The following is a 121,220-nucleotide window of genomic DNA, read 5'->3' as shown; positions in this document are numbered from 1 at the left end:
TGTAAACAGTAACTGATTGAAATTAGTAAAAATTTGATTGTTAACCTCACTATAGACCATATAACACTGGGATTGGTTTATTAACATGTTACTATTATATTTATAGAAAAACATTTGCACAGTGTGACGAATAAGTTTTGAGGTCAGATATTCAAAAAATGAGAGGTTAACCTCATTTTTTAGCCATTTACGGGTACAATCTTCTACTTAAATATGGTCAGTTCGAATCACCTTTGTTATCTGATCATAGTTGGAGGCATTGTGATACCAATAGATACCTAACTGCGATATTGTGGTATATTACAAAAGTAAAAATCGTATGTATATTCTTACGGTACAAAAATGTGATGGTTAACCTCATTTTTTCCACTTTCTTAAGATAAAAGAAAGTCAATTAACACGTCATCTATTTAGAAATGTGTATACCGTAAACTTACGACGAAAATAATAATTCTATCATTTGATCTATTCTTGCTATATCTAAAACAAGAGGTTAACCTCATTTAATCACGTTTGGATATCACTTTTCCTGACAATTATGAACCTAAAATGTACAGTTTACATTTGCTGACCGAAATAACAAAAAATCATGGAGTGCAATAAAATATTAACCTCAATTTTATTAACCTCAATGTTGTATAGTCAATTTTGTGAAAATTGGTTAACCTCAATTATTAAAAAAAGTTAAGCAGCTACAAATACGTGAATAGCAGCAATGTTTTTGTCATCAAAAATTAAATTGATTTAGAAAATAATGTTTTGGTCAATTTTTTTGACCCCTTACCACCCCCCCCCCCCCCCCCCCCCCCCTCTGGCCTTAATGAACTATAATATATAATAAAACCTCATGTGGAATGGTAATAATGACTAATGACTATGGATATATCCGAACTTATTGATTGTTGCAGGTTGCTATGAAATAAGATCTTTGTTTTTTTAATTTAACTTTATTTTATCAATATGTCATAGTGGCTCTTCTAGCTTCAAGGAGACAACTTTCCAGTTTAAGAGCTAAATTGCTTGGTAGTTTATTACATATTTGCACTTATAAACTCCTCATCAAACTTGACACATATGGAATAAGAGGTAATGCAAATAAGCTTATTGAAAGTTACCTATCTAACAGCCGGCAGTACGTTTCAGTTTTAGGTGAGGAATCTGATAAACTACCTGTTCTAGTTGGAGTACCTCAAGGATCTGTGCATGAACCGCTACTGTTTGTACTCATTGCTTGTACTCAACTTCCTTCAGTAACATAGACAAGTAGCTTTCAATAAAACAAATAATCAATAAAACAAATTTAATCAAAGTTTTAGCACATTTCACAGCATAAAATTTAAAAAATGAAAACATATCTATAATGCTCTTGGTGGTAAATGGCCGTTTGTTCTGAGCTGTATGGTTTTTTGACAATCAACTAGCGGGGCAGGGAATGTACTGGCTGGTAGCTTTAGTACACACCAGAACGCTAGTCTGGTTGATTAATGACCAAATTAGAGGCGTTGATAGGAAGGCATTATAATTTGTGGGTGTAAGAGAGAATATTTGGCATGCACTACTCTAGCAGCTATTTTGTAACAAAAGGGTCTTTACAATTATTAAGGACGGTAAGTATTTTGGGTGTTCAATACTTAATCATGGCTAAATGTCTAAGTGAGGGCCGGGGGTTTAAATTTAGGGGAGAAAAAAAATGAATACTGGGTTATAATATTAATCATAGATGTCAACCCTGATATAACTATTGTACTAAAAATTTGATCATAATGCTTAGGGTCTTTAATAGAATTCAAATTGGATACAAAAATAGGATCTCTTTACACTACACTTACTCACTCGCACATCACATTTAACTTGACAGAGGAATACGCTGGCAGAGTAAGCAGTGGCGTAACGTTGCCTGTTGGCGCCCCCCTGCCAAAAAAAGCGCCCCCCTGTTGGCGCCCCCTCCCCTTTTGGTGCCCCTCCCTAAAATTGAACAAATTAGGTGATTTTAAAGAATACGCCGGTAAAATCTCTAAAAAAGTGTGTATCTAGAGCAAAACGCGCAGTTTTGCTAGTACTTTAGTTAAGAGTTTCGAAATTGTCCCACATTCAAACGACGTTTTGGCGCCCCCCTAAGACGGCGCCCCCCTGCACAGCGGGGTCAGCAGGGCCTTTCGTTACGCCACTGAGAGTAAGTCGCTTTGTCTTGGTCGGCCTTGCTGCACTCTATCATGCATAGGTTTCCATAAGACTAAATCACTGACAATTAGTTTCAAACAGTGTAAACGTAATCAAGGATCAAATAAACCAATTCAGTATCAACAAACCACGATAAACTATGTAGAAGATTATAAGGTCATTGTCAATTTTGCTTTGCCCATTTTGCTTACTTTTTGATTTAAATTTTTGAGCAGGTTGATAAAGAGCAATTTAATCCTTTCTGATATCATTTTCATCTGAAGATTCCGAATTTTCTGAATTCTTTGGAATGAAGTTTCTATCTCATGTGGAGCAAAAGTTATGACCTGGTTTTCGATGTGGAGCAAAAAAGTGTGGAGCACCCCAATAAAATCTATGCTTTTTGACTATTTTGATCGCCATTTAACAAATAGATCCTGGACGTTAATTGCAAAATATTTTCACTGCCAAATCATAAAATGGACCTCAGCCAGTGTGGAGCAGTCGAAATATCCTCATATTTTTCGTCTCAACCAGGGGTAAACATTATAGTAGAATCTCCGTCTTTTCACAAAATCTTAGTTTAAAGGAATACGCACCAGATAACGTTATCAATAATGGTACACCTTGCTCAACCGATGCGGAGCACAAAACTATTATACCTTAGTTGGGAATACTGATTGGGAAGAAACTGAGTTTTGAAAGTGAGTGTGATTAAAAACGATAAATACATCTAATCAGGCCATAAAAATATCATTTTTTCTTGTGATTATGTTCAGACCCCCTGACTCTATTCTTTGGAACTGCTGATAAACCTAGTAATGCTCAACCATGTGGAGCAGAGGACTTTTACTGCACAACATAACACCACATCGGCTGATATGACTTGGATGAGAAATTAGAATGAGTATTTTAGCTTTTACAATAAATTAGTAAAACAAAGTATTTTTAGTAAAACAAAGTATTTTATTTATTAGCAGTGCAATCAATTCATATGATATAATTATAAGAATATAATAGTATGTCACACCTATTTAACTGTTACTTTTGAGTAGTCGTGCCTTGGCTAAATCTAACTAGGACCAGTGGTGTCGATTAACATTTAATAGGTGAGTCTAAGTGACACAAATTGAAAATTTTAAGAAAAGACGGATCAAAACACAGATCCAAGGACAAGGAGACCCCACTGCAGGACCATACATGCTATTGGCTTGTGCATGGCCCAAAAAGGTTCCAGTTGTCCAGGAAACTGTACGTAGCTGGTCAACTAGCTTTGAATTCAGACTAGGCTTGATTTGTTCTGGGGTTTCTAGAGGTAAGATTTGATGGTGCCAGGTTTGTTCAGGCGGACATGGAAATTATGCGATGGATATATAGGTATATAAAAATCATATCAATATAAAAATAGATCCAAAAATAGATCCAAAGATTCACACGGCAGTCAGGGAACTTCCAGACAGGATGCTTTTGAAACAGGTATAATTAGCGCTTTTGTAATTAATTGTATGCAAGGGATGGGATGCTGATCAACTAAGCTGGTTCAATGCCCCAGCTATTTAGGGGGAGCCACTCAATTTCACGCCCAGGTGTTGTCAATTGCTGGGTTTCCAGTAACAGCTTTTTGATACGGCTCTTGATAATTGAGATGGGGGAGGAAAGGTCGGAAAATTTACTAGAGCCAGGGACCATGACATTGTTTTCATTAGGAGTGCATTTGTCGAATATTTTATCAATCAAACTGTTCCATATAGTCGTACCTTTGACGACAAAATTGTGTTTAGAAATGTCAAGTTTGTGTCGGGGGACCCGCATAGTTTGGCTACATGTTCTGGAACTTGTTTGGAATAAACTTGTCAGAGAGATGGGTTGATGCAGTTTCAAGATTTTAAACAGTTCAGTGGATATATATGTTGGATGTACAGGTTGTGGATTGACATGATTTTCTCGGTATTGAAAATTGGCTTAGTGTTTTCCAAAGCAAAGCTCCTTTTTGCGATGTGTTCACTGTATGGTCTTGCACGTGCACATGTTTCATAGTACTCTGCCCGGTCAAAGCTTGGTTTGCTTCCAAATAGAAGGCGTACGCATCTTTTTTGGATGGAGAACAGTTTAGATAGTCTATGAGGTGTGACACCACCCCAGCTACTGATACAGTAGCTCATATGAGACTTGAATAAGGAGTCATACAGTTTATGGTACTCTGTTTCTGGAATAAACTTCATAATACGTTTAATTATAGCTATACTTGTAGTTAGTTTACTTTTTATGTTATCTAGTTGGGGTTCCCAGGATAGTTCATGGTCTATGATAACACCAAGGAATCTCACTTTATCTACTCGTATAAGTGTGGTGCCTGATAACGTGAGTGAGTTCTCAGAGCCATATTCGCGAGCACGTGCACAGGACGAGTACCTGCCAGGTCTGAACAACATGTAGACCGATTTGCTTTGGTTAATGTGCAGCAAGTTAGATTCCATATAGTTATTTACAGATTCAAGTACTTTATTAGCATTCAAATAGGCTTCTTTTTCAGTTTTTCCAGCAACAAATATGTTTGTGTCATCTGCAAACAGTATGAAGTGTCCAAGTTGGCTAGAGTTAGTAATGTCATTAATGTAGAGTAAGAAGAGGAGAGGGCCTAGAACTGATCCCTGTGGTACCCCATATTCAATTTTGCAGTGATCAGAGTGTGTATTTTGGAAATCAACATACTGCTGTCGGTTACACAAATAGCTTTCAATTAGGCCAAGACAGGGCCCTCTTATGCCATAGTGTTCAAGTTTGACAAGTAATTTTCTGTGGTCGATTGTGTCAAACGCTTTGCTTAAGTCAATAAATATGCCAATTACATGATTCTTACTTTCTAGGTTTTTAAGAATGTGGTCAATGGAGTAATTGATGGCATGTGCCGTTGAGTGGTTGGATCTGAATCCAAACTGTTTATCGTATATGACCATATGTGAAGTAAAGAAGCTATATAGTCGGCAGTAAATTACTTTTTCAAATATCTTACCAAAGATAGGTAGAATGGATATAGGCCTGTAGTTGTCAAACAGCTGTGGGTCTCCTTTTTTAAATACTGGGGTAACCTTACCTATTTTGAGAATATTTGGAAATAGACCCAGCTTCATGAATGAATTTAGGAAACCAGCTAGGTGCCTAGAGATTGTTGTGCAACATTTCTTAAGAACAGCTATTGATATGTCACTAGCCTTGTCACCCTGGAAGGTTTTAACAATTTTTTCGATTTCCTCAGAATCACAGGGGTTTAAGAACATACTGTTGGTGACTCTTTTGTTAAAATAGTTCTTATAATCAAGGGGTCTCTGGCAAGCTGTGTCACGACCTATTGGTTTGGAGGAGCAGAGTTTCGCATTAAGTTTACCTGCAATGGAAGAGAAGAACATGTTAAAGCCATTCGATATGACACGTTTGTCTTTTACTAAACTACCATCTATTTTGAACGAGGCCTTAATTCCAGTTTTTGTTTTTCCTCTCAGTTCATTGATCAGTGCCCATGTTTGCTTCATATTACCTGAGACTTTTGAGAATTTTCTGCAATAGTACAATTTCTTGGCAGATCTGATAATGTATTTTAACTGTCGACGGAATTTACTATAGGTTAAGTATAGATCAGAGTCTCCAAGAGGGTTGGGTTCCTTAATTGTACTCTTCCACTGCTTGTAAAGATATTCCTTCTTTTTCACTGATGCAATGATCCCTGGTGTGATCCAAGGGTTTGCAATCATATTTCTTTTTGACTTTTTGAACGATTCAGATTCAATTAAAAAGTTTTCTTCGATCAAAAGTTGTATCTTATTTGCAAAAATTTCAAAGTTTTCTACGTTGTAGCACACCTGCCCACAAAAATTTGTTTGAATATCTTCTAAGAACTTGTTCATATTAGATTCACAGTAGTCATATTTTGGTTTACAAGGGTCAAGTTCTGGTTCTTCAGGCATGCTACATTCGAGAATACAGAAAATTGGAGAGTGATGCGAAACCCTGGTATCCAGTAGTCCAGCTGACACAATATTGTCAGTGGAGTTTGTCAGAATATTGTCAATAAGCGATGGGACACAGCCTGGTTTATGGTGCGTTGCCAGTGATATAAGTGGGATGAAGTTATTTCCATATAAAATGTTTTCAAAGCTGGCAGAGCCTTTATTAAATAGATTAAAGTTAAAATCTCCAAGCAGGATAACGTTCCTATCAGGAACCTGATTAAGAAGGCTCTCAAATTCGTGTAGGGCATCTTTGTCAGATCCACCAGGTGGTCTGTATAGGACGCCAACTGTTTGGGGCCTGCCAACATTTGTTATGGAGACAAACACTGATTCAAGGTTAGGGGTACACATACATAGTTTATCAATACGGGTGTAAGTAAGTGACTCATTGATGTAAATTCCCACTCCACTACCTTTAGATTTGTCACGTAATTTATTGGTGTATTCAGAGAGATAACCGGGTATCCTATACAGGTCTTTGAGGTTTGCATCAATATTTGTCTCAGCCAAGCCAATAAACGAGAGTGGATGACTGTACTGTGAGATTTCTGTGACAAATGTATCAAAATTTGCAGCATTTCCATCAATATTGTTAAAAATACCAGTAAGGTTCTGCCCATTTCTATGATACAGCTTTATGAGGTTCTTAAAGCTTTTATGATCATAATTTTTACAGCTTTTATGGATTTCATTGATTTCAGAAACATCTTCAATTTCATCAAGGTGGACTGGGTCATGTTTGTCACGTATAAGTGCAGAAGCAAATGGGCAGTACCGTTGTGGTAAGCTGGCGATGCAGATGTAGCATTGCCAGCTATCATTGGTGTGGCTGTATTGGAAGAGATTTTTGGCACATTTAGAGTGAGTAACTGTTCCACAGGAGCTACAGTTCAAAATTTTGTGGTGTGTTGAGATAAATTTATTGCATCCCTTGCAAACATTCTTAGTAATTTGTGGTTGTTTGATCATCATAATTATGGTGGGCGCCTACCGCTCCGCCGAAGTTCCCCTGACTGGTGTTAAAACGTGCTCTAGACTGGCTACTCCTTCTGCCAGCTACAGATTCCTTAATATTCGCAGCAAATTTACGGATACCACTTTTACCAAGGTGGACAATATCTGAGGTAAGAGGGCCATTTGCAGCAATATCCCATCTGCCATACTCATCAGAGAGCTGGCGACCAAAAATAGAGTTATCAATAATAAAAATGTTTCTTTGCTGATAAGACACATCGAGGATGCCCCGATTAAAGCTTTCAACTTTTCTATTTAGAGAGTTTAGTCTAGTTGGAAGTAACATTGACAAGTGGATTTTGGATTTGGGGTAGGTTTCAGTAATGTCTCTGCACTTGGATTCGAGGACATGGAGGAGGTAGGCTTCTGATCGTGGATGAGACCGGGAGTTAATACTGTTGATTCCAGTATGGATGACAATATTACGGTAAGGGCCAATCTCAATTGCATCAGGGAGAGCCTCCATGTGACCTACCAAAAACAATTACTAGCAGAACAGATTGAAAAATTGTATTTAATAGGCTCAACCAGAGAGGAGCAGAATGGAATGATAGATTGATAACACAACTATTTGTAAGGATCAGTGTTGTTATATTAGGATAAAGGAGGAATGATATCATCAATACTTAAGAAGCTGTTGATGTATGTAGTACTGTGTCCTTTAAAGAGAAATATGCCACCATAGAAAAAGACAATATGCTCAACCGTGAGGAGCAACAGGCTTTTCTACGGTAAAAAGAGTCTCCATGATGGTCGATCTGTAGCCAATTTGTACGTAATGCAATTTAAAGTTTACTGATATACTTTTAGAAAAGTATTTAAAAATACTTTTCTTACCATGATTGATGTTCCAGAACTGTTCAGCCAGAGTGGAGCAGAGCTAGAAATGACATGTCATGTACGGGATTCCTCAACTGCCTAACATTTGATGAAGATCTCTCTTGCATGCAGTTGTAGAATGAAGTAGTGAGCTTCGAAAATATAATACAACAGAAATCATCTCTGCTCCACACAGGTTGAGCACTGAATAGTTCCCGTGAAGTAAGTTTATTGACCACCAATATTATAACATATTTTCTCTAGAATGAATAAAAATAATATCCCATGAAGCACTTAAAAGTTGTCTCGATCGATCAAAAGGAAGACCTCTTTTTGCTCCACATGGTTGAGATAGGCTGTTCTCGACTAAAGAGTCTGCATCAACGGTGAAAATATAGATACAGGAGTCGAGATGTAAATCACAGAAGTCACTTTATCTCAACCCAGAAAGAATTTAAAAGTTGGCAAATTTTTAACCATTTTGGGCTCCACAGGGTTGAGAGAAGTGTACTGAATATAAATATCCGTTTCAGTACTCAAAATAGAGTTAGTAAGAGTTACCAAGCTAAAAAAATCTTACAGATCTAAACAAAAGCATTATGAAAAGCTAATAAATTAAAAATTTACAAATTTCTACATTGCCAAAACCTCGCTCCACGTCGGTTGAGACATGGTGTGTTATCGAAAATAGTCAAAAACTCTTGAGAAGGGTTTCAGCTAATAAGTTCATAGAGTTTCAACCAAAAACTTGACTGTTAAGTGTATGATTTTTGGTTTTGAAAATTGCCTAACTTTCAAGCTACTGCTCCACACAGGCTGAGCATTAAAAGTTGTCTCAACCGGGGCTTTCTGTGTAGATGGGACCTTTTTCTGAGAGTCTCAACCTGTTTTGACTGCCAGATTCAGTTACCAACGAGATTGCAAAAAGTTTTAAAATGTCACTTTGAAGCACTGATATGCTCCACATTGGCTGAGTAACACATATAGATTACATGTTAAAGTGTCCAGTGAACATTTTTTTCCATCTGGGTGAAATATTAACAAAGGGTGAACACCAGGTGGCATGCTAGCTCACTAAATAGCTCAACCGGTCAAATTGTACCAATTTTGGCACTCAAATTTGGGCAAAGCAAACTTTACAATGACCATAAGAAGTATGTCACAAATAGAGCCGACTTTAGAGGATAAAGCATATGATAAAAAGGATATGAAATAGTATGAATGGGTACTCCACATCAATAAGGATACTTAAAAACAGAGTTAGTAATCAAATTACACATCAAAAAGATAACCAAATAGAGTGAAAAGGAGTTTTGAAATGCAACAATAACACTAAGAAACTATTAAGGTAATCTTGTGAAAATATGACAGTATTTGCTTTAGCGCTCGATTTTCAAACTAGAACTACGGTGTAAATTTTCGAAAATATGCGCGGCGCACCTAAAATTTTGGTTCCATTTAAAATGAATTTTTGGCCAGAGTTATATTTAATATATTTAAATTATTTTATATTTTTTTTGGCCCAAAAATTGCGACCGCGATTTTACCCGGGAAACTCAATCTGCAATCAAAACTTCCATAACCACTTTTAATCGATTCTACGATTAAAAATACATTTAAGGTGTATCCGGAGTCTTTTAGTATAGCGTATCGAGCAAAACATTCAATTCATGCCCGTAATAGCCTCTACTACAAATAGTCATAGGCTGTTTGAATTGTGACGTAAAAATAGCCAGAACTTGCAGCCGCAGCCATGCCACAATGCAAAAATCATTAACGGGTGATACTCGTAAAACATATTTGTTCCATATATTTAATATTGACCGTCGACGAGTCCAACTCGGCGCGCGTCCTGGTAGGTTGTAAACCTACAAAAAAATCATAGTGCGTAATCATATTGCATATATGTGGACACTAGTGGCTACGTACTTACGTAGTGAATATAGATTCGAGCAACTATTATAAAGGGAGTCATTAGGCATTAGCTAGAATCAGAGATATATGGTATCTGGCGGGCAGGCGGGGCTAATTGTAGTTGTACATTGTACTCACACTTTACAGTAATACAGCCTGTCAATTTCATTGCGAGCAGAGCAAAACAAGCCACACCAGTACGCACCGAATAAAATGAACTGAGAAATTATAAAACTTTGCCAAATATAAACCACATCCTCACGTGTTCACATTAAACTTTTGCTAAATCTCGTTTTAGTTGCCGATTAAACTTTTATTTAAAATTAGATAACCTCGTTTTATTTATTTGAACTGTTTACGCAAATTTTATCGCAAAAGAAGTTTTAAATTCCAACAGTAGGAGGTGCACCATAAAAATAAACTTGCTCGGATTTTAAAATTTTTTGTACCATTGTTTTCTAGAGACTGTGAGAATTTTCACGATACTAAATTTGTCATACCTTTTTTGGAAAGATCAGTACGTGAGTTTCGCCTAGGTGCCATATTTGATGGTGCGCGGCTTTTGGAGCAAAATTAGCTGTAAAACTCGCGTAATTTGACCAAATTTGACAAAATTCGTTGATTTTTGTCGTATTATTTGGATATATCTTCAGTTCCTTGAATGAGATCATTCTGAAAATTGGCGACGACCTTCCAATAGGGCTTTCACAACTGTCCGAAAAATTTGGTGGATATCGGAGTTGATATAGTGATCAAAATGGAGCAAAATACGCTGCTTTTAGCTGTAACATAATGTCTGATGGTTGGATATGCTTTAAACTTTTCGGACACTTTTCTTGTAAGTCTATGAGTAAGCTTACCAATTTTTGGTGCAATCGGAGGTCGGGAAGGATACTTAATATCTATTTGTTTGAAGAAAATTGTGCTGGCCGAAATTAGCGCTAAAAAACCATCCTACAGTCGGCACGCGCGGCTCACTGTCGATGGCGCACTACCTACCAACAGTCATTAGTCGTCATCTCAAATTATTTAATTAAATAAATTTGTAAATATTATAAATTTTCCCGATCCATGACTCAAGTGCCAAAAGCATGTCATGTATTTTTATTCCACCGCTTCTTGCCACTCTGAAAATTATTAAATCATGAATCAAGTGCCGCGGACCGCCACAGTTTTGTTGCGCAACACTGCTTTGTAACACTAACACTTTCGCAAAAGTTAGATAAGATACTATTACCCTATGTCCTGTTGTGGGAATACTGTTTTTGCAAAACGATATAAGATCAGGCAACACCCCAGGGCCCATGAGTACAGTAAAACCCCAATTTACCGCGGAGTTTGGGAAAAAGGAATGAGGAAACAACCGCGAAATCGGGGTTTGCGGTAAATCGGGGTTTTGTTTGTTCACATTATGCATGTTAGGGTCTGCCCACATCGCCCGATTCACCTAAACACACTGTGCCACTTGGCGTAAGTAGTCACGCCACATGGCCCGATTAACCTAAACAGTAAACACACTGTGCCACTCGGCGTGGATTTAGCAAATCCGCGCCTCTATTCAGAGGCACGGATTTCCTGCCCACACTACGCCATGTTGCGACGGGCCACATGGCGTGGGTCAAAAGGCACAGTGTGTTTCGAGCTCCCGCCACTAGTCACCGGATTCACACAACGAGCTGCGCATTGTGTGTTTAGAGCTCCCGCCAGTTAGCGTGGAAACTCTCGGGGAATAGAGGCACGGATTTTAAAAATCCGTGCCTCTATTCCCCTTGCTAAATCCACGCCAAGTGGCACAGTGTGTTTAGATAGACGGGCCACATGGCAGGAGCTCTAAACACACTGTGCCTTTTGACCCACGCCATGTGGCCTGTCGCCACATGGCGTAGTGTGGGCAGGAAATCCGTGCCTCTGAATAGAGACGCGGATTTGCTAAATCCACGCCAAGTTGCACAGTGTGTTTAGGTTAATCGGGCCATGTGGCCCGTCGCCACATGGCGTAGTGTGGGCAGACTCTTAAGCCCTATTTGAGGGAAGGAAATAGCTGCACTGTAAATCGTGGTTTGCGGTAAATAGGGGGGGGGGGGGGGGGCGGGGGGCGATAAATCGGGGTTTTACTATACCTATTTTTGGAACGCAGGTATAGTAATTATAGCAATAGTATAGTTTCTACTTCTAGTTCGTAAAATAAGTAAATAGTTCGTAAAATAAGTGCAAGTAGAAATAATACTGACAAAACTATACAAAGATATTATTAAAGAATGTGATGTATCAGCTTATTCCACTGCTTCCCGACAAATGTCAAATCAAGTACCACTCGATCCAGTTCCTGTATTTGGAACGCAGCTTTTCTGACATCCATAATCGTGATTCCCACCATAGTTTTTATTCAAAATCAATAATCAATAAAACATTTTTTAGCTTCATACTTCATAAGAATATGTGTCTAGTCAATTGTTTTAATATGAACATTAATGTAAGACTAAGAGTTTGACGGTGACGCTATACATTTTCTTTTATAACCCAAGTGGGAATGTAGACGCCAATATTTGCCGGCACTTGTTGGAGAGCGTAAGATGACACGATCAATTAAAGCTACAAAATAAATGTGGGTAATTCAACAAAAGAATTGTCTAACTGTCATTAGTCGTGAGATGTTTAATGCACATTGAAATATAGTATTGAATATATTTGCACTCTATAACAATGCCTCGTACAGTTTATATCGAAATGAAAACCCCCTATCCTAGCTCGTAACATTAAACAGATTAATCGGATTAAATTATTCAAAAGTCAAATTACAATGGTAATGTGAATGTCTGACCCAATTGCCAATATAAAAAGGAAATTTACCCACTTACTTTTTGACTTTTGGGTAAATTTACTTTTTATATTGGCAATTGGATCAAACACATTGGTGTATATATACAAGAAAATGAGAATAAAATTGAAAACACCATAATAAACAAAAAACAATCCCCACAAATCTTCAGAATGAGATTTATTTTAAAATTAAATGAACTCTTCTTAAAAGTGTTCCGAGTCTTACAATTGGCAATATTGTTATTGTTAGGTGTTAGAAGTTTGTTTATAAGTCAATGCATTATATTTATTAACTTGCCTTCTGATAATAATGATATAAAAGAACTTTCTTAGAATAGAATAATCTTAAGAAGAACAATTTTTCTGTATATTATGTTTTTTATTCTATGTACTTTCCGATGTTTTTAATGTAGAACGTTTGACCCTAACCATATTAATGGACATGTCAATCTTATCTCATTGTACACAATTTTGCCAAGTTGAAGTTCACAAACTTAAAGGACCAGTTAACTGAAAAAAAAGTTATCCTCATATTTTGACAGATTGTGACAAATAGCAAACTAAGCAACGAGTCGAAATTCCTAAATCTCTAACTGCTCTCTAACGCGTGTAAATAGCGTTTGTATTATTTTGACGTCACGAAGTCCCTTGCGCGCGCAGAAGAGCTCGTGAGACTGTATTTTACAGGTAGAAAATGGACATAATACAATGTTTTCCCCGAATAACTCGAAAAGTAAGTAATTTAGGGTACATGTTGCTTCATAAGTTGTATATAAACATGGCTATTCTGCACAATTTGCACACATTCAAAAACCTTTAGGGCCTTCATAGCCCAATTTACCAGATACCCATAGTTTTGCATGATTTCTGGAACCGAAAATCAGTTTTTCGCCAATAACTGAAAAAGTAAGCACTTTAAGGCATATGTTTGTTCGTAAGTCATATATTAATATGCTAATTCCGGTTCTTTTGCACCCTGTCTAAAGACTCTATCACGATCCTATCGAAAATGGGCTCAGCACCACGCCCAAAATGGTTTTTGGCGAATTTCTCGAAAAGTAAGGATTTTAGGCCATGTGTTGCTCAATAACTCCTATATAAACATGCATATGCGGCTTCGTTTAAGCCTATTTTGAAGTCTCTACGACCTTCAGAAACAAGGGGTCGATTACGTTATTGGGTCAATATGGGCGTGGCCCTCCTGGGTTTTCTCCACTGTCAAAAAAATGTCTCCAAACGAAAATCGTTTATTCATACCTTCGGGAAGGTCTGTGCAAAGTTTCGTGAGTATCTGAACATTTGCAGGTTCATTTCCATAAATGTCCATAAATGACTGAACACAACTTTAGACTTAGAGTTAACTTTAGAGAAACTCATAAGTCATTTATCTCAAATTAAGCTGTTAGTGTCCATGATAAACCTGTGGCGACAATGTTTTACGTGAAATGTAAAAATCAGGAGTAATATAAAAAGTGTATTTTTAGATTAAAGTGCTAGCTCATAGTTTTAGAATTGTATAGATTAACGTTGGTCGTTTAACCATCTAACAATCGATCGTGCCGACTGCCGTAATATGTGGCCAAAGAATAATAGGGTCTTGGAAATTCTATAGTTGTTCAGTAGGTCGATTGACTGAACACGTTTGCACTTGGTATTTAAACTTACCAGTAGTTTATTTATGTTATGTACCGATGATAATGCAATTAGGATAACAACTAGGTAAGCCGTAAGTCTAATTCAAAACACATCGCACACCGTACACTCCCATCACTATTACTATTTGGTAGACCGGGTATTTTGGCGGGAATTCTGTTCCCACGGCACTGTTCTGATAGAAGCTACTTCTACTAATGGTCCCAGAGGAACGGCCGTAAAGTAGCCAGACTTCTTGTCTCCTGTACTGGCTGACACATACGATTTAAAGTTAGAAATTTCGCTATGCTATAAATATAATTGCTCTCGGAATTGAATAAACTCCTACTTATCTAGATCCTTTCTAAATTCGTTAGAGTTTCATGGACTGGGGAAAAATAATCGGTACAGTCTCCCTGCTTGTGTAATTAAGCAATGAAAACAATCCAAAATTATCACATATGACATAAGAACTGTAATATCAGAAACTTTCTAACCGTACATTCACCCGCCACTGTTCAAGAACCTATATCACTGTTTAAAATCATGACGTGAGCACTGTACATCTAATCAGCTATTCCTTTAGTTAGGATGATAGCCAAAACTATAAGGATTTTGGAGAACTAGGGTAATAGTCATAATTCTAAAATTTGAGTGAGTTACACGTGTTTTAATGACAACGATAAACATTTGCAACGTATTACGCTATGCCAGCGCGCACTGAGGGACTTCGTGACGTCACGAGGCCACAGCTTATTATTGCAATAACACGCGTTACACGTACGCTAGAGAGTTGGTTCTTTCGGCGATACGATTCTTTACCAGTTTGTCACAGCTGATTTAAATCTTAGCCAAATTGGAGACTACAAATTTTTCAGTTAACTGGTCCTTTAATAGAACAAATAACGGCTGATGATGCAAAAAGTGCAATATTAGAATTATGCAATAGCTTGTAATTTCGCACCCACCACACTTATATCTTTATATGTTGCCAGTGAACCACCGCAAACTGTATCCAAATATGTTTTACAGAACGACACTCAGCCTGTCACTTCGCCATATCTTCGATGTGTTTATGAACACTTAAACCTGGGGTTCGTGAAATATGATGTGTAATTTTACATGTAAAACTGTGGGCTCTGTAGCATGGCTGAGAATAAAAATAGACTTGAAGACGGGTTCTGTGAGGCACCTGTTAGGATAGTTTCTGGACCAACACCTCCATCCTTGCTGTGTGGCTCTGGTGTATCTAGTATCAAACACACTGCTCTACAGCTTCTTGTTCTTAGTGTATATCTTTACTGTTTTAAATGTTTAGTGTGTATAGGTCTGGTTATGGCTGTTAGTGAGCGGGTAGTTTACTTAAATATTTTATAGAAATATAATTCTCTAAGTTTATTAAAAATTCACTTATCTTGTCATTTGGTGCGTCATTTTTCGTTTGCTAATGATCACGACGATTAGATGCTTTAAAAATATGACAATATGACAACCTGATCAACTGTTTTTTGTTTAAATTCAAATGTTTTAAACGTCGATGGTATGTTTTAGGAGGTATAGATAAAGATTGGACCAATTTCCGATTCTGCGACCATCTTTTCCTGGCCGATATTCTAACGTAACCGAAATAATTAGACTTTTGACTTTTGTGCACGCAAGCGACAGTGTGGTAGCATATAAAGGCATCATAAGCCATTTTAAATCTTGACCATATTTTTGTTAAATTGATCCATAGTTTCATGATACGTGATGCTAAGCAAATATCTATTATCTAGCCGAAGGTATGATCACTATGAAGCAGACTTTGACGACACCACCGCACGAGGACGAGATAGCCTCCACGGACATGCTGACCCTCTTTATATTCGGCGTGGGAGTGGCATGCTTAATTTTTTTCTTCCTGATGGAGATCTGCCCGCCTCTCTGCAGACTGGCTACGAGCTACAACCCTCGTAGATACGAGGACAGAGCTCTGAAGTATGGGGACGTGTGAGTGGATCTGTAGAGAGACAGATTATCAAGAGCTTTAGTGATGTAGTGATTATTATGACATCATGACACGGTGCTGTTGCTCTGTAGACAGACCATTACAGAGAGACCAGCTGAGCCATACTCCTCGTGTGGTGCGGTCTTGCAGAGTATAAAGTCAGTAGTACCAGGAATGACTGCGGAGTTATCCTATGTGGTATGCAGTATAAAGTCAGTAATCCCCTGAACGATTCACGCTCTCATCAGAACGAAATATTATTTCAGCAGGTGACTCACTCCCTCACAGTCATTGCAGCGTTATTAAGTTCTGGTGTTATGTTAGTATTACTGTACAGACCTCGGCTCTACCGTTCTCAGGCGTCAATTATCTTAGTTTCTCTTTTCTAAGTGAGCTGTTTTCTTTTGTTGTTCTGCTGATCACGACTATCACCACTGGTAGTACCACTGAGCATGACCAACATCACCCTACCAGTTCACCAGGAACCTGGTGCTGGATCAGGTTCTAACACGGTGGCTCTCATGGTCTTTGTGTTCGGGATAGGGGTTCTCTTTTTCTTTGGCTTGCTGGATGTGTGTTCCCCGCTGTGTCGGCTGATCGGGAGTTATAACCCCCGACGCTACGAGGATAAGTTTCTGGAATACGGGGAGGTAAATGTTGATGAGGTTTGAAGTGGTTTTGTTTGGTTATTAGTGACTGCAATCTCATGATTGGGACTGTGTGGTGGTATTTCTACTGAATATGAAGGAAGAGTTTTTCTGTCGCAGAGTAACCATGGTCTTGTTTGGGACTAGCTGGCTTTTATTTTCTGTATACATTGTTGTCTTGCGATAAAAACTTGAATAAAATGGAATCGCAATGGAGTTGAATGATTGATATTGATTTTAACAGTTTATTTGCTAGATTATTTTACAATAAAAATGTATGATATAAGATACTTTAGATCTTTAGTTAGTGATAATTTTGTGTGCAATCAATTCTAACTTAGCTTCGAAATTTTGTTAAAGAATTAACATTGAATATAATTTTAGTCACAAAGTCTACAGACCGCTCGTTAATTAAGCTACTGAAAAATGTGAACTGAATCAAGTTAATATTATGCTAGGATGCATCAATCTCATACGTATATCTGCAGTTCCCACATTATGAGCTACCCATGTTTAATAATAAGAATCTAAGTCTCTAAGTATTATAGAGTACGCACCCTATTGACTGTCGTAACTTATCATTGCTTGTTTGTAGCAAGCGTTTAACATTACCATTGAGCCGTTGAATTGTTTTTCTGAACTCTCCAAATAAAATTGTCCACCTCCGTCTTCCACTAATAATGTCTGAAAAATCGATTACTGCGTCCTCTGAGCGTCTTACAGAAGAAGTATTTTACTTCGACCACCACATAGAATACGCTATTTGCTTCTCTAATTCTAGTCATCATTTTCTTCTTCTTCTTAATCTATTGTCTTCCTCTTCTTCGAACGGGACGGGAGAAAAAATTCCCGGATTAACGGTTAAAAACTGGAAATATTTATCACCATTATGTGTTTATGTGATAGAACAGGAAATATTATAATATCGTGTTATTAAAAAAAACAAGATTTACTGTGATATTTGCTCGCATGACTCTGAATTGTGATATAGTTAATAGTTATGCAGCAGTAACAGCTATGTTAACACTATACAGCAGTAACAGCACTATATAGTAACACTATGAAGACTGAAACAGTTTAAAGTTTATGGCCAGTTTCCTGACTATATATTTTGCAATGTCCGATCTTCACTTGATGTTAGTAAAGAAAATAAAAACAAAAAATACGAAGCTAATTCCATTCACGGAATAGCCATGGTTACCTGGCAACGCCCGCCCATGATACTTCTCCAAGCTCACACGAGTGTAAGCGATTTGATAGATATTAACATGCATTTCTGCACGAGGAGCCCATCACAGCAGCCATAAATTAATTAGTAGTTTCCAAGGCCTACGCCCTGTACCAATTGCAGCTTGGTGGATAACTAGACCGATCTCGCAGATAGAACTGAGAGATACCATTTGTATAATTTTCGCCACGAGCGGGGTTCGAACCAGGGACCTCTGCCAACGTGGATACCATAACCACTGAGCTACGGCACCGACAATGATGTTAGTAAGGACGTTGATTGTCATGTATTGCATGAGATCCTTCAAACTGTCATTTTCCCAAAACAGTCTATTTACGTAGACTGTAGAGTCTAATAGACTAGACTAGACGAAATAGACATCATCTGCAGACGTGTCTACGACGCAGATTGATATTCTGACCAAGCTTCACATACAGCTTTCAGCTTTGGGATCTGTTATCTCACAACAGCAAGGTCAAAAGGAAATCGCGGCACGTGCGGAATCGCGGTACGTGCGGAATCGCGGCACGTGCGGAATTGCAATTTTTCCCAATCTCCGCGACAAATTTGTTAGTGAAATTTGGAACAATGAGAACACTGATCAATTGTTAAGACAATTAATTTATATCTTATATTATAACTTTATAACATACCTTTGCGAACACAATATGGACAAAAACTCACGAGGGTAAAGGAAATATTTCTACGAACATAGTGATAGTGAAAAACGTATAAGTTTTGTATACAAAGGATACCATAATGCTGGCAACATGCCGCCACCTCTACTTTTTTATAAGTCGTACACACAAACCAACTAGCAAGTCATAACCCTACAAACCAGTTTACCCATAATCCATAATTCTATTCGTGCAAATACATTATCTTTTGCTACGATTTTCGATATTTTCGCCACGATTTTGCCTAGTTTGGCTTGTCGCCGCGATTTTTGACCTAAATAATCGCGATTTTCTTTTGACCTTGCAGTCACAAGCCATAGTCTTCATATTAGATTAGCAATCTATCGCGGGCCACTTGCACGAACACCGATGCAACAATAAGACAACATTAAGATAACAATAAGACAACATTAAGACAACATTAAGACAACAAATTCATTTAAAACAACATTAATTCAACAAACTCGTTTAAGACTACATTAATGCAACAAAATGTTTAGAATATGTAATATACTTTAACCCGTTAATTAAAAGTCGATTTAACTTTTAATCACTTCGGTCGGGATTTCACTGCCGCAGTTAAAAAGGGTAGGATGATTAACCCGCTGAGCCAGTAACACATAATCGCATAATCAGTTTTCATGGATAATTAGGTCATTATTAGGCACCGCATTCCATGATCATAAGGTCCGTACACTCTGTACCACGACTATTATTTTTTCATATAGCCGCTCGGAAATTTCCTACACACACAGATTTATTGAAATTATCATTTAAGATACTTTGGACTGATAGTTAAAAGTCGGAAATCCCGTGTAGCTGATCCCTGTCAAGTACATACTATTATATTTATATGTCAGGATAAGCAAGTAAGCAGGATCTGGCAGAAATTGAGAAATACATGTGTTTCTGGCATGTTTAATTCTGCTATCTGCGTATTTATCAGAGATACCTTATCGGACCTTATTTGGACGGACATTAAATGAACGGACATAATTATGAACGGACATTAATATGAACGCTAGAAGGCATTCAAAGCCATCAAAAATCCGAATTCTTTTTCTTTTTTTTTACGTTTTTTTATTTCAGCAAACGATTTTTAAATCCATTTTTTATACAGTAAGTAAGAAAAGCAGTCGTTCAGCAGTAAACATTTTAAAATATGTGTACATGATCAGTGTCTAATATCACATCATCTTCATCAAATGGGTTTTCGTGCATGAAATACTAAATAGTCCATGCTTAAAGCATCAGTGATTTTTAGCTTTATGGAAACCTTTTTTTATGAAACTACCCCGGTCCTGCATTTCAGTGTTAACTTTTTCAAGCCATTCGGCGTGAAGTGGTTTTATCTTAGACAACTTTAGGTTAACCTTAACATCACGTGGAGCTTTCCTAGCACTGTTTCATTACCTCCCCAGAGTAATATGAACTATAACAACGTCGGACAATGTCCTTGGCACAACGATTTACCGTAATAATAATATCTATAGCCTAGAACAAGTTTGTCATGTTGGCGGGGACTAGCTCATGAACTATGTCATTGACTACCATAATTTCGTTAACTTTTTTCGCCAAGTGACCCTTGAAAACATCATATACCAGTAAAGTTTTCTGTGCCTCCGGCAGACCAAGGAGAACCGTTCCGTTGTTAACTTACGGCATAATAAAGTTCTCATAGTTGTCATATTCTGGACGAAAAGTTAGAATTTTTGAAAAAATTTCAACGGACTTTAACTTATACGGACCTTAAATGAACGGACTTTATTTGAACGGACATTAAGATGAACGTTATATTAGGGCCTCTTGCTCGATCCAGCGTTCAATTAACGTCCGTCCAAATAAGGTCCGATAAGGTAGTTAGCTAGGAGTATTCCTTAAAAGAAAGTTTTAATCACATCAACAAAATATCCATCCCATACAGCCCAATGAAACATAAAATTAAAACTGACTCAGTCTGCATATTTTAGATTTGATGAACAATTCTATAGACAAACGGAAGGACTAGGGATGGGAGTAAAACTAGCCCCACCATTTGCCATCATTTACGTATACTTGACAGTAGAGAAACCATTACTGGAACAAGATTTCACATACAGTGAAGCTGAACCAGGAGATAGACCATCAAATCTCATGCCTGTGTATTGCTGGAACAGGTATGTTGATGACTGTATCACTATAGGGGAAGGAACAGAAAATGACGTCAGTCAACTCTTTAAGTATGTTAACACGCTTAACCCGAAAATTCAGTTCACATATGAAGCTAACCCTAAACAAATAGACTTCTTAGACCTCACTATCCACTTGCAAGAGAACTCAGATAAACCACAATTCGAACTCTTCATAAAACCGACAAGTTTGGGCATATTCCTCAACTACAACTCTGGACATCCGAGAAGTACTATTATGAATAGTGCTAGGAACGAGTTGTTAAGAGCAGTGAGAAACGGGTCTACAGACGAATTCAAACAACGTGGTGTAAATAAAATCAAAGACATGTTACTCTCCAACGATTTTACACCCAGTGTTATAGAGAGGTTGACGAGGGAAATAAACAAAGATAAACCACCTAACCAGACACGACTGAGAATCACACAGTACCTAAGCCTCCCATATGTTAATGAATACCACAAACGGAAAGTATATCAGATTCTACGTCAAAATGATCTATTGGACAAAACCAAAGTATCATTTTATCCGGACAAGAAACTGGGAGAGATACTCACTAGATCAGCACTACACCCTACACCATATAACAAACAGAGTGCTTCAAAGTGCTATGATTGTGATGATCTATGTATGCAGAAGAACATAGCGTACAAACTGACATGTAATATCTGCAATGCAAAGTACTGTGGTGAAACAGGCAGGTTCAAACGCAACAGATGCTGGGAACACCTAAAATCTGTAAGGAATAAAAATAACAAGACGGCCATGGGGAAACATTATCTCATGTCACACCCTGAAATAAAAGAAATTCCTATCGAACCATTTAAATTTGAAGTCCTCAAAGTATGTAAGGATTATGCAGACCGAATGATCTGGCAATCACTGTATATCAAGCAGTTACTTCCTAAAATAAACACTCAGCTCTCACCTGAAGCAGACTCGTGGCAAAAGACCACATGGGCTATCATGTGAATGTCATCAACATTTATGTACGTGGCATCCTTTCAGTTTCCCCGAAAATGTTAGGGAGTAGGAAGCTATTTTTGTTGTTGGTTTGTGTACGTTGGTCTAGCTCTCAAATATTGGACAGTTCTAGATTCTTTGGCCTAACATCTATCTTTTGCTTTGAAAAATTTTCTACCGCTTAGAATCTTCCCATTTTATTTTTAATGTTTCTCAGAGTTTTATGTATTAATTTGGATATTTACCAGGTCACTATGTAACAAAGTTTTTGTTCCGCCTTGAAGAAGCCATGGAGGCGAAACGTCGGCACTAACGTGTGTTATTTGTATTCAATTCATAGGAGATTAGCCAATTTCAATCTAAACTCATAAAATTAAAACACTTTAAACACAACACAATTGCCACAAAACCGATCAAAATGCTCTTCCAGCAACCTTTGCTTATCTTGTCAAATTTTAACTTGTTCTCTTCATTGCCAGAGAATCTGCAACAATTACAAACAAGTACATTATATTTGAGAATAGTTAAGATTCTGTGATTGTTTTTACCAAACCCCAAAATTGGGTAGAGTGGACTGTGGCCACTGTGTCTGTATTTCCTTTTTCGGCCCGCGTTATAGCGAGGGGCGTTTTACTTATAGCGAGGTACTTCTGTAATTACTATGGAGTTATCGTAATGTAACTGATGTAAAACATCTCAGTCTACTATTTCCTAACAGCACTGTGTGTCCCTTTGTCCAGGCGGGTTTAATCGGTTTTCATTACTGCACTCGGCAAATACCAGCCTCTTCCACGAGAAATCGTAATAGTTCGCGGGGTATTCGAGGGAGGCTGACTTAGACTGGAGGATCCCTGGAAGAGGCGATTAAGATTCTTAACAGCTCGGTCCTAATAACATTATGGGCCGAATGTAGTGAATAGAATGACGCGGTTATATAGGAAACGATTAGCCGGGCTGCGAGCTCGAGCTCGACGCCGGTTCTGATCACTGAATGGGTCGAATGTAGTGAATAGAATGACGCGGTTATTTAGGAAACAATTAAAACTCACATAGAATCTCTTGTGCGCTCTTTTACTTGCGCTATTTCCTAACTGCACTGTTTGTTCCTTTGTCCAGTTAACCAGTTAATAAGGTTGTACAGGTTCACAAAATATGGTTTTTTGCGAAGATGATATTGATAAACTCTCGGTAATAAAATTCGGTCCAGTCAGAATTTCAAAATTCACGAGTGGGATCATTATCTTAGTACTAGGTAGTAGGTATGTTGCCTGTTGGGCTGTAACTGTAAGTATTTTGTGAGCATGATATCATTAAATCTTTAAATGATCTTTATCTGCTCCATTCACGATCCCTCACCTTTTTTTATTGAAAAAGATGAGACCTGGTTCTTTCACAAATCATTAGGCTGTCCCAACTCACGAGCTTAATCGTGCATTAGTTACCAGCTTATCTAAGAACCTCGTAAGAGGCATCAGGTCAAAGGCGGTTGCAAGGCGATGGGTACACGTGACACACAAAGATCACCTCGGTCCTTTTCTTGTAGATCAGTACACTATTTAAGGGTTAGGGTCAGGGTTTTCTTTTGCACGCTCTCGTATCTCGTTAGAACACTGAACAGCGTACAAATTATTCGATTGATGCCTGCTGCACATAAACTTAAAGGGTTAACGCTATCCTAGTATCCTGACCAAGTGTATCGCGTCGGGGAGCTTATAAAAGTCTTCTTCTTTACCATTAGTTCTTACCATTATTTTTTTTGTTTAAGGAAAAACTTATGGTGAAAAATAATATTTTTAGAGACAGACTTTAATATTTCACAAATCTGTGCTCAGTAATCGAAATGAGTTTATTGTCTTTTCCATATAGTTTTATCTTATGTATAAGGTGTCCAGTTCCTGAGTTCCAGGGACATCAATGTCCCTAATCAATTCCACGCAGTGATGTCGTAACACTAACAGAATTACAGGGATCATACAGTCGATTAAAAATCTTTTAGATTAGATTCTGTCAAATATTTTTAAGTCTCCCGAAGTCCGCTGATATGAGATTATCAAGTAGTAGTAGTAAATCTTTCAAAGTACGAAATATCTCTTTAAAAGAGCATCCTAGGCACCTTATAGATATCAAAACGCATAAAAAAGAAAACAAAAACATCAACCATCTTCTAACTTCTTCCATTCCTCCCTATCTAAAGCCAAAAAATCTAAGGTCCTCGAAATCAGTCAAATTCTTAAGTCTAATATCAAGATTTCTACTAGTCAAGTCTTTTCTAATAACATCTAATAAGTTTAAACATGGTCTACCCCGTCTCCCTTCCATAAAAATATCAGAATTTATAGCAAATAACATAGAGGTGTATGCTGGTGAGTCTTCCTGTCCTCTTAAGATATGTCCTAACATTCTCCATCGAAACTTAGAGACTCTCACAGACAAGGGAGTGACATAACAACGAGCATAGAGTGCCTCATTAGAAATAACCCCAGTAGGCCATCTGATGTTGAGGATTCTTCGGAGGTGTTTGCGATGAGCAATATCAAGTTCATTCAACGAAGCTAGTGGTGCAGCCCAGGAGTTGCAGTTGTAGAGTAGAATAGAGACTACTTGTGCCTCGTAGATTTTGATCTTCCTTTGGACTGAAATCTTGCTCTTCATCCAAACTTTCTGAAATTTACTAAAGGCAACATTACCAAGGAATATTCGATTCTTGATATCCTTAACAGTGCACATCAACGATCCTAAAGTTTTGTGAGAGCGCCACTCTTCATCACCTCTATACACTTTTCCAACAATCACCTTGCGTTTAACAGTGGGTTTAGGATCTGCTAAATAAAAATGGACAAATTAAGTCTTGGAAGAATTGATATGAAGGTCCCACTGCTGGAATATATCTTTAGCGATAGGAAGCATTTCTTTGAGTGGAGCAAGTTCAGTGTTATTAAAGTCAATATCATCAGAGTATCCTGTTTCGAGTGGCATGAATTCTTCTGAGATAGGAGGATTAGGGATTGGATGATTTACTGGGTAAGGTGTTGATGATACTTGGGAGAGTACAGATCTGAGGTGAACAAGTGCAGCGGCTTCAACAACAGTAAATAGATTACCTGATAGTGCATCTCCTTGAAATGCTCCAGTTGTGCTTTGGAACTCAATTGATACAGTATTATTGACTTTTACTTTCAACACTGTGTTTGATAGTAAAGCCGTACCATCCTAATTTCATCACTAGTACAGCCAGCATCTTCAAGAACATTGAGTACTGTTTCTCTGCTGATGGTGTCAAAGGCACTTGACATGTCTATACTCATTCTGTGGTAGCTCCAATGCTTTCTAAGTACCACTGAGGTTAGCATACGTTGAGACCAAATTATATCGCCACAACTTCTACCTCTCTTGTAAGCACTTTGTGTAGTATTCAGGTGCATTAAGACCAGAGGTACCAGGTGAGATAAAACCTGCCTCTGTGTCTCAGTCTGCGACTGACGTGGCTAAGGTTAGAGCAGATAATGCTATAGACGGGGACCTGAACACCCGGGCACGACCAGGAGGGGATAGTGAGACCTGGTTTAGAGTGTCTCTAGATAAGGTACACTGCATCAAGCAGGTGGTGCATTATTGGGACCCATATAACAAGAACACTTATACCTGCTCTAGAGACTCGTGTACCTGTCAGGGAGAGAGGTGTAATTGGTGGCCCTAGTACACAGTGTACCATGAAAACACGGAACCTGTAGACTATGTCCCCTCCGGGTGTAAACTTGGGGACACTGTAGAACTATATAAGCAGGGAATAATCTACGTGAATGAAATAGTGATCATCGCAAAATTGGGTAGTCTATTGAACTCATTAATTTTAAGTTGCTTTTCCTGACATTATTCAGAAACTATCAAATTATATCATGTCATAGCTTCATGAGTTATACTTAGCTATAATTTTAAACTGATATTAGATTAAGACGATATTTCACGACAGTTTACTGACTTCACTAGTTGCGCGAAAAAACGACATTCTAAAATTATAATATCTACCGAAGGTTGCGAGGAACTGAGCCTAAAAAACGTCGTATCAACGGAGCCCAGGGGTCGACCGAGGGCAGGATTTTCGACCGAGGCCGAGGCCGAGGAAAATACAGTTAGTTAAGACCGAGGCCGAGGACAACCGAGGTTTCTTTTTTTGACCGAGGCCGAGGCCGAGGCCGAGGAGTGCAAATTTTGACCGAGGCCGAGGCCGAGGCCGAGGAATTTTGGCAGAAAAATTGTTGGGAAAAAGGGCATTGTTTATTAGGAAAAGCGCACTGTACCTAATCAGATTGTACTGTGTACTATACTGTGTACACACGTTACAATCATTATGAAGGGGCAAGTTCGCCAAGAGTCAGGAGTGGGCATGCTAATAAGCAGAGCTATCCGAGGTACCGCGACAATTGACCCCCCGACAATTGACCCCCGACAATTGACCCCCCGACAATTGACCCCCCGACAATTGACCCCTATGTAATTACACTGGGGTCAATTGTCGCGAAATCTAGGGTTTAGTACGACAATTGACCCCCCGACAATTGACCCCCATTTAATTACACTGGGGTCAATTGATCGGGTCCTGGGTCAGGGTTAGGGTTAGGGTTAGGGTTAGGGTTAGGGTCCTGGGTCAGGGTTAGGGTTAGGGTTAGGGTTACGGTTAGGGTCCTGGGTCAGGGTCAGGGTTAGGGTCAGGGTCAGGGTCAGGGTCAGGGTCAGGGTCAGGGTCAGGGTCAGGGTCAGGGTCAGGGTCAGGGTCAGGGTCAGGGTCCTGGGTCCTGGGTCTTGGGTCCTGGGTCCTGGGTCAGGGTCAAGGTCAGCCGTGGGTCAATTGTCGGGGGGTAAATTGTCGGGGGTCAATTGTCGGGGGGTCAATTGTCGGGGGGTCAATTGTCGCCAACCCCTATCCGAACCTTGCTGAGCGTTCAAGGAAATATCTATCTGCGCCGGCGAGCTCAGCAGCACCAGAGAGATTGTTTTCTACAGCAGGGCACATCCTGAAGTTAAATCGCCTCAGCCTTAAGCCAACAAACTTTGAGGGGTGCTTGTTTCTCAAAAAGAACATCGGAACATTTGGGGACAACTTCGGCCCCTGTCCAAATGAATTTGAAGCCCCAAATAAAGAGGACTGTCCCCCTTCTTCTGAGCTGTGCACAGAAGATTATTCTGATTCAGAGTGCTCAGATATTGTCATTTCATCAGACGATGAATCTTAGACTATGATATTTTTAGTTTTGTGTCCTGGTCAATTGGTCGTTTTATTTTCAATTTTACAAATTCGTTTACATTAACCTCACAAACCTTACAAAAATCCTCGGTCAAATCCTCGGTAAAATCGTCAAATTTCGCCGAGGCCGAGGAATTTCGAATCTATTTTTGACCGAGGCCGAGGCGAACCGAGGAATTGTCCTCCTGACCGAGGCCGAGGCCGAGGCCGAGGAAAAATCGCCATTCCTCGGTAAAACCGAGGCCGAGGCCGAGGACTCGGTCGACCCTTGACGGAGCCTGGACTTCCTGTAGCACATGGAACACCGATGACGGTACAATGCGAAACAGGCTTCATCAACAAAAGAGGGAAAGCGAAGTGTATGGATGGAGAGATAGTTGGCCTTGTCTATGATGCACCACTTTGTGACATCATAAGTATGTTAACACCTTAAAACCCACTTAATAAGATTATTATTTAAACTCTTAAATCAATATTTATTTCATGCACGAGGAAGAGATACTGCGAATTTCTCGAATATATTAGCGCGAGTTACTTTGGTAACTAAACCGCAGAGCAAAATAGAAATTTTGAGATTGCGATACAGAGGCGCTGCAAACATTCCACACTATAATTCTGTCTGGTCAACAAAACTTTATTAACATAATAATGGCGTGAAATCTGGCAATAACTCAATAATTTTGGAATAGGTTTAGGTTAATACTTTAGCTATTTGAGTATCTTCCTTACCCAAGATATCATACGAACCTACAAATAAAAGTTTGATTATTTAGCAGAGTATGGCGGTGATCAGTGAGTACAATGTTCAAATATAAATGTTGTGTTATTTAAATACAAAAATCTCGACAAGTAAAATATTGATTCAGGAATCATGTTTCTAGATAAATAAACAAATTCGTTGTGAAAATGTACATTGTGCTTAAGCATAAAAAGATAAAAGGGTTGGTAAGGCAGTTATTAAGCTATCTAAAATTTCAGAAAAACAGAAGAGAGAAGAAACTTGAAGGAATCATGACCACGGAAAGAAAGATGTTCAGACGGTAAGCATTAATTGGTTATTCTCAGTATCGATAGGGTAACTTTCATTCAATTACGTGGGCATTAGAAAGTCTCAATAAATAAACTCTCGATAAAGATAAATATGCAATAGTCTCATGAGGTATTATTCTAATTCAGCGATTGTGTGAAACTCAGCTTAATTAAATAACACATTACTTTTATTTTATTTTCGAATAACACATTACTCTCTGCAGGGACAGTTGGTAAACTGCAAACCAGAATGAACGAAGGTGACACGGAGGAAACCACACACTTTGAACTTGAACAGGTACCACTTCAGAAACTAAACAATCAATTGTATTTGTGTTTGCATTTGAGACCCGTTCCCATTCTCAATATGAATTTGATAGAACTCAGTTTTCAGTATAACTACGGTCATTTCCTCAAAGATTATTCATCATAATTATTTATAGTTCTCTAAACGTCTAGTCAGAGTTACACTTATTTGCATCGTTATCGTAATAGTAGTACTTCGTGATATCGATCCAAATTAATTCTAATCAGTTAGATCTTAGCTAAATAGTGCGGACTCAAGTAGGAACCTTTCAGCTCAAACAAATACCACGGTACATGCCTAAATAACAAAAACTATACAGCACCGTTAATAAAGAATAAAGGGGGCGTATCAAAAGTCAATTTTTAATATTAAGTCATAACTTTCTTAAGCTCTTGAAATTAAATAGCGGTTGTTGAGACGTCGCTCTTTTTAAAACTTGTTAAGGGAGTTTTGAAGTAGACTTGTGAAATAAAAATTTCAAATTTAATTGTTTGATTCTATTGATATTTGATTGACTATTAAAATTATCAGCTCCTATTTCAGACAACAGACTAGATGAAAAGTGAAAACTCTCCGCCGAAAGAAGCATCAACTGTCTGGAGACAAATTAAAGGACTGACCTTGCAGCTAAAAAACTTGCATATTATATATTTATATATGCATCACTATCAGAGACAACTTAAAATAAAAATTACCCTTACGGCCCTACTCGCTTTGATATACTTCATTTAGTTTAGTTTAACTTGTTAAGTTATTTTTAACTTATAGTATCATTATGATAATAATAATATGGTTTCAAAACATTTTTAAACATTTTTAAAATCTATTTTCTTGGTTTAAAAATCGATCTTTAATAGGGGTGAATTTTAATCTACTGCGGCGTATGTTCTATTGAAATGTTATTACAAGATTTTAAGACTTTTATTTGCATTTTGCAAGGTGACAATTGATTTTATCATACCTGTTTGTCTTTGTGCCATTGTAAGGTTAGTATTTATTTAACTGGGATTTTAGGCAATTTGAATAATTTTTCGGTTTAAGTAAGTGGTTAGTACATGAACTAAAAAGGTTAGTACATGTACTGTAAATTTTAGAGCACAGTATTAATGGAGTTAACATTTTTTACGGTCCTTACTGGGCCGCGCTCAGCCTGTCATTCCGCCAAATCTTTATTCGTGTTAATGAACATAATAGCCTGGGGTCCTCAGGTAATACGGTCCCGGTTTAATACACTTTGGGTTATAAAGTTAATTGAAACGGAGTATTCTGGATTTGGCGTTTACAGATTTTGTTAATTATAAAATAATAGATGTTCTGATTTGAAAGATGTATTAGGATAAGAAATTAGTTTGGGCTAGGTTTATAATTGTTGGGTTATAAGATGTCACGTGATAATTATACAATTTTTAAAGTAATAGGTAAGATTTGAACATTGGCCCACTTCAGGCTCCTGAATATCGCATTGGTTAATTGTACAAAGCATTAAAATACACTACAATCAAAATTAAATTTAATTCAAATAAAAGTTCAACCAGTTTCACATGAAATTTTTGATTTTTTTAGTTTACTAATGGTCTAATCTATTTACATCAATTTTATCAACTGAATGTGAGATTTAACTGGCTAACAATTGGTTATTAATCAACTATTGACTGGCTATTACCTGGCTATTAACTTATTAACCAGCAATTAAGCAATTATGATGGGTGATGATTTAAGAACTCTAACTGGATTTTAGCCTGCTATTAACCGGTTATTACCAGACCATTAACCGGCTATAAACCGGCTATAAACCTGTTATTAACTGGCTATAAACCAGCTATAAACCTGCTATTAACCAGCTATTAACCGGCTATAAACCAGCTATTAACCGGCTATTAACCGGCTATTAACCGGCTATTAACCGGCTATTAACCGGCTATAAACCAGCTATTAACCAGCTATTAATCGGCTATTAACCGGCTATTAACCGGCTATTAACCAGCTATTAACATGCTATAAACCAGCTATTAACCTCTTGTCATTAAACGGTTTGCCTCCGGTAGTGCCACTACCACTGCCAGAGTTGGCTTTGTTATGCCTTTGTAAGCCTTTTGTAAGCCTGTTAGAAAGCATTAATCCCGCGCGTGTGCAATACTCGCACATTACCTAATGAACAACATTCCTGGTATATAATAAATATTCCTCGTAAATTGTATTGTTCACTCTCTCCCAAACAAGATATCGAAAACATTGTAGCTGTTTCTTTATAGTTTAGAAGTTTGTTCCCGTTTGGAGTGACCTGTTAATCAGAGAAAGTTCTACAAATAGGAACCCCTCCGATGCACAATACCCCTGCATTTCTGCACCTTCTATCGTTCTGATCATGTCGAGTGATGATGTTGCTGATGATGTTGCTGATGATGTTCCTGAGCCAGTGGTCGAGGAAGAGTACAGCAGTCGCAAAGAGAACATGAATATGGAGATCACCCTGTTTGCTTTCCAATTATTTCTCATCGCTTTCTTCTTGCTATTAGCTTTTTGTCCACTGATGAGACACAGGAATATATTTTCAAGGGAAACCGGCTTAAAATCGGACAAACGGCTTAAAACTGGCGAAATTTGTGCCAGTTCAGATCTATAATTGTGTGATTTGTATATACGGACCACGACTGAAGTATTTCAGTAATATTGCTCAAAATTCTTATGATGTTTTTACCGGATAAAGGAATAATAGACTTAATTGCTACATGATTTTCTTTTTTATGCTGTTAGTTGAATTGGTCGGTTTTGACAGATAATTTTGTAAACGAATTTTGCCTAATTTATCCTGTTTAACTAAGTAATCACTTGTTACTTACACTACCCTATTAAATTTGAAATAATGGATTGATGAAACATTAACAAGCTGATATATCATATCTTTTTAATGTCACGGAGTTTTATTCTCACATAAAGCAGTGTAACAGAGTTTATATTTTCTATGTCGTCATGGGGTGGTACTTGGTAGTCCCCATTCAACCCGCTAGTTTCACCTCCCCGGACACCACATACCATGTCCACTATAATATATAACAACATTAGAACGCAGATTCCATTGTCTTGCATAATACCATCCAGTAACAGGTGTGAAGCTTCACATTCAATGTAAAGACTGAGAAGACTGAGCTGAACAACTAGCAAAATAATTTGTTAGAAAATGAGTTTGACTGTTGATAACAAGATAATAAAGATAAAGTTGATAAAAATTTTCATTTTTAGAATGATACCAATATAACACAATTCGACAATTTTTTATTCAAATTCCGCTCACTTCACTCTGATGATGATGAAATGTAGGAACCGATATCTGGCTGAATTCGGTTTTGGCTGGATATCTGTCTAAAATATCTGGTTCCGATTTTAAAGGTGCTTGGCCGGATTCTTTAGAATAGTTTGGATTTCGGGGCCAAATAAAATATTTTGCCTTTGGTATCTGATGTCGGGTAATCAGGCCTTTATTACGTAAGATTGCTTTCAGGAGGGGGTGGTTAGCTGATAAGTAACACAAGCTTGTCTAACCGCGGGAATTTAACACGCTATTCGCACCAAAATACGACCTTTCGCTTCCATCATATTGTATTACATTTACAATATCATTACAATACACACGATAACACTATTAAAACTGTTCCAATCGGGTGGCATGTCACATGACTAATACTATATCATGGTTAAAGTTTTAGCATATGCTTCAATTAACAAGAATTTCGCCGCGGTTAAACCACGCACGATCAATTTTCCCTACCATGTACTTGTACCATTATGGCATTAATTCTTTTGAGTGAAAAGTGTGACTGGATTTACATACTATGTTTTTTATAAATGAGTGGGATTCGTGCATGGTGAAAATTGACGATTTATTTGACCAATGCAGCGCCGCGCATCAACAATAAATGAATCCAAAAAATTGCGGAAAATAACTTTGCGAAGGAGGAATTTCACTGTAATTAATTAACACATGGCCAGCGTCGCGCGCAGCATAACAGACGCTTCCTATACACTTAATTATTGGGGAGTGGTCTATATTGCGAAGGAGCAGACTTTTGTCGTCACCGCAGGTCCATCGGGCCACCTCATATATCTAAACCCGATTACTTATTCCCTACGATCTTTTTGCCTTCGGCAAGAGTAGGGAAAAAAATTATGTTAGGGTTAGGACTGTTGGGGTCAGAGTAAATTATTAAGGCACTCTAGAGAACGTGTTTAAGTAAATGAAGTGAAAGTGTAGAGTGATTAGTCATCATCCTGACTCCTAGTCCTAGTTATGACGTAACCATGGTAACGATGTACGACGTTTCAAATCCATTATATCACAACTGTGTTCATGTAGCAACACAGAGTCACGAAACTAATGATGTTACAATCCCATTATATACTTGCTAATGTACTGATTGTAATGTGTAACAGCATAGAGTTATGGCAAAAAACCTACTCATATTTATTTGGCTATGCCATGTATTTGTTACAAAAAAATCTGTTCAATTGCACAACTTTTATGTGGCGATTTCATCGACTTGAATTGCATAATATAATAATAAATAATAAAAGTTTGCTATTTGTTCAGAGATAATAGCTGATGAACGCTTGATTTTTGTCATAAAGTTGCAACGCATTGATATGTTCGTCACTAGACTGTTATATTTCAGTATTTGTTGTTACCTGATACCTATAAATAGGATTGTGAGTAGAAATGAGCATCTTGTGACTATCATGATTCATAAATCTCAATTTTATTTTAGAACTATTTTCACATTCCCTCTTAACGCTATGCGCTACGGTCAATTTCATGATTGCAATTTTAATTTTTAACTACAAGATACATTTTGGTCAATCTAATTATAAGTAAAATAACAGCTATCTGCACCTAATTTAAGAAATGATACGTGCTGATCGATTTGCATTTTTGGAATGTGAAGTACATATTGATATAGTAGAAATAGCACACCAGTTCTAAAATTTGACAATTCCTCCCAATGCCAACCCTTATCGAAATTTATTCCGGATGATTCTGAAACATAACCACTTAATATAATTAATTTACTTTTCCGTTACCTTTCCTGAAGTCCAGGGTAAAGATGACATTGACCGATATTGCTGTAGAGGATATCACACCTGCACCCGAAGTAAAAGAAGATCTCTCAAAAGAGTTCGAACTCTTTCTTTTTGTTGTAGGAGTTCTTGCTTTTATTTTCTGGATGCTTATGGAGTTTTTTCCTTCCTTCTGCAACCCACACCAAAGGGCGCCCGATGGCCGACATAAGAAATAGCTGTGGATGTGACGGAATTGTGGGGGAAAGCGCTGAATTGATCAATTGAAAGCACTTTCTACAATCTGTAAGGAAATTTTTTTCAAAAATAATTTCTGGAAACAAACTGTTCGTATAAAAATGATGTGGTGTATTATATGTTTGTATTTGTAACGGTTATTTCATTGATGCTAAGGTGATCCCAGATCCTTTGATTGAACTCCGAAGGAAGACACATATTGAATAACAACGATAAAACTTTATAAATGTTTTTGATTATGTTTAAGCAACCTTATGTCAGTTATATCATCTGACCTCGTTTTCTCCTGCTATCAATTTAGCTCTTACAAAATTAAATAACTCGATTCACACATACATCAATTTATTATCTGATATCTCTAACTACGACTATGATGGGTACGAAAATATATTTTTCTTAAAATGATTGAGGGATTACTGTTTGTTTTCGTATATGTTAGGATTAGTAAAGTTTATCTGTAGCTCGTCGTCATCCACACGACTTGCTCTATCTGGTCGAATTGTATGCACCACTCCTGGTATGTTATTATATGCTACATCATCGTACTCAGCTACATCATCTTTATCTTCCTCTTTCTCTTTCTCTTTCAAATTATCTTTCTTTTTCACTTTCTCTTCTATTGTAGGTGTCTCTATAATGTGTTCTGTTCTGAAAGCAGGGTTCAGTACAGGATCATTGTACAGAATGTCCCTCTCCAGTGTGGGTATGGGAGCTGAGGGTAGAGGGGGAGGTAGTTTAGTCCGAGGGGTTGTCTTTACCTCATCTGCTACCATGTAGTACTGATCAGTGTTCTCAGAATACTGGATATCATCTTGATACAGAGGGTCCGAATCCTCTTCCTCTACCATCTTGTTCTGTTTTACAAAATCTGATCCAAACTTGGAGGAGGTCTGATCATTTACAGGCTTCAAGATCTGATCCGGCTGTGTTGTCTGCTGTTGCTTCCTCTTCTTATATTCTCTTAAAACACACACTACAGCTGCTACTGCTATGATTATAACCGGTATCACCACTACCCAAAGCCACCAAGAAGTAGTGATACCAGGACATGAGGCTACACAGAAACCCTGTGTAGTGTCTCCCTCCCAGTAGGGTCTCTCTTCTGGACACCTGCACTGCCCCACACAATCCTGAAATAGGGACAAATAAGTGTAGTAAGAACTTGGACATTATGTGATTACCAACCCCATCCGATGTTTGTGAGCTAATGGAACTTTATAATGTCTAAAAAGATGCAGCATAATATACTGTTCCCAATCAAACTATTAAACAATAGTAAACTCACATTATTGGAGTCAGAGAGACAGGACTTTAGTCTGTTTGATTCTTCACCACAGAAAACAATCCCACAACTTGTTCCACAGCTAATGTATTTCTCTCCTGGTAAACAAGACTGTACTTGTACTTTCTCAACTGAAAAGAGGACTTGAATTACATGTGCTACATTCCTTGACTGGACAATATAGATAAATATTTTAAGATGATTAACTGTAAAGTGTTAACAGTTACCTGAGAAGTGATTGAAAGGGTCTGATTGAGAAAAGCAGATAAAGGAGACATCTCCCGTCTCCTCTGTCTCGTAAACGTGATACAAATATCCGTTGTTGCTTGTCTTCAGTATGGCGTCAATGTTGGGTGGGTTGTACTCGGCTAGTACGAGTGTACTGGTCTTACAGTCGCTCTCACATGTTAGTGTCGTCCTGGATTAGTGTACATTTTATTGGGTTTTTACTTGGTTTCTGTACCTGCACTAAAATCACGATACTTCAGAACCTTTACAGCATGTACATAGAGAAACTCAAGACATGAATATCTAACAACAAGTAATTGTGGTATCATCTAGTCACTAACCTCTGACCAACCCAAGGAAGGGATGTAGTTGCAGATAAAGTGGGTTCAGCACTGCACAGCGGATCAACATTCACCGCCTGCTCTACTGTAGATGTTTCACTGCGCTTATATTTACACTTGTATTTCCCAGAATACTGACTACTGAGTGGTATCTCCTTCTGTACAGTACCACCCCCTGACGCCACCTTGTTGACGCCACTTCCCCAGCCACTAGGACCGGACAACTCCACTTCTCCCTCACAAGACACCTCACATCTCAATATTAGCTTTTCTACTGACATGTCCGTTATCTCACACTCCTTCTTCTGCTCCAACACCATGTCTCTACTGTCTGTCTCCCTGTGGGGTCGCCCCGGACGGGGTCTTATTTTAATTATCTTAATTAGAGATGTGGCAAGGAACAAAATCTCAGGGAAAAGGATATAAACTGTATGTAGTCACAAGTTTCGAAAAAGAAATTGCGTTTCATTCAAGTACATTGACAGTATCATACTCACTTTGAAGTGGTATCAAACACTCGGCAGGTGACTGTATATTTCCCTACGTTATTTAAAGTAACACTCGACGTGATCTCCCTAGCATTGCTAGCACTATTCAGCTTGGTGTTATCTTGATACAACACTAAGTCAGTGTTACAGTGGCTTTCACATCGTATCTCGTAGCTTGAGTCACTTTTCCTTTCATAGCTCAGATCCGTTATATTGCACAAGGCGGCTGGAGGATTATTGTTATTTTTAGTATTTGAAATGACAGAGCGTATCTTACTGTAAGGTTTCTATTTATTTTCAGTATTTTTGGGGACATCCTGGAAAACATTCCAAAAACTCCTTGAGAAGTCACTGGAGTTAATTCACAGGTGATACATGTACAATACTTGTTTGAAATATCAAGAACGTCGATGAGTTGAGAAGCAACTCGGCGCTTTTCTTATATTTGTCTTATATTAGTATGTTATAAAGTATAAACCTACAACTGCTCAGGAGACGAGTTGAATATGAATATGGGTATTCGGTTAGTCAAGTTTTTACTCACGTTTCACATTGAAAGACACAGATTTTTGGTAAAGTTGATTGTTGAAGAGATACTCGCAGACGTAATCCTGCTTACCATCTGAGATTAAAGTGACATCTTTTTCTACCTTGGAACCTGAGATAATACTGTGAGAAACAAGCAGGTTGTTTACTGAAACCAGTACATGACACAGAGATTGTTTCTATGATGTATGAGTTACATTCTGTAGCCTGGTAGTTTGTTCGTCAGTTCGTACCGTATATTTTGGAGGAACTGCTTATGTCCGGTCCAGATATTGACAAAGTTCCTGCACACAATTCCGAAGACGCTGCACATTTCAAAAGTATCGTATCTCCGGTATGCAAAATTTTGCTTGAACTCTTACCAGTTACCTCCCATTCGAAACTGCCTGTGGAAAAAGAAGTTCGGGAGGACGGGATGAGTAGCTATGGTAATTCTAATTAAAGCTATGAAATGTGAAATTTATTGTTATATATAAATATATGCTTTTCCAAACAACATATTTTAATGTGCTTTAACAATTATTTTCGTTTCCGACTTACCTATTTGACAAGCGGATTGACCCACTGCATTTCTAACTAACAACAATAAAAACAACAAAATACTCATTAAGTAAACAAACCGTCTGATTAGTTCAATAGTTAAAAATCTGAAGCAGATCAAAACAACATTAATACAAGTTTAAAAAGATAGAGACAATACTGAATAGCCTGATTTCCAGCTGTACTGCCAAGACACTGGTGCGTGCGTGTAAGTTGTTCTCCGGTTCAGTTAATGATAGTATAGATAAATTAATACTGTTTACACAATGTAGTACTTAATAGGTCACGTGACTCGCATGTTTAAGTATATGAGCTGTAAGTGTAAGCCAATTACTTGGTGTTGGTACTTTATTGCAGTAGATGTGATACAGTTTATGGTAATTGGAATGAACACACTGCAATTACCGATAGAGGATATGGCAGACTGACAGGCTAAAACGCGCCGACCAGTAAGTTTTATGCTGTTCCAATTATCTTGTGGTTTAATAACCTACTAAAACGCACACCGAGTTGGACTCGTCGACGGTCGATCTTGGAGCAAATAATTTACGAGTATCACCCGTTAACCGTTAATGCAAATTTTACTGGGTGCAGTGACGCAGTGTTGTAGGTTTATAACCTACCAGGACGGCAGGACGCACGCCTAGTTACTGTTAGAATCAAATATTTTACGAGTATCACCCGTTAAGCCTAAGGTGCAGTGGCGCTCAGCCTGTCATTCCGGTATAGTTTTAATTGTGTTTATGAACACAAAAGCCTAGCCTGAGGTCCCCCAGGTCATTAAAATTCTACATTCTAAAATCCAGTCATTTGTATTAATATTATCAATTATAGTTATACAATTTACGGACGCTGATCGAGCGTGCTAAATCACTTTACATTCTATCTTGAAACTAACTTGAATCAATGTATTTTCGGACACGACGCTGATTCCGAATCACCCTCATGTCATTGGTCATAGGGTTAAAATACTCCCCTGGCGAGGCATTGGCGAAAAACTGTCTCGATCACGTGATATACCATATAATTATAATAAGGAAGTTGGTATAATTTTTCGTTAGAGTTAGGGTGTTCACCTAACCATGTGCTTTCACACCACTGCGGGCGCGCTTGTTTCACAAGTCAAGAAAAGGTTAAGACACGGTGGTCCTTTTTACCGCCGTAAGGCGGACACGCGCTAATGCAAGCACAAGGGCTCTGGATAAAGCAAGTTAGGGTGTCAGCATATGCTTTTGTTAGAAATTGGGTTAACTCATGGTTAGGGTTGGGATCAAAATAGAATTTAGAGGGCTAGGATAAACATTAAGAATAGCATCGGTATAACGCTAACTTTAACATTTAACAATCCCACAGCTTACTCATAGTCATATAACAAAAACCTTGATACATGTTTCATGTTTCGGCGGCGCGCGCTTCGCACGCGAAAAGTGGCATGCAACGTATGTCAACAAAAACCTTAACAGGTGATACTCGTAAAATATTTGTTCCAATTATTAGGACCGTCGACGAGTACGAGTCCAACTCGGCGCGTGTCCTGGTAGGTTGTAAATCTACAACAAAAACCGTATAATCATGTACACAAAACGGTTAACGGTTACCTGGGGACCTCAGGCTATCATTTTCAATAACATATAGAGAATAGAGATTCGGCGGAATGACAGGCTGAGCGCGGCCCAGTAAGGTTAACGGGTGAAACTCGTAAAATATTTGTTTCAAATATTATTTATGGTGACTATTAGATTTTATTTAGAGGCCGTTCGGTTTGGAGGACTTTACTGGGCCGCGCTCAGCCTGTCATTCCGCTAAATCTTTATTATTTATGTTAATGAACATAATAGCCTGGGGTCCTCAGGTAAGGAGGACTTCGCCGCTTCGACGCGCCGCGCGAACTAGCATTCTTGCTTCGCATTCTCAATTCTTGCCTTGCATCGTAGATCGTTGCTTTGCTTCGCAAAGCAACGATCTCGATGGGTTGACATCGTCAATCAACTGTTCTGTGTACATTTATTAATGCTAATTTTGAATTTTATCGTAAGTATTTAAAGCTAAAGTTAAAGTGCACAAATCTGTATTTAAAACTTTTATACTATCTTCAAAATTACTTTAAAACCAAAACTGACTCGAATCCTAAATGCCAAGAAATGATTTTCATGCTAAGTAATAGGTCTTATTTATGCTTCTCGCTAGATCGGCGAAATGCGCTACTGCGCCTCAACAAGCTGCGATGAATTTGACCATTGTTAAAGATTTGGCCCGGCGCGCGCTACTTCGAAGAAATTTAGACGAGTAACATCCGTTAATGATGAATTGACATCCTCAATTAGGTCTTATTTGAAATCAGCATAAAAAGTACATTAGTATAAATAATAATAGCTTTGAGCTTGTCATACGTTGTATGACCCGCCGCGCACGAGTGCGCGGCTTCCCTGTTGCTCTAACCAGAGCCCTCTCGCTTGCAGTAGTGCGCGACCGCCGTACGCGTAAACACATGGCTATGTGAAGCTTCCCTGTATCGTTTACCTGAGGACCCCAGGCTATTATGTTCATTAACAATAATAACGAATAAAGATTTGGCGGAATGACAGGCTGAGCGCGGCCCAGTAATGTATCGTCAGGACAATAGTGAAACGAACCTGGGGGTCACGACGTAATACAACTTAACTTTGAGCTTACTTCCACAATCCTACAGCTTATATTCATATACCAAAAACGTATAAGCTCTGGTTTGAGCAAGGTATTAACGAGAAATACTCGTAATATATTTGTTCGAAGACCGTCGACGAGTCCAATTTGGCTTGGTTGACATTACCTGGGGACCTCAGGCTATTATGTTCATAAACAATACGAATAGAGATTAGGCGGAATGACAGGCTGAGCGCGGCCCAGTAAGGTTGACAATGTCAACCCATCGAGATCGATGATGCGAAGCAAGAATGCTAGTTTGCACGGCGCGTCGAAGCGGCGAAGTCCTCCAAAATTTGGCGCGCGTCTTGGTTTGATTGACGGTGTCAACCCTTCCAGATCGTTGCTTTGCAAAGCAAAGCAGCGATCTCGTCTTCGATGCGAAGCAAGAATGCTATTTTGCGCGGCGCGTCGAAGCGGCGAAGTCGTCCAACGTCTTGGTAGGTTATAAACATACAAGGAAGGCATTGCGTGGAAGAAAATACAAAATATAAGTTCTTGTGACGCGCGCAGCAATTCAATTACGATTTTTGACAAAAGTGAAAAGTATATATGTGAAACGACCCGGTGAAATGGGCTTGAAGCTAATGAATTTCATGATTTATAATCAAGTCACCTATACATATAAATAAAAGGGGTATGGTGGTTGGGTTTTGATTACTTGCGATCAGAAGGTTGCAGGTTCTTTAATATCGCATGGGTACCTTTCTGCACACATACTACATATTATAATACATTGCATACATTGTATTGAATTTTCAACGACCGTACAATATTACTGTCCTGTACAGAATTGTTATATTTATCGATTTTTTTTTCATTAAAAACCAAACTTGCCTTATAATATAATATGTTCATTATATGCAAGCCTCTTGATTTATAAACACCAAAGCCTTTTAAGTTGCTTGGTTTGATTTTTATCGATTGGATCGTTTTATGATTTTTACTTACCACACCTGGTGAATCATTACTGGCTAATAGCATATCACTCTCGACTATAATTCCTTAAGAGTGATGATCTTTTTTAGACATTTTCATGCACCTTCAGTTTAACTTTCTTTGTGTTCCTATATATACTATATCTTTTGTTGTTGTGGTTCTGCTAACTTTTCTAATCCCTAACGACAATCGACATGCAGTTTTGGGTGGATTAGGGAATTGTTGCAGTAGACAGCTGGATATAATTAACTAATTTAGGAAATAAATGTTGCTATAAATGTACATATTATACTACAGTATAGTATATACATTATACATTACAAGACGTTTGTATACATATATACAAATGTCTTGTAATGTATATACAAGACATTAGTATATAATATACATTTTAAAACATTTTGTCTTGACCAGTATGATTTAATATTAATTAATACAGTACTTGTACAGATTCAATAAGATAACATCATATTCCGGTGGTGCTCAGTAAGGGCTCCCTTTTTTTCTGAAAAAAGTTTAGTATAGCACTGTGGTTTACAGTACACTAAAATGCATGTAGAGGTACCTCCTGATCATTGGGCAGATCATCTCTGGTAGTTGGAGCATTGCGGATCTAGTTGGGGGCAGTTGTGGATTTTTTTCAACATCAGATTCTTTTGCACCATGACACCACCACAGATGACAGTTAAATTTGCTCATGAGATCCTCAATGACAAGCTGAATAATTTTCACAATTGTATGAATGTTGCCTCTGTCTCTCCATCTATTAATCAAACCGATAAATTCAAGTTGCCTTGAAACAGAACAGTATGATAACTTTTCCTGTTAATGATATCAATAAACTAGATGCTGGGGATGGGAGTGAAGATGGTTGCTGAGCATGTGTTAAATAAATATAATTGGTAATGGAATGACAGATATAACATGCAATTTGGCTTACAGAGGTGCAGGTGTTATCTCGCTCAGTGCCACCCAGCTGCAATAGAAGGATTTCCTGAACAGGTAGTCTGATCAATATGACTTAATGCTAATTTATATACTTGGCTTTGTAAATATTACGAAATATTAAAACCAGCAAGTTGGACTTGCTAATTGCATTATTTAACTCATCATATTCAGTAGGGCAGATGGATGAACCAAGCAATCCAGCAAGTTCACCAGGGCGTCGGAGGATAATCGAGTTCTCAAGCTCTCCGCCACGTGACAGATCAGAAGCCAATCGATCTGAGAATTTGCCTGCGTTTGAGGATGAAACAAACATTCTTGGTCGAGATGTGGAGGAAGAGGATGAGGTAAGCTTTGATTCAAGTTGAATGATTTTTAATGTTACAGTTTCACCATGAAGGCCAATTTAATTATGCACCATTAGATGCTTGATGCTCGATATAATTGTCAAGAACAGTAAACAAATTCATTTTACTTTGCTATTAAGAATTAAAACACAGAACTTGTAATTGGTGCAATTTGCTATTTGGAAAACCTAAATGTGACAACAAATTCAAACTATTTAAACCAATAGTAATTTTGCAATCCTAATTTAATCTAAAATGTTAGGCCGAGGTTGTTAAGCAGTTACCGTTTTTATGTACAACAAACCCTGGAAAAAAAATTGTCTACAATTATTAGCATGTTATATCTTGTTGACAAAGGGGAACCATTTTCAATTTTATGTGGTCCCTACTTTTTCACAATAATTGACCAGCTAATACCAGCCACCGTTTTGTGAGATATCTTGATTTGAAATTTTGACTAAGCATTGCATTACATGATGCCAACTACTTTGCAGGGTGAAGGGGAAGATCTGTTCGGGGACAATATGGAGAGGGACTATCAGCCAATCCCTGAACTGGATACTTACGAAGAGGACCTCATAGATAGAGGGGAATATGCCACATTGAGCCCTGGAGCCAGGTACTTAAAACTTAGCTATTTTCTCAGTTCAAAAGTGTTATATGATTAGTTTTAACTTTAAGACGGGAGGGTGTTCGCGGCTAATAGCTAACAGAATTACATGTAATATGCCTACAATTTGATGATTAAGAGTTTGTAAGTGCATTTTTGACGTTTGTTCATGTGTTCCACTGTACTAAATTATTGACATGAGATAATTTGGTTAATTGTCTGACAGTTCTGTTATGACAGATATTGTTGATCATATATATATATATTATATCTTAATTATTTTCAGGGCAGCTGCAGAAAGTGACATGAGAGAAAGAGACCGTGCAATGGCTGACAGGGGAGATGGTCGAATGCGACGGGGGATCTTATTCGATGCAGCTGACGAGGATGCTAGACCAGGGAGAAGAAGACGTATCATTCAACAGGCTGGTGAAGATGAACCTATGGATGACATGCCTGAAGCTATTGAGAATCTTGAAGATCTCAAGGGACATTCTATTTCAGAGTGGGTTTCTATGATTGGACCTAGATTGGAAATAAAGAACAGGTTTAAGCAGTTTCTGCGTACATATGTGGATGAGAAGGGAGCATCAGTTTACCGTGAGAAGATGAGACAAATGTGTGAAGCTAACAAACAAAGTCTGATTGTCAGCTACAATGGTTTAGCTGCTGAACAATCTGTCATTGCTTACTTCCTCCCTGAGGCACCAAAAGAAATGCTGTCCATTTTCGACGAAGCCGCAAAAGAAGTAGTCCTGTCCCTGTTCCCAAATTATGACAGGATTGCCACTCAAATTCATGTGCGAATATCAGAGTTACCCTTACTTGAAGAGATAAGATCTCTCCGGCAGCTGCATCTCAACCAACTGATCAGGACCTCAGGAGTAGTGACAAGTCACACCGGCGTGCTTCCTCAACTAAATCTCGTCAAGTTCGACTGTACCAAGTGTGGTAACATTATCGGCCCTCTAGTCCAGGCTCAAGGAAAAGAGGTCAAACCAACTTCCTGCCCTGAGTGTCAGTCTTATGGACCTTTCGAGGTTAACATGGAGCAAACGGTATACCAGAATTATCAGAGAATCTCCATCCAGGAGAGTCCGGGGAAGATAGCTGCAGGTCGTCTACCTCGTCAGAAAGATGCTATTTTGTTAGGAGATCTAGTGGACATTTGTAAGCCAGGAGATGAGGTAGAGCTCACTGGGATCTACACTAACTCGTTTGATGGGTCACTCAACACCATGAACGGGTTCCCAGTATTCAGCACCGTTATAGAGGCTAACTATGTTGTGGTCAAGGAGGATAAAGAGGCGGTTGATAACTTGAATGACGACGACATTAAGGAGATTCTAGCTCTGAGCAAGGATGAGAGCATTGGTCAGCGAGTATTCAACAGTATAGCTCCTTCCATTTACGGACACGACAACATCAAACGTGCGATTGGATTGTCTCTGTTCAGTGGCGTCCCCAAGAACCCCGGTAAAAAGCACAAAGTCAGAGGAGATATCAATATCCTGCTGTGTGGAGATCCGGGCACAGCTAAATCTCAGTTCCTGAAATACGTAACTAAAGTGGCTCACAGACCTGTGTTTACAACAGGTCAAGGTGCGAGTGCTGTCGGTTTGACTGCCTACGTTCAGAAGCATCCTGTCACCAGGGAGTGGACATTGGAGGCTGGAGCTCTTGTTTTAGCTGATAACGGAGTTTGTTTGATTGATGAGTTTGATAAGATGAACGATTCTGATAGAACTTCCATCCACGAAGCTATGGAACAGCAAACCATTTCCATCTCCAAAGCCGGTATTGTTGCTCAACTACAGGCCCGGTGTGCTATTATAGCAGCTTCAAATCCCATCGGAGGTAGATACGATCCGTCGCTTACCTTCGCAGAAAATGTGGACCTAACTGAGCCTATATTGTCAAGGTTTGATGTGTTATGTGTTGTAAGAGATACAGTTGATCCAGTCATCGACGAGAAGATGGCAAGGTTTGTTACCGGATCCCACGTCAGACATCATCCCGCCAACATGATGAACCCAGACCCCAGTGACACGGAGCCTCAAAATGATGGGGTCAAACAGGGCCTCCTCAAGAAATACATCATGTATGCAAGAACGAAAATAAAGCCGAAGCTGCATTATGTTGACCAGGATAAGATAGCTTCTTTGTACGCTGAGTTGAGAAGAGAGAGTATGGCTACCGGCTCCATTCCCATCACAGTAAGGCACATAGAGAGCATGATACGACTCTCTGAAGCACATGCTAAGGTGCACCTGAGGGAGTATGTTCGAGAGGATGATATTAACATAGCCGTTAGAATCATGTTGGAGAGCTTCATTGACACTCAGAAGTTCTCCGTGATGAAGAACATGAAACACACCTTCTCCAAGTACCTGTCCTACAAGAAAGATAACAACGAGCTGCTGCTATTCATCTTGAAGCAGCTTGCCAAGGATCAGATGGTATATTCTCGTTCCAGACATGGTGGGGACATACAGACTGTGGATATTTCAGCAGAGGAACTGGAGGACAAGGCCAGGCAGATCAACATTCACAACCTTCAGCCATTCTATGAGAGTGATATCTTCTTGGCTAACAGATTCGTGCATGATAAGAAAAACAAAACCATTCTCCTAACCATGTAAAGTACAGATGTACGAGCTTGTTGGTTGATATCAGTTCATTATTTTTGTTTACTCTCCGGTAACAAATTCCATGAGGTCATTATCAGCCAGTAGAATATTTGTAGGTTATTTTTATCCATGACACTTGGTTCATCCATCGATTATGCATACATGACTGAGTTTCATGAAACGTTATTTATTGATACTAACTGTTCAAATACAGTTTTCGGATATTAATTTGTAATACTAGCTGCATCCAGCTTAGCTCATCAGTCCAAATGAGTTTTTAACTCTTGAATTGCTTCATTTTTAAATTATTTATAATTAATTTTACCTTTTTAACATGTTTTTAGCAAATGAAATGTTTAGTACAAGAAGTGTAATTTTTGATAGAACCTGGGAAGTTTTAATGTTGCTTAATACATGCAATTTCTTGGGGATGACTACTTTCTATTTCTCGTGAATAATGACCTTGATTTTCTAATAATAAGTTATTATGTTACATCGCCGGTTTGTCGTCTATAATATGGAGTTTTAATCACATTTTATCAGAATAAGTTTTTCTGAACAAGGGCTTGGAATTTTTAAGACTGAATTTCATGATACTATTTATACATTCATAGTGGATAAAGATACAATGTTTGACAAAACACATTACACGAACTTCAGAATGAAATCTAATATTTAAAGTATATTTATTACTATAATTTAATATGAATTAATATGACAATTCTAATTGAATTTATTTGATGATAATTACTTCGTATTCTTGTATTGTCTTTGGAATAAAATGATGAAATTATGTTCATAGATTATTAGTCATTAGTCATTACAGTATAATTAGGATAGATTAATATGAAGTTTTGCAAAGAGTAACCCATGTTATATAATATCTTATAAAACCTTTTTAACCTACCACAATTTTAGGGAATGGAGTGGGAACAGTGTAAGGAAAATATAAAACCTAAGCGGGAGGGCAGGAACATATCCCACATTAATACAACACCCAAAGGAACGCCCATGTTGGCTCAGATCCAAGAAAAGCAGGGAGCATTTGAGCGTGAGATAAAGGATTACGAGGGAGAAGATGAAATGGAAGTGTGGGTGAAATATGTGAGGTACATGGAGGATGCATTCCCGGAGGGAGACTATCTCAGCAATGTTGGGACCCTCCAATTCAGACTTATCAAGAGGTTTCAGGAGGACGAGAAGTACAAGCAAGATCCGAGGCTGCTTCGCATATTTCTAGACCTAGCCAATCACTCCGTTCATGCTACTGATGTGTACGCTTACTGCTTCTATCACAACCTTGTTACCACGTTCAGCAAGTTTTGGACGAATTGGATAACTTGTTGGATTTACAAACAGCGATACGACAAAGCTTTGAAGATCTGTGAGAAAGCTATTAAAATATTCAAAAACACATCAACATTTCGAGGAATGAAGATACAAATACTTCATGCCATGGACTCTTCTAACACAGAGAACATGATGGAAAACATTGAAGATTTGAGAAAACCTGGCGAGGAAATATTTAAAGACTATTCACAGAACCAACTACCTGGGCCTTCCAGTAGAAGCAGCTCGGCTAAAACTCAGTTTTCTATCTTTACAGACAAAAATTCCCAACCTTCTTCTCTCCCGTCCATGTCTACAAATCCTCTCGAAACAAGGACTAGGTGCAAGGAGAATGCTCAGCCGAAGAAACAGCGCTGGAAAAACGTGATAGCAGAAACTGAAAGTACTGTACCAATTGGAAAACCCTTCTCCATATTCGAGGAGAGCAGCGGATCTAATCAGGACAAGCAAAAGTTTGAGAAGAACTCAACTGCACTGAAGGCCAAGAAAGTAGCGACTTCAGCTGAAACAGCTCCTTCAAGTTCGAAAGTTCCCGTTCTGAAAGGTAGTTCTAATCTTGTGAGCACAGTCGGCTATCACAAGAGCAAAGTTTATCCTCTCAGTGGCCAAGTGTGGTCATTTGAGGAAATAGAAGCACAAAGGAGATTTAATGCTAGGAACAACTCTTTAAACTCTTCAACCAACTCTCCAAAGAGATCATTAGATTCAGATAGTGAATCAAATGACGGCAAAAAATGTAAGCGCTCTGTTTCCGAGTCATTTGAAGACAGTTTTGGTTCGAAACCATTAAAATCGTGCCTTTCCACTTCTAAATTTGGTTCAAATATTACTGAATTCAATATTGAAAATACAATAATGTCGTCTACGAAGAAAAACATTTGCAAAGAACCAGAAAACAAAGACTCAGTCATGGCACCCAACTTTGGTGATGCGCTTCAGCTGAAACAGAGATCCTCATTAAACTTATCTGCCAGAAGTGACTCTTCTCTCTTCACATCAGACTTCAAGAAACCTGTAGAGGACAGTTTGAGGCTAGCCTCAAGGAAATGTGAGTCATCTCTTGATGATCCTGATAACAAAGACGATGCGTCCCAATGTGAGTTAAGAGATGGAGAGTTGTTCGGCAATGATGGTCCTTCTGACTTTACATTTAAAGGTCTCCAAACTAGCATAGGTTTACCTGAAGCTAAGTCCCATTTTGCTATTTACGAAGACACGGTAGTGCGCGAGGGTAGGGTTGATGGGCCTCCTAAGGAGCCTGAAATAATTAAAGGTGCTTTCTCAAAGAAGAAACTCAAGCTGAAAAGTCCTCCTGAACCTAATGATAAACCGTTATTCGAAATTTTCAGTGATAGTGGCAAGGCAACACCTGTTAAAGACCAAGACGATATGTTATTTGGAGACAACTTTGGTCTTGACGATATCAACAACTTCGATGGTAGGCCATCTGATGCTTTTAAAATCTTCAAGAAAACTCCTGAAAAGTCGGTGGAGGAATCGTATTCTCTGAAAAGAGTTCACCTAACTCCGTGCAATAACTCTACCAACAACTCCTATGTTCCATGTACTGTAGAGAAGATGGGAGTCAAACTAAAAAGCACCGATACTCAGCTCATACAAAAACAAGTGATGAACATCCTGAACGACTGCACGACAATTTCTGAGGCTGACGAAAACTCTCCAAGCAGTATAAAGCATTCTGAAGAACGAATCCCAGCTCAAAATAAAGTTTCTTTTGCTCCATTGTCGTCAGACAGTTACACTGTTCCAGAGGAATCACTCAAGGAAACCGAGCTGGAGAATGAGGCGCCACCTAAAGCCCCCTCAACCTTCACCATATTCTCTGATTCAGAACCAGCTCCAGATGTCAGTCTGACTGATAAACAGCCGATGGTGGTTCCCTTCAGTCAGGAGGAGTTCGAAGAGAATAAGATTCATTTAACCCCGATACTGGAGAAGAGTGGAGAGTCCCACTGTACATCCCTGGATTCAAACAAAACGTCTAATGCGTTGTCTACTACCGAAGTAGAGAAAGCAGAGCAGACTGCTAAAAGTGATTGTTATGAAAAGGTTCGCTCTTTTTTACATTTGACCCTCCTTACCATTTTCTTGCAGCTTCGTCTTAAACTGTAACTTAAGTATACAAATAAATTCGATTCAAACATTTGACTTCCTCCCTGGAACCATTTAATAACATTTCAGACCTTATTCATGGATCATAAAAACTTATTGGAGGGAACAAGACGAAGTATTGAAGCTACAGCGACTATTCCTACACAGAGGTCCCCCCTGAGAAAAGAGGAGATTAGTTTCCCTGTCGAGCAGGTATGTGGGAAGATATTAGCAATATGTGTGGTTTTAGTTAGGTATTAGTCATTAGAGCTCACGTCTTCCTGACACATTCATCATGATAACGATTATTAGTTGGTCTCATCAATATTGAATATCCTGAATTTTATAGAATACAATGAATGAACCAGAATGATGATACTCTACAATAAGACAATAGTCCCCTAAAATAACAACAACCCAGATACCAGAAGTAGAGGAAGAGGAGCACTACTTCTTATACCCAGATAAAACTAACAGAGATGTGCCACTAGACTGTACTCTACTAACTAGAGTCCCCCGCACCTCTCTCCTGCCTACTGAGCCTGTTACTGACCCCTATAGTCAGACCATGATAGAACGAATAGTCCAGTCGTTGGATCCCCCGCTCTTCTACAGGCCTAGTTTCAACCAACACGACTTTGATCTAGTGCCCAGGCGGGAGATCACTCTCGGCGCGCTGCGTGTTAAGAACATCACTCTGATTGGCGAGGGAGCGTTTGCGAAGGTCTACTCTGGTGATTGTGTGGACGAGAATACGGGGTGTTCTGAACCGCGAGCATTTAAAATACAGTCACCTCCCTGTCCCTGGGAGTTTTATATCCTGAGTGAGCTACTGGAGCGGATGAAGGAGGATGATACTTCCTACCATGTAAGGGATATGATCCTACCCTCACATGCTGTCCACGTGTTTAACAACTCCTCTGTGCTGATGACGAGTTTGTTTAACGAGGGCTCCTTGCTGGATATGATGAACCACTACACAGCCAATAGGAGGACAGTATCTAACACTGTTATCTGTACTTACACGCTGGACATTCTGAGGTGTGTCAGTGCTATTCATCGTGCTGAAATCATTCATGGGGATATCAAACCGGATAACTTACTCCTTAAGGATGCGGAGAACACCATGCAATCCATGTCCATGAAGATGACGAAAAGTATTGTTTTTGTGGACTTTGGTCGGTCGATTGATATGAGGATATTACCACCAGATTCTAAGTTTAATGTGAGGTCGAGAACAGAGATGTTTGAATGTGTGGAAATGCAGACCAATCGACCTTGGACATACCAGGTAATGACGTGTTTAGAATGTTCTTGATCATCTTAACGTTCTAACTGTTCCAGGTCATATTATTGTTTTAGATGTTCTAGATCATTTAAAATTTATGATATTTGCATTCGTCCGGGGTTGGCTAATGACGCCATGTTTATTGTTTATGATCTGTAAAATAATGCCAAAAGTGGAGTTCTGTTAACAGGCCTCGTAATAAATTAGTCCGGTGTTGGTCGGTTGTTAGAGAATAATAATTTTCTCCTGAACTTAAAGAGTTACGCTGTATTTATATCTTCACAACAAATAAATTGCAGGTTGATTACTACGGTATGTTATCATGCATACACCTCATGATACACAGCGAGTACATGAAAGTCTACTACGACAAGCACTCGGGAATGTGGCTACCCACCAAGAGCCCCCACAGACGTGTTGACCAGGACCTGTTCGGGGAAATGTTTAAAAACCTGCTCAATATCACAGACTGTGACAATATCCCTAGTTTAGATGAGTACATTGTGAGGTTTGAGGAGTGTTTGAAGAGGATTAAGACCCGGGAGAGACACACTGAACTTAAAACTCATTATCAGTTCATGAACCAGCGGTGAGGCGCGAACTGTGTCAGGAGAGAACTGAGCTGTTCTCTCCGGTGATACGTAGCCAGTGTAAATAGATATGGTGTGTTCTCGACTGTATTTAAATTATTTATATCAAACCAAGTCAAGTAAATCAGAGTTTTATGATAATGCCAATTATGAGTTATATGATATTATAATGCCAATGAGTGTTATATGATAATGGAAGTTTAATGAAAAGTTGTCGTCTAAAATGTTCTATGAATGAACAGATCACAAGCCTACACACTGAATGAATTAGTCTAGAAAAATGATAAAATCAGCACTGAGCTAGTCATAAGTCACGTGATAAGATTGAGCCTTCAGATCATTTCTGACAAGTATAATTCATTACATATCAATCTCCAAATCACACATTACATGTTCTATATAGTATATATATATATATAATATATATATATATATTCATAGTGTGTAAGGTCATTAGGACTGGCTGTGTCACAAGAATGTCAGATAGTATGACGTCATGGTTATGAAATGTGCGGTCACTGTGCGTCACTGTGCGACGGGGATCGGAATGAGGCTAGGGGCTGCAACAACTTTAATATTTAAACAGATAGATCAGTTAGTTAGTCATAACAGGTAGATTTGGCTAATCTTATAGAATAGATCAGTGAGCTTGTTGTAGACTTATAGCGTGTGCAAAAAGATTAGCCCCCGGCACTGCAACACCCCCCCCCCCTCCCGATTGTACGATCACGCGGTATCTACACCCTTACGATCATTGTTAATGAGTTTCCTTTCCGTTGTAACGTTCTTCCGGTGGTTGTGACGTCGTACTATTTTAATTAGGAAATTAGCCACTTGATACCAGGCTGGGAGTTTTTAAAGAATAGTTTGAATATTTCGTTTTTAATAACTTGGTTTAAAGCCTTTCAGTTGGGTTGGGTTTCGTTTTCTATGGGAGCTTGTTGTAGTGTTTAATGATATGTTTGATAAGTCACATTGGCAGATACCCTGCCACGTGACAAATACCCTGCCACGTGACCTCATCAGTAATAAGGTCAGCAGATTGCTGGAGGGTTGTAATATTTCTGGTATCCAGTTCCGCGGAACTGACCGAAATGCTGGTACACAAATTCCTCAAATATGTGACAGAAACTCAATACTCCAAACCTCATTACGGATCTTCACACTTACCATAATATACTCATTCTGAACTGCATGTCTCACTTGTTCTGTTGGACTGCTCCCTCCGTGTGTGTGTGTGTGTGTGTGTGTGTGTGTGTGTGTGTCTAAATCAGGTATTTTCCCATTTTTATTGAGTCTGAACACTGCTTATGACTAGATATGAACTTACTACTAGGTGTAAGTTTTATAAAATGCATGGCCCACGCTCATTTTCGGGGTAATTTGTAAAATTCGCCTCAAGTTGACCTGCTTTGTTGGGTTTTATTTTGGTTTTGACTGACATTTTCTGAATTGATTTGATTTCAAAACCAGTACATTATTTGACGTTTAATATATAAATCATAATAATATTTGTATAATTGAATTAAATTGATACAGGGGGTATCATGAGTATTACTTTACGAAATTGCCGTCAATGATGTCAATAATCAATGAATTAAAATTAAAGAATAACTTTAAATTAAATGTAATCGAAATTGCTTCAAAATGTATGTTTGTATCTTTCTTAATTTTATCATTTAATTTTATTTTCACAATTCGAATCATTAAAGTTCGTTCGAACTTTCACTTTCCAATTCAATTTGATAAGGTTTTAGAGGTTTAGTCCATGGATCACTTGACTAGTAAGTTATCTAAATTACTAAATGTTCTGTCTAAACTCCTGTTTTACCAATCGTTTTTATGAAACCAAAGTGATTAATCAGGTCTGACTGTAAAGAGCTCTCATCTGTGGACACACACCAAGTTAAGAATGCAAGCTATGAGCTGTGATATTTCCTTTGCTTAGTATTGGGGGATGGAACAGAGCCAAGATTTAGATCTGTAGCTCTGGAGGTCCTCTTAACAAACTGAACCCTGCTGTAGTTAACTTATAACTAGTTGCACTTGTCAAACTTTTAACTTTGTACCAGCGACATTGTAAATTGTCACCAGCCATACGAGTCATTCCTGTACTAACCTGGTCCAGATATTTGAGTGTAACATAGTGTTAAAACTAGCATTCCAGTACTAACACAACACTAACAGTACAGGTATAATGACGAGTAGAGTACTGATATGTAACACCTCACCATCCCCAACTCTGATATCTCCACCACCCTCTCCGCCGACCCCCACAACTACATCACCTTCAACAACAAGTACTTCACCGTCTCTGTTCAGATATGTTACGCTACCCAGCTGCCTGTAGAGGAGATAACAGATACTGTTGAGGCGTTTGTTTATGTTATAGACGAACCTGTGTTAGATGTGAAATCAGCGTTAAGCAGTGTAGATGTGTTCAGTGACTTTATATCAGAGGTGGATCCAGCCGTGAAGCTGTTACTGATTAACTGTGAGGATTCTCAGTTTGAGTCTGAGTTTTTGGAATGGTGCATGGAGCACGAGTTTGAGTTTATCAAGTACATTGTATCAGATAATTCGGAAAGTGAGGATACACTTATGGGTCAGTGTGAGGGTATGGGACGAGTGAGGGCCGCGTTGGAATGTCACATGTGGCCTTATAGGACCATGAAGAAATCTCCAGCTCCTATAGACGTTAATCATAGTAACGATGGTAATCATAGTAACGGTAGTAACCATAGTAACGGTACTCCAGATGAGTTTGGAGAGTATGTGTCAGGAACCAATACTCTGGCTGATTTTCAGAGTTTGATGGAAGGAGAAGAGCTAGAGGGAGACTTTGAGAATATGTTCTCAAACATGATGAAGATGAAAGAAGTAGCGGGACAGTTACCGGATACGGAGCGGAAGATGTTTGCCGAGCAAGTTGCTATGTCTTTTTGGAGGGCCTTAGGTGGCTCTGATGATGAGTTGTAGACCTTGCTCGTTACAGTAGTGTGTTTTTACAAGTCTTTTCTTTTGTCTGGGGAGTTGGTGGAGTAAGAAATTCTGAGAATTGTGTGCTAGGAGGTAATGTTACAACCCACTTTCCAGCATCATCATCAACAAGATCACCTCCTATATATAATATGTGATCTGTTCTGTGCGTGATGCTGTGGAATGTTGTGAAATGTACCTGAAAGTGAACTAACTGTCAGCTCAGTTCCTTGATCGGGTTAATAGGATGCACATAATAGAGCCTCTCTTTCATTCTGCACGTGACCTGGGCAGTGAGCACGTGACCTGAGTAGTGAGCACGTGACCTGAGCACGTGACCTGTAACACCACGTCACCTCTTTAGCTCATTTCCCATACTCAAAAAATGGATGACATGTCAGGTATGATAATCTCATTCCTGCTTTCTGTTTAAACTTTGTGCTGACTTTACTAGGTCTGGCCCCATGCCAGCTTTACTTCCAAAGTATTCCCGGTATGCTTATTACGTGATCTCCTCACATTTTTCAATGATAAGCTCACAAGGGGGGAGATGATTGTGGTTCCTCTGATCATCCGTGTAACACGAGCCTCTCTCAGTTTTATTAACGGATTTTACTTCAACAAGGATCGTAAAGATTACAAAATTAATTAGTTTTAAATGATAATGTGATAGCCGGAGAGAGCTCGCATTCCTGTTTTACACCGCAGGTAATATTATATTCCACGCCAAACTCTACCTGTTCCCCTTGAATATTATGCTAAAATTATGCATGCTTTCTTTTTCATTAGTGCTGTGAGGGTGATCCTTCTAGAAGGCTGACTGGCGTTCTTAGGGTTCCAGTTTTTGTTATTTTAATTTGATTTATTTTCATTTGTGTACTGGAAGTTTTACAGGCTGGGAGATATTGTTGTTAGTTGCTGCTAGAGCGCACATATTTTAGTAACGCCCCTGGCTCCCGTGCCTTTGTGAATTTGTTTTAAAGAATGTGAACGCTCGCGCTGTGCAGCGTTGATGTTTTGTGTTGGGTTTATTGTTTGAGTTTGAATGTTGAGTTTGTTACTTTGATAATAATGGATTGATTAATACATCATGAGTCATGACGTATGATAATGTAAACTAATATTGTCGTGATTTTGCTTTTTAGTGGCCTTCTGCTTTTGCTTTCCACAAATAGCATTTCTACCCACAACTGTAACTATAAATAGCTCACAGTTATAACTTGTGAGCGAGGGATATAATACAGGAGGTGTTATTTGTACAGCAGGTCCAATATTTGTGATTTGTTCCCACGACTTTGTAAACCATACACTGAACATTGTGTTTGAGTAGCTCACTGCCTCCCCTCTCTCATACACTCTCTCCCTCTCTAGCGTTACCATGGCTCAAGCTGTCAATGTTATGGACATTGTAGACTCACGTAGTCAGGAGATAACTGCTGCAATGGAGGCGCTTACAACCAACATGTCAGTCTCCGTCAAACTATCTATTCCTTTCTACATGCGCCGCAGGGCTGCTAGTCATAACCCTAAACGGCTCCCTGCTAGAGTGAGACCACCTGATGCGGGGAAGAGCAAGGCTAAGTTCAAATGGAAGAAGAGATCCGGGAGGAAGGATGAAGATTGTGTAAAGACTGATGATGACAAGAGTGGAGATAAGAAAGCAAAGAGATTAGAAACACACTTGTGGCACGCTAAAAGATGTCACATGACGGACAGGTGGGGTTACAGAATAGCAGAGTGTAGCACTCAAAAAGGTGCAAGAGCAGCACACCGCGCCACCAACACAGCTACTACAATACAGGACACTAGTTTCCACCAGTGGGTATCCCTCACTGGACAGTCTCTACACAGTTCTCTAACTAACACTCTCGTTCCCAACTACCTTGCTCTAGATAGAGTCACGTGTTCACATGTGTATCACGAGGGAGTGTGTCTGGGACCTGCTAGAGTGTACTGGGTGAGTGAACACACTGTGTTTCTGTGTCTCCACCCCGGTATACCCCACCACACTGACCTTGCCACGGTGTTCACTGGTCTCTCCTACACGCCCCACACTGATACCTTATCTCAGTTCACACTGCAGGGGGTCAGGTCGTTAGAACTCCTCGTTAAATCCCTTGTTTTATCAGATAACACGGACAGTGTTGTGAAGGAGATCTGGGAGGAGTTGTCTGAGAACCCCTTCTGTTATGATGTGATGGGAGGCGCTGCACTGGGCTGTAGAGTTGTCATACGTCCACCTCAACATAGAAACTTTGTGTCTGTATTAGACGCTGAGATAGCACAACCAGCACACAGACTCAGTCCAGACAGTAGTCTGTGTGGAGGGCTCCTCTTCAGATCAGTTCTAGGTGATAAAACAGATAACACTGACAGTCATCAAACAGATAACACTGACAGTTATCAACCTGATAAGACAGAGGAAACACTGCCGTGTTGCATTTACAAAGACCCAGAGACGGGGTCTCTGACAGTTTTGTTACCACGTGGTACTGGTACCCGAGTCTGGATATCTCTAATCTACAACGGGGCCAGGGTTATAGGACTCCGGGACTCACATTCCTTACATTCCGACAGGAGTATTCCCTGTTTCCCAGCTGATTACCCGGACACCCTGGCAGGGAGAATTTACCTGGAGGAGGAGGGGAGGGAGAAGGAGGGGCTGGAGATGAGGAGACCTCCCCAGAAACGAGTCAGATATGAGGAGTTGGGGATATTATCTCCGTTTGTATCAGACTGGGGAGCCGTGTGTGGAGGTGAGGTTATCTATGTAATCAGAAGTCCTGCTCTGTTGAACAAATTGGAGAGTCTACCTTCAGAGATGGGCTCTAACTTTGTTACTGTGTCTGTTACTTGTGTTAAACGTGGGAACATCCGTCCTGGGGCTCAAATCTACTACCTCGACCAAACCACATCACGTGATCAGAATACATCACGTGATCAGACTAAACCACGTGATCAGACCACATCAGGAGATCCTGTGTACAGTTCAGAAGACAAGTACCCGCTAGTAGGTTACGTTACATCAGGTAAATACTGTCTTGCTACTGGTGGAGGAGCTGGCATAGCTCTGATCCTAACTAGTATTTACAAGAAGATAGGAGAAGGAGGAGTATTATTGGTCAGGAATACCACAAGTAAACAGTACCGTCATGTTCGTGTAACTGTGGTGAAATAGCGGTGCTTGTACGTGGTTTTAGAAACTCACGAGTATTTCTGTGTTTGCTGTTAAAGGAAAGTTTTTATTTGTTTTATTTTAAAACTGGGTTTTTAAGTTAAATGAATTTCACCAGTGTTTTAGGGAGGGTAATTTATTAATATTTAAATATGTAATTTGATTAAATTCTATGTTATAGATTTTCGAAGCTTATTATCGTATCGCATTACACATACCTCCACCTTCATACCATATGATGTTGTACTATGTGCGGAATTTAAACCATGTGATGTTGAAATATTTGATACAAATGATACGCTACTCCTGGAATTTGAACTCCACTTCGTTTACAATTACTAATTATCCAGTCACACAACCTCTCATTCAAGTTTCTTTGTGAATGCTTTTGCCGCCTCTGTAGATGTCACTGTTCTCCTTATCGCTCTACCTGTGTATTGATTGTTCTGGCTTGTTCACCACATCATGGAATTGCAGCAGCTCGCTTTTACACGCAATCTTTTCTTTGCCGTAAATTCTTCGGAGTCTAGTTCGCAATGGTGTGCTTTTGGCTTTATGCACTGTCTCTGTTTGTCTACTTGTTCGTCTCTAAGTTTGTCTGTATGCTTGTAGGTTAATAATTGTTCCTAACCAAATCAGCATTGTTGGAATGTGAAAATTCCTTTTATTTAACTTGTCTGCTATCCCATCTGTTCGTTCCTAACCATGTTACCTCTGTAGGAATGTAGAAAATGCCCCGTGTTAACTGAAGAAATGTGCAAATGAACGGACTAGGAGAGAGAAGATTCAGTGTGCAGCCTCCCTACATCGAGCCTCCAAACAGTGCGTCACCCTCTGATGATAACAGCTTCCTTTCTCTTCAACTAGCTTACAATAACCTTACTAACCGTGAGTAAACTAGCCTTATACCTCTTCAACTAGCTTACACTATAAATTACCTTACTAATCGTTAGTAAACTAGAAATTCCAGGAATCTCACCTAGATAAGTGAATCACACTGACTCCTCTCTATAATAGAAGTTTCTAAATCCAGTAATGAGTAATATTATCAGTTTTTAGTTGAGAGAGTAACTTATATAATGCAATATTTAATCTATGACGTGTTTAATCTTACAGAGCCGCTTATTTCCATTATCTCTTATTTTGCTGTCAATTTTTCTTGTCATTAGTCTGAAAGAGAATGCACACAAGAACAACTTCAAGACATGTTTCCATGTGGCCACTTGTTGTGCTATTGTTGAAACGCTAAAATAGGGTCACACTGATGTATCATCAGCATGGAAATGTCTGCTGTAAGATACACACTATTTTAATCACCCTATACCTTACATTATCAGCAAATAGATATTATGGAAGTCTGAATTTCATCGTTCCGAATTATTTAAATTCCGTTTGATTCTGCACACATGTTGAGTACTTACTACTCAGCTACTGTATTAGACGGGGTTATTTTTAGCCACAATTCAGATTACAGCTTGACAACCCCGTGCGAATCTTAGTTTCAAATTTCTGTACAGTGCTATCATTGCAAATTTCTGTAACATTGAATATTACAGTAGGGCAGTTTCATCTTAAGTACAAGCTTATCTATGTTACTAAGAATAGCCATGTTTAACCTTGTGAAGGGCGGTATTAGGATATCTGGTTATTCAGATGTCGGTTGTAATTACTTACCATTCCTTTGAACCTGTTATCTCCCTTTTTTTGGACAAATTGTTACCGTTATCTGATCAAATATTTGGCTCAAGTATTCCAAACATGTGTTACAAATATTCCAAACATTAGGGTACAAATTCAAGATTTGCTTCGGCAAAACTTTTGAAATGTCTGCCTAGATTTTCGACTTGGCTTAACATAATTTGGCTTAACGTTTTGCTCAGCTTGCTAAATTGGCTACAAAATCGAATTATTTCCAAAATATAACAATAATTTGCTAAATATTTGCACCATCCCAGAGTTGGAGCAGTCGCAGCGCACAAACGAGACATTGCACAACAAGTTGGGTCAGCTGTCAGTACACCTCAGTAATGTGCAACATTCCAGCAGTCAGAACGCTCAGCAGAACATCACTCTCAAAGAGGTGGGTAACATTCTAATATTTATACGGATTATACGGATTCTCATAAAATGGGTCAGTTTTTCAGTCAGTATTCTTCCCCCCCCCCCCCCCCCTTCTTCAGATTCGTTCAAATTGATTTAACTAAAATTTGTATGGCCTATCAAATATATGTGGCTGTTAAAATGTTATCTAATATTAGACATTTCCTCTGAGAAACTCTAATTAATCATCAGTATTTAATTAACAGGAATTATAACTATGCGAGCTTGTTATCATTACCATTCATGCTAATATAAACACAAACTATTTCCAGGAGAACGAGCGCCTGAAGCTATTACTGCAGAAGACAGTTGAGTCACGGGGAGGAGTAATACCCAGCGGTCTGGATGTCACCCGAGAAGTGGATCAGAGACTCAGGAACCTGGAGGACTTCTGCCAGAAGATATCAGACAGAGAGATTGACAGGTAATACTTCACATCACTGTTTTTCAATGATCTCCTTCATGATTCCTAGCTTTAAATGTAGACCTAATTAAGCCTGGTATTAACCTCTTTCTTCCTCCTCAGATCAGACCGTCTCTCAGCCTCATCAGGTGGAATCTCAATCTCCAACATTTCCCTAGTCAGCAGCGCTGCGCTGCTCTCCAGCGAGCCTGCGCCACTCTACAAAGAATTCAGCAGCACCTCCGAGTACAGTAGCTTGTGTTCTTTAGATCGGGTCGATGGTCTGTCTTTACGGGAGAAAGTGCTGGAGTTGGAGACCAACGCTTTAAAACAGGTAATGAGATGGTTTTGGTATGTTGTATTAAGTTTCCTGTTGTGTTTTGTGAAACTGCTTTTTAGTTTTATTTAATACTGACTGATGATTAGATCCTCAACCAGCAAATAAACATAAAACTTATCGCAATCTCTCCTCAGGACGCCAAGATAAAGATTTTAGAGCGGAATTTGCAAGAAAAGAATCTCATAATAAAACGACAGAAAGCCGAGCTAGATCAATACAGACACTCACCCCAACATGTGTCAGCGTATCCTAGAGAATTCACACAAAGTCAGATTTAATCCCCTTAATTCTGGCGGAATCTTTTCTAAAAACATAAATCTGGGGTCCGTTCTCACCATGTGACGCCTTTTTTATACAGTTCCAAATCTTAATCCACTTTTTATTCGTAAATTTTTGTACCCATAGTTCTGTGAAAATGAAGTAACATGAGAATTTTACATTATATTGTTTTCTTTCGCAGACGACGTATGAAACGTTTTTGTATTTACGTAAAATTTTTCAGAAAATTGTTTAAGAGAAATAACGCAAATTGTTGGCATTTTTCACTTTTAGAATTCAGTAGTGATAGAGTTAACTTAGTTGATTAGCAATAATACTAAAATATAGTACTCTAGATTTAATGGTAATTGTGTACATATATTGAGCATTTTGCTTCGCCTCCGTTGTCTTAGTTCAATTATTAACGGACGTAAAGATTCTTTATTGATTTTCCAATTAAGTATTGTTTTTCGGGAATCATTTGATTTTGACTTATATTCATTAGTAAACTACATAATAATCACGCTTTAATTCCCTGCAATGAAACAGAATCATTTGAACTATATATTTCACATTTTGCGAGTCTGAAACGTTCCTGGAATTTTAATTTCAAGGATTTTAAATCTATTTTGTAGATTCCTGGGACCTGATAACTGCGAATGACATTGTGATTGCGGCAGTTTGTTCAGGCGATGTATAATTCCTTTTGTTAGTAGAGTGTTATTTTAGAATTCTTACACTAATTTAGTGGATGTTTAATCCAGTTTTTATCTTACATTCTTATTTGATGAAAATCTCGTATTCTTTGTTTGTTCTGCTAGGGCGTGCCGCGGATGTGGAACGTTGGTGTAATATAAATTCCGTACATAATTGGAACACGCGGCAATGTTCTTGCTATGCAGACACTCGCAAGTCTCAAACTTTGTGCGACTTTAGCGCGGTTTTACCACAACATAACATTTTGGTAGCCAGCTAGAATTCAACTCGAGGAGACGCGCGACCCGCGCGTACACTAAATGTGAGCGTTTACGGTACTTTTATTACAGTTGAAGCATTGCGCCCTCCAACATCAATACATAATTCCGTAACTCTGAGATACGTAGGGAATATGGTCTTCAGATTCTGGAAGCATGTATGACATTGAACGTTCGCGATAATAGCTTAGCCGATAGTGATTAGTGACCATATTCCCCGTTTGAAATCATAATGCTGATTTATGTACGAATTATCATTATTACATCAGTACATAGCATCCATATATACACATCCTTCAATAACTTAACAGTCTCTTCTTATGAAAATTGTTCGATAAGTTACAAAAACTAAAGAGGGAGAGAAAGAGCGGTTTTGAGTTTCTTTATCTTAGAGGCGGTGGACATGTCGACCCTTTTGTCTCCAATTTCAACTACCATTCCTCCAATTAGAGACGCGTCAGTCTGAAATTTAACATAGTTTAAAATGTGCCCTTAATTAAAACAAATTTAAATCTCAATACAACAATAATGAACTAACCAATCGACAATAAATTTGAAATGACTTACAGCGGTATCGAGAAGAAGTTTCTCGTTAGGCTTCAAGAAGCTTCCCAGAGCACCTTTCAGTGAATCAAGGTGCTCATCAGACAAGGGTGCTGCTGATGTCACTTTGCATGGTACCTGTAAATCAAATTGTGACACTCATGATATTTGAAAACAATTAAATACATGTCAGCTACTTTACATTCAGGGGGGGGGGTGTCATGTCCGTCTATGTCCGCCTATGTCCTGTCCTTTTTGGATTCTATGAGACAACGGACGTGTTTTTTGGGACATTGGCGGACACGGACGGACATTGGCGGACACGGACGGACATTGGCGGACTCGGACGGACATTGGCGGACTCGGACGGACATTGGCGGACCCGGACGGACATTGACGGACTTGGATGGACATTGGTGGACATTAGCGGACATTGGTGGACATAAGCGGACAAACATTTTGAGGACTGAAGACTACTGAAGAGTACTGAAGAGTACTGAGGAGGATGGCTGAGAAGGATGGCTGAGGAGGATGGCTGAGGAGGATGACTGAGGAGGATGACTGAGGAGGATGACTGAGAGGGAGAAGAAGGATCAGGAAGACCCAGGAAGAGGAGGAGGAGGAGGACCCAGAAGGAGGACCTAGGAGGAGGAGGAGGAGAACTGAGGAGGATGACTGAGGAGGAGGAGGACTGAGGAGGACTGAGAAGGAGGAGGACTGAGGAGGATGGCTGAGGAGGATGGCTGAGGAGGATGGCTGAGGAGGATGACTGAGAGGGAGGAGGAGGAGGAAGAGGAGGAAGAAGACTGAGGAGGAGGAGGAGAAGGACTGAGGAGGAGAAGGAGGACCCAGGAGAAGGAGGACCCAGGAGGAGGAGGACCCAGGAGGAGGACCCAGGAAAAGGCCCCAAGAGGAGGAGGAGGACTGGGGAGGAGGAGAACTGTTGACGACTGATGAGGAGGACTGAGGACAAGGAGGAAGAGTAGGAGGAGGACTGAGGAGGGGAGGAGGAAGAGGACTGGGGAGGATCAGGAAGACCCAGGAGGACCCAGGAGGAGGAGGAGGAGGACTGAGGAGGACTGAGGAGGAGGACTGACGATGACTGAGAAGGAGGAGGACTGAGGAGTACTGAGGAGGATGGCTGAGGAGGATGGCTGGGGAGGATGGCTGAGGAGGATGACTGAGGAGGATGACTGAGAGGGAGGAGGAGGAGGACTCAGGAGGAGGACTCAGAAGGAAGAGGAGGAGGACTCAGGAGGAGGACTTAGGAGAAATGATAAGGAGGACTAAGGAGAACTGAGGAGGAGGAGGAGGAGGACTGAATAGGAGGAGGAGAAGGAGGGGGACTGGGAGAGGACTGGGGAGGAGGAGGACTGATGAGAAGGATGAGGAGGAGGACCCAGGAGGAGGAGGAGGACCCAGAAGGAGGACCTAGGAGGAGGAGGAGGAGGAGGAGGACCCAGAAGGAGGACCTAGGAGGAGGAGGAGGAGAACTGAGGAGGATGACTGAGGAGGAGGAGGACTCAGGAGGACTGAGGAGGACTGAGAAGGAGGAGGGCTGAGGAGGATGGCTGAGGAGGATGGCTGAGGAGGATGACTGAGAGGGAGGAGGAGGAGGAAGAGGAGGAAGAGGAGGAAGAGGAGGAAGAGGAGGAAAAGGAGGAAGAGGAGGAAGAGGACTGAGGAGGAGGAGGAGAAGGACTGAGGAGGAGAAGGAGGACTGAGGAGGAGGAGGACCCAGGAGGAGGAGGACCCAGGAGGAGGACCCAGGAAAAGGCCCCAGGAGGAGGAGGAGGACTGGGGAGGAGGAGAACTGTTGAGGACTGATGAGGAGGACTGAGGACGAGGAGGAAGAGTAGGAGGAGGAGTGAGGAGGGAAGGAGGAAGAGGACTGGGGAGGATCAGGAAGACCCAGGAGGACCCAGGAGGAGGACCCAGGAGGAGGAGGACTGAGGAGGACTGAGGAGGAGGACTGACGATGACTGAGAAGGAGGAGGACTGAGGAGTACTGAGGAGGATGGCTGAGGAGGATGGCTGGGGAGGATGGCTGAGGAGGATGACTGAGGAGGATGACTGAGAGGGAGGAGGAGGAGGACTCAGGAGGAGGACTCAGAAGGAAGAGGAGGAGGACTCAGGAGGAGGACTTGAAGGAGAAATGATAAGGAGGACTGAGGAGAACTGAGGAGGAGGAGGAGGAGGACTGAATAGGAGGAGGAGAAGGAGGGGGACTGGGAGAGGACTGGGGAGGAGGAGGACTGATGAGAAGGATGAGGAGGAGGACCCAGGAGGAGGAGGAGGACCCAGAAGGAGGACCTAGGAGGAGGAGGAGGAGGAGGACCCAGAAGGAGGACCTATGAGGAGGAGGAGGAGAACTGAGGAGGATGACTGAGGAGGAGGAGGACTCAGGAGGACTGAGGAGGACTGAGAAGGAGGAGGGCTGAGGAGGATGGCTGAGGAGGATGGCTGAGGAGGATGACTGGGGAGGATGGCTGAGGAGGATGAGGAGGAGGAGGATGACTGAGGAGGAAGAGGAGGAAGAGGAGGAAGAGGAGGAGGAGGAGAAGGACTGAGGAGGAGAAGGAGGACCCAGGAGGAGGAGGACCCAGGAGGAGGAGGACCCAGGAAAAGGCCCCAGGAGGAGGAGGACTGGGGAGGAGGAGAACTGTTGAGGACTGATGAGGAGGACTGAGGACGAGGAGGAAGAGTAGGAGGAGGAGTGAGGAGGGGAGGAGGAAGAGGACTGGGGAGGATCAGGAGGAGGAGGACTGAGGAGGACTGAGGAGGAGGACTGACGATGACTGAGAAGGAGGAGGACTGAGGAGTACTGAGGAGGATGGCTGGGGAGGATGGCTGAGGAGGATGACTGAGGAGGAGGACTGATGAGAAGGATGAGGAGGAGGACCCAGGAGGAGGAGGACTGAGGACCGAGGAGGAAGAGGAGGAGGAGGACCCAGGAGGAGGAGGACTGAGGAGGACTGAGGTGGATGGCTGAGGAGGATGACTGAGAGGGAAGAGGAGGAGGAGGAGGAGGAGGACTGAGGAGGACTGAGAAGGAGGAGGAGGAGGAGGAGGACTGAATAGGAGGAGGAGGAGGACTGGGGGAGGACTGAGGAGGAGGATGGAGGACTGAGGAGAAGGATGAGGAGGAGGACTGAGGAGGACTGAGGACTGGGGAGGAAGAGGAGGAGGATGAAGAGGAGGAGGACCCAGGAGGAGGACTCAGGAGGAGGAGGAGGACTGGGGAGGAGGAGGACTGTTGAGGACTGATGAGGAGGACTGAGGACGAGGAGGAGGAGTAGGAGGAGGACTGAGGAGGGGAGGAGGAAGAGGACTGAGGAAGATCAGGATGACCCAGGGGGAGGAGGAGGAAGAGTAGGAGGAGGAAGCATCTAAATGTTATTTCCATTTTGTCCGTTTTTGTCCATTTTTGTCCGTTTTTGTCCGCTCTATTTTTTGTCCGTTTGGAAAATATAGGGTACCGAACGGACAAAAAACATGATCCCCCTATAACAGCAAAAATTGAACATTTTATTTAGCAATTTAGGTGTCCATTAATGTCCGCCTATGTCCGCCTATGTCCGCCTATGTCCGTCTATGTCCGCCTATGTCCGCCCATGTCCGTCTATGTCCGCCTATGTCCGCCTATGTCCTGTCCTTTTTGGATTCTATGAGACAAGCGGACATAGACGGACGTGACACCCCCCCCCCCATTCACAAGTCGAACAGTTCTAAACTGAATAATAATAAACCTCGCTTAGTTGCTATAGTGTTACTCATTTAGTTACTATAGTAAGTTAAACTAACCTCGCCACGTTGCGCTGCCATGATAGTGTTAAATGCTCCGACAACACCCGAAATGTTAGCGGATCTCTTGTTATCTATCATTGTTGATACCATGTTGCCGATAAGGGGATCTATTCCTGCTTCATCAAACGCTCCTGACAATTTGTTAGTATTATGATAAATCATACACTAGTTATACATTCATATACATAAATTATACACCCATTAGCTGCGTCGTTTTACGATAAAGTACAGTATACACATATCCTAAAACTAGAATAACACGGTTAATATTAACCTCCAAGAGTAGATTTCTTCTCTTCTTTGCTGCATACTGGGAGAGTTAGATACTCCTTTACTCCACTAACAGAGTCAATAGCTCCCTGACAAAGATAAACAATATAACAACTTTTTTATGAAGTCACCATCACAGCTCAATCAACAAATCGTGAGTGTAGGGTACCTTAAACGTACTTTAAAGTGCAAACTATACAAAATAGAGGAATTCGAAATACTTTAAAAAGCACCATTATTGACACTGCATGCCACTATTAACTATCTGTGTCAAGCATGGGGGGGGGGGGGGTCAACCTCATTTTACCTCATTTTACCTCATCCCAATTTTGCCTTTTTTGGCTGGCCTCATGAGGTAAAATGAGGTAAATCTCGGCAAAAATTTTTAACAGGTAAAATTCTCTAAATCGTCAATTTAGTCACGAAGGAGTATGGAAGGAGTTCTAAATGTGTGCTCCTCTAATATAAACAGTAGGAAATGGTTAACTTAAGTCGAGGTCTCAGGTCTCTACAATGTCGGAAAGTTCCTGCAGGAATTTGCGCATTGCGCTTGAAGCGCAAGATTCACAGCGCCAAAAGCGAAGGTCGTAGAGACATGAGACCGTGACTAAAGTTAACCATTTCATACCATTGCTATAAGAGTATGCCACTTTCAGAGTCCTAAACACACTCCCATATCTCTTAATCGTCAATTGTATGAATTTTACCTGTTAAAATATATCATCTTTTACTGATATCAATTTAGTTTAACACTGTTAGTTTTAAAAAAGAAAATAATACTTCACACCAAACTCACACACAATATGAGAATATAAAGAGGAAGGTTTTCTTGGAGACCTGGACCATCAAAATAGTGTACATTGCTGCTGTCAATTGTCATTGTCAAGACTCCAGGATAAGAGGGTCTAGTTAGTAGTTGCGGGATTATGCTGGATAACAGATATGATAAGTGGTAACATCCTACAAAAGAATTTTAGCTCACTAAGGAATTTTCCTCTTACCGAATTATACAAGAAGTTAACTAAGTTCCTCCTAGTCCTAAGCATTATCTTGTTTCAGAGGGAATGAGTGATTTAAAAAGATGAGGCCAAAGAGTTAGTTCTGAAGAAGGCATTTGTACTCTGTAATTTCTAAGCTAATTTTTTTCGATATTTATAGCTATTTACTGATCTTGTTTTGATGTATCAGCAAGAGATCACTTGACCTCGTTAGTTGTTAGTCATGTTATGCTGATCCAGTTAGTGACGAGCTATGAAGTAATCATTCGACCTCATTTAATACTGATCCTATCTATGACGAGCTATGAAGTAATCAGTGGATCTCGTCAATGCTCATCCTGTCCGGACTGTCAATGACGAGTTATGAAGAAATAAATGAAGACCTCATTAATTCCTTGTTCAAGAAGATATTCCTCTGGTAACAACCCCTTCTGGCCTGCTTCTGAACATAATATGAAGATTCGAAAACCTAGTCTACCTAAATTGGAACTTGCTGACTGCATTGGAAAATGGAGAACAATCGAGAAGTGATAATCAGTGCCAGGATATAATCAAAGTTGAATTCGGAATCCAAGGAAAACCTTCCTTTTTTATATTATCATATTGTGCGTTAGTTTGGTGTGAAGTAATATGTTCTTTTTAAAAACTAACAGTGTTTTAAACTAAATTGACATCAGTTAAAGATGATATATTTTAACAGGTAAAATTCATATAATTGACGATTAAGAGCTGTAGGAGTGTGTTCAGGACTCTGAAAGTGGCATACTCTGATAGCAATGGTATGAAATGGTTAACTTTAGTCAAGGTCTCATGTCTCTACGACCTTCGCTTTTGACGCAGTGAATCTTGCGCTTCAGCGCAATGCGCAAATTCCTGCAGGAACTTCCCGACATTGTAGAGACCTGAAACCTCGACTAAAGTTAACCATTTCCTACTGTTTTAGAGGAGCACACATTTAGAACTCCTTCCAAACTCCTTCGTGACTAAATTGACGATTTAGATAATTTTACCTGTTAAAAATTGGTGAAAAATATGGGCGTGGCCCAAGTCAGTATTATACGAAACCGTAGACACAAAAAATTGTTTGGTTGTTCCTGATCCTATAGAGCAACTAATTAGAGGTGATATCTAATTATATGAACGAAAAGTGGTTTTGTGAACCGCCCTTTATTCTACAGCGAATCATGAACATTGAAAATGTACATGATAAGAACTTAGAATTGTATGAAGTATGAGTTTATATGAGTAATTTATTATGAAATGACCTTTCACTATCTCACTATGCAATTTCGACTAAATTCATGTAGATATCCAATCCAGTTCCATGCACAACTGTTGTTTACATTTGGTCTAGTTAGACACAATTTGTTTCAGAGTGACTCGATAATCGCAATATCAAACTAAGATATTATTTAAATGGTCCATGTCATGCAATGCGGAAATATCCCCATAAATTGGCAACTGCCAAAGTGACACTAAAGTTATTGCTAATTCCTTTACAAAACTTAGCAAGTGCAATTAACAATTTCCTAAAGCTAATGGATCATGGAAATTGAAATGTTCAATTTTCTTTTCATAAATAATAATTATAATGCTAAGTTTTATTTACCCCAAGTTTGGAGAGTAAGTATGTTAAACTGGGAATGCCCCTTCCCAGGGACCACATCACCCCTAATAAACCATTAAATATCATGAAAGACCATGCACAGCCTCGAATTATATTATAATGACTTCGAATAAACCTTTTTTGCATCTAAAAAAAGGCTTAGAAAACTAGATTTATTTACCTCATTTTACCTCATTTTACCTCATCCCAATTTTGCCTTTTTTGGCTGGCCTCATGAGGTAAAATGAGGTTGACCCCCCCCCCCCCAGCATGTGTTAAGAGTACTAGAAATACTAACCTGTAGAGAGTTGAGTTGGCTCTCGATAGCGTCAGCACTGCCTGCTTTAGTAGCAGCGCTGTAAAGCGCGTGCGCGTACCGACCCTCGATACCGAACACCTGAACTGGGCCCCGGATAAACTCGGAGGCGGTGGATAGGGAGCGGGAGTGACAACGCACTGCTGCGGCAAGTCTGGCAGCCATATCTAGGTGTTATCTGGTTAGAAACTGAGGGTTTGTTATGATATTAACAGCAAGCCCGTGAGAGAGGGAATATGCGTGTTATCTGGTTAGAGACTGAGTGTTCGTTATGATATCTATAACTAGAGACTGAGTGTTTGTTATGATATTAACAGCAAGGTGAGAGAGGGAATATGCGTGTTATCTGGTTAGAGACTGAGTGTTTGTTATGATATTAACAGCAAGGTGAGAGAGGGAATATGCGTGTTATCTGGTTAGAAACTGAGTGTTCGTTATGATATTAACAGCAAGGTGAGAGAGGGAATATGCGTGTTATCTGGTTAGAGACTGAGTGTTCGTTATGATATTTATAACTAGAGACTGAGTGTTTGTTATGATATTAACAGCAAGGTGAGAGAGGGAATATGCGTGTTATCTGGTTAGAAACTGAGTGTTTGTTATGATATTTACAACAAGGTGAGAGATGGAATATGCGTGTTATCTGGTTAGAGACTGAGTGTTTGTTATGATATTAACAGCAAGGTGAGAGAGGGAATATGCGTGTTATCTGGTTAGAGACTGAGTGTTCGTTATGATATTAACAGCAAGGTGAGAGAGGGAATATGCGTGTTATCTGGTTAGAGACTGAGTGTTTGTTATGATATTAACAGCAAGGTGAGAGAGGGAATATGCGTGTTATCTGGTTAGAAACTGAGTGTTCGTTATGATATTAACAGCAAGGTGAGAGAGGGAATATGCGTGTTATCTGGTTAGAGACTGAGTGTTCGTTATGATATTTATAACTAGAGACTGAGTGTTTGTTATGATATTAACAGCAAGGTGAGAGAGGGAATATGCGTGTTATCTGGTTAGAAACTGAGTGTTTGTTATGATATTAACAGCAAGGTGAGAGAGGGAATATGCGTGTTATCTGGTTAGAGACTGAGTGTTCGTTATGATATTAACAGCAAGGTGAGAGAGGGAATATGCGTGTTATCTGGTTAGAAACTGAGTGTTTGTTATGATATTAACAGCAAGGTGAGAGAGGGAATATGCGTGTTATCTGGTTAGAGACTGAGTGTTTGTTATGATATTAACAGCAAGGTGAGAGAGGGAATATGCGTGTTATCTGGTTAGAAACTGAGTGTTCGTTATGATATTAACAGCAAGGTGAGAGAGGGAATATGCGTGTTATCTGGTTAGAGACTGAGTGTTTGTTATGATATTAACAGCAAGGTGAGAGAGGGAATATGCGTGTTATCTGGTTAGAAACTGAGTGTTTGTTATGATATTAACAGCAAGGTGAGAGAGGGAATATGCGTGTTATCTGGTTAGAAACTGAGTGTTCGTTATGATATTAACAGCAAGGTGAGAGAGGGAATATGCGTGTTATCTGGTTAGAGACTGAGTGTTCGTTATGATATTAACAGCAAGGTGAGAGAGGGAATATGCGTGTTATCTGGTTAGAAACTGAGTGTTTGTTATGATATTAACAGCAAGGTGAGAGAGGGAATATGCGTGTTATCTGGTTAGAGACTGAGTGTTTGTTATGATATTTACAACAAGGTGAGAGAGGGAATATGCGTGTTATCTGGTTAGAAACTGAGTGTTTGTTATGATATTAACAGCAAGGTGAGAGAGGGAATATGCGTGTTATCTGGTTAGAGACTGAGTGTTTGTTATGATATTAACAGCAAGGTGAGAGAGGGAATATGCGTGTTATCTGGTTAGAAACTGAGTGTTTGTTATGATATTAACAGCAAGGTGAGAGAGGGAATATGCGTGTTATCTGGTTAGAAACTGAGTGTTTGTTATGATATTAACAGCAAGGTGAGAGAGGGAATATGCGTGTTATCTGGTTAGAGACTGAGTGTTTGTTATGATATTAACAGCAAGGTGAGAGAGGGAATATGCGTGTTATCTGGTTAGAGACTGAGTGTTCGTTATGATATCTATAACTAGAGACTGAGTGTTTGTTATGATATTAACAGCAAGGTGAGAGAGGGAATATGCGTGTTATCTGGTTAGAGACTGAGTGTTCGTTATGATATTAACAGCAAGGTGAGAGAGGGAATATGCGTGTTATCTGGTTAGAAACTGAGTGTTTGTTATGATATTAACAGCAAGGTGAGAGAGGGAATATGCGTGTTATCTGGTTAGAGACTGAGTGTTTGTTATGATATTAACAGCAAGGTGAGAGAGGGAATATGCGTGTTATCTGGTTAGAAACTGAGTGTTCGTTATGATATTAACAGCAAGGTGAGAGAGGGAATATGCGTGTTATCTGGTTAGAGACTGAGTGTTCGTTATGATATTTATAACTAGAGACTGAGTGTTTGTTATGATATTAACAGCAAGGTGAGAGAGGGAATATGCGTGTTATCTGGTTAGAAACTGAGTGTTCGTTATGATATTAACAGCAAGGTGAGAGAGGGAATATGCGTGTTATCTGGTTAGAAACTGAGTGTTTGTTATGATATTAACAGCAAGGTGAGAGAGGGAATATGCGTGTTATCTGGTTAGAAACTGAGTGTTTGTTATGATATTAACAGCAAGGTGAGAGAGGGAATATGCGTGTTATCTGGTTAGAAACTGAGTGTTTGTTATGATATTTACAACAAGGTGAGAGAGGGAATATGCGTGTTATCTGGTTAGAGACTGAGTGTTCGTTATGATATTTACAACAAGGTGAGAGAGGGAATATGCGTGTTATCTGGTTAGAAACTGAGTGTTTGTTATGATATTTACAGCAAGGTGAGAGAGGGAATATGCGTGTTATCTGGTTAGAAACTGAGTGTTTGTTATGATATTAACAGCAAGGTGAGAGAGGGAATATGCGTGTTATCTGGTTAGAGACTGAGTGTTTGTTATGATATTAACAGCAAGGTGAGAGAGGGAATATGCGTGTTATCTGGTTAGAGACTGAGTGTTCGTTATGATATTAACAGCAAGGTGAGAGAGGGAATATGCGTGTTATCTGGTTAGAGACTGAGTGTTCGTTATGATATTTATAACTAGAGACTGAGTGTTTGTTATGATATTAACAGCAAGGTGAGAGAGGGAATATGCGTGTTATCTGGTTAGAAACTGAGTGTTTGTTATGATATTAACAGCAAGGTGAGAGAGGGAATATGCGTGTTATCTGGTTAGAGACTGAGTGTTTGTTATGATATTAACAGCAAGGTGAGAGAGGGAATATGCGTGTTATCTGGTTAGAGACTGAGTGTTTGTTATGATATTTACAACAAGGTGAGAGATGGAATATGCCATATAAGAGTTTAGGAGAGAAGTACACAGCAGAACTATATTTGGAAAAAGTGAAACGTCTCATGTTATGAACTGATAATAACTAGATACAAATTCAACCCTAACGCCATATACATATTGGCAGCTAAAATACACATTTCTCGTAAAAAATTGCAATTATAAAATGTTATATGTATAAACCTCAAGCTGTTTAAAATCAGTTTCGGGGTTAAAGCGTATAAATACAGTTAATATAATTTTCCCATAATTCTTGATGGGTCAAAATCAAATGAATTTGTAAATATTCAAGAAGACATTAGTCAAAGCAAATCAATGTCCTGCCTCTACAACATAAAACGTATCCATTCATCTAACTAGAAAAACAATGCTCCATTACAACTTTAAACTAGTAAACACTTAATTTCCTTTACCAAGATCTGCTCGCAACACCAAATTCTGGAGTACGGACCAACAATTAAAATAAAGTTTTGGACCTACTCACGACAGCACCAACTTAATATAAATCTCATACTTTTTAAAAACCTTTCGAAAATACTGAATATCATAAGACGTTAAGCTTCTATTTTTGGACCAAGTCACGGCCACAAAATGTGTAGATTGCTAAACATTTTAGCCTAAACCGGGTTTACTCCTGCTTCACTATTCACCCCTTTCTACCCTGTATCAGATTACACACCATCCCACACTTGATATTCTACACAATACTCCAGTAGTAGATATGCGGATCAGATTTACAGAATACGTCACGTGACATGCCATTACAATGTATCATCCTAAAAATGCACCTAGAAGACAGTGTACATTATATGCTACAGTCAACATGAGCTAGTTCTATACTACATAGTCACAGTAAAGGAGTGAACACTAGACTCAGTATCAGAGTGTACAGGTGGCAGGCTAGAATGAGGCACCGCGCTAGAGTGCGACGGCGCTCTGCTAGAGTGTGGTGTTGCGCTAGAGTGCGAGCCTCGTGCCACCCCCCTGTTCGGCCCACGCCCCCTCGTCTTAGGTCTCTTATAACTGGGTTGAGGGGCACTTTGTGTCAGGGGTATAAACTCCTGCTCTCGCCGGTAAATGGCTGAAGTCTTCTGTTCTGGTTTCCTGGAAATGGGCACTGTCAATAATTCAACAAGCTTGTAAATATACGGCTAACGATACAGCTATCTTATTCAGTTTAGTTGTTCTACATAAACGAAAGCAAGAATGCAGTAATTAGAAACGAAGTGTATTTAAGAGTTTTGGTGTTTTACCCGGAATTTTTTATCTTCAGTTGGGGTTCTGGTCGGTTATTTCTGTGTTTAGAGGTATTTTGTGTGGCAGGTTTAGTAGGTTTAGTTGTTACAGCCGGTCTCTGTGGTGGTGGAATGTTGCGTATTGTTGGACCAGTTTCACTCTCTCTGCTGTGGTATTATGGAATTACTCAGGGACAAAGACAGATTATACAGTCATTACATTATATGACATGTAACAATACAGCGACAACGAGGAATCGATTATAATTATTACGGAACAAATCCCAAATTTAACATCTTTAGAAAAAACACAAAAAGCAACAAATAACAGGAAACTAACAAGAGGAATGTGAACGAACCGTTTAGTAACTGGAACAAGGGAGTAACTGATCTGCATGGGCTGCCCATCTAGGTCTCTATTGTGATACCTCTCAACTGAGACAGAGGCACTTTGTTCACTTATGTACAACACTTCGGCTACCCCTGGGTATAACATCTGTATGTGCTCCACTGTGTCGATCGCACTGAACAGTTCCTGGAATTGGTTACATTACATCTCTTGTTGTGTGATTGTTTTAAGGTCACAAGAGAAGATATGGCACTGAAACAGTATCAAGATTCAGTTGGGGAAGGAGAATTTGTAATAAGTGTAAAATAGTTTATAAGGTCTAGTACCTCAATGTCCTGTAAAGTAACAGAAGGATGAAGATTAGAGATAAGAACCCTGAATTGGGTGTTTTTAGTGGGACGCTTCGTCAGATCGTGTCTTATAACATTGTCAGTACTCTCCTTTGAAGGATAACTCCTCTTTCTGCTGGTCTGAGGTAATGACACATTAGATAATGATAAATTTAACATTTAATAACACCACCGTTAGGATAAAACTTATAGTTATACTTAGTAACAACTAACATTCCGATCACAAATTAAGTTGTCACTCTCAGCTTCATCCTAAAATTCGTCAAACTACATACTAAGTTACCAAATATTCAAAGATTAAGATCATTAACAAACTAATTAAACAATTAAAAAACTAATTAACCAATATTTGACAAACTAATTAACCAATTAACAAACTAATTAACAAACTAATTAACCAGTTAACAAACTAATTAACCAATTAACAAACTAATTAACAAACTAATTAACAAACTAATTAACCAATTAACAAACTAATTAACCAACACTCACATCCACATAGTGATTAATTGAAGCCGAGTTCCAACTTCTATCCTCCTCCTTCAATACCGGCTCCTCTCTGTGCTGGTAGTGACCAGGACCACTGTGTTTATATCTTGGAGACGTGTTGTGGTGACGAGGTGGCGGGGAATGCGAGGAATGCCACGATTCTGAGGGATAATGTGATGTTTTATACTCGGTAGGGCGGGAGCGCTGATAGTGGTCGTGAGGGGAAGTTGGTTCATTAGGGTACACTATCACTGGTTCTGGGTAGGAACGAGGATAGGGCTTGCGAACTTTGTAGACTGTGGGTGGCGGCTCACTGAAATTAATTAATTTCAAACATTTTTTATTAAACCTCTAAACAACTTCCCCCGTAGTAAATAGTAAATAAATAAATAAAGTAAAACAATCGTAGCATTTACTTGATATATAAGTTTTATACAGCATAAAGTGATATCAAAATAATGATGATTTAATTCCTTTTAAAAGTAATGAGTGACCTCTCATAGCTGAGAACTTACTGGACATATTCCTCGACATAGTGTACTGGTTGATGGTGAGAATAATGTCTGTCTAGAACAATTGGAGGTCGAGGATTGTATCCAGGGGGAGGGTGCTGGTAATATCCAGGGGGAGGCGGGTGAGAGTGGGGCGGGGGCTGCACTGCTGTGTGGGGAGGCGGCACACTTGTAGCAGTGGGCGCGTTCTGCACTGAACTCTGGATAATAAGGTTGGGGGCTGTTTTTGAGTCGAATTTGGGGGAGGATTTGTCCGTCATCTCGTCGTCACTGTCCGCTCGGTGTTTGGTGTTGGTGAGCTCGTCTAATATTGCTTTATCGTTCCTCACTCGCATTATCATCTTTCCTTTTGCTTTTATTATCTGGTGTAACATTACTGTTAATCTGCATATCCACTGAGTATTGATATTGAATCTGTAAAACATAACATTGCGCTCAGAAATAACTATAAAATAACAATTGAAATAGTGTATATATAATTATCGAAGACATACCATCTTTCCAGGGGGTATTCTAAGTTGATTTTGTCTCTGCGTAGTGCTGCCTAACTTCTTCTGTTTCATCCGATGTTCTAACCGCGAAAGAGACATCTGTTGTTCTTTTATCTGTTTCCTCATCGATATGTTCGACTCAGCAGTCGAGTTTATAAGCTTTTTTAGAACAGAGGTACTCATGCTTGCTATAATAATCGTTAGATTAATATGAGGACATTTCAGAACATGTTTGTGGCTAGATCATCATAATCTATACAAGTTAGCTTCACCCTATATGTTAGTAAGTATTCAGTCGTTTGGAATCAATGAAAAGTGTGAACTCATGTAATTACCCAGAGATAAGAGAAGAAGAAAAAACGAGTCTTTATTAGTAAATCAATCAATAATAATGTTAAGCACAATCAAAAATCTGATACATTTAAATTCATGATAAATGAAACTATAACTATACCTAAAGAATAAATTTCACCATTAAAAAACTTTAAGCCTAGTTACTACTGGTAAAATATGAAATAAAACAGCCCAATTATAATATAAAAAACACATTTAAAGTTCAGTCTTGATGAAAATGAAGATATAAATCAATTTAATAACATCCTAGCATATGTTAAAATACTAATTTTGTTAACTCATAAAACGGTATCAAACACACATAAAAATTAGAAAACTCATAAAATCAAGCGAAATAGTAATCGAAACTTTGCCTGAAAGTTCACTCATCGCCAACTATCTTGAAAGAAGCTTCAGAAACCCCAGGGATGGCCACAGTGACAATATCTCCCACGTTCATTGGTCCAACACCCTCAGGGGTACCCGTCTGTACCAGATCACCGGGGAGAAGAGTGATATGTTGGGTAATAAACTCTATCAGAGCTGGTACATCAAATAACATGTCCTTAGTGTTGGCATGCTGTTTAACCTCCCCATTCACCTTCAGAATCATCTCCACGTTGTTGTGGACCAGTTTGTCTACAGAAATGAAGGGTCCAACAGCACAGTGGGTGTCCAGACACTTTGATATGGACCAGGGTTTCCTTTCTGCCTTACACTGCTCTTGTAGATCACGGCATGTTACATCAATAGTTACAGAGAATCCAGAAACGTGAGCCATAACGTCCTCTTTAGACACTTTAGTCATCTTCTTTCCAATGATTACACCAAGCTCCAACTCATGGTGAAGATTCTTTGTTATTTTCGGGTAGATGATATTTCCTCCATCCTCGACATAGCATGTTGTTGGTTTGAGGAAATAAAAAGGCATTGTTGGTACCTCGTTTCCCAGTTCAGCAGCATGCTTGGCATAGTTACGGCCCATGCAGACTATTTTAGTGCTTCTTTTCACAAAATCTTTCATCTTTCGCTTCCTATTGAAAGGTTTTGATAGTCAAATAGGCAAAGAAAATTGAATCTAACTTTGAGGCTTTACCTAAAAATGGAATTTTTCAAGCCTTAACTTTTAACATTAAATTGTATGATGGCTGATTCCAAAAATTTGAGAGTTCAGGGCCGATGGAAACAAACGAAATTTAAAGCTTTGTCAGGGAGTCACATTATCGATTCTATAAGTACGTATTATAAATAGATTTCTAGAAAATTTGAACAAAATTTAACAAAAATATAAGTTTTTTTTCAAGTACATTTACATTTTACATGTGTGATTTCCATGAAATGTCACTTCATTTTCATTTACACTGACAATGATCATGATTCGATTATAAGGTGAAGCTTATATAATGCTGTGAATAATGATGTGACAGTCAATCATATTACAGTCTAGTTTGTAACATTGTAACATACCTTATTTATGTCTAAAGACAGCATCTTTTGAAATAAAAGCAATCACCATTGCAATAATATAAAATGTCCTTCTTAAATGATTTTGAACATGCTTATTCAACATGAAAAGTAGCTTCAGTAACATTAGGAATAGCAACATGAATCTCATCACCACGAGATAGAGGCCCAACACCCTCTGGAGTTCCTGTAAGAATCACATCTCCAGGTAAGAGTGTGATGTGTCTGTTAATATACTCTAGAAGAGATGGGACACTAAATATCATATCCTTGGTATTACCGTGCTGCTTTAATTCGTTGTTGAGCTTTAACACAAGTTCAGTATTGAAAGGATCAATCTCACTGGATGACACAAAATTTCCAACTGGACAAAAAGTATCCAAACATTTTGCCATAGTCCAGGGAATTCGTTCCTTTTTACACTGTTCCTGGATATCTCTGCAAGTGACATCAACTGCGATAGTGTAACCAGCAACATGATTCATAATTTTATCTTCTGAAACTTGTGAAGCTTTCTCACCAATTATAACACCCAATTCTACTTCGTAATGTAAATCACTAGATATGCTTGGGTATCTTATTATACCACCATCATTGACATAGCAAGTCGTCGGTTTGGTGAACAAAATAGGTGCTGTAGGAAGGGCATTCCCCAACTCTTTAGCATGCGTTGCATAGTTACGACCAACACACACAATCTTTGAGCCAACTTTAACGAAATCTATGAACTTGGAGGACATTTCACGAATATTTTCAAATGTCCTTACCTGACGTGAACTACAGTTAGAGAAACCCAGTATATAAGTAAAACAAAATTTTAAAAGTAAAACAAGGCTGCAGACGCACAATATTACCACCTGGATCAAACAAAATCGCTGGGATAAGAAACAAAATTTCACTCTAATCATTTATGCCAAAGTCAAACTTTATCAAACCACTTTCATAATCAAACCACTCAAATTGAACCTAAGCAATATAACATCAACAATATACAAAAGAACAGAAGAAATTCAAACAATATACACATAATATAGCAATTATTTCTCCACTACTGATTATATAAAAATTCAACAAAAATCTTAGTAAATTTTATAAAAACCCTTTAAGTAGTAAAAGTAGCCAATTCAATTAGTTGGCTCTAAATTCATTGCTTGAGTAATGGATATTAAGTGTGGATATTACATATTAGGTGCAGAAGCTGGCTAGTAAAATGGAATATAACACAGGTCGTCAGGTCAAAGATATTCAGATGCTGTTGGATATATAAATATAAGGAAGCGCCTTCGTTTCGAAATCGAAAGAACAACAGTGATTTCTCTCCGGGGAGACAGATATGCAAAAAAGAATTTTGTTAATATAGATACTCTAGATTTGAATTTGGAGCCACAAGGCCAAGGCTAAGGGTGATTTTTTAAATGTTTCTATCAATATTTGAGATCATATTTTTTTTTAATAAAGTATAAATTATTCAAACAATATACACATAATATAGCAATGACCCTATATAAAATCAACCCTTTAAGAATTCAAAAAATTCCCTTAACAATCAAAAAAATTTTTTACCCTTGGCCTTGTGGCCCCAGTGACATAAATTTAAAAAGGGACTAGGAATCCAGTCTGGAAAGAAAAAACGGCTACCATATATTTTTAAAACGACTACCATAAATTTTTCGGCCGCTCCGCGGCCGGATAACGATTTCATTTTACTTTGCTAGTTATATTACAGAGGTTTAGTTATTCATTAGTATAGTTATTAATTCATTAGTATAGTTATTCATAATTGCCAAAAGATTGTGAAAAAATTCCTTTCCGGGTCTCGAACTCGCGATCTGCTAATATAGTACCGACGGATTAACCGACTAGGATACGATTCCATGTACGCTTTAGTAATATTTACATATAGGTCTTCGCGCGTTCCTGCAACTACCATACTACCATACTACCAAACAGTCCATACTACCATACTGGTAGTAGGAAAATCTTGGATCCTGACAGAAATATCTTGGATTATTTGGTAACGCGCAAGTTAAGCGCAAGAACTAGGATCCTGACAGGAATCTGGCATTTGCGCTCGATTCAAACATCTTCTCAGATAAATATAGAATTAAAGTACAGTGCGCGGCGTTACAGTGTGTAACAACCGAGAGCGACTATTTTAAAGTTGATTTAATAATTTTGTTGACAAAAATTAGTCGGCGTGGCTATGGAAATTAATATGGCTAGGAATTAGATTCTTAGATTCCTCACTTTATGTCACTGGGCTTGTGGCTCCAAGTTAAGATCTAGACTGTTTATATATCAACAATGTTTTTTCTCGCACCTCTGTCTCCACGGAGAGAAATCACTGTTGTTCTGAGGATTTCAAAGCGAAGGCGCTTTCTTATGTATCCTACAGCGTCTGAGTACCTCTGGCCAGTGTGGTACTCCATCTTACTGGCCAGCTTCTTGACCAGTCTCTCAGCTTCACCACCCATTCCACCAGAAGTCGAGAACACTAAAGGTGTGAAGCTTCCTTTCTCCACTTCAAGAACCCTTGCATTGTAACATCGCTTTTTCTCATTTTCATGGGACAGGTACATTGCTGGTATCGGTTTGCTTGCATTGGAGGGGGCTGGGGCATGAAATACCCTTACATCAAAAAATGCCCTCTCTGAAGCATTCCAAATCGATCTTGCAGAAATGTCCAGCCTGGCTTGGTCTCCTAGGACTGTTCCAGTTGGTAACTCTAGACCATCAACTGTAAGAAGAACTGGCTCAGTCTGCACATCCTTGCATTTCACAATTCTCATTAGTTCTGCAAAGGTGTCTCTCAGGGAGTTGTGCCGCAGTGACACATATCCACCAAGTTTGCAGATGAGCGCATGGTTTGCTGAGTATTTCTGGCCACACGTACATGTTTTAGGGCAGTCCTTTAAGTTCAGGTTGTATCTGAGAGCTATTGCATCTGAGAACTGTTGTTTATTCATCAGATATCCATACTCTTTTAAAGGTAGTGCTGTTAACCAAGCACTTGCCCCTTTTTCTCAGCCGCTAGTTGGAACATCAACTTTGCCAGTGGTGTTGACTCGAGCTCCTGGCGTATTTCTGCTTGTTTTTGTCGATAAAAGAGATTTCGTTCAGTCGTTATCTCAGTTTTCACTCCTTTACTGTGTCTCCAGTCCTCTGTGTAGTTGTCTATCTGCTTGAGAATAGCTTCTTTAAAGGACCAGTTAACTGAAAAATTTGTAGTCTCCAAATTGGCTATTAAGATTTAAATCAGCTGTGACAAACTGGTAAAGAATCGGGAAGTTGGTCGTTTAGCTCCGGACAGTCTATGCAACGTCTATGCAACGTCCGTGCAACAACAAAAGAACCGTCTATGCAACGTCTATGCAACGTCCCTGCACAATGAACACTCTATGCACACTCCCTGCACGGTCAGTCTATGCAACGTCTATGCAACGTCTATGCAACGTCCCTGCACAGTACCATATGAACACCGGCTACTAGCCGGCTACTAGCTGGCTAGTAGCCACTTTTGTAATAACAGCTCCTCAACTTCACATTAACAACCGGCTACTAACCGGCACTTGAAAGGTGGTCACTAGCCGGCTACTAACCGGCTACTAGCCGGCTAGTGACCACAAAGTGGCTACTAACCGGCTACTAAGCGGTCACTAGCCGGCTCTAAAGCGGACCTTCTAGTTCCAAACCGGCTACTAGCCGACACTTGAAAAGCGGTCACTAGCCGGCTGGTGGGTACTAGCCGGTTAGTAGCCGGTTAGTAGCCGGCTAGTGACCGCTTTCTAAGTGCCGGCTAGTAGCCGGTTTGGAACCGGCTACTAGTAGGTCTGCTTTAGAGCTCGGCTAATAGCCGGCTAGTGACCGGTTGGTAGCCGGTTAGTAGCCACTTGGTGGTTACTAGCCGGTTAGTAGCCGGTTAGTAGCCGGCTAGCGACCGCTTTTCGAGTGCCGGCTAGTAGGTCCGTTTAAGAGCCGGCTAGTGACCGGTTAGTAGCCGGTTAGTAGCCACTTGGTGGTTACTAGCCGGTTAGTAGCCGGTTAGTAGCCGGCTAGTGACCGCTTTCTAAGTGCCGGCTAGTAGCCGGTTTGGAACCGGCTACTAGTAGGTCTGCTTTAGAGCTCGGCTAATAGCCGGCTAGTGACCGCTTAGTAGCCGGCGCGGTTAGTAGCCACTTTGTGGTCACTAGCCGGCTAGTAGCCGGTTAGTAGCCGGCTAGTGACCACTTTTCAAGTGCCGGTTAGTAGCCGGTTGGTAATGTGAAGTTGAGGAGCTGTTATTACAAAAGTGGCTACTAGCCGGTTAGTAGCCACTTGGTGGTTACTAGCCGGTTAGTAGCCGGTTAGTAGCCGGCTAGTGACCGCTTTCTAAGTGCCGGCTAGTAGCCGGTTTGGAACCGGCTACTAGTAGGTCTGCTTTAGAGCTCGGCTAATAGCCGGCTAGTGACCGCTTAGTAGCCGGTTAGTAGCCACTTTGTGGTCACTAGCCGGCTAGTAGCCGGTTAGTAGCCGGCTAGTGACCACTTTTCAAGTGCCGGTTAGTAGCCGGTTGGTAATGTGAAGTTGAGGAGCTGTTATTACAAAAGTGGCTACTAGCCGGCTAGTAGCCGGCTAGTAGCCGGTGTTCATATGGTACTGTGCAGGGACGTTGCATAGACGTTGCATAGACGTTGCATAGACGTTGCATAGACTGACCGTGCAGGGAGTGTGCATAGAGTGTTCATTGTGCAGGGACGTTGCATAGACGTTGCATAGACGGTTCTTTTGTTGTTGCATGGACGTTGCATTGACGTTGCATAGACTGTCCGGAGCTAAACGACCAAGTTGCCAAAGAATCGTATCGCCGAAAGAACCAACTCTCTAGCGTACGAGTAACGCGTGTTATTGCAATAATAAGCTGTGGCCTCGTGACGTCATAAAGTCCCTCAGTGCGCGCTTGCATAGCGTAATACATTGCAAATGTTTATCATCGTCAATAAAACACGTGTAACTCACTCATATTTTAGAATTATGACTATTACCCTAGTTCTCCAAAATCCTTATAGTTTTGGCTATCATCCTAACTAAAGGAATAGCTGATTGGATGTACAGTGCTCACGTCATCATGATTTTAAACAGTGATATAGGTTCTTGAACAGTGGCGGGTGAATGTACGGTTAGAAAGTTTCTGCTATTACAACTTAGCTTATGTCATATGTGATAATTTTGGATCGTTTTCATTGGTTAATTACACAAGCAGCTAGGGAGACTGTACCGATTATTTTTCCCCAGTCCATGAAACTCTAACGAATTTAGAAAGGATCTAGATAAGTAGGGGTTTGTTCAATTCCGAGAGCAATTATATTTATAGCATAGCAAAATTTCTAACTTTAATCCGCATATGTCAGCCAGTACAGGAGACAAGAAGTCTGGCTACTTTACGGCCGTTCCTCTGGGACCATTAGTAGAAGTAGCTTCTATCAGAACAGTGCCGTGGGAACAGAATTCCCGCCAAATACCCGGTCTTGGGTCTACCAAATAGTAATACTGATTGGAGTGTACGGTGTGCACAGTGGTCCGCGAAGGGGGGTCAGGCTATAATAGACCCCTTCTAGGTCATTTTGTTGTCTCAGGAGATGTTTCCTGGAGTATTTTCGCCCAAAAAGACGTTTAAAAGCACTTAGAAGACCTCAAAATATACCAGAAGGGCTGAAAATGAGAAATCAAAAAATTGATTTTTTCCAAAAATACCCTGAAAATTTTAGAATTTGGCCGCTAAATTTGTTTAAAAGGCCTGACTCAAAATTCTACTCCACAACTTAAGGTCCTCAGGCAATTCTACGTTGATTCTGAAAATTTCATTAAAAAATATTGAAACCCTATTGAGTTATATTATTTTGAGCGACATCAGTTTTGCAAATGTCGCGAACTGAGATATGGGCAATTTTGTTCATTTTTTGCCATTATTTGAACACAGAATCCACAGTTAGGTAGATATTGAGCTGATATTCATAGAGAATGTGCAGTATATACTTACCTAACATATAAAATTTGTCTCATCCAAAAATATTGATAATTGGTCAAATTATGGGCTAAAATCTATCAAAATCTATCAAAATTGGCGCGTATGCCCAAATATGGTCATATAGTATTTTGCTCATAACTCAGCCAATTTTTATCAAATTTTGATAAAACTTTATATTTGTGTTCAGGAGACTAGAAGCTACAAGTAAAGCACCCCAAAGCATGGTTTTGAGCTTGTTAAGGTGATTTTGCATAATTGGGATAATTGGGATCAAATATGGGCGTGGCTGATTTTAAAAAAAGTCCCAGCTTGTCCCAGGTTGAATTTTTTATGGCTAGTTAGATAATTATCTGAACTTTAGGATGCCATAGGTGGTTTAGGTGCACTCGAGCGCACTACCTAACATTTTTTTATTTTAAAACCAAAATTTTAGTTAAAAAGTGGGTCTAAAATTTGAGGGTAAATGAAAAATCAACCAAAATAGATATCAACATGAATTTTTTTTCATTAGACAGGTATTCAACACGTACAACAGCAACAACAAGAGTAAGTGAATGCAAATATAGACTGCTTTATGAATATCCAGTCAGATGTAGGCCAATTTTTACTGCCAATTGCTTGAATTTTGGACTGTGTAAAAAAATCGTTGATATTATCGTACATCATTTCCACATTTTGAAAGATTTTTAATTATCGTCTTCAGCATATGTACCGGCTGATAATTTATGATAAATGACAAATAAATAAACAGAATTACATGATACTCGATTTTGGTTCAATTATAGCCTGGTGGACCACTGTGGTGTGCTTTGAATTAGACTTACGGCTTAGTACCTAGTTGTTATCCTAATTGCATTATCATCGGTACATAACATAAATAAACTACTGGTAAGTTTAAATACCAAGTGCAAACGTGTTCAGTCAATCGACCCACTGAACAACTATAGAATTTCCAAGACCCTATTATTCTCTGGCCATATATATTACGGCACGATCGATTGTTAGATGTCTAAACGACCAACGTTAATCTATACAATTCTAAAACTATGAGCTAGCACTTTAATCTAAAAATACGCTTTTTATATTACTCCTGATTTTTACATTTCACGTAAAACATTGTCGCCACAGGTTGATCATGGACACTAACAGCTTAATTTGAGATAAATGACTTATGAGTTTCTCTAAAGTTAACTCTAAAGTTATGTAGTCCAGTCATTTATGGACATTTATGGAAATGAACCTGCAAATGTTCAAATACTCACGAAACTTTGCACAGACCTTCCCGAAGGTATGAATAAACGATTTTCGTTTGGAGACATTTCTTTGACCGTGGAGAAAACCCAGGAGGGCCACGCCCATATTGACCCAATAACGTAACCGACCCCTTGCTTCTGAAGGTCGTAGAGACTTCAAAATAGGCTTAAACGAATTTGCATATGCATGTTTATATAGGACTTATTGAGCAACACATGGCCTAAAAACCTTACTTTTCGAGAAATTCGCCAAAAACCATTTTGGGCGTGGTACTGAGCCCATTTTCGATAGGATCGAGATAGAGTCTTTAGACAGGGTGCAAAAGAACCGCAATTAGCATATTAATATATGACTTACGAACAAACATATGCCTTAAAGTGCTTACTTTTTCAGTTATTGGCGAAAAACTGATTTTCGGTTCCAGAAATCATGCAAAACTATGGGTATCTGGTAAATTGGGCTATGAAGGCCCTAAAGGTTTTTGAATGTGTGCAAATTGTGCAGAATGGCCATGTTTATATACAACTTATGAAGCAACATGTACCCTAAATTACTTACTTTTCGAGTTATTCGGGGAAAAACATTGTATTATATCCATTTTCTACCTGTAAAATACAGTCTCACGAGCTCCTCTGCACGCGCAAGGGACTTTATGACGTCATCGCCAAAATAATACAAACGCTATTTACACGCGTTAGAGAGCAGTTAGAGATTTAGGAATTGCGACTCGTTGCTTAGTTTCCTATTTGTCACAATCTGTCAAAATATGAGGATAACTTTTTTTTCAGTTAACTGGTCCTTTAAGGGGTTTTGTGGCTCTACATGAGAAATTGTACTCTCGGTCTGCCATTTCCATCATAACTGGTATACCCAATCCTCCATATTTTGGTGGTAGAGCCATTATGTTCCTTAGTTCATCAGTGCAGCTAAACAGCCTGTTAAGGGGGCCGGGGGGGGGGTCTTCATCAAAATTCTCTCGAAATTGACTTTGTAGTTGTTTCTGATGGAGGGGAGTGATATCTATCAGCTGTTTTTGGTCCCATGGAAAAATATTGTTCCTAGCCGAAAATATTGCCGGTCAAAGGTCAGCGCTTATGTGTAATTGTATTGCTCGAGCGATTTTCAATCGCGCGCCCTGAAAATCGAGTCTAAAAATCTATCTTCTCCTACATTTTTTGAGCAATCACCCTGAAACTTTCAGGATATGTTCTAAGGACCAATTAGAAGAGATTGTCGGGCCAGAATTTTGAGATAGGCCTTAGAAAATTTTTTATTCGATTTTGAAAATCTTGGACCTCGTATTTTGACGATTTTTTCAGCGCGAGCGAAAATCGCTCGCGCAATACAATTACACATAAGCGCTGACCTTTGACCGGCAATATTTTCGGCTAGGAACAATATTTTTCCATGGGACCAAAAACAGCTGATAGATATCACTCCCCTCCATCAGAAACAACTACAAAGTCAATTTCGAGAGAATTTTGATGAAGACCCCCCCGGCCCCCTTAATGATAGCTGGGATAAACTCATCACGTGTTACTTGTTCTAGAGGAGTGAGCCTATCTGCAACTCCTGGGGTAGATCTGCACACATAGTTCCATCTTTTACTAAGCCCATACCTTTATGCACTGTATGCTATTTGAGGTTCTCTTGATGCTATATCACTTAACTGTTTAAGATCACGACACCATTCTTGAACTTTTTCCTCAATGAAAGCCTTTATTCCTTGGTCTATTCCGATGAAGCTGCCCAGATATCGTCGACCAATGCTTGTCACATTGACATCTGGGAATAGGGATCTTGCCTTCTCTTCGTGCTCAGGCTTGACTATCACCCATGTTTTAGAAGATTTAGGGTTGTATCCAAAGAGTGGTCCTTTAATACAGAGGTTATCCCACCACTTCCTTATTTCTTCCAGTTTTCCCCCAGCAGCAGAGTCATCAGCATACCAGATCTGAGTCACCTTTCTCTCAATGTTTCCTGCATCAATCAATGGTATTGTACCACAGGCATAAAATATCATATTTTACCTTTAAGTTATTATATTCATAGACATGTCTGAGTGGTTATGTTTTGTTGTTTCACACACACTCATTCCCTTAGCATGTAAATACAACAAGGATGTAAATATAGAGGATTCAGGTGAACGGAACGAGAGCTAACCCTGAAGGGCAGGTAGTGTAATGTTTAGCTTATTTTGGTTTCTATGTAGTAGTTTCAGTTTCTTTGTAGTAGTTCCTTTAGTTCTAGGTTTGTAGTTTTGGGGTTACTACTTTCTAACATACTTTATTATATTTACAGGGTTGTTTTTAGTTCTAGTAAGTGTCTGCTGCTGTAAGAGTGAAAGCCAGACAAGTCAAGTTCCAGTGTGTGTGTGTGTGTCACGGGGACCACACAGAAGAACCTAAAGAGAAGATCTAGTGTTTGTGAGTAAGGGAATATCACAACACGTTCACATCACTTCTGGGGAAGTGATAGAAGAATTAGTTTCTAAGAAGTTAGAAGAAGTTAGAAGAAGTAGTTTATAAGAAGTTTGAACTGTTATTAAGAAGGATTTACAGTTTTGGGAAGATTTGTTTGTAATCACATTACCACACCACTCACGAGGTTAAGTGAGTGAGAGTTGTGTTTGAGGTCTGTGTAGAGTGACGTGCAGTGATAGTGAGTGCAGCGTTAGTGTGCTAACCCATTACCAATTAGTTAACAATTTAGTTACTAACCCAAATTACAACTTGTTTTACTTTGTCTCCCGTGATTGATCAGAATACACAATTTAACATAAAATCCCATGGCAGGTGGATCACCTTGTGTGGTCCCTTCTTCACTAAAAAGATGCTCATCTCCTCCTGCAATGAACAGTCTAGCAGGCATTCTGTAGGTGTTCATTATGTAAGTAGCAACTTCTGGACAAACGATGTTCATGTTGTTGAGAGCAGCCTCTCGGTTCAGCAAGTTGAATGCATTCTCTGCATCCACTAAGATGATAGCTTCAGTTTCAGGGTCTTCAAAGCAGTCCCTTGCAGCATGGACTGCTGCTTCCACTCCTCCCTGAAGACCAGCACAAACTTGAATAGGGAATATATTGATTTTTTGAAGGATTGTTTTTATATAAAGTTATTGTGACAATTATGTGTATATTGTTTGGATGATTTTTTAAATTAAGTGTTAATTAAAATCAATTTGATATAGTAATGTAAAAGATGTTACCACCGAATCTCTCCTTATCCCTGTCAATGGGAGAGAACTTCCTGCAGGGACCAACAAAGCAAATGGAGCTAGGTTAGATGTTAGTGCTAGGAGTGTATGGAACCCATTGGAAAGGGCATTTTTAGATGTAAGAGTATTTAATGCTCAAGCTCCTTCCAATAAGGCTCTTGGATCTCCAATGAGTATGTACACTAGCCATGAGAGACAGAAGAAAAACATGTACAACAAAAGGATTGTCGAGGTGGAACATGGAACATTTACACCAATAGTCCTATCAACAACAGGTGGAATGGGAAGAGAAGCAAATACGTTCTTCAAAAAGTTAGCTGATAGAATGTCTAGAAAATCAGGCCAAAGATACAGTGAAGCGATGACGTTTAACAGGAAAAGAATTTGATTCACGATGGCAATCCTTCGCAGCTCGGTGAGGCACAGTGGTGCATCTCGTTACCTGAGGACCCCAGGCTATTATGTTCATTAACATATATAACCGATGTATGTTAACATATATAACCGAATATAGATTTGGCGGAATGACAGGCTGAGCGCGGCCCAGTAATGCATCTCGCCGATCTACCGAGAAGAATTATTTGATGCGCGGTGCGACCCAGTAGTGCATTGTTAGATGGCCTCTAGTTGAACAATAAAACGCGCTACAAGAAAATAATAAGATTTAACTTATTAAGAACGACAATTATTGCTCTTAGAGGAGAAAGAAGAATAAAAAGTGGTAGTATAGTTAAGATATTAGATTTAGATATTAGTTTAGAGCCAACAAATTGAATTGGCTACTTTTACTACTACAATTGCTCTAACCAGAGCCCTCTCGCTTGCAGTAGCGCGCGACCGCCGTAGGCGGCAAAAAAAATCCTACTTGTGAAACAAGCGCGTCACGCAGTACGCGTAGGCACATGGCTATGTGAACTACTACAACAAAAGGTTTTTATGAAATTTTCTAAGATTTTTTATTGAATTACTATATAAAAATTTTATATAGGGTTATTGTTATATTATGTGTATATTCTTTGAATAATTTCATATGTTTTTACAATTTGATATAGTAATTAAAAATTGAAAATGAAAAAACATATGATGTATGAACAGAACAAATTATTTCATGCGCGGTGTCGATCAATAGCGCATTGCTAGTTTGTACTAGCTTGACAGTCCAATTAGTTAAAGTTGTTTAAAAATGCATTTTTAAAGTTTAAATTAGGCTTGTCACTAGACTTAAATCAAATATACTTTAAATTACAATAAATTTATAATATTGGTGCTTGAGGATTGCCGATTGGTATTAACATAAATTTAAAATTATTTGCTGTGTATTATATTTGTTTACTTTAGTAGATAATTTTAAATTAAATTATAATGGAAAAATACAATATCTCTGATGTTTGTGCTACGAAACATGCTGACACACGCTGTAACCCCTTTTGAGCACGCGCGACCAGCCCCAAAAGGCTTTCTCGCCGGCCGGTATACAACGTGTAGCAAGTAACATGTATCAAAAAACGTGTTTTTGAAACTTTTTGAACACATTTCTATTTGTAGGTTTACAACCTACCAAGACACGCGCCGAGTTGGACTCGTCGACGGTATTGAATTTATTTAAAAACCTGCAATATTGAAAATATTTCTCACACATTCAAAAATCGAGCGCTGTGCATAATTTTGCCATTTTTTCTCTGATAATGTCAAAAACGATTTCAATTTTCATGGTTCTGCATTAATGTCAAATTCATGTTATATATGAAAGTGTAGTTTTATCGTCCAGGTCAGTTAAACTTGAATGTTTTTGCTATGGAAGCAGACATATAATGTCTTCGATCCTTGGCAAGGGTATCTGAGAGGGTATCTGACAGTTCCTTGCGTTGCACACCAGTGTGTTGTCACACCTAGTCATAGCTCATATTATGCAGTATAGGCTCGTGTGAAGGCGAAGGCTACATTGTTTAGTGTTCTTGGACTCGTTGGCCAGTAGCACAGAGTTGCAGAAGAGACTTACTTATGGGGGCATATGCAAGTCATCAGATAAGATTGATTATTCAAAATATTTCTGGATTTTTGGCAAATGATGATTCCTGTTCACTGCTGTTCACATATTATTTGCATCGATGAGTTCTGTTTTGCAAGCGGCTGTTGACGATACTACGCAAATGAGTATCATGCTGACGAGTCCAGACCGCAAAAAATTCAGTTTGATTTCAATTTTTTCAAGTTCAACTTTTGAGTATGAGTCATGGTGTAACGCAGAGGCTTAACGTTGCATTTTGGCGCCCTTCCCCCTTTTAAGGTAGAAACGAAACATCGGACAAATAAGTCGATTATAGAGGATAAGCGGGTAAAATCTCTAAAAAAGTGTGTTTCTAGAGCAAAATGCGCAGTTTTGCTATTACTTTAGTTAAGTTTTTCTAAATTGTCCCTCATTCAAACAACGATTTGGCGCTAGTGAAGTCAATCCCGATCAAAATATTCAACCCCGGGATTCGGAAATCCCAACCAAGAAAAATCCTGGGATTCCCAAAAATCGGGGATTGAGAAGATTTCCCGGTCATGAATTCCCAATTGAAAATCGTTGGGAAATCTCGGGATTCGGGAATCCCGATGTCGGGATTGACTTCACTATTTGCCACCCCCCACCCCCGCACAGCAGGGTCAGCGGGGCCCTTTGTTTCACCACTGCTTTGAGTGTCTTAAGTTTCGAGGTTCCAGCTTAACTGGCATGGTTTCAATCAGCAATTCATACTAAAAATCAAACTAAGTAAATCATTAATCATAAGATAGAAAATTTCAAATGTGGCCTCAAATGAGGCTGTCTCTTGACTTTTCTAGGACATCACATATCCTAAAACTAATAAGCTCTATCGAAATACTCAATGATACTTAATTCATAAAAAATGTTATTGTATCTATTATTGTGTCAAACAACTAACGAAAATCAGAATTGCAATAACAGTCTGTACTACTGAACAATAAACATATTGTTTAAAAATGATTCATGAAATAAAAATGTCACAGCTTTGAAATTGATAACTATGGATCCCCTTTAAAACTCTTCAAATTTCTAGTCAATCATGTTGGAATAAATATGGTACAATATCATGGCACAAGGATTAGGAACTTTTCTGTCTTTTGTAATTTCAAGGTGGTTTACTACATTTTTGAGAAAGTCTAGCCCGTCAATTCTATTGTTGGAATCTTGTGAACTGTTGTAATCTTTTATACTATTCTTCAGTTTTTTGCTTGGCTGAAAATATAAATGTTAATTGAAAGTAAGTAACTTGTGAAAGTGTTTCTGGTCCAAAAAAGGAATATCCCACTATCTCGGTTGAATTATTTGCACTTTCTGTGACACATTCTTACAAATCCTAGCTATCTATTATTATTTAAAATGCCCACCTCAAAAAGGGTGCTTAGAACATCAATTTCATCATAAGTCAACTCCATTCCATCGTCGTTACTAATGATGTTTTGGAATGTCTCTCTGTATCTTTCCGATATGTTTTCTGGTTCTGTCTTGTCTGCAAGATTTTTTAAAGAATAAACGAAAAGCTATTTAATCTAAAAAAATTAATGTTTTAACCTTTTTGTAAAGTGTGTGCAATAACTCAAGGCACAAGAAAGAATTACATCATTTCATATGAAATCCTCGTTAATCATTAAGTGGTCACAAGAATTATCACGCTAATTAACATAACATACTCATTAGATACTTGATAAAGTTCTGGAGATTATCTTCTCTTTCATCTGAAACAATATCATTTTATCACAAGAAATAGTAGTTGTGGTATCAAGCCTAGCTGGTCGCTAGCAACACAATATTATCTTATTCCCAGACAAATAGTGCACACGATTGCTATGTAATATAATATGTAAAATTACAATTACCACTCATATCATCACAATGACCCTCATTTTCAATGTACTCTTTACAGCACTTAAGTATGTGCCCGTACAGCTCTTCACCGTTTCCAATCTTATCCAAAACATCATCCCTGTTTTCTGCTCTGACAACAATCTCAAAAACTTCCTCGCACATTTTCTCTACTGAAATAAAACAATAAGATTTTACTACAGCAACACTGATCAATCATGGTCAAAATAACACTGAGTGGAGTTGGGTTAGAAACATATAAGAGATACGATGATATAACTTGTAGAAGCTTTCAATAAACATGTGTTAATCGTCGTCAGCTGAATGTGATGGGGTGGACAATGCTTATATGTGATTGAGTGGTGTCAGGGATGGAGGGTGGGGGAGGTGTGGGTGGGAAAGTGAAAATTACAGTACAATGTCAATAAAAATTTAGTCTTCTGTTGAGATTGAGAAGGAAATGCCAGATGGTGTGGACTTTAAGGATTTGGCAATTTTAGGAAGAATGGGGTCCCAGAGGGAACTACATTTGGGTGCGCGGTCTGTTCTGTTCATGGTTGGTTGTCGTATTTGTATAGCTGCGTGTTCTGTGAGGTCAAGTTGGGAGCGTGAGGTAAGGGATTTGAGGACTTCGATGTTGTTCCAGGAGATGGTGTGGCCGGTGGTCAGGGCATGATGTGCAGGGGCTGATTTGATTCTGTCTGTGGATTCGTCGATGGCGTTGTTGGGTCTGTAACATTGTTCGTGTTCTTTCATGCGGTGAACCAAGGGTCTGTAGGTCTGTCCGGTGTATTTGGAGGGGCACTGTGAGCAGGAAATTTCGTAGATGGTGTTGGGAGTGAGGTGAGTAGGGGTGTGGTCTTCGTTTTGGTGAGGAGGTTGCGGAGGGAGGTAGCAGAGGAGTGGGTGACTTTGATGTCGTGTTGTCCGAGTATCTTGGAGATGGTCAAAATAGCACAGTTCAACGTAGTTAGGGTTCTTATTGTTTATCACGTATCATTAGTTTTAATGATAAACAGTCAATTTTTTAAACCATTCTTAAAATTATACTATTTCCATTTTAATTGTCATGATTCTCCATGTACAGAGATTCAGTTTAAATTTTTAAGTCTCATAGACGACTGGTTAAATTGTACTTACTATCTCCGCGATGGTCATGAAGTACATTTTCCTTGAACTCTCTTATTTCAGAACTGTTCCTCCTATCATAAGTAACTCCATACATCTGGGGATGGAAATACTCCTACCTAAAATAATTTGTTCAGACTGTTATTCAAGAGGAGGTTCTCGAGAAGGTTCTCGATGCTAAGGTTAGGGACATGTTTCAAGCGCCTGCGTGAAAAACCTAGAGCAGAGGCATGCAAAATAAACAGAAACTCAGAAAATTAGCAACGAAAGTGGTCATTTTTTGTTCAGATATTGTCAAAGCGAGAAAGCTGAAACTAGTGTAGGAATACAAAACTGTTTTCGTAATCTGCGATTGCTCTACCAAAGAGATTTATGCAGCGAGATTCGTTCAAGGATCTAAAGAGTCGGTTAACCAATGATCTTTACAAAAATTCGTAATGTTGTTGCGATATGAGCTAGAACCTATGTACTCAGTGCGTAGACACAGATATGCTTGAGTTTTGTCAGCATTTGAATGTGCAGGAGTTACTTAGCGCTTATTGTTCGTATATACTATACATGATAGGTCAGTCCTCACTAGCATGATAACTAAGCTTTATCAGATGCTATGTGACGCCTTCTATTCAGAATAGTTGACATAACAGAGTACTCAATACCCTAATTATGTGGGATTACCCTTTAATTATCATTGTTGCTTTACCATATATGGGACGGAGACATCAAACTATTATAATTTTCTTTCTGATTGAAGCAGAAGGTCAGATTACAAATCACTCATTACTCATTCAACAGCAACAGTCAGGAACAGCCCACTAGTACAACAAACGACAACAACAACAAACAACAACAATAAAGCTTACTACAAAACATGACGGTGAATAAAGAGGACATATAATATATAATAAAGATAAGTAACAACCAAGCAAGACGAAGTATTAGGACAAGTAACAAGTATGTATCTAGGATCAAAAAGAAATGCAGAACAAACTAAAGGTTTAAATACTAGGAAGTGATTGTTAGCATTCCTATTGAGCTATTGGCTTAAGAAAGCAAACCCAGAAAATAAAGTCTCTTCAAGAGAGAGAGAGAGAGCTCCAAAACAATTAAACAAATCTAAAAGTGAGGAGGCAGAGCGTGTTATAGTATGTTATACAGTCTACATACCTATCAAATTACACATTATTGTGTGTAGTAGAATGTGGGTATCGTAATGTTTTTTACAATATGCCTCGCCCAGAATATAGGAACATCGGTGATTACTGATAAGTTTAAATAATTACAGATATGTTTTAATGATTACAGATATGTTTTAATAATAACAGTTCACTGCATCTTCACACTAAGTTTTACCACCTCTTCAAGGTTAATCGTACGAATGACAAGTGTTGGGTAATTAACAGTAAAATCAGTCTAGCTCACAGCACAGACCTGTGAACTCTACATCTCAAGCTAACCTGGAAAATGTTGACAGGCCACACTCACATATCCGTGATATTGACAAAGGAGAGTATTATGAGTTTAGTAAGTGAGGGCAGCTGGTTTAATTGATCACGTGATCTGTTAAATATCGTTTAAACTAGTGATTATCTTACTTGTTAGCTCATGGTGTGTTTAAACCCGGGGTATCTGTGTGGAACTCGACATAATACTAATTAATAATACTAATTAATCTAATTAGTATAATCTTCTGCTATAAGTGAAATCCAGAGTTATATATATATACATAAAGTGACTTACTACTATAACTTACTACTTTAGGCTTGTATCATGTATGTAATAACATGAAGCCAGGTCTGTAGTATTATCATAAACTTACAGTTTCAGACCGAGTGTCTAGAAGAAGCGCGTCTTAGCTTCCCGGGATAGATAGAGTCTATCTATCCCGGGAAGCTTCTAGACATATTGTCTAGACACTCAGCAAGCAGTTAGCACCAAGTTACCAAGTTACGAGTATCAACAACTCTCTAACACACACACACACACAACCGTAAACACACTGTAGCAATAGTAGTATGGCAAGAGTAATATTGTTAACCAGCATGTAAGCAACAAGGTGGCTAGCCATGGCGCCACCTATGTACAATGTACTTTGTATATTATAGCCTTACAATTACCGTACTACGGCTTCTGCTGGTAAAGTGTGAAAATAACCCCGAAATCCTACCGTACCGACTGCTCGGTGTTTCTCTGTTGGTGTTTTAAAAATAGACGTGGCTAATTGTGGGGAGGTGGTGAATATTTGTCACGTGTCACCTTGCACCTTACTATAGTATTTAGCACTGATTCATCGCAGAGTTTGTGAAAAAAAGAAAGACGCGGTAAATCGGGTTCCGCGGTATATCAGGGTTTTGATTTTTCGCGGATATATGTTATAATTAAATGTCCATTTGAGGGAAAGAAGTGGCCGCGGTGAATAAGAATTATACTGTATAGCCTATACGTCTATTAATTTCAGCACTTGTAATATAAAGTCTGCAAGTGTAACACAAAGCGTAACTGGTACACCCAGAATAGGAAAAATGCAAGAAGGTGAAGTGTGGGCTCCCGATGCTACTCACGGTTTCACCAAGGGAACTGTGGTGGAGATAGGATCGGAGACTCTCACTGTACAGACTCCTGATGACGCGGTCAGTTTAACTTAGTACTTTAGTTGTTAAGATGTGGTTGCTCTGTAAAGAGTTTAACATATTCATTAAATATAGCTAGATCTTTCAAGAATAATTTGAGATCAATATTTTTGACTAAATTAAATTCAGAGTTCCATTATTTTACTATTTCAGTACATTGTAGCCGCGTACAGCAAAGTGTTTCCAACTTCTACTGAGTGCCTTGTGGACGACAACTGTAAGTAAACCCCTCTGTAAGTACACCCCTCTGTAAGTACACACAACTGTAAGTACACCCCTCCAAAGTCTTAGTGCTCAGTTATCCAGTTGTAAATAGGCAGGGCGATATTCTGGCCTCATTAATTAAGTAAATTAAACTTACTTAATATTAGTTATATAAAATATAAGGTATTAAATTATCTTAGTTTAAGGTCTTGTTAGTTTAAAACGTGTTTTACAGGCATGCTGTTGCAGCTGAACGAGGCCAGCTTGCTCGACAACATAAAATGCCGCTTCCTCATCGGCAAGATATACGTAAGTATTACGAATACGTATTACGTATGTACATGTATATACATATACGTAAGTATTACGTACTTTACATCTTAAAAAGTAATGATATACAATATCTCATATGTGATATTCAGATATTGTCTTCATAGCACATTGCAATTTCTCAGCTTGCCTATAAGTAGTGGTGTGCACTTTACTTTGCCCTATTGCAGTATAATGACCTGTAGTATAACAGAGAAATATTAAAGTAGGAGAGAAACCCCTCACCTCGACCACATTCCTAACTTAAGAAGGAATCTTGCGGAACCTCAAAACTAAAATTCAGGAACATTGTATTCCATATTATTACCTAATTCTAACTTACTTTTGCAGACGTACACGGCGAATATCCTAACGGTTGTTAACCCGTACCGAGATCTGTCTGCTCTGTACACAGATGCTCTGATGAATGATTACAAGGGAACCTCTCTAGGCAAACTGGACCCTCACACCTTCGCGATAGGTAAATGTGAACAGTAGTTTCTAATACGAGATACGCGCTTGGTCCCAGTCAAAATTGGCCTATAATTGAAATCCCGGCCAAAATTGTACAATTTGGACGAGATTAAGCCGGATATTTATTATATTTTTGGAAAAAATTTCGTAAAATTGATTTTTGTTAAATACGAATAATGTACGAATAATGTACCAGATTATCTCGTGTACTACGCAATAACCGATTGTGTAAAATCTGGTCGAGTTTTGAATTCACTTTCTTTTATATCATTCTACCAGTTACGTCACAAGAACTGCTCCTTATACTTAAGAAGGTAAAATTATGATAACGTTGAAGAAATGTTGCTTCTGGTAGCTAAACAGCCAATCAAATGTTGCCAGCTGGGACCAGGGGATCATTATTAGGAACTGAGAATTGTGAAATTTAATTAATTCTCATGAGATGGAAATACTCAAGAAAAGAATAAGACTCAGAGTGCTGAGTTTCCCGAGTGCTGAGGAACTAAATGAACTTCTTAGTGTAATAAGGGAAGTGCTTAGTGAGAAACAGTTCACTTTGTTAATTTTTTTCCCTACTCTTGCCGAAGGCAAAAAGATCGTAGGGAATAAGTAATCGGGTTTGGATATATGATGTGGCCCGACGGTCCTACGGTGATGAAAAAAGTCTGCTCCTTCGCAATATAGACCACTCCCCTATAATTAAGTGTATATGAAGCGTCTGTTATGCTGCGCGCGACGCTAGCCATGTGTTAATTAATTACAGTGAAATTCCTCCTTCGCAAAGTTATTTTCCGCAATTATCTGGATTCATTTATTGTTGATGCGCGGCGCTACATTGGTCAAATAAATCGTCAATTTTTACCATGCACGAATCTCACTAATTTATAAGAAACATAGTATGTACTATGTAAATATGTTGCACTTTTTTCCAGTCACACTTTTTACTCAAAAGAATTAATGGTACAACTACAAGTACAATGTACATCGTAGGGAAAATTGATCGTGCGTGGTTTAACCGCGGCGAAATTCTTGTTAACTCAAAATTCCCGGTCCTGGTCTTAGTCCCTGGCTGAGAGTATTCAGCTTGACTGAGTTATATCACGGCGCACTTACAGAATAAGTAGTTCATTAATTATCTAAATCAAATCAAGTCAAGAATATCCAATTAAACAAGGAATGTCACATGGCTGATAACGTAGTGCTATGTTTCAGCTGATAAAGCGTACACAGACATGATCTACCGTGGAGTAAGTCAGTCAGTGATTGTGAGCGGGGAGAGTGGAGCAGGGAAAACCGAGACAACTAAACATGTCCTGAAGTGAGTTGGGCTTTTGTTAGCAATCCAGCTCTACTTGGATCGTTTAGGAGCAATTAGGAGCAATTAGGAGCTTAGATTTAGTACTGAACACTGTGTTTGAATATGGAAATAAGAAACTGTTGATGTTTTTTTATAGATGTGGTTTGGTTATTTTTTCATTGATGATATTATGTCTGTTCAGGTATCTAGCGTCAGTTTACGGCAAGAGTTCTGCTAATGGAATTGAAGACAAGCTCCTTCAAGCGAACCCCCTCTTGGAAGCGTTTGGAAACGCGCAAACTGTTCGTAACAACAACAGCAGCAGATTTGGAAAGTTCATCGAAGTTAACTTTAATAAAGCTGTGAGCCTTCAATTAGAATTATTTAATATCTGGTATTTATTTAATCTTTATAATTTGCTGATCATCTAATTGCTCTAATGTACCAGTATGTGTTTGAATGATAACTTATGATGCGATTAAGATCCTGCTCATTACAAAATACGATTTCATTGATCTGTAGAAAGTAAATTGTGTTATAATACAGTCGAAAACGTAATTTAATAGAAAATCTCACAAATCTTCAATCAAACTTGTCGTCCTCTAAGAAGGGTCCAGTACCCCATACTTGCAGCTCTATAATGTGAAGATTTTGTCCCAGTGGTTGCTGTAGAGTTATCTCCTTCGCATAAACAGGGTCCTCATCCCCGATCGTAAAATCGTAGGTTCCTTGCGCTCGAATGACAGTGCCGATAAGTCTGTCATCTGCGTAGATGTGTGCTCCAATGAGTCGCTCTTGGCAGCAGTGTCTATGATTCCAAACCTTTATCTTATATATTCTGAAAAGTCCTCCGAGCTCTATCCAAATTTTGCTGCCTGGGGAGTTGGTTGTGTGAGTTAAGGTAGCCATGTCTGCCCAATGATGACTATCAAACGTGACCATACCATCCACTGCAAGATCTGCGTCGTGATTTCCTGGCCAGGGGTTAGTTTGTTCGGCTATCTTGTATAAGGAGATAATCCGTACCTCTGACAATTGAACCTTTTGTCGCTCCTCAAGGGTGATTGCTGTGGAAAGGGTCTCAGAAACATGGTTCGAGATGGTGCTTGAGACTGCTGCGTGTTCAGAGATCTTCCTCTCAACTGTTTTAGAGTGTTCATCCAGAGCTGCAAATCTATCCTCTTCCTTTTTGTTCTGCTGTTCCATTCTCTCCTCCATTCCTGCCATCTTCTCCTCTATTTTATTCTCTATATCTTCCATCTTCTCCTCTATTTTATCTTCCATATCACCCATCTTCTCTTCTATTTTATCTTCCATATCACCCATCTTCTCCTCTATTTTATCTTCCATATCACCCATCTTCTCCTCCATATCCTCCATTTTCTTCTTAATATCACTCAGTGTACTCCGCATCTCCTGGATATACAGGTTAGTTACAGTGCTCTGACTCCGAACCAAAGCTATCGTCTCCACCAGGGTCGTCTCCAGTGCTGACTTTGCCTCCATTGCGCTCTCTCTAACCTCATATGCTTCATCTTTAAGCCGGTATGCCTGCTCCCTGATAGAGTCTGCTTTGTCTATAGCAGTGTACCCCTCTCTCTGATCTGTTGTGCTGCTAGTTTCAGGGTGTGACAGGTATCATGGGAGTCAGGGTGGAGATCCCTCGGAAACTTCATATGTAGCTTCGCCCTTACCACCCAGGACAAGTAGCAGGTACACAACAAACATCGGTAAAATCAGATTAAACTTTCTCTAAGAGAATTGAAGCGAGCCGTGAGGTGATAAGATGAGTAATGGTGAGAACATGGTACCTCTTTTTTGTGGGAATTGGTTATCATACGTGTCCTATCACGTGAGATGAAGTTAATTGAACCGGGTCCACTTGACACAAACCAACCAATCAGGGCGAGATAGTGGGGGGTCACATAAACACATACCTGCTGGAGAAGTCCCGGATAACCCACCAGAACCCGAGTGAGCGGAGTTACCACATCTTCTACCGACTGTTAGCTGGGGCTAGTCAGGAACTGAGAAGGGAGATTAGACTTCGTGAAATAAAGGAGTACAAGGTAGGAGTGGGGGATGAAGCAGGGTAAAGGGTATTATTGAGGTCCTGTGCGGTTCAACTGATAGTATATTAAATATCATTGTTATTTAATTTTACGAGGTACTTTTTCTTGAATAATATTAACATGTTCTGTACTGCCTTACCAGTAATCTCTTCTCAGTGAGTTATCAAATTACCAGGTCACCAGGTTACCAATTAGCTAATAAGCCAAGTAACCTAGTAACCAAGTCTGATCAGTGATATTTCAACAGTGCTTATCGGAGGGGCGGTCAGGCAACATGAGGGACGCGGAGCAGTTTGACGAGATATCTGACGCGCTGCGTTGCATTGGAGTACCGGACACAGAGATACACGAGATCTACAAGATAGTGTCGGGAGTGATGGCGTTTGGGAACGTTGAGTTTATAGATAGCGGAGACACTAGAGGTACAGAATTTAGATGCATTGCAATTCAGTGCTTGGGTATCGTAGGAAATAAAACTCTTGTAGGAAAATTAAATGTTATTTCATGAAAACACTTAAAATATGGGTCTCCGGTTGGAGTACTGTAGTAAGACTAATAAAGCTAATGATGTAACCATGGTTACAGGAGGCAGTAAAGTGTCACCAGAGTCTTCAGACTGGATAGAGATTGCTGCCACGTGTCTCTCGTTGGAGGGAGATGATTTAAGACATTCTCTTACATCCCGTCTTATGCAGACCAAGAACTTGAAGAAAGGAACAACTTACATGTGAGCAAGGGGGTATACGTTCACTAGTAACTGAGAGAATAGTAACCAAGTAATCAAGTAACCAAGTAACCAAGTAACCAAGTAACCAAGTAACCAAGTAACCAAGTAACCAAGTAACCAAGTAACCAAGTAACCAAGTAACCAAGTAACCAAGTAACCAAGTAACCAAGTAACCAAGTAACCAAGTAACCAAGTAACCAAGTATCCAAGTAACCAAGTAACCAAGTAACCAAGTAACCAAGTAACCAAGTATCCAAGTAACCAAGTAACCAATAACCAAGTAACCAAGTAACCAATAACCAAGTAACCAAGTAACCAAGTAACCAAGCAACCAAGTAACCAAGTAACCAAGTAACCAAGTAACCAAGTAACCAAGTAACCAAGTAACCAATAACCAAGTAATCAAGTAACCAAGTAACCAAGTAACCAAGTAACCAAGTAACCAATAACCAAGTAATCAAGTTACCAAGTAACCAAGTAATCAAGTAACCAAGTAACCAAGTAACCAAGTAACCAAGTAACCAAGTAACCAAGTAACCAATAACCAAGTAATCAAGTAACCAAGTAACCAAGTAACCAAGCAACCAAGTAACCACGTAACCAAGTAACCAAGTAACCAAGTAATCAAGTAACCAAGTAACCAATAACCAAGTAACCAAGTAATCAAGTAACCAAGTAACCAAGTAACCAAGTAATCAAGTAACCAAGTATCCAAGTAACCAAGTAACCAATAACCAAGTAACCAAGTAACCAATAACCAAGTAACCAAGTAACCAAGTAACCAAGCAACCAAGTAACCAAGTAACCAAGTAACCAAGTAACCAAGTAACCAATAACCAAGTAATCAAGTAACCAAGTAACCAAGTAACCAAGTAACCAAGTAACCAATAACCAAGTAATCAAGTTACCAAGTAACCAAGTAATCAAGTAACCAAGTAACCAAGTAACCAAGTAACCAAGTAACCAAGTAACCAAGTAACCAATAACCAAGTAATCAAGTAACCAAGTAACCAAGTAACCAAGTAACCAAGTAACCAATAACCAAGTAATCAAGTTACCAAGTAACCAAGTAACCAAGCAACCAAGTAACCACGTAACCAAGTAACCAAGTAACCAAGTAATCAAGTAACCAAGTAACCAATAACCAAGTAACCAAGTAATCAAGTAACCAAGTAACCAAGTAACCAAGTAACCAAGTAACCTAGTAACCAAGTAATCAAGTAACCAAGTAACCAAGTAACCAATAACCAAGTAACCAAGTAACCAATAACCAAGTAACCTAGTAACCAATAACCAAGTAACCTAGTATCCAAGTAACCAAGTAACCAATAACCAAGTAACCAAGTAACCAATAACCAAGTAACCTAGTAACCAATAACCAAGTAACCTAGTAACCAATAACCAAGTAACCAAGTAACCAATAACCAAGTAACCAAGTAACCAAGTAACCAAGTAACCAAGTAACCAAGTAACCTAGTAACCAATAACCAAGTAACCAAGTAACCAAGTAACCAAGTAACCAAGTAACCAAGTAACCAAGTAACCTAGTAACCAATAACCAAGTAACCAAGTAACCAAGTAACCAATAACAAAGTAACCAAGTAACCAAGTAACCAAGTAACCAAGTAACCAAGTAACCAAGTAACCAAGTAACCAATAACCAAGTAACCTAGTAACCAATAACCAAGTAACCAAGTAACCAAGTAACCAAGTAACCAAGTAACCAAGTAACCAAGTAACCAAGTAACCAAGTAACCAAGTAACCAAGTAACCAAGTAACCAAGTAATCAAGTAAACAAGTAACCAAGTAACCAAGTAACCAAGTAACCAAGTAACCTAGTAACCAATAACCAAGTAACCAAGTAATCAAGTAAACAAGTAACCAAGTAACCAAGTAACCAAGTAACCAAGTAACCAAGTAACCTAGTAACGGTATCACTGCAGGGTGCCGCTGAAAAAGAAAGAGGCGTTACATAACCGTGATGGTCTGTGTAAGTCCCTGTACACACGGCTGTTTAACCACATAGTCAAGCAAGTTAACCAGAGTCTACCGCTCTCAGACAATTCCAACTGTTATATTGGGGTCCTGGATATTGCTGGCTTCGGTACGTCCTTCAAACATGTTCTACCCAGTGGCAACGTTACGCCGCTGGTTCTACCATAATCTGCTGATTTAGTTATGATTTTAGTATGAAAAATTTCGGCAAATTTGGGACAATTGAAATTAACACACCATAAATAATAATTGTGAAAATTAATGGATATCTAAAAATCCCACAGATAAACCAGTAATAATGAGATGTTAACCAAGAAAACCCGCAGAATATTTCGAGACAAACTCATTCGAGCAGCTCTGTATAAACTACTGTAACGAGAAGCTGCAACAGTTCTTCAACAGCAGAGTAATCAGGGAGGAACAGGACTTGTACAAGGCTGAGAACCTGGGTGTTAACGAGATACAGTTCTCTGACAACCAGGATTGTATCGGTTAGTAATTTATTAGTTGGTTAGTAACTTAATTACTTAGTTAATTCACTATTGTAATAACTAATCTAACTTACCAACTTATATTGTCACTAGAGCTGATAGAGCGTGGGTTTGTACTGCTGGATGAGGAAGCTAAACTGCCCACTAGTTGTGAGAAACACTTCACCTCTCTGCTTCACGAACAAAACAGACGACACTTCAGACTTCAGGTTATTTGAGTTACTTAATATTGCTTAATATTACTTAATATTGCTTAATATAGCTTAATTAATATTACTTAATGATCAGGCCTTGGGGAGGGGGTTTTGCAATTTTACAAAAATTCATTCATATAACCAATGACTATGACCTGGTAAAGTGAAAGTAAAAGTGAAAGTGAAAGTAAAACTACCTGTTCCTTCTTCAGTTGCCGAGGAAGAGTAAGTTGTCGAGTTACCGCTCTATGTTGGACGAGGAAGGTTTCATTATCCGACACTACGCCGGGGCTGTGTGCTACAACACGGTAGGTTACTCTGGTAACTCTCATCAAGTTTATTATTCTGTAATGATTGTGTCTTAGAATTTATTCTTTTGAGCCCTTATTATAGTTGATTTTTAACTATGCTGATAACCGGCCTGAAGAAGTGATGTTTTGATGGTATACCGACCTGATATATTCCAAATAGGTGTATAGTTAATTTTTTCCCCTGAAAATCCGCTCAAGAACCTGTAAGTTGTTGATAAAGTTGAAAATAATATTGTCCAGCAATAAGCAACCTCTTAACTAATTTCGTCGTCATATCCAGTTTTCTAAGATAACACAACATCTTCCTTATGTTGGATAGTTCTTCTATTATGCTCTCAAGTCATACCAAGTTGTTGTTACATTTAATGTCCTTGAGTTCTACGTAAGTCAACCCCATTACAAGTTGATGCGGACAACTTAGAATAAATGTGTTGCAGCCCACAACAATGCCATTTGCTCATGTTTCAACATCTTTCAATATCTTTCCATCTTACAATATTACAGCTCAATATGATTTGGCCTTTTTTGGAGCTTTTCGGTCACCGATCCTGCGTGTGCTCCTTTATAAAATCATTCACGATTTTCTTTGTTACTTTTGAACTTCCTTTCGCAGTATAAATACAGGCCTCTATTCTGATCTAGCATGGCGACAGAAATTGGAAAGAGACTCCAGTATCATGTACCCTATGCAGAGTAGTGGCTCATTATTAGCTGTATGTTTTTATGTCACGGTCACAACTCTACTAAATTGTCAGGCTCAGCGCTAAATACTAGTTATTTACAACTAAACTTTAATGTTTTTGGTTGGGGACTGGCCCGAAGTGCCAGCCAATGTTTACTCAAAATATATATTACATTATAATCGTTATCTAATATCTATCAAAAGTTAAAACTCACACATAAAATTCGATATTAAATGTATACAGTTAATTTTGGGATATCCTGGTTGTTATCAGCTTATATACAGCACGTGCAGTTGCGCGCCTGTTGCTGATGTTTAACACGTGTTCACACACCTTGTAGAACATGACGTGCACTGAGTGTTGGCTGAGCACGTGGGAGGTATACACATTCCTACACGCCCGTTAACACATTAGCTTGGGAGCTGGGCTGGTTCTCATTACCTACCTGTGTGAATTATGGATAACTACAAGCTAATGTGTAAAGAGAGAGAGTTGAAGTGTGGGGGAGTAAGAGAGAGTAAGAGAGAGAGAGAGAGGGGGTGTATGCGTGTGTAACTATTGTTCTCCAGGTATATCTTGTGCAACCTATGCAGGGATCAAGCATTATGCTTGGGTTTCAGAAACCGGTGAAAATATGTTAACTTAGATCCTAGTACATTTTAACCTGGTAACCTGGTAACCTATTACACTGTTAACCTAGTATCCAAGTATAATGTGTAAGGTGTAATAAATTAGTAACCAAATAACCTGTTAAATTTGTACATCTTATCATCGACCTAGTAACCTGGTAACCTGGTATCCTGGTATCCTGGTATCCTGGTATCCTGGTATCCTGGTATCCTGGTATCCTGGTATCCTGGTATCCTGGTATCCTGGTATCCTGGTATCCTGGTATCCTGGTATCCTGGTATCCTGGTATCCTGGTATCCTGGACCCTAGTAACCTGGTTACCTGGTTACCTGGTTACCTGGTTACCTGGTTACCTGGTTACCTGGTTACCTGGTTACCTGGTTACCTGGTTACCTGGTTACCTGGTTACCTGGTTACCTGGTTACCTGGTTACCTGGTTACCTGGTTACCTGGTTACCTGGTTACCTGGTTACCTGGTTACCTGGTTACCTGGTTACCTGGTTACCTGGTTACCTGGTTACCTGGTTACCTGGTTACCTGGTACTGAATTAACCTAGCTATACTAACTACCTAGTAACCCAGTACAATACAGGTTGGTTGGTTGGACAGGAACAGTGACACACTCCACAGCTCGCTGGAGCAGCTAATGCTGACCTCCGAAAGTGACCTGGTTGCCAGGCTGTACAGTGATATACAGGATGTGAAGTGTAATAAGAAGATGGTACAGGACAGTGTCGGAGGAAAGTTCAAGGTTTGCTACTTCTAAGATTGGAGAATAAAATTGTTAGCACAGACTATTCCACATTGTGGAGCATCATGGTTCTCAGGTTCTCTAACGTTGAGCTCTTCCTAATTATAATTAAAAGTTTTCAATTAACTCTGAGCCGGTAATTTAACACTCACACTTCCCGCTCAGAAACAACTAAATACGCTGCTTGAGAAGTTACAGGGCACTGCTACTAGTTTCATCAGGTGTATCAAGCCAAACCAACACATGGCACCTGCCGAGTTTGACGGTTAGATTTACTGCTCACCTTCCTTTTCTTCTATTAATATCTTGAACTACTATCTACTTTTTATTCTTGGTACGATGATAGTAAAACCTAGATATGGTTTTCGCAGCTTCAATTCCTTGCTATTATCTAATTTTCTATTCGCATATTGGCCCTTCTCTAAAAAGATGTAAATTGGCTTATAATTAGATAATCGATTAGCAAGCTGTTAAACCAATAACTACAGGAGGAAAAGTATTGAACCAGCTCATCTCGCTTGGTATGGTCACAGCACTGGCGTTGATGCAGGCCGGCTTTCCAAGCAGGATCGCTTTTAAAGATCTCTACGACATGTGAGTACTTATTTCTGTAATTAATGAAATTAATTAAATGAATAATTGAGTAATTATTACGTTACAGACTTTTGCTTGAGTTCCTTACATCTTTAACGTTCAATGGAATTGTTTGTTACCAAAGTACAAATTTTAACACATATAAACAATTTGAAAGGTACTCGTCCAATCTGCCCGACAAGCTGAAATCGCTCCATCCCCGAATGTTCTGCTCGGTAAGACCTTAAAGTAGATTGTTTTGGCACAGACTGAAATAGTACACCCAAAGAGAACATCGGCGGTCACTGAAGAAAAAAAAACAGTCACAATTTCGATATTTATTATTGGAGCACGCATTGACAAAAGTGTGAACAAAATGTCAATTTTCTCATCCACCTAAACAAAATGAGTAGACGCGCGCAGCGTAGCCCAGAGTTAAATTCCCAGAGACTGCACACTAAAACTACGCCCGATCAGTACGTGACCAGACTTCCGAATAATGTTATCCTTTGGGCGGGTATGGAAAATTATCTCTCCTATTCCAAATCCTTAAATTTCATTGCAATCATTATCAAACTTTATCCATTTCAGGCACTATTTCGAGCCATAGGTATGAGCCCGAATGACTACAAATTTGGGGTTACCAAGATTTTCTTCCGTCCAGGAAAGGTGAGCTTAATTAATTCTACTTTTCCATCTATTTCAGTGGGTAAGTAAGATGAAAATGTAGTTCGGTAATACATAGTTGTCTATGAAACACAATGTTCAATTGATTATTTTCCCCGTTTAACGATTAAAGGGACTCTCATCAAAAATTCAATTTATACTCATATTCACAGTTCCACACCATTTCCAAAATACCATTCATCAATACTCCTCAGATAAATTGTTACAAATATACAGGTTCCTAGTAATCTCACTTTTTCATTAATTTTCCTTATCCCAGTAATCCTGAATGTACATTAAAGATAATTAATGTAAGGATCCAATATTTAGAAATAATTTTACTTGGCAAGTTAACTGAACTAATGTCCACTATCCTCAGTTCGCAGAGGTGGATCTGTTGATGAAGAGCAGCTCACAACATCTGATTGATATGATTTCACGGGTGGAGAAGTGGGTACTCCGTCAATGTTGGAGAAGAGTACAATTCGCAATCCTGGCATTTAACAAATGTACGTTAGACTCACTTTAGCTCTTGTTGTTTTAGGAACCACTCTGTATGTTCAATCAAACTATTCCTTTATAAGTCAGACCCGTCCTTCTCAATAACTCAAACTGCTACCCCCACAATTCACATCATCTAATGTCTAGATGTAGCATTATATTATATACTGTACAGGGACGAAGATAGCTCGCTGGAGGACGGGCTGTATAATTAACATACAGAAAAACTACAGAATGTGGTCAACCAGACGTAACTACCTGCCAAGGTTAGAACTTTTTACATCGTTGTATCTTACACTGTATCCTACACTATATCATTCACTGTCTCCTACACTGTATCCTACACTGTATCCTACACAGTATCATAAACTCCTCCCTACACTGTATCCTACAATGTATCCTACAATGTATCCTACAATGTATCCTACAATGTATCCTACAATATATCCTACAATGTATCCTACAATGTATCCTACAATGTATCCTACACTGTATCCTACAATGTATCCTACAATGTATCCTACACTGTATCCTACAATGTATCCTACACTGTATCCTACAATGTATCCTACAATGTATCCTACACTGTATCCTATACTGCCTCCTACACTGTATCCTACACTGCCACCTACACTGTATCCTACACTCCCCCTACACTGTATCCTACAATTTATCCTACACTGTATCCTACAATGTATCCTACACTGTATCCTACAATGTATCCTACACTGTATCCTACAATGTATCCTACACTGTATCCTACATAGTCGATTGAATAAGATCCCATTCATTAAGTAGTACTTGAATTGTTAATGATAACTGTGTAATTTGTATTACCGTAACTAACCCCTCCCCGCTACCAGAATAGAGGGAGTAAGAGCTATAAAGGGAAGCATGTCTAAAATTACAGTAATGATTGAGATCGGTGAGAAATAACGCTCAGTGTTATTTTTAAAATATTGCTGCTCGAAAAGACCGCGGATTTTCTGCTGTTAGGTCGAACGGAATTGTGAAATTTTCGAATCACAGCTGTAAAATCGCAGCTGAACATGGTCAGAGAGAAGGAAGAGATGCCGAAGCTGCTGTTGATATACAGGGTGGGCCAAAAGTCAGTGTGCAAACGTTGGGTCTTATACCTCCGCTGAGTTTTATATTTGAGAGCTGTTGCTTTGCAGATGGCATACTGTACTTACTGGTTCGAGGATTCCGTCGTCAAAATTTGAAAATTCGAATATTTTAGACCACGCCCATTCAATATTAAAACACCTATATTGTTTTCTCTGAAAATCCTGAACGCCTAATTTTTTTAGAGACGGTAGATTATCAAATGTTGCATATGATCTGAAAAAATGAGGCAAAACGGATTAGAAATGACGAAGTTAACAAGCATTTTGTGTATCTCGTTAACAAATTGACTGGGTGATTATGTGACACCGTGACACGACACCTTAATTGGGCACCCTTAACAATTCCCATAATGTTTAACGGGGTAGTTAACGGGGTCACCTTATCACGTGATTAGGTAAACCAAACACCTGATCACACGTAATGAACAAGCTTGTTATGCTTCATATCTCGGTCATCTGAGAAGCTAGAACTCTCATTCTTTCAGGGCAAACGTAATTCGAATGGCCAAACACAATTCAATAACATTTAGCTTGATCCGATTATCCAAACTATCAAAAAAATGTGAAAATGAACCTCCATTTGAAAAAAACGAACGCGAATATTTTTCGAGTTGACAAATTCCTCGAACCAGTGGTAGTACTAAGTCATACCAGAAGAAAGTATTTCAATTGGGCACTCAGTGACTGAGCTATTAAGGCCAACGTTTGCACACTGACTTTTGGCCCACCCTGTATTTTAGCTGATTCGATAGTATAGCTAAAATTATATTCTTTGTATAAACTGGAGATGTTTCAGATGGCAACTAATTTAACCCATCTTGATCAGAAAATAACTTAAGAACCGTTAAACCGTAAACCACTTGACTTCTAAAAATCAAAGTTGATAGATATTTCGAGCAACAGATCTCACAATTAACCATGTTCTATTTCCAGCAAGTAAGATAAAGTACGACAGAGATGCAGTTAATAAAGAGATTGATGAGATGAGACAGTTTCTGGACGGAGAAATGGGACAACTCAAGGCTGGTCAGGTTCATACTGACCTCATACAGCTCAAACTGGGACAGATTGAGGACCAAGTTAAACGTCTATTAGACAGGGTGAGTTGGGACAGATTGAGAACCAAGCTGGGAGGTTTCATACAGGCAGAATATCCGTACAGACCAACCTGGATATGAGTCGTATTTGACTCACAAATCTAGATTCTATTGGATACAGTAAATTGAGGGATTCCAGATTTGGCACAGTGTAAGTTGTCGTATTTTAGCGTATAGACGCCTGCTATATTTAGTGGACGTGTTTGTCAGGTATGTGTTTGAACTCCTCTCAAAGTAACATAGCTCTCTCACCGTGATGTTCGGTGTTTTTCTCTGTCCAGTTAGTCACGCAGTGCCTAACCCAACTAGCCAAGATTTAGCTCTGGCATTATCACGTGACTAAGATTTAGCACTGACTTTACCACGTGATGTTGTCAGAATTTGATGTGATCCCAGAGCGCGTTCCTACCCCTGTAGTTTTATTTCTTTCATCACCTTTCTGATACAATTAATTTGAGGTATTTCACCGAATGGCAGTACCTATCCTTCATCAGTGTAAGTGCTCACCTGTTATTTGTGACTTGTTTCAATCAAACTGCTGTGTTGTTTATGTGTTGGGCGGATTATTATTCCTCGTCGGTTGTCCGTACCTATTCTGTATAGGTCAGGGTTTTTGTTAACGTTTTAATGATAATATTATGGCAACTTAACCATTTCTACCAAGCTAAGAACCCTACTTTTTTTTAAATTACTTCATTTTAATATTAGTGCACCTTGCACAAATTCAATAAAAACACTTCTTCAATAGTTCCTTCTATCTAACAGATCCAAACAATTCAAGTTTTGCTCTCATTTTAGCACACATTTAATAATCTCACCTGAAACTTTAGATTTTCACTATTTTTGAACACTATTGTTCACTATAGGTGAAGGAGACGCAGGACTCAGATAAATTGAGGCAGATTCAGGAGGATATGGAGGCTGAGAGATTGAGACAAGAAGAGGCAGAGAGACAGAGGAAATTGGAAGAGGAGAGACAAGCTGAAGAGAGACGCATGTAAGTTGCTATTGTTACCATGGCAACATAGCTGATAACGGTTACCATGAAAACATGTAAGTTGACTGTTGTTTCTGCTGACAACGGTAATTATTTTTGTTTCCGTATCGACAAAGAACTGAAGTATTTTTTCTCCAGAAAGAAAGAGTTGGAGGAGAAGAGGCTGAGAGAATTAGAAGAACAAAGGAAGAGAGAAGAAGAAGAAAGAAAGAGACTGGAGCAAGAAAGAGAACGATTAGAACGAGAACGTTTGGAAAGGTAGGATTATCTCACCTCAATATCAGAATATAGACTGTTTATTAACAGTTTAACTTCACCCAGTCTATCGAAGTGGGACTAAGTTTTTCATCTTTGGACACTTTACTATATTCGAACAAGTTGAAGTTTTACATCGTCACCCTCAGTGTTAGTCTGTTGTTCTGCGTAGTTGATCAAGTTTTGATCGGTACCCATACATTTGTTTGGCTTGTTACTCGACAGCCTGTTAAAACCTGAGGAATAGTTTTGACAATATAGGGCATTTATCTGATCTATGTTGTGGGGACTGACTAGAAGTTTACGAGGTATTATTGATATTCAGAGAAGAAGAAGAGAGACAGGAGGCACTTAGAAAAGAACAGGAGGAGAGGGATAGGATGGTAGCTCTGTCTATTAGTGAGGACAATCAGGCGACACTTGTTAAGGAGGAAGTTTTAGTTCCGATCGAGTAAGTACCGTTCAAAATTTCGTATCTTCGTATCTTTGGGTTACTGACATGAACATGTAATTAGGTCCGTCCGACCTAGTAGGTCCGACGGGTCATAACATGTCAAAAACTTATGGTTAAGCTAGTGGTCTCCTGAACTCGTATATGAATTTTCAATCAGATTAGACTAAAAATGACTGAGTTATGAGCCAAAACCCATATGCCCATATTTGGGCATGTGTACCAGATTTGATAGATTTTGGCCCATAAATTGGTCAAATATCAATATTTTTTAATAAGACTAACTGTATTTGAAAGGTAAGCCTAAACTACATATTCTCTGTGAGTTATAGCTTTATGTCATGAACATGTAATTAGGTCCGTCGGACCTAATAGGTCGGGCGGACCTAATTACATGTTCATGTCAGTTAGCATGGAGGAGGGGTGGGGTATTTGATTGGGGTTTTTATTATTTATTCATGTATTTGTGTTATGATCACAGTAAGATCATTTTAGGTTCTCCTCATTAAGATATACAATTAGCAGTTTCTTAGTTTTATAACATGTTTTATCAGGAAAGATACGAAAGGGGGCCTTGATAGAAACAACATAAAAGATTGGAAATATTCCGAACTGAGAGACTGTATCAACACCTCCTGTGGTAAATGATAGCAGTTTTTTACTTCTTATATTCAATATGCTGCAATGTCAACGCGTATAATTACCATGACAACAAATGTTGTAACCACGACAATACTTGTTGATGCCATGTCAAAACATCAGGGCTGTGGTCAGATGTTTCATAGGGGTGATTCAGCTGTGGCATCCGGAGAATGTTTCAGAAAATATGCAGGAATGAAATTTAGCGATTCTAATCATAAAGTCTAGCAAGATTGTTTAGTGCAGATTTGTGTAAATGTAGCTCCGGAAATTTGGCAAAAACGACTTCAGGATTAAAATTAAGTATTGAAAGTTATTTTTGCTGCGAGTCGTTACCTTTGCCGGAGGTAGGTCAAATCTCCAGAAACTTTTTTCGTAGGAAAAAGTTGTATTTATATCAGGAATTGTGATGGGAAAGGAAGCCACGGAAATGTTTGAGAAATGTGCTTTCAGGAATGAATTCTGATAATGCAATCCATTTCAGCATCTTAATATTCCAATTAAGAGTCTTGGAGGCGAAGTTCCCGGAATCTTTGACAAATAAGCATTCAGAACATTTAGTGATTTGAAATGATATGTACAGCAAATGTTAATACTAATCTTCGCAAATTTGGGCAAATCCGTGGAATTGTTCCAGAAAAGAGAATTCTGAGCTTGTCAGGAATGAAACTTAGGCAAAGACGATATTAAAATCATATCAATCTACATCAGATATATAGACAGATAGGATTGGGACAGAAGACTCTGGATCGAATGAAATCTATAGCAATGAGAAATTTAAAGTTCAAAGATTACATCTTTGATTTGTTCATGGTAGGATTCATGAATCCCTGCAATCCCCATGGTTATGCGCCTGCAATGTAATATGTAGTTACCATGACAACACATTTTGTTACCATGAAAAATTATTCGTTCTTACCATGCCAAATCCTTTATTTCAGATGTGGAACTACTGGAATTGGCAAGGGACGAGTTCCACAGGAGACTGAAAGCTTACCAAGCTTGGAAACAGAAGAATCTACAACGGAAGAAGAAGGAAGCAGCAAAGCCAGATCTTCCTCTGTCATCTGTACCTGAGGCTCCCGTACAATCCTTCAGAAGTAATGTGCTTTCTAGAAATGAGCTTAGTAGGGAGGTGGAACGGTGGGTCTGGGAGAAATTAAAGTACGGATAAGGGATTCGGAGTAAGGATGGTGCACTAGGAGAAATTTAAGTATGGATTAGGGGGATCGGAGTTAAGATGATGGCCCTGGGAGAAATTAAAGTACGGATTAAGGGGATCAGAGTTAGGATGCTGGATCTGGGAATTGATATAAAGATATAAAATATAGTGTCATGGTCTGTGAAACTCTTAAACTAATTGGCCAATATCTGAGCGAATTTGTGAGATTAAAGTTTTATTTATCTGTGAAAAGTGTAAACTTTGTACATGACGGTGTGTTAAGACATATGAACTTATTTCTGTTAATTTGTAAGATAACGTTTTAATTTCAAATAGTTATACAATTTTCTTTAAAACAGCTGTGTGAGTGTGAGTATGATTCCGAAGTGAAAGATAGGACTGCAAAGTAAAATAATTCAGTTTACGCACAATATATTGAACCAAAGGTATCGTTCCTCTATTCGTAAATTCAATTCCATCGTCCAGCCACAGTAAGTCAAAAATGCAAACCACAGAATTAATTAATTGCTAAATGAAAATAAATCCTGAGCAAAGGGTCCTGGAAAGATTTGTTTCCTGCGTTAGCTTGCAAGGCTAGGTAAGATTAACAACAACAACAACAACAAAAAACCCCGATTTACCGCGGTCATTTCATTCCCCCAAATGGGGGCTTAACGTAAATAACGTATGCATGTGAAGTTTCAACAATCAGTTCCCGATGAACTTTTTTGTGGTAAATCGGGGTTTTTCTGTACTAACTATTAATCCCTTGTCTATCGTATTGAGTGCAAAAATATTGTGTCGAAAATAGTGTTTCGAATTTTGCCTTGCGAACAATTGACATCGCCCGTATGAAACTGAATGTGTCCTAGTATTTAGGCAGTTCGGAGGTCAGTGAGTTAGAAAATTTGTGAAAAATGTATGAATGAAGAATATAAATAGGGATCATCAATACGGAGTATTGACAAGATAGTTTTGCCAGAAACTCAGTAACTTAGAAGCCATGAAACTTACTGTGGGGATATGAAGTATTGACAAGATCGTTTTTTCCAAAACTCAGCAGCTAATAGAGGCCAGCTATCAGCTGATTAGGAAAATAACCGTGCCGCTATGTTTCAGAGGAAGAGGATAAACCAAAACACGAACACAGACTGTTCAAAGTGCCGTTTGTGTACCCCTCCTACAACAACCCGAGTGTGCGAGGCTGGTGGTACGCTCACTTCTATGGCAAGTGGATTGTTAGACAGCTAGAAATACACCCTGAGAAGGCACCACTGTGTCTTATTGCTGGTAGAGATGATCTGAAGATGTGCGAGCTGCAACTGCAAGAAACTGGTAGGTTCATTTTTGTGAAGATACTGGTAAGGTAACTAATTCTCGTGCTTAAAAAGAGCACGACGATTTTTTTTCTTCTTGACCATGAAGGAATTGAAACTGGAAATGTGTTTTTTGTATTCGTTTTATTAGAATACAGGGTGATGCAAAAAGAATGTAGGGATAGTAAAAAATAATATTACGTGGATGATAGTTTTTAACAATCTTATCACTCATCAGGTCTGACTAAAAGGAAAGGAAGCGAGATAACAATGAAAGAGTTTGATGACTTGTGGGCTTGTTGCGGAGGAGGCACCTACGTTCTAAGAGAAGATCAGTGAGACACTTCACACCACGTGACATGCAGAAATGTACAGCAATTACACCACGCTGTCGGACTTGGGTCGAAAAATGTTGTTGATTTTAAGGAGATGATCTTTTCATTTTCCACCAGAATTTCCTAGTTAAAAGGGTTGAAATAGCTCGGCTAGCGTGGCCGGTATATATTGGTATGGATTATGCTGTTAAATTTTACTGAAAGAAATAGTTAAGACCCAAGCTATTGCTGATAATAGTTTGAGTCTAATAAAAGTTTAGTTTTGCTTTAAACGTTGTAAAATTTAATCTTAACGCTGAAATCTTTAACATATCACGAGCAAAGTAGTACTAGTGTTTGATTTTGATGATTTTGGTGCAAAGTTTAAATATTCTATTCATAACTTTAACAATGTGCGAGTTTTATTTTTGAAAAGCCTGACCTGTATTTTCTAAGGTCAACTCAATCGAGTGGCCTGCATCAAAGAACATTGGAAAGTGGTACATAATGAATGTTAATACCAAATATAACTGATACCACCACACTTTAGTGCAGACTGAGCGCCGCCCAGTAACTGCAGATGTTTCTCTGTGAGATTTGTACACTATTTATATTAGGTCACTTTAATTAGTCTGCAAATGAACATATATCTTCAATCTAGGGTCCCGTAATAAAACCCAGTTTTTGGTCATTTGCTCAATCATGTAATCCTAAACAATTGGAATGGTGGATCGTCAGCTAAAATTGGATCCTCTAATCCTCTGATAATGGATAACTCGACTCAGTACCAAACACCGTGCAAACTTGATTAGGACACCGACAATGAATAATATGATGAAAATAATTTAGGGGTGTTGTACCGCTTCCCTGCCTTGATTCCTTCATTGAATATGGGGTGCATAATTTGCAGACTTGGACCTGATAACAGTGATAATTTGTGAATCTTGGACTGTAATAAAGAAGTAACAAAGAAAAAGAAAAGGTAAGTATGATTAGGCATTGCTGGAGGCGTCATAATTTGTAATAAATATCAAAATTAATATTGTGAAGAACATCGATCGGATTTGGTTCAAATTTTTGTTTAAAATTAACAAAAAAAACCTTATTTTATTCAAATTAACGCATTTCCTTAGTTTTAAAAGCGTCAAACTGGGATGTTTAATATTCATGTCATGTCGTCTCCATCCCCGACCCCATTGATTTTTCAAGAAAGTACTGCATCATTTTATATGTTAGAACGTTTGATAAGGTAAGGATAAGAAAGCCACAATTTTCAATCACGAATCACGATACAAAACCCTTTTCTAAAACAAGGAATCGCAAGACTAAACTTAAAGATGCCGTCAACAAAAACAAGCTTGATGGAGACTGCTTAATCATCATTTAATTAATGTTTTCACAAAAAATACATCCTTTTAGTTTTATGTTTTCTACAATCAAATTGTTGATTCATTTTTGTAGAAATTTAATAACACACGCTTCTAAACGTTTCCAATGTGAATTCTATTTTTGCCACCGGTTGAAGAAGTTATACTGAAGAGTATCCTCGAATTAATTTACGGTTAAATTAAATGTTGCCTGGAGCTCTGCAAATCTCTTCAACTAAATCCAGCTTCAACATTTTTCGGATTTTAATCAGACATTCTAAACGAATTTTTCGTTAAAATTTGATATTTTAATGTTAGTTTCATCTTTCGGTTTGGATAATTTGCCATACTTAATCAACTGGTCACATAATGTATCCTTGGCCCAAAAATGTATCATATAAACCACCAACCCGTAGTTTGTGGGACGAATGTTCATGATTCACGCTGTGTTCATTTTCATCCAAACGGAAGCATCGGAGACTTTAAGTGTCATTGTATTTGATAGCAAAAACTTTAAGAGTTGGACATTTTTGTTTGCTGGACTGATCGTTGTTATCATCAAAATTTCATTTCCGATCGGCCATACATTGCAAAGATTTTCTTTCAGTTAGGACTTAGGACCTAAACATAAGAAAAATGTGTGAAATCAGGTAGCCTTGATTTGTCTGCCATCCCAACCTCGGAACTAAGCATTTACATTTTGAGCCTAAGGGCCGACTGAGCCATTTGTGCTATTATCCAGTTACTTTTGAAAACTTAAATATCAACTTCTCAGCCCGACAGCCCTTTTAGGCTTAGCTGCAAATGATGAAGCAAAAATAATGACTCGATTGTATGTTGACTGGATTATTTTAAGGAGATTCTTTGATCGAATTTGGCTCACCTTTTATTGAATTTTTTCTGTTAATCGTACGACTTTAAAACTACGTCATTTCGGCCCCTGACCCTTATTACTTTATTATCCAATGCAGAGTGACACGCGCGTTATTGAAGGTGAATAAAGCCTGATGAATCATTGTTCACGAACCCTTCAAATTATGTTTTACCATTCCTAAGAGTAAGGTACGATGTAATAAAGTGCTATCATTGAATGCCTACTCTGATCAGTTCAGTTCCTTTTATTTTTTGACCTAGCCCACAAGCCTAGGCTTTGCTAAATATTTCATTAGATTTCTTGCTTCAAGCCAGTAAATCACTTGTTTATGTCACACTCCAACACACATCATACCAACAGCCACAGGCATAGCAAGGGGTTTGACGTTTTTTGCGGCATGAATTGATATCTCGGGGCAATGCCACTTATATTAAACCCACTATCCATTTAATTTGCAACACTGATATGATTATACAAGGATTGAAATGTTTTTAAAACATAACCAATAACACTAATTTTCATCTTAAGATGGTTCAATCAAATCTCCGTTTGCGACGGGAGTCAGAGAGAGACACACTCTCGACGCCAAAAGAATGTGCTGATTCACAAACAATGCTTGGCAGTAGCATCACACTGACGGATAAGTCACCACTATGTGACAAAGATACGGATATTCCATTTCCATCAGAACAACACCATGATGAGTACTCATTCCGGAGATTTGATGAAAATGGATGCATAACAGCAGGTGATAATGTTTTACTTCGTTATGATTCATCTACTTCCCAGAAAATGAACATATGTTCAGGGTTTTATCGTAATTTATTGTCGTAGTCTTCACGCTAGGGTTGTTTCAGAACCTCAACTCCCAAGACGATACAAAAATATAATGCTGATGTTTGCTTGTCTGGGGAACTTCGTGGTAATAATCTCCAGACTATACCCTTCAGGGTTTTATTTGGATTTTCTCGTGACAAACAATTTGAACACCACACTTGGTAAGAATTTGATTTTGCGAATAACACTCTTTTAATTTTAAACTGAAACAGCTTTTGTCGTGTACAAATCCATGCTGTACGATACAATTTTAAATTCATGTACTATATACATATTTATTTTGTATATTTGGACACGTTAATTGAAGTTTGAGGATATTGGTAAATATTAGTGGCCCTATTAAATGGCACGATGAGGTAACATCTTTCACACTATGAAACTATATAAACCCTCGATGTTTAGGATAATCGTCTCATCCTCTAGGCAAACTTTACAGTTTACATGGCCCCTTGCTGCCGTTTTTGACCAAATTTTCGAATTTTTAGCTACATATTTAGCGACTTTTTTCGTTATGTCATGGTACCACCAGGTAAATTCCGTCACACTTTCAAGAAATTTATAAAAGGTATGTTTATGACATCCTGACAAGAAATGTGTTGAGAATTTTTAACATATCTCGTTGTTATAAGTAAATAAAAATACAGAAGGCACAAATAGGTAAACTTTGTCACACATATTTGTATGATATTTCAACATCTGTAAAATTGAGCAAATAATAGTATACCAGTACCACCCCTTTTTGTTCACTAATTACTGTTACTAATTACTGTTACTAATTACTGTTACTAATTACTGTTACTAATTACTGTTACTAATTACTGTTACTAATTACTGACAACTATAAAACGTTTCTCTCCTCAGGGACGATGTCCATCTCGATCATGTTACTCACATCCGCACTAAGTCCTCTTTTTCACTACTGCCTCCCGAAATCCATAAAAATATCCTCTCTTCACAGTCGCTGCTTGATCCTTTGTCTAATAAATACTCTGTGCATTGCACTCATGTCCTTGGTCGATGTGGCTTTAAAGCAGGATCCTTCCGGAATTTCAGTTTGCGTGACTATATTTGTCCTCAGAGCAGTCCAGGGAATTGCAGTTGGTCTACTTTACGTTTTAGTTCAGGTATGGGTAGTACAGCGATTAAATCGATTGAATTGAAATGAGAAACTTATATTAAATATATTTGGTTAATAAGATTAAGATTGGGAAGTCATATTGATTTGTAGATTTGATTGGTCGTTGGAACTCTGCAAGGAAGCTGATTGGTCAATCGCTTCAACGTATCAGAACAAATATTTCTATCCCGGCCCCACCCCTCTAGTTTATGATATATTGCAATTGAAAGTTTTATTTTCAGGGCGAAGTAGTGGACTTATATTTCAAGGACGACAAGATGCCAATAATCCTAATCAGCGCCTTCCTCCAAATCGGAGCTATGCTTTCTACAATCCTCAGTGCCGAACTCTTCGTCCATGGAGGATGGGTCCGGGTTGGCCTGGTTGTAGCTTGCTTCAACTTTCTCCCACTCATGCTTCTACCATTAGTGAGGAAAGTACACGAAAAAGGTAAAAGAAATCCGGGTAAAGGTGTTGAAAGGGAATTGCTTGCCATGAATTCAATGGACAGTTACACCGTTTCAGATTCCAGTTTCCAAAAGTTAACAAGCAACTCCCGCAGAATATCTTTCTTCATACCAGATATGATGGTGTTCCTTAACAACTTGGTCTGCGATCTGTTCGCTTATGTCCTTCCAGCCAGGCTCGTTTTTTACTGCAACATTCCTTTGACCACTGCTGTACCTTTGTTTCAAACTTTAAACCTGGCCTCGCTGTTCACTGCTTTAGGCTTTAGCTTCCTAGCCAGCAAAAATCAAAAATTTGATGTGCTTGGATATATGACCGCTGCAAATTTTTTGTTTTATTTTGGTACAATCGTGGCCTTTGCGTCTACGACCAGTTTCCTCCAGTTCTTAGTTTTTCCCTATCAGCTGCTCATAGGGCTTGTTCTTTCGGGGATTGGTGTAGCAGGCCACTTGAACCTTGTCATCATGAGCAAGTTTACCCTCTACGAGAAATGGAATATGAGAAAATGTGGGCTGGCCAAAAGGTCTACCATGATAAATAACGTGACACTCAGTTTATCAGCAACTGTGGGTACTGCCATTTCAGGGTTCACATTGTCTGGGGAGAGCGAGGTTCCTACTTTGGTGGCTCTGACAATAGTTGGTGTTTGCCTCACTGTCGGACTTATTCTTTGCAAACTTGTCAAATAGACCATAGATGGCATCAAACTGAAACATTTAAAAATTGAGTGGGAGGTGAATTTGACAATTGACATCATACCACATACTTTAAGCAATTCAGCAGTCACAAGTCATTAGTCAAGGAACGTTGATTAATGAAAATGCTGAAGACCAGACTAAAATGTCCCCAAATTGTAATAGTATACAGCGAAATGCCGATTTTTTACAAGTTTGATGTTTGAAGAAAATTGTCGTACAATCAAGGATCATCCCAACTAAAATAAAAATGTAATGCATATTATATTTATATATCAATATCAGTTTACTCAGCTCTTTTTAGTCCGCGGCTAGACTAGACATTTTCAATTTTACAAGCTTGGAAAAATACATAAATCATAATATGCTATTACTATAATTAGTACTACTGCTAATATTCAATATTGGTACGCTATATATTGTATTTGTAATTTTGAGTGATAAAAACGATTTTTTGTTATACATCAAAGTAATTAATGTTTTTATTTTTAATAATATTTTATAAAAACTTGTTTTTAAAATTATTAAATCTAAAACGAAAATTACATTAACGGGTGATAGTTGTCATACGTTGTATGACCCGCCGCGCATGACGTGCGCGGCTCCTCCTGTAGCGTCGAAGACGCTATAGTGAAGCGACCGTGGGGGTCACCACGTGATACAAGGTGATAGTGTGTAGTTGGTAGTGATACTCGTAAAATATTTGTTCCAAATATTGTCACTGAGACCGTCTAGTCGACAAGTTCAACTTTGCACTTTGACCATTGTTAATGGTCTGACCCGGCGCGCGCTACTTCGTAGCACTTGCCATCGGGCCAAGAAGAAAGCGGCGCGCGCTACTTCGAAGAAATTTAGACGAGTGACATCCGTCAACTTTGCACTTTGACACACGCTAATAGTAATGTATCATGTAAACCTCTTTTTGCGCGCAGTGGCTATACATTATAGTTATACAAGTCTAGTTGAAGTACAACGTGTAGCAAGTTTTAATTGACGATGTGAATTCATCGCAGCTCGGCGCGGCACATGACAGTAGCGCATTTCGTGATTTCGCTGTTGTAGGTTTACATTTACAACATACCAGGACGCGCGCCGAGTTGGACTCGTCGCCGGTCCTAATATATGGAACAAATATTTTACTTACTGGGCCGCGCTCAGCCTGTCATTCCGCCGAATGAACATAATAGCCTGAGGTCCCCAGGTAAATATTTTACAAGTATCACCCGTTAAATTTCACCGCTGTGAGAATTGCCTCATTGAGTGCGCGGCGCGGCACAGTAACGCATCGCGC

At 39.1% G+C, this 121,220-nt stretch overlaps 11 protein-coding genes across 12 annotated transcripts; 6 read left to right on the top strand and 5 right to left on the bottom strand.

Moving 5' to 3' along the window:
* The first annotated feature begins 42,086 nt into the window (after positions 1-42,086).
* Positions 42,087-46,415, top strand: LOC134812359 (DNA replication licensing factor MCM2-like). Its single transcript, XM_063819749.1, has 3 exons — positions 42,087-42,260; positions 42,755-42,879; positions 43,157-46,415. The coding sequence occupies exons 1-3, from the start codon at positions 42,096-42,098 to the stop codon at positions 45,510-45,512; spliced, it is 2,646 nt and encodes an 881-aa protein (XP_063675819.1). The 5' UTR covers positions 42,087-42,095; the 3' UTR covers positions 45,513-46,415.
* On the top strand, positions 46,411-51,116 carry LOC134812358 (probable serine/threonine-protein kinase dyrk2). The gene is made up of 4 exons (XM_063819748.1): positions 46,411-48,920; positions 49,053-49,175; positions 49,384-50,253; positions 50,550-51,116. The coding sequence occupies exons 1-4, from the start codon at positions 46,422-46,424 to the stop codon at positions 50,841-50,843; spliced, it is 3,786 nt and encodes a 1,261-aa protein (XP_063675818.1). The 5' UTR covers positions 46,411-46,421; the 3' UTR covers positions 50,844-51,116.
* A 1,959-nt stretch (positions 51,117-53,075) lies between these two features.
* LOC134812325 (alpha- and gamma-adaptin-binding protein p34-like) lies at positions 53,076-53,819 on the top strand. The gene has a single exon (XM_063819704.1). It carries the CDS (start codon positions 53,376-53,378, stop codon positions 53,817-53,819), a length of 444 nt encoding a protein of 147 aa, XP_063675774.1. The 5' UTR covers positions 53,076-53,375.
* A 100-nt stretch (positions 53,820-53,919) lies between these two features.
* On the top strand, positions 53,920-57,421 carry LOC134812322 (uncharacterized). Its single transcript, XM_063819702.1, has one exon. It carries the CDS (start codon positions 55,198-55,200, stop codon positions 56,995-56,997), a length of 1,800 nt encoding a protein of 599 aa, XP_063675772.1. The 5' UTR covers positions 53,920-55,197; the 3' UTR covers positions 56,998-57,421.
* On the top strand, positions 57,421-60,889 carry LOC134812324 (uncharacterized). The gene is made up of 5 exons (XM_063819703.1): positions 57,421-57,882; positions 58,950-59,074; positions 59,367-59,518; positions 59,621-59,831; positions 59,972-60,889. Exons 1-5 carry the CDS (start codon positions 57,756-57,758, stop codon positions 60,113-60,115), a joined length of 759 nt encoding a protein of 252 aa, XP_063675773.1. The 5' UTR covers positions 57,421-57,755; the 3' UTR covers positions 60,116-60,889.
* A 419-nt stretch (positions 60,890-61,308) lies between these two features.
* LOC134813084 (ATP synthase subunit O, mitochondrial-like) lies at positions 61,309-68,793 on the bottom strand. Its single transcript, XM_063820762.1, has 5 exons — positions 68,592-68,793; positions 65,694-65,778; positions 65,417-65,550; positions 61,637-61,750; positions 61,309-61,531 (listed from the first exon to the last, which is right to left on the bottom strand). Exons 1-5 carry the CDS (start codon positions 68,772-68,774, stop codon positions 61,418-61,420), a joined length of 630 nt encoding a protein of 209 aa, XP_063676832.1. The 5' UTR covers positions 68,775-68,793; the 3' UTR covers positions 61,309-61,417.
* A 3,289-nt stretch (positions 68,794-72,082) lies between these two features.
* Positions 72,083-75,633, bottom strand: LOC134812200 (serine/arginine repetitive matrix protein 1-like). Of its 2 annotated transcripts, none has more exons than XM_063819447.1 (7): positions 75,444-75,633; positions 74,953-75,311; positions 74,441-74,750; positions 73,925-74,068; positions 73,609-73,784; positions 73,268-73,414; positions 72,083-73,118 (listed from the first exon to the last, which is right to left on the bottom strand). In XM_063819447.1, the coding sequence occupies exons 1-7, from the start codon at positions 75,621-75,623 to the stop codon at positions 72,854-72,856; spliced, it is 1,581 nt and encodes a 526-aa protein (XP_063675517.1). In that variant the 5' UTR covers positions 75,624-75,633; the 3' UTR covers positions 72,083-72,853. The 2 variants fall into 2 exon arrangements, with proteins under 2 accessions (XP_063675517.1, XP_063675516.1); XM_063819446.1 differs by having other exon boundaries at positions 73,268-73,417; positions 75,444-75,632.
* Positions 75,634-75,806: 173 nt separating this feature from the next.
* LOC134813083 (acylpyruvase FAHD1, mitochondrial-like) lies at positions 75,807-76,803 on the bottom strand. Its single transcript, XM_063820761.1, has one exon. It carries the CDS (start codon positions 76,795-76,797, stop codon positions 76,156-76,158), a length of 642 nt encoding a protein of 213 aa, XP_063676831.1. The 5' UTR covers positions 76,798-76,803; the 3' UTR covers positions 75,807-76,155.
* Positions 76,804-77,015: 212 nt separating this feature from the next.
* On the bottom strand, positions 77,016-78,005 carry LOC134812831 (uncharacterized). The gene has a single exon (XM_063820407.1). The coding sequence runs from the start codon at positions 77,975-77,977 to the stop codon at positions 77,333-77,335; it is 645 nt and encodes a 214-aa protein (XP_063676477.1). The 5' UTR covers positions 77,978-78,005; the 3' UTR covers positions 77,016-77,332.
* Positions 78,006-90,471: 12,466 nt separating this feature from the next.
* LOC134812981 (uncharacterized) lies at positions 90,472-93,670 on the bottom strand. The gene is made up of 5 exons (XM_063820615.1): positions 92,720-93,670; positions 91,594-91,752; positions 91,408-91,452; positions 91,105-91,226; positions 90,472-90,952 (listed from the first exon to the last, which is right to left on the bottom strand). Exons 1-5 carry the CDS (start codon positions 92,802-92,804, stop codon positions 90,770-90,772), a joined length of 594 nt encoding a protein of 197 aa, XP_063676685.1. The 5' UTR covers positions 92,805-93,670; the 3' UTR covers positions 90,472-90,769.
* A 1,550-nt stretch (positions 93,671-95,220) lies between these two features.
* Positions 95,221-114,691, top strand: LOC134812633 (unconventional myosin-VI-like). The gene is made up of 29 exons (XM_063820120.1): positions 95,221-95,334; positions 95,488-95,551; positions 95,774-95,847; positions 96,199-96,328; positions 97,534-97,639; positions 97,821-97,980; positions 99,523-99,687; positions 99,938-100,112; positions 100,276-100,417; positions 102,362-102,522; positions 102,740-102,904; positions 102,998-103,113; positions 103,311-103,406; positions 105,315-105,473; positions 105,639-105,738; positions 105,962-106,067; positions 106,225-106,282; positions 106,638-106,715; positions 107,092-107,221; positions 107,389-107,479; positions 108,077-108,138; positions 109,274-109,440; positions 110,304-110,434; positions 110,573-110,692; positions 111,015-111,140; positions 111,695-111,780; positions 112,721-112,879; positions 114,061-114,276; positions 114,496-114,691. The coding sequence occupies exons 1-29, from the start codon at positions 95,227-95,229 to the stop codon at positions 114,594-114,596; spliced, it is 3,552 nt and encodes a 1,183-aa protein (XP_063676190.1). The 5' UTR covers positions 95,221-95,226; the 3' UTR covers positions 114,597-114,691.
* Positions 114,692-121,220: the final 6,529 nt, after the last annotated feature.

This window comes from Bolinopsis microptera, chromosome 3 (assembly GCF_026151205.1).
Source record: "Bolinopsis microptera isolate Bmic1 chromosome 3, MBARI_Bmic_1.0, whole genome shotgun sequence".
In the NCBI taxonomy this organism is placed as follows: Eukaryota; Metazoa; Ctenophora; class Tentaculata; order Lobata; family Bolinopsidae; genus Bolinopsis; species Bolinopsis microptera.
Note: the sequence above shows the minus strand (reverse complement) of the source record. Positions and strands in the feature narration are given on the sequence as shown.

Bases quoted from the DNA above. Each gene is read 5' to 3' on its own strand.
- LOC134812359 (XM_063819749.1), top strand. From the start codon at position 42,096: ATGGATGAACCAAGCAATCCAGCAAGTTCACCAGGGCGTCGGAGGATA. The intron at 42,261-42,754 runs GTAAGCTTTGAT...ACTACTTTGCAG, and splicing joins ATGTGGAGGAAGAGGATGAG to GGTGAAGGGGAAGATCTGTT. The intron at 42,880-43,156 runs GTACTTAAAACT...AATTATTTTCAG, and splicing joins ACATTGAGCCCTGGAGCCAG to GGCAGCTGCAGAAAGTGACA.
- LOC134812358 (XM_063819748.1), top strand. From the start codon at position 46,422: ATGGAGTGGGAACAGTGTAAGGAAAATATAAAACCTAAGCGGGAGGGC. The intron at 48,921-49,052 runs GTTCGCTCTTTT...ATAACATTTCAG, and splicing joins AAAGTGATTGTTATGAAAAG to ACCTTATTCATGGATCATAA. The intron at 50,254-50,549 runs GTAATGACGTGT...AATAAATTGCAG, and splicing joins ATCGACCTTGGACATACCAG to GTTGATTACTACGGTATGTT.
- LOC134812325 (XM_063819704.1), top strand. From the start codon at position 53,376: ATGGAGCACGAGTTTGAGTTTATCAAGTACATTGTATCAGATAATTCG.
- LOC134812322 (XM_063819702.1), top strand. From the start codon at position 55,198: ATGGCTCAAGCTGTCAATGTTATGGACATTGTAGACTCACGTAGTCAG.
- LOC134812324 (XM_063819703.1), top strand. From the start codon at position 57,756: ATGAACGGACTAGGAGAGAGAAGATTCAGTGTGCAGCCTCCCTACATC. The intron at 57,883-58,949 runs GTGAGTAAACTA...GCACCATCCCAG, and splicing joins TTACAATAACCTTACTAACC to AGTTGGAGCAGTCGCAGCGC. The intron at 59,075-59,366 runs GTGGGTAACATT...AACTATTTCCAG, and splicing joins AGAACATCACTCTCAAAGAG to GAGAACGAGCGCCTGAAGCT.
- LOC134813084 (XM_063820762.1), bottom strand. From the start codon at position 68,774: ATGGCTGCCAGACTTGCCGCAGCAGTGCGTTGTCACTCCCGCTCCCTA. The intron at 65,551-65,693 runs GTTAATATTAAC...ACAAATTGTCAG, and splicing joins GAAGAAATCTACTCTTGGAG to GAGCGTTTGATGAAGCAGGA. The intron at 61,751-65,416 runs GTTAGTTTAACT...TTTGATTTACAG, and splicing joins TGGCAGCGCAACGTGGCGAG to GTACCATGCAAAGTGACATC.
- LOC134812200 (XM_063819446.1), bottom strand. From the start codon at position 75,623: ATGAGTACCTCTGTTCTAAAAAAGCTTATAAACTCGACTGCTGAGTCG. The intron at 74,751-74,952 runs GTAAGTTCTCAG...AATTAATTTCAG, and splicing joins TATGTCGAGGAATATGTCCA to TGAGCCGCCACCCACAGTCT. The intron at 73,418-73,608 runs GTTCGTTCACAT...ATAATACCACAG, and splicing joins CTTGTTCCAGTTACTAAACG to CAGAGAGAGTGAAACTGGTC.
- LOC134813083 (XM_063820761.1), bottom strand. From the start codon at position 76,797: ATGAAAGATTTTGTGAAAAGAAGCACTAAAATAGTCTGCATGGGCCGT.
- LOC134812831 (XM_063820407.1), bottom strand. From the start codon at position 77,977: ATGTCCTCCAAGTTCATAGATTTCGTTAAAGTTGGCTCAAAGATTGTG.
- LOC134812981 (XM_063820615.1), bottom strand. From the start codon at position 92,804: ATGTATGGAGTTACTTATGATAGGAGGAACAGTTCTGAAATAAGAGAG. The intron at 91,227-91,407 runs GTATGTTATGTT...AAAATCTTGCAG, and splicing joins CTTTATCAAGTATCTAATGA to ACAAGACAGAACCAGAAAAC. The intron at 90,953-91,104 runs GTGGGCATTTTA...TTATATTTTCAG, and splicing joins TTCTAAGCACCCTTTTTGAG to CCAAGCAAAAAACTGAAGAA.
- LOC134812633 (XM_063820120.1), top strand. From the start codon at position 95,227: ATGCAAGAAGGTGAAGTGTGGGCTCCCGATGCTACTCACGGTTTCACC. The intron at 97,981-99,522 runs GTGAGCCTTCAA...CCAACCAATCAG, and splicing joins AAGTTAACTTTAATAAAGCT to GGCGAGATAGTGGGGGGTCA. The intron at 105,739-105,961 runs GTTAGATTTACT...CAATAACTACAG, and splicing joins GGCACCTGCCGAGTTTGACG to GAGGAAAAGTATTGAACCAG.